Source organism: Pecten maximus, chromosome 2, assembly GCF_902652985.1.
Source record: "Pecten maximus chromosome 2, xPecMax1.1, whole genome shotgun sequence".
In the NCBI taxonomy this organism is placed as follows: Eukaryota; Metazoa; Mollusca; class Bivalvia; order Pectinida; family Pectinidae; genus Pecten; species Pecten maximus.
This window is the reverse complement of record NC_047016.1, coordinates 45,940,760-46,057,789: the sequence shown is the minus strand read 5'-3', so window position 1 is coordinate 46,057,789 and position 117,030 is coordinate 45,940,760. Positions and strand designations below refer to the sequence as shown.

Genomic DNA, 117,030 nt, shown 5'->3' with positions numbered 1-117,030 from the left:
AAATATATCATATTTTATATACATTGTATTATACATTATTATGCAATATATTGCTATAAATGACGAAAATTGGTATTTGCTATATGATATAGCCATTTCCCTGTACTTCCAATCTGTCTTTTCTTTCACTCCAGTTTCTAAATTAGTTTAATTGTATATAATATTCATATATGTCTATTGTTGCGGTTAAATTGTTGAATTAAATTGTACAGTAGAGGGCTTCTATATTTTGCTTGTTTTTAAGAAAAACTTAAACATGTTTAAACTAAACTAAACTATTTTATCATATGCACTATGTCTTGTCGATCCGAAGGTAAAGATTTGAATTTCCTGCCGTAGTTTTGTGTGTTAAATATGTGTACATGGTGATCCAGGTGTTCAGATCATTATGTGTCAGGATATTGAGCCGACCATCATTGCGCCATTGAAACGTTAAGAACGTTGATGTGGCGCAGTGGTATACGCTGCGTGCATTTCTGGCTAAACGATTGGGTGTTGAAGGTCGTTTATGGGCGTATATGTATGTGTGTACATGTATGTGTGTACATGTATGTGTGTACATGTATGTGTGTACATGTATATATGTACATGTATGTGTGTTATGTATGTGTGTACATGTATATATGTACAAGTATGTGTTATGTATGTGTGTAAATGTATATGTGTATATTTATTTGTGTACAGGTATGTATATGTATGTGTGAATATGTATGCGTGTACACTGTCTGTCTGTCTGTCTGTCTGTCTGTCTGTCTGTCTGTCTGTCTGTCTGTCTGTCTGTCTGTGTACAAGTATGAGTGTATATATATGTGTACATACGTATCTGTGTAAATGTATATATATGTGTGTATATGTGTATGTAAAAAACTTTATTTCTACACGGTGTTTGCCTGATAATTATCACTAAGAATTATTCTACAAGATGTATACGTTTTTCTTAAGTTACTAGATAATGTACGGAACACAATGGTATATTAGCCTATATTAAACTGTACTTAGGCCACTATCTACACTTAACGTTAGATATTGCGTTATTTGTTTGTCTGGGTGTGGTGCGAAACTAATCACTGATGTTGATGTGATGTAAATATCCACATGTCTACTGATGAGCCGCAAGGCTCAAAGTAATAAAGAGCCTGAACTTGTTTTACTGCTAACATTGGTTATCGTCAGCCAATACCTGTTTATCTAGACCATAACGTACACCATATGGTGATGGTGACAATAAGAGTCACACCTGTATGACGTAGACCTATCTCAGCCCTCGTGTAAAGCCTAATGCTAAACTTAAAAACCTCCCCATGAGATGGAATATATCTCTGTCTTCATCACACAAGAATGGGAGATAAATCTACACCCACCTCGTACAAACATAACGCACAGCCACTGAACCCATTCCGTATCAATCATTGTATTTAGATATAGACTGACAAATCAATATCATTTCCGCACTCTCATATATCATCAATGTGTTTTATATCTATAAATATGTTGTTTGTGTTATTTATCCATTCAAATTCCCTGAACACATTTGCTCTATTTTTTATTATTAATAATTTAGGATGATTTTTAATGTCGGATTCAAAGCCGACCGAGTATGAAGCCATGTGAATATGAACAGACTCGCTTACATAAAAACAAGACTAGTTAAAGCTGGATAGGATAGCGCAGAGTGTTACCCATATGCACGTGTAATTTTTATCTTGACAATTGCAAATAACGAGCTACCGCATTTTGAAATAATGCCAATGGATAGGAACTATTAAACTAAACTGGCGTTTATAATATGTAAGAGCGTATATATACAAGCTGAATCGCTCTCTAACACGTGTGAGAGCGCGGTACCTCAGCGCTGGCTAATCACGTTAGGTGTCACCAATTAGGTTACTTGTATTCTTCCGTCAACCGCCCTTTCTAATGATCTGAATACTAAAACAGGCCGATCGCAGTGTTACAGACGTTTATTTACCCCCCTGTAGCACTATACCTGGGTCATCATAGCAAATGTGGTTTAATTATATACTAAGTATTACACATGATTTATCACTTACACCCCCCATCGTGAACTGAAACTTCAGAGATATACAGATTTCCTGAAGCTGCGCCCTTATTGATACCTATAGCTGAAGGTATAACGTACCTTATAAATGCGAATGACGTGAAAAGGACCTATTAGCGGTGTGGCCGCTATACACAGGTTTATTTATTGATAAATTTACACGACACCGCATCAGCTGCCATGCCTCAGCAGTACGGGACGTTGAAATGCGCCTGTGCTGCATCCCTTTTTGCGAGCTGTGGCGCTGAAGTTCGGTCCATCACGCAATGCCTGCCCTCCATGTCACTACTTTTGCGGAAGTGAGTGGATATCCGCCGCGCTAATGCACGTGAGTGATATACAACGACCATGAGGACAAAGTATTTGATCTTCGGTGAAAACAAACGGTGGAGGTCTTTGGTTGTAATGGCCCGAAAGGTTTGCAAAGCGTTCGTATGTGATTTCACGGAGGATGGTAAAAGCAAAATGTCAAAAAGTATCTACTGACATGCGGGACTAATTGAAGAACGTTTTAACAAAGATGACCGTGTTTGTTCTGTCATGTTCTTTGGGATTGATATTGTTTGACAACACGACTTAGAGAAAAACAAACGCGCTAGTGTAATGCTTCCGAATCTAACTTCATTTCACACGATGTTCCATCGCTGATTGGAGGGTTTTCTTTTAGAGTGCATTTAAAATTCATAAGTCGCGTGGGAGCGTCTATAATCAATATATAGTTTATGTGTATATAATTAGCAGAGAAAAGCAATTAAAATCAGACAAAAGACCTAGGTTTCACTTAAGGAGGATCATTGGCAAAATCAATACTTTATTAAACATCATTGCTTGCAGGCCGTAAGATTTGTCAGATAGCTTCGGACTTCGGACGAGGTATCAAATTTAATTTGAAGGTTACTCAAGTCTCAAATTTCTGGACATCAAATATCCATGACATCTTGCCATTTTGGGCAATGACGTCATACACAACTGTACGGTTTGTGGTATTAACAGTTTTATCATTAATTACCAAAGTTCAGTTAGAAGTTAATGTTAGTTTGGTTCTTCTCGTGCCAGTCTCCGGCAGCAGGTCCTATGGAACCGAACTGTTCTCTGTCGCCGAAATGGCCGTTTCTGACATTAATGCTGACGGCAGTCTGACCGGGTTGAGAACCAACGATATCGTATTCGACCTAAGTATAGAAGATACATCTTGTGACACTGGCGTCGGACTGTTTGCTTTTGTCAACAATATTCTTGATTCTCGGAGTACCTTAGGAGCGTTTATTGGTAAGTAAAAATGGTATACTATATTGTAAATAATTGTCTTAATATATAAGATATATTTGTGTTTTTTCAGATACTCTCTAAAATATTTTCGAAAATTAAATGTTATTTATTGTTCAGTAAAGTATAAACGGAACGTGTCAGTAATATATTATATCTTAATGCTAAATTAGCACAAGCAACAATTAGACATTTTCCCTGTCTTACCGAAGTAGAGTAATTATGGAAAAACACTTCCATGGTCTTTTGTTTCCACAATACACGAGTACTTTGTGTTTGGCTTAACAGACCGATAGAAACCGTCCAATTGCGGCTGTCAATGATTTAAACTTTGGATTCACTCTAATGAAATGAGAATATACAGACACCGTTGTCTCGATAGTAAAGATGTGCTAATTGATTCTGCCGCCTACTTTCTAACCGCTCTGTCATGGTATTTGAATGTCACGCGACGCTTTTTCAGACACTTATATGTGCTATTACCAGCTTCATGGTATGCAATTTCATCATCGAACACATCAAATTGTACTGTTTACCACTGAGCATTGGTTAATTGCCACACTCGCTGTTAGAAGTTATGACCGATTGCCACGCGCATTACATGTATTTCTTTCCGAGTCGATCAATAAAAATCTCAGATTTATATCTGTGCTAAAAGCTTTCTTTTAATTAGTAAACCGATATGACATCTCGTACAGTAAGGTAAGTGACTAAACAAAATACAGTATACGCTAAAGTATTAGTTATTTCTAAATATTCCAGAGCTATGGAACGATCACTTTCCACACCGAAACAAACTTCATTCAGGGTTTCAGGTACGGGTTAATGTTTACAAACAAAATGACATCCCCCCCCCCCCCCCCCCCCCCCCCCCCCCCAAAAAAAGAAACATTTAATGTTAACTCTTCTAAACTGAGTAAGCTAGGAAAATTCCTTTATTTAGCGACAAAACAACGTAATGATTTACCAGATGTCAGTCTACTTATAACGTACATGAACTATTGTGTACTGTCATACCGATGTTCATTTTTATAATATATAGTAATACGAAAGTGTACGTATAAATATATGTGTATATCAAGCGTAATGGACATGTACATGTGTAATTGTGTCATACTATCGTATATTGTATTGTTTTGTAATGTCTCTCTGATGTTTTGAAAACAACAAAGAAATAAAGAATCTGAATCTTGGTAGTGTTTGGTGGGTTTATCGCCCCATGAACAGCTATGACCATTTGAGGCAGAGTCTCCTTGAACAACATACGGAAGGCCCGTCACATGCCATTCAAAGCAATTAGAGTAAAATTGTCTTGCCAAAGGACACAACCACCCCAGCACAGATCGGCCTGTTTCTCTGCTTTCCAAAACACACCAACCGATACGGGTCAGGAGCGTCGATGTCAAGTATGGGGACAAGATGTATCACCACAAATTGAAAAAAAAATCCATCTGCGTTTTCTCAAAGACTTACTTAATGTTAAGAAAACGGTAAATTCTGCTATGGTCTTCATCGAAACTGGTAGATATTCATTGATTTAAACGTATTTTATTTGTCAAAAGTAATGAAATACTGGCTGAAAATATTAAAAACTAATAATTGTGTTTTAAAATCATGTTATGATGTACTTGTCGAATAGCCCGAGTTTCCTCTGACCTACACCAGGCAGACATGGTGTCAGGGCCAGAGGAAACTCGGGCTACTTGTCGAATTGAATAACAAAAATTAAAAAAAAACCTAATTGTAAAAGTAATTGGGTTTATAATATTAGAAATGAGCTTTGTAGTTTGAGTTTTGGTTATATTTGGAACAGCCAATATTTTTCAACGAAAATCATTTTATGCAAGTATATGTCCAACGTGTTCATGATGTATTTATTCAAGAATTACGCAGTGCGTTTGATATATCTACGAAATGTTATTTATACAAACATATTGTGGATACCTTCAATACTCAATTTTATCTTATTAAGCCAATTAAAGAGGCTTGCCCGCAGAGAGATCAGAAAAATTGGCTAATAGAAAAAGATTTTTTACACATGACAGATTGTTGGAATTGTTGAGTTTTTCATTTTATTTTCCTTATAAAGCGCTGAAAAGTGATATTAAAACCTCATTTTTAAATATTATTTATTTAATCGCAACCCGCAATAAGTCTAATTTGATTGACACATCAAAGAAACAAGCACGTGCACAGTGCCGCACAGTGATAACTTCAAAGGCAGCGGCGATTTACAAAGAAGATTTGCCGTTATATTCCATACATTTCCCTCTCAGGTTGAGTTTTAAAACGTCTTTTAAATACATATTCTGTAATTGTTTTCAAGAAATAAAGTCGGAAAGCCTCTAATTTTGTCACATAGAAACGTGTACTGAAGTTTATTTAGTGATCGGAGATGTGCCGTTTACCGGTCCGTCTGCGGGTAAGCCTCTTTAAGTATGAATTTTAAAAAAGTTATTGAGTCAATTCCGTATGCAAGGACACAGTCTTAATATTGAATCTTGGCGCTACAATAAAATACCTAGAAGTCAAAGACTTTGTACAGTTTGTGACAAAAATGACATCGAGGACGAAGTACATTTTCTGCTTTTTTGTCCTGCATATTCTGAATTAAGGACGACATGCATCGAACAGTATCATTATTGTCGTCCAAGTGTACATAATTGATAGAATTGTTTTCCAGTAAAAGTGGTGAAACTTTGAATAATTGGGTAATCTTGTTACATGTCACTGCAGAAAGAAAAACTCTCCTCATAAGTAATTAAATTAAATATGTTTTGGAAATTAAGATCACAGTTTTCAAGTATAGTAGTATTCTTGTGTATATTTAGAAATTAGTTACTTAAATTATGACGTCATACTGTCGTGACGTCATAGACATGCATTACGTAAATGCTTAATTGTTATGCATCAGTTACATGTTTTCAAAATCAAAATGTAATTCATTTTTGATTTTGTGTCGTAATCATATTGCTTGTGTTGTGACCTCCGCCATCTTGTCGTTCAATTTACAATATGTATATGCATGTATATATATATGTTTCTCTCGGTACAACTACGACAGGAAATTCAAATCTATATCTTCGGATCACCAACACATAGTGTATATGATACATTGTGCTAATATATAGATACGTCATTTGTGTTTCTAAGCTATACATGTAGATGAATATTTTGCTATCCTATATGCTGTGTTGCATTTGGAAATAAATTGAACTGAATTGAATTGAACCTCGCACCTCGAATCTTCACTTGAAGTTCTTCCGACTGAGATATCGCGGCCCCTTTTGGTAAGGATTTATAATTTATTTTGTGATTCGTTCGTTACAGACGCGCTCTTATCATCGTTTGTTGTCTGGGAGAAATACTCGGAAGTACTCGGACATTTGCATCATATTAAAGATATTATATCCTTTATACATTTTTCATGATTTCCTTTTTGCTTTACATTGAAAATTCTCTAAACCTGATTAGTTGATCAAGTTCACCGTTGCCTAATGCTGAAAGAGCGTGCAGGATAATTATGTAGTATAGTTTAGATGAGAACTGACAAGTGAAACAGACACGTCCAATTAATGACCCCGCGTCATGTCTTTGACATTTCGTTCTATCGACATTAACAGTTATTTAGCTTTAACTGAAACAAGCACCATCTTCTTTTTACTTATTTACGTAATATTCCATAGAATATCAATCTAGGGCAACATTACTACGAAGCACACAGGTCGTGGTGACTCAAAGCCGAATACAACAGATGATGATTCTCGTTAAATTGACTTAAGCGACCTCACACGCCGATAATGGACACATTTCCTCTAAACCTGTTATGTATATTCTGGGAGCGTGTGATTCATAGAACATAAGGAATTACGTGCCGTATTTTTTCTTCACTCTGTCCGGTTGTAATTGTGTTTAATGGAACAGTCTACCGCGATAAATGGTACTAAGGTCGTAACTCGATAAAAACAAACGAAAAACTCTCAATCAAAAATTTAAACTTATTTTATGTTTCCGACGGAAAGAAAACTCAAAATTTCTGCGTTGTAGTTCCATTCCTATGAAGTTTAGAAGAATGAAAAACAACAAAAATGGCGTAAGGCACTAGAATAGACTAAATAGTAACAAAAATGGTTGACACTATTTCTAATTATAGAATTTTCTCAACGACTCCACAACATTTTTTAACAAACAAAACAAAAAAACAAAACAACAATAAAATAACGAGTCATATTATTTTTCGAGGAATTGCGACAGACTGCTTCCGGGCGTGAAAGTGCATGTGTAGATTTGTGTTGCAGGTGAACGCTGGTTTTTTTTCTGAGACACGTTCATACCATTCAAATCAAACTTGTTCTCCGAGTATGACCTTTGCTAATTTTTACAATGTTTATGTTCCTGATATTTCTATTACGAAATCAGTTATTAAACTTTTTGTATTGAGTTATTACATTTTTATTCATTTATGACTTCTTCGCTTTGAGCTTGTCTGATAAATTTTCCTATAATACATAGGAATCTTGATAAATCTGCACAAAAATAATAATTATGGACACGGACTTCCAAATCATAATTGTAACTGTTGTCTGTGGTATGGAAAGACATTTTTCCCAATCAGATACAGAAATGTCGATCGCGATGCTGATCTTCTAAAACACATTTTTCTATATGAAGTTTTCTAGAAGTAGGAGTAAACAAGATGTTGGTAGTTATAATGTAAAACTGCTGGTGAAATGAACTAACGAACTAAGCACGGATAACAAAAATATATCAGTTTGAATCATTTTTGGTGATAATAAGACTGCATTTGTATCAGGAATATAATTCTATTAATGTGTCATTTGAAAAAAAAAATACACCACTTATTCAGCTTGCATTCAATCTTAACTTTGTTTCGTTTTTAACTGCATATCTGCATTTTGCATTTACCGCTACATTGACCAATCACATACTTCATATTGACCAGTAACGCCACCTGTCGCGTCATATCCAGGGCCAAAAGAATATTATACGGCTATGCGAAAAAACGAAAGATCAGGGATATTTTGGCCATAAATATATTTCAAAATACCAGAAATTTACATATTTTTAAAGTACTTAAGACAATGCCATTGACTGGCTAGCACATATGTATTTATATATACTCGTTCCCTGTTGCTTATCGTATTCAAATATGGAAGAAGTGTTGCCTAAGAAATCCCATCTAGGTTAGGAAAAATGCAACATGGCCGCCATGTATCAAACGACTAATTTTAAATTTTCGCTGTCGAAAGATCCTGATAAAATGAACATTCACAATTTTATACAAAACGGGCAGCTTCGACTGTTGTTTGTTGGTGGCACATTCGACACAAATGGCCATCATTTGTGTGATTGGTAGTCTCGCTTGATTTAATCATATTTTATTGTCAAAAAATGACAAATAGATGAGAACTAAGTTCTTAACAACTAACGAGCCCTTCTCCATAAATGTAACATAATACCATTAAATTTACATCACGTGACATACAATATCTGTATACACAGCAGTAATTTTACTAAGTAAAACTATCAGATATGTTTTGTTTTAATCAATTTTGGAGCTGGTTTCAAGGAGAAAATAGATGAGAGATAGGAAGGGTAGTAGAGAGAGTAGAGATTTGATGTCGATTGTTAAGGGTTCTAGTTCGTGTCTCGGCTGTTGTAACCACTTACGCTGTACGTAATGCGTTGTTTCTCAAGGCTGACCGTGATAATGGAAGTAGAGTAAGTCGATTTTCATTGACGCGTGTATTTTTTATCGCGGATGAGTACACAAATCCGGTCATTATACATATTCTGTGATGTCACTGTTTAGTATGGTCTTCATCTAAAACCTGTCATGTACCTCGGCTAATTGCAGTTAGTTATTCCAGCTAATACCAGTCATTTATCTAGTAAGAAAATGGCCGCTAAATGGACATTGTTTTGATCGTTATTAGTGATTGGTAAAAGTTATCAGTACAGAGAATAGTCCTTAGTGATCATAAACCGGCATCACCTGAATGTTTGTAATGAACGAGACGACGACAAATCTATTAATTACATCGTCATCAGAGAAATCGATTTCCTCTTTACGCTTGTACAATGTTTATGCTTTCCTCAAATCACACCCGTATTGTTGATGTAGACAAAACGAATCTAATCCGAGATATGTTGAGTCTCATATTGAAGTATTTTGTCAGAAATATTGTATCATTTCTCAACATAATCCCCTTCAGTATGTATACACTTTTCCACTTTTAAAGAATTCCTTTTCTTGGCTGTTCAGAAAGTCATCCACTGCATGTATGGCGTCATCATTGGACTGGAAATGGGTGCCTGAAATAGCTGTTTTATGTTTTGAAAATAGATGAAAGTCTGACGAAGCGAGATCATGTGAAGAAGGCGGATGCTCAATCAATTTAAAGCCACAATCGTGAATGGCAGCCATGACAATGACAGACTTGTGAACAGGAGCATTGTCCTGATTGAAGAAACACACCTTTAGTGAGCTTTCCGCGGCGCTTAAGTTTAATATTTCCCCGTAACCGCCTCAGAAATGAAGCATAGAATGTGCCATTGATTGTTTGTCCCTTTTGGAGATAATCTATCTGCAGAATACTATCTGCATCCCAGAAAACCGAGGTCATAACCTTCCCAGCTGATGGAACAGTCTTTGCCTTCTTTGGCGGGGGAGAGCCAGGGTGCTTCAATTGTTTCGATTGTTGTTTGGCCTCTGGGGTAAAATGATGGACCCATGTTTGTGACAAATCTCTGAAGAAAGTTGGCAGGATCTTCCTCAAAAAAGTTAAGATTAGCACGCGATAACGTACGCCTGGTGTGCTTCTGATCAACTGTCAGAAGTCTTGAAATATTGGATCACTGCTCTTTCATCTATTTTGTCCATTTTGCAAAAGCCGCTTGTCTTGTGTAAACTAACCAAATGAGACCAGTCTTTGGGTACACGGCCCTATAATGTCAGAGAATATTAGGACTTAAAAAGAACATCCTCGAGTATCTCCTTCAATACGAGGCTCACAACATATCAATCAGCCCTCGTATTATACACATGTTCGTATCTAAATATTACTTACTAGCGTATGTAGGTTACAAGTAAGGAATTAATCTAGATATATATCTAGAATACTTTACACAAATTATGTAGATTATAGGCACGGAACATCACGTTATGAGAACGGAATTGATAAAGAGAAAAAATACTTTACACAAAGTATTTAGATTATCGGAACGGAACATCACGTTATGAGAACGGAATTAAACTTGACATAAATACCTTTACACAAATTATGTAGATGCTTTACTAAAATTATGTAAAACAATGCACTAATTCGTATACGTTTTGCGTATACTAAAGTATGCTTTTCACACTGTTATAGGTGTAAAATATTTCTTATTTTCATAGATGGTTTTCCGTGATTAATATGATATTGTACCTTTAACGACTGTTGTTTCCACGATATATTTAAATACATCACAACTATCACATTTCAAATACTTGTTTGCTTTCTGAGTCAACAGACTATCAAGTTATCTAGGTTTTTTCGCCGTAATTGTTTTTGGTTTTACCCGATTCCGAGGTCATGCCTCTAAAAGGACGAATTAATTGAGTCAATCGGCTCCGTTAAAGACCGGAAACAGTCTGTATAGTTGTCGCGGATTAGTTCCATTAATTTGTCAGAAGAAGTATATGTCATGAACTTTTATATGTCATAGAGGAAAAACAAGGTTTTACATTGTGGTAGTTGTAAGTGAAACACGCCGCAGATCGGTGATGGAATTATCGATAATGGTAACGCTCCCTCGTTTTTATAAGGTGAATCGTGAGGTCCTATCCATAAAACAGTTTACCGTAATCTGATTGGTGGCAGTTTAGACCAAGCTTTACTCCAACTAAAACGTTTATTGCGCATGATCGTAAATGAAAGAGGTCACTTTATCGCCCCTGTAGTCCTATATCAGGCTCAAGTTTCATCAATGTTCCACAACTTAAGGAGATCACATTTTTCCCCATAGGAAGGTATTATTGGATTTCAGGGAAAAATCATAGTTCAAGAACTTAACTTAGATTCTATATTGCCAAGGGGACATTTTAAGTTCGGGAATTTCCTTATGAATATTGATGAAACTGACCTCTGGTCATATGCGGTTCTAGTGTTCAATGATTGTAAAGAAGGCAAAACAGGGCAACAGTTGCCCGGATGTGGACGCGCTGAACACATATCTATCTTAAGAATTCTTAGGACAGCTACACGAGCTTCCACATACCTATCTATCTCAAACATTCTTTTAATTGTTTACTGATAAATATGGATGGTAGCCTTCTTAGCTTTTTGGAAATGTAATACTTGTGTGGCATTAGACGTGTGTTTTTGAGTGTAGCAACAACCCAAACTATTATAACCTATGTGTATGGCAAGCCAAGTTGTCATTTATTCGCGGAGCAAAATTGATCCTGTATTTTACCAAATTATATAAGATATCTTATATGTTTATGAGACATCTTATTTAAAGTTTATAAGATATCTTATTTAAAGTTTATAAGATATCTTATTTAAAGTTTATAAGATATCTTATATAATATATAGGATATCTCATAAAAGATATAAGATGTCTTATAAAGAAAATTAAATAAGATATCTTATATCTTTTATAAGATATCTTGTAAACTTTCCTTTATAAGATATCTTATATATATAAGATATCTTATATATTATATTAAATATTTTATTTATTATATAAGATATATTATATAATATATCTTATATCTTTTAAAAGATATCTTATAAACTTTTCTTTATGGCATACCTTATTAAGTATATAAGTTATAATATATCTTATAAAGAATGAGACTCTCGTGAGACCGGCAAAACCTAAAAGTTCGAGAATGACTGTTCCCTCTGTAAGGTAACTTCCGTTTTGTTGGAAGGCACGCGGAACATACACAATCAACCCTTTGTCGCGACCACGATCGGTAAGGCACGGAACAGATTATAAATCTGTTTTAAACCATTATATGTAGTTTCAGCTTCATCTCTGCTCCTTCATCGAGTGGAGGAGAGTTCATTATCTGAAATGCAAATCTCGTTCTTTATAAGATATCTTATAATCGAAGTATATAAGATATCTTATATAATTTCCTTTATAAGACATTTCATATAATATATAAGATATCTCATATCATATATAAGATATCTTATATAATTTCCTTTATAAGACATTTTATATAAATTTTTTATTATTAATATATAAGATATCTCCTATAATATATAAGATATCTTATTAAATTTTCTTTATAAGATATCTTATATCTTTTATGAGATATCTTATGTATTATATAAGATATCTTATAAAGAAGAGTATATAAGATATCTCATTTATTATATTTTATGATATATCTTTTTAAGTATATAAGATATCTTATAAAGTTTATAAGATATCTTATATACTTATTGCTCTGTGAATAAATGATAACTTGACTTGCCATATAAGTGAACTACCATTACACGTACAGTTGGCTACGTCACTATTACGTCACCGGAAGTGTTGTCATTATTGCTGTTGGTCTTCAAAATATTTTTGTTCCTGAAATGATACGAACTCGGTCACATTGTTGTGTCATGGACGGTCCGTTGATAAAACCCTGTTGTAGATTTCGCAAAGATTCCTGTGAGAATTAGAACCTGAACAGCTCATTAGAGACAGAGACCATTGTCGTGGATAAATTGGTGGTCAATGCAAGAGTTATTGACCTATTTGTTCACTGAACAATAAAGGCAATCACCCTGCAAATGAATGTTTGAAAGAAACTTCTAATGAGCAGATAATTGTAGATTGTTGACAATTTAGGGAAACAACACAGATGTGGACATTTGACCACTACCATGGTCGAAACGTCAAAGTTGTAATGAGCATGGGAATCTTCGACCTGGTCATTATGAATAAGATCATGGACGAATAGTCTTGTTATCCTAATTATTGACGTTACAGTGTTAGTATAGCAATCACATTGATTGCCAAACAAATCAAGCAAAATAAAGAAAATATAATGAAAAGGTAAACGTATGTTTAGCACGATTTTTACTGGAATACAAACCTGTGACTCAATGGGATAGTATTGGAGACATGTATGTTTACACGAGTTTTAATGGAGTACAAACCTGTGACTCTATGGGAAAGTATAGGAGACATGTATGTTACACGAGTTTTACTGGGGTACAAATCCGTGACTCTATGGGATAGTAATACTGGGATACAAACCTGTGACTCTATGGGATAGTATTGGAGACATGTATGTTTACACGAGTTTTACTGGAGTACAAATCTGTGACTCTATGGGATAGTATTGGAGACATGTATGTTAACACGAGTTTGAATTGTATAAAACAATTGTATAAAATTATTGAAGGATTCACGCAGGATTTCTGTAAATATTTATTGGAAATGATAAATGTATATATAGATGCGCGCAAAGAACAGAGACTTGAAGAAAAAAATCCCTTCGTTACAATAAAAGTACTAGATGACATTAATATAAAAAAGGTGCTTTTATCCTGTTCTATTCCTGGCAGAGTAGCTGAGGTCCGGAACTTTTAATCTAACAAATGTAATTGTGTGATCGGTATGTTAGTTATTTAGGAAGCTGATGTATATATAGTAATGTATATGGCTTTAAAGTATTGTTTAATCAAGAGACACCATTGGATTCAATGAGGACGATGTATTTCATGTTAGCGGCGTGTCAAGCATGACTTTCAATTTACGAATTGTGTACTCACCCTTTCTTCACAATAACGTACCTTCTACACCTATTCACGGAGTTTATCTGTCCCAGTTGAATCAATAGTCACGCGCTCCTATTACTCAAACAGATGCCGATTACGTAATTACAGGGATCTGGTCGCTAGCTTGATCTAACCAAGTGTGTACTTATGCTACAGGCTTATCGACTTCAGTTCCGTTAACACTCACCCGGTTCTTATTTTAATAACGCGAAATTAATGATTTGACATGGATTTACACAACCCGAGTATTTGGAGCAGTTGATACGGCGATTTACTGTCGAATTAGTGAGTGATATACATTGACGTGCTAAAAGTCTTTCACGTTTTTATTATTTTTCTATATATTTTTTGTATTTCCAACCTTTTTCAAAGAATTTTCACGACTTTGTTTATTGATAATTTTCAATGAAATTCTGTGTACTTTTAGAGAATTGTTTCCTGTTCCATCTCATAATATTTTTACCGTTTTCTGTTGTGCATGACTAGAGGAATCATAATTTATTTACAGCATCGAATTTTTGAGACGCCATTTTGCGTCATTTTGGTAGTGTTATGTAGAAAAATGACGTCGCACAGAAATTAGCAGTGTAGATAATTCTGTATAACTCCAGAAATGCACAACGGAAAATTAGATAAATATTATGAGAAGAAACCTTGAATGATTTTGTACCAAATAACCAAAAATTGCCAAAATCCATCTATCAACAAAGTCGTGAAAAATCTTTGAATAAAGTAGGAAATAAAGAGAATATATTTAAGCATTGAACTGCTTTCAGTTGGAAGTTATGGGCTGATGAATGCCAACTGGACAAAGGAAAATTTAATGAAGCGCGCTAGCGCTTCATGTTGAATTTGCCTTTGTCCAGTTGGCATTCATCAGCCCATAACTTCCAACTGAAAGCAGTTCAATGCTTATATTTACATTTGACAACGAATTTGAAAGACTATATCCAGGAATTTTACTCTGATAATGAATGAACAAATTATTATCGTCAAAGACGGAACAGCCTTTTCAACAGCCATCTTACGTTATTGCCGACGTGACAATTATGACGTCACTATAATAATGACGTCATAATAAAGATTTGGATGTTATGGACTCATAACTTCCAAGTGGGCTTGGTAAAGTTATATAGTGGGACTGCAGTGTAAATGTAAATATAGCAAAATGAAAAAAATGTGAACGATTTTTGGCACGTCACTGTATATACATATATATATATATGGTATGTTTTCAGATACCACCAATTACATTTATTAGACATTCTAATCTGGCTTCTTAAAATAAGGTTGGTATAAAGTACTGTTAAACGATGCATTTTCGCGGAGTTTTATGTTCGTTCATTAGGTGTGTTCTAATGAAAGAGAGCATAAGTCCACGAATTTTTAAATTGTTGGAATTTGACAATGAATTATAATCTTAGTGGGTTGGAAAAGTAAATTTGACAGTAAATTATAATCTTAGTGGGTTTGAAGGGTGAATTTGACAGTAAATTATAATCTTAGTGGGTTTGAAGGGTGAATTTGACAATAAATTATCATCTTAGCAGGTTTGAAGGGTGAATTTGACAACAAATTATAATCTTAGCAGGTTTGAAGGGTGAATTTGACAACAAATTATAATCTTAGTGGGTTTGAAGGGTGAATTTGACAATAAATTATAATCTTAGCAGGTTTGAAGGGTGAATTTGACAATAAATTATAATCTTAGTGGGTTTGAAGGGTGAATTTGACAGTAAATTATAATCTTAGTGGGTTTGAAGGGTGAATTTGACAACAAATTATAATCTTAGCAGGTTTGAAGGGTGAATTTGACAACAAATTGTAATCTTAGCAGGTTTGAAGGGTGAATTTGACAATAAATTATAATCTTAGTGGGTTTGAAGGGTGAATTTGACAGTAAATTATAATCTTAGTGGGTTTGAAGGGTGAATTTGACAACAAATTATAATCTTAGTGGGTTTGAAGGGTGAATTTGACAATAAATTATAATCTTAGCAGGTTTGAAAGGTGAATTTGACAGTAAATTATAATCTTAGTGGGTTTGAAGGGTGAATTTGACAGTAAATTATAATCTTAGCAGGTTTGAAGAGTGAATTTGACAATAAATTATAATCTTAGAGGGTTTGAAGGATGAATTTAACAATGAATTTTATTATTTTGGTTTGGAGGGTGAATTTGACAACAAATTATATTCTTAGTAGGTTTGAAGGGTATTTACATTAAAACACACGAAGTCAATTGCTCATGAAACATTTTCTTTGTTTTGAAATTACTTATAATTCTGTAAGAAATACACAGTGTGGGTTACAAATAACAAAACGTTGAGTTGATACTTCTTTATTGCAATCACCGACTTGATTTATATGACTAGAAATGTCTAGAATACATGGTTAAAGAAGGATTCGTTACGCGCACCATTGCATCTGCCGTTTAGCTATTTTATTGAGAATTCTTACAAAGCAGTCATTCGTTAAAACAATCACCGGGTGATGCGACTAAAAAAACAAACTTCTTAACACGCTCTGTTAGATGTATGTAAAATACATCCACAATTCGTAATTATATACCACCTGGTAATTTTATCATTCTTTTGGCATGGGGATCAGATTTTTGTTTTCATTATTCAGCCTTTCGAATTAACGCTAGCAATAATAAGATGATTGGCATTTGAGGACTATGCGTTATATGAATGGCTTGATTTTTACCTCTTACAGTACGGCCATTTTAAATATCTTATTTGAAGTCTGAAGGAGGTATTTGGGTTGGGCTCGATATAACAAACAGGTAACCATCCTCTCGGGGTATAAACCAAACTATCGAGATAGGCTGGCTTGTTTTCATCGTTAATTTTTCTAGAGAAAAAGTCGTGTCTAATAATTGCCCTAGAAAAGGAAACAATAATCAAGTTCACATTAAATTAATCTCAAGTTGATATTCGGTTTCTACCGTCATATTTTAAATATGGATTCCAAAATCTCCATTTTTTAATTTTGTCTAATCGGTGTTACGTTTATGCGATGACGTATTTACCTGAAAACATCAAAACGACTGTATACTATACACATACATGTATATCATTAAAACATATTCAAACATTTAATATTTGTTCATTAAAATCTAGCAACTGTTTGATATCATATGTCAAACAATAAGATGAAAAACTATTGTTCTTTGTAAAGAAATGCACATTAACGTATTGATAATTAACTACGCATTAAAGTTGAATTTGTAGCGTGTTGCTTGACAACCATTAAGGATAACAGAAAACAATCCAGCACTGAGCGGTAGATTAAAAAACATGTCCTCATAGACAAGATTCATGACTACGCTCATTCTAGTTGAATCCAACCTCCAGAATATGGTCCATCAATAATCAATTTAAACGCTGATCTGTAGGTTACATGTTGGCAAGTCTACTAAGTCTCTTCGAAACTTTCCTAAGGCGAGAGTTTATCCTCACATGACATTAAAATATTTAATATGTATGTTCCGTAGTCAGACCACGACATTAAACAAATATTACCAAACATCGTCTTATTCCATAATCGTCTATATGTTCATTGCCTTCAGCATCCACAGAAAAAAACCATTTCAAAATCATAATGTATCATACCTATTTCATCTACCGGTAACAAAATAAAACAATTATCATGAAGTGTTAGCATTAGAATAGTCAAGAAAAACTGTCTTTTCCCTTTCGGAAATACTTTCTCGAAATATAATACCGGCAAGGTCAAAGTGACGTCCTACTCATGAACCATCATTCTAAGGTTAAAAGTAAATTTTACTAGGAGATAAAATATCGTAATTTGTGACTTATTGCATGGTATTTTAGGTAGCAGTGTACAGTAAAAATGCCCAATTCTGAAAGATATGGCACATGTTTTAGATATGTAAACATTGCCAGTTAACCCTACATATTACCTCTAATAATGTATATATATTTGTAATCTATACAACGTTTGCAATTTAAATACAGCTCTGAAGGATAAGTAAACTTATGTTTTAAGTAAACTTAAATGTTTTTTCAGACCTGTGAATACCATGGTAACAATTTAAAAATAAATATTATGATATATGACCCAAAATGACACAATTCTCTACACATTTTTTTCTGAAACCTATTTGAAATTAAATATCTCTATCCCATAGACAGAATTAATCTTGTTTTGACATATGTTGTACATTAAGTTTTCCGCAATCTTACCTTGATTATGAGCAACCATTTTTCGTTGTAGGCAAAACTATATTTCATGTGTAAACATACTTTCGGAAAATCCGGAAATTTAAAATCCGGAACCAATCTATTTATATTAGTTTTAACAAATATGAAGCCATTATATACTACTTCATAATGAATATACCAATTATAGTGTACGTTTATTTTTTTCATTTTTTTATGCATATCATAATACAGGAGTTTTTTGCTTCACAAAAAAATCACCCAGTCTTTCTGTGGTGTGCTACCTTAAAACACAATGCACGTGATTCCGACACGTCATTTGAAAATAGGTCAAGTTGATGAAAGGAAACAATAGAAATAGTACTTTAACAAAATGTCTTATAATTGTAACCAAAACCATTTGCAAGAACTTCAAAGCAAGCAAAGGATCTGACAAAACATCTATACACGTTTTTCCGATAAAACACCTACAATCTGTAATAAGAATTCTGTACAGGAATCAATATTGTGATTTGGTGTGAAACATCACGAGCTGCTTATTGTTAAGCTATTCCTATTGGACACAGACCACCACGTGGCTCTTTGTAAACCTGTGACATTTAATTAAAGAATGGCATCAACATTTTCAGAAAGTAAAAAAAAATATGTAAAATACAATTCTAGAATTTAGGGTATGTATCGAACTGATAATAAGGCTAGCAATGCTACAGTCCAAATCTGACTTGTTCTACTCAGTCTGTGATGAATCCCAAACAAATTTCCTGCACTGTCTTTCTTCACATATATCGCTTGTGTCAGTGACGTTGAGGATTTTTGAGCTAAAATTACAATGATAGGTATGTGAATAAAGAAGCAAACATGATTTCAAGATACATGAATGTTGTGAATCGATTTATCAAGGTAGTAGCCATTATCGCCATTTAAAAATAAGAATTAAATATTTTTGAATAGCAAAATACGGTAACGTGTTTGAGCCGTTACCAGGTTTTCCTCTGGGTTGGGGAATTTGCGGTAGAAAATAGCCGCTGGTATACCTCGACCAATACATACAACTACCGCATTCACAAGATAGCGTATAATCCGTTATGTGATATCATTTACCTATATTTACATTTTCGATTCGCTCCGCCTCAACGAAACTAGTAGAACTCAGATTACTTCATTTACAATGCAGATTTCGGGTCGCGTGCTTGTATTCTGGAAGGCGAATCACTTTTTCTCGGCTTGTAAATTCATTTACTATTTTTACATTGGCGATCTAGTTTTGTACCGCCTCAGATTTGAATGCACTTTCCTTCTGTGAATTGAACACAAGTGAAAAAGCTGATTTATGAGCTAAAATAAATGCCAGTGTAATGAAGACAGTTTGGAAAACACATAATCTGACAGAACACTGACACTCCACATAGCACCGAGCTCGTGACCTGCTAGGTTTTGTTCATCTCTGACAAGGGAGGCCACTTGTTTCGGGCCGTTTAATACCGCCAATTTTCAAATCGATGTTTCTCTCATTACCTTTTTCAGAATCCTGTATTTCGAGAACATCACGTAAAACCTCCACTAATCTTCGACTAAAAACCACATTGTTGCATCTTTTCTAGTGAGAGTGAGCTCTGAACCTCACTGCTATCAGACTGCAGTGCGTATACTGTCAAAGGAGTTCGGTTTTAGATTTTGTGTTACATTTGCCATCTATGAATAGCCGCAAGACTAAAAATGCAACATTCACTGACATTTCAAAATCTGATAAAAATCGAGTTTTAAAAGGTTTTCGAGTGTTGTGGTATTTCACTGTTGTCGAATCGTAGCCCCTGTGTCTCGAGTGACCAAATCACACACATACTATACAGTAAATCATTCACACGGACCATTACATTCGTATTTATTGGGACATGGTTAAGTTTTTATTCTAAAATATCTAAATATTTCTTGTGAAGGAGTATTTTATCCTGAAAAACTCGTATACATGTACATGTATTTCAACATCGTAATAATCAAAATGTGTCTGGAACTATATTTTATGTTGCCTTGGGGACGAGAGTAGCTGACTGACAGCCCAATCACAAAGTGACGCAAATACAGTCATACCGTTGCGATCGAGTTTAGCAATCTGACGGCAGGGATTTTAATCTGGTTAACTTAAATATAAGAATTGATTGTCATTTTTGTTGCTTGCATGTACTTATGAAGGGAAGTGAACCTCGTGCAAATGGTACATGAACTGCTTCGCAGTTCACTTCATTTGCACCAGATTATCTTCCCTTCTTCAGTTCATGCAAGCAACAAAATTGATAATCAATCCTTAAATATTTCTGCTGTGAAAATAATGTCTTATGTGTACCCTTTTAATAACATCATCGGTAATTGAACAAGTAATTCACTACAGTGGAAATGTTTTAATTTGTAGGTATAATCTAAATATGTTAATATGTGTTTAATACTTACAAAATACCAGTTTATTAAACAAAAATTAGATTAAGTAACCATATTCTAGAGATAGAGACTGGTAGATATAAAAATATCCCTCGACAACTTCGATTATGTAAAAGTTGTAACGCAATTGAAGATGAGGTTCGCTTTATTTGCCACTGCATTTACAACCCTTCCCCTAGAAAACAGTTTTTTGAAGTTGTAGAATGAATACAAGTCTCCCTGATAAACAAACATATTGTTGTCATCTAACAAACCACAGCTTTTGCGTGGTATTAGCCTCTTCATTAAAAAGTCTTGTGAACTGAGGAAGGAAGGCTTACAATGTGCTTAAGTATATGTTCAATCTTTAAAATGTATTGCATTTTGTATATTCATTGATGTCTAATATACATATCTGATATTTTATTTGTTTGTTTGTTTATTTGGTTACGTTATTTGCAGTTCGATCCATGATTGTTCTATTTGGATGTAAAATGCAATAAAAATGAATTTAAACCAGATCACCTGTCCTTTACAGGTCCTGCATGTGACCAAGTCTGTACCTCGGCCGCTTTTTTCGCCGGAAGGTGGAATGTACCTCTTATAAGTTTCGCATGCGCATATGAAATATTGATGGACGTAAGTCTCTACCCGACGTTTGGACGAAGTACGGTCAGTTACCATAATATTATTTACTCGATCAAGGACATCCTGACGCATTATGGCTGGGATCGCGTGCTACTGGTGGAAGGGCACGAGGACATCTGGCGCGAGGTCGCCGAGTACTTTGTGGTAAGTCATTATCTCTTGTGGAATAAGTCTATAAAATCATTGAAGCTAATGGAGGATGATTTATTGCTTGTGTTTTTTTTATGCTACATGGGTTATTGCGAAACACAATGTATCCTGTGCATTACGCGTTGTTGATTCGAAGGTTAAAGATGTGAATTTGCTGTCGTAAGAGCACTGTATTTGCCGTAGGACATGGACGAAATCTTCTACCATAAATAAACCGTATATCAATGTTGATTAATTATCTCTTACAGATTTCTTTAGAAAACGACGACATCCTATCTCAGATATGGACACTGGAAAGCGACCAGCATCTTATTGAGGAGCACATGATCACTCAGATACCGTTGTTCCGAGGTATGGTAGATTGCCCCCCAAATCATCTATTTGCTGTTTTTGTCGAGATATACAGTATAATGATATGAACATGCATGTATTTGTGGCTCACATAACTTCCGGAACACGTTTTCCTCTTTTATAACTTGTTAACCGGGCTTATTTGGTATTTCAAAAATACCAGGTCAATATTTCGGAAATTGCATATTGTTATGATTGTGGTAGTGCTTCACTCTTTTCATTTTCTCTTTCCTGTTTTGACGTTTGGGATACGCAGGATAAAAGAAAAAAAGTCTTTCTCTTTTTCATCTCGTTATAAATGGCATGATTTGCTCCATTAAATGAACCAGTAAGAGATCAGAAACAGAATTTGATAAAAGCCATCACAGCTCTCGGCTATCACTCATGGTATACTACTTCCGCCATTTAGTCTATTTATAGACCAGGTGATTAAGTTATTGTTTATATTAGTTCGTCAGGTGGAATAATTGAATTAGTAAGTGAGTGCGAAAGGCACGAACAGGTCAGTAACTTAAACTATGAAGTAACAAATCGGTATTGCCGAATCTTAATTACATTCGCTAGAGATTCAACAGACAAAAATGTAAGGAAATCCAAAGCTTGAAAATACAGAACGTCAGAAACAAAAACATGAATGTAGAAGGAAACGTGTGTTAAGGCCATACCACGCCAGAACTATTGAAGACAATTGACACGCAAGTACAGTGACTATCACCATGCTAACAAGGATGTTTATTAACAATAGTAATTATGCAAATTCATGTTAACACAAAGTTGATCTCTGTTAATGTGTTGATAATGCTGCATGGTCGTGACCTGATTTGATATTGTTTTCTAATGAAACGAAAACGATTGGGCACAAGTTCTCACACCATGTTAAGTTGTATTCCACTCATTTATGTTTCATAAAAATAAATAAATAAATTGGATTTTATTTATCGAACATTTTTGCCCAAATAGAAATAAATTGATAAATTGGAGTTTATTTATCGAACATATTTGCCCAAATAAAAATAAATTAATCAATTGGAGTTTGTTTATCGAACATTTTTGCCCAAATAAATATAAATTGATAAATTGGAGTTTATTTATTGAACATTTTTGCCCAAATAAATATAAATTGATAAATTGGAGTTTGTTTATCGAACATTTTTGCCCAAATTTGCTCGTTTTGGTTTCAGTTTTCCTGTTTTTTATTTGTATTCAGTATTGGGATTTTGTAAACAGTAATGGGGGATGTTTTTTAACAGTGAGGAAGATTTTTGTTAACATTGATTGTGATATTTGTTGACAGTGATGGTGATATTTGTTAACAGTGATGGTGATATTTGTTAACAGTGATGGTGATATTGTTAACAGTGATGGTGATATTTGTTGACAGTGATGTGATATTTGTTGACAGTGATGGTGATATTTGTTAACAGTGATGGTGATATTTGTTAACAGTTATGGTGATATTTGTTAACAATGATGGTGATATTTGTTGACAGTGATGTGATATTTGTTAACAGTTATGGTGATATTTGTTAACAGTGATGGTGATATTTGTTGACAGTGATGGTGATATTTGTTAACAGTTATGGTGATATTTGTTAACAGTGATGGTGATATTTGTTAACAGTGATGGTGATATTGTTAACAGTGATGGTGATATTTGTTGACAGTGATGGTGATATTTGTTAACAGTGATGGTGATATTTGTTAACAGTGATGGTGATATTTGTTAACAGTGATGGTGATATTTGTTGACAGTGATGATGATATTTGTTAACAGTTATGGTGATATTTGTTGACAGTGATGGTGATATTTGTTGACAGTGATGGTGGTATTTGTTAACAATAATGATGATATTTGTTAACAGTGATGGTGATATTTGTTAACAGTGATGGTGATATTTGTTGACAGTGATGGTGATATTTGTTAACAGTGATGGTGATATTTGTTAACAGTGATGGTGATATTTGTTAACAGTGATGGTGATATTTGTTGACAGTGATGATGATATTTGTTAACAGTTATGGTGATATTTGTTAACAGTGATGGTGATATTTGTTGACAGTGATGGTGATATTTGTTGACAGTGATGGTGATATTTGTTAACATTTATGGTGATATTTGTTGACAGTGATGGTGATATTTGTTGACAGTGATGGTGATATTTGTTAACAGTGATGGTGATATTTGTTAACAATGATGGTGATATTTGTTAACAGTGATGGTGATATTTGTTGACAGTGATGGTGATATTTGTTGACAGTGATGGTGATATTTGTTGACAGTGATGTGATATTTGTTAACAGTTATGGTGATATTTGTTAACAGTGATGGTGATATTTGTTGACAATGATGGTGATATTTGTTAACAGTTATGGTGATATTTGTTAACAGTGATGGTGATATTTGTTGACAGTGATGGTGATATTTGTTGACAGTGATGGTGATATTTTTTAACAGTTATGGTGATATTTGTTGACAGTGATGGTGATATTTGTTGACAATGATGGTGATATTTGTTAACAATGATGGTGATCTGTATTAACAGTGATGGTGATATTTGTTGACAGTGATGGTGATATTTGTTGACAGTGATGTGATATTTGTTAACAATAATGATGATATTTGTTAACAATGATGGTGATATTTGTTGACAGTGATGGTGATATTTGTTAACAGTTATGGTGATATTTGTTAACAGTGAAGGTGATATTTGTTAACAGTGATGGTGATATTTGTTGACAGTGATGATGATATTTGTTAACAGTGATGGTGATATTTGTTAACAGTGATGGTGATATTGTTAACAGTGATGGTGATATTTGTTAACAGTGATGGTGATATTTGTTAACAGTGATGGTGATATTGTTAACAGTGATGGTGATATTGTTAACAGTGATGGTGATATTTGTTAACAGTGATGGTGATATTTGTTAACAGTGATGGTGATATTTGTTGACAGTGATGGTGATATTTGTTGACAGTGATGGTGATATTTGTTGACAGTGATGATGATATTTGTTAACAGTGATGGTGATATTTGTTGACAGTGATGGTGATATTTGTTAACAGTTATGGTGAGATTTGTTGACAGTGATGTGATATTTGTTAAGTTATGGTGATATTTGTTAACAGTGATGGTGGTATTTGTTAACAATGATTGTGATATTTGTTGACAGTGATGGTGATATTTGTTAACAGTGATGGTGATATTTGTTAACAGTTATGGTGATATTTGTTAACAGTGATGTGATATTTGTTGCCAGTGATGGTGATCTGTATTAACAGTGATGTGATATTTGTTAACAGTGATGGTGATATTTGTTAACAGTGATGGTGATATTTGTTAACAGTTATGGTGATATTTGTTGACAGTGATGTGATATTTGTTAACAGTTATGGTGATATTTGTTAACAGTGATGGTGATATTTGTTAACAATGATGGTGATATTTGTTGACAGTGATGGTGATATTCGTTGACAGTGATGGTGATATTTGTTAACAATGATGATGATATTTGTTAACAGTTATGGTGATATTTGTTGACAGTGATGGTGGTATTTGTTAACACTGATGGTGATATTTGTTGACAGTGATGTTAACATTTGTTAACAGTGATGGTGATATTTGTTGACAGTGATGGTGATCTGTGCCTATGGTGTTGACATTATCCATCTGTTGTGTGCCGCTGACGCAGTCGGAGCTCTCACGGGCGAATACGTCTTCATCACAATTGACTACTCACGTGCGGTAATACTGGATTTTGCTGGCTGTGACGTCGGCAGGGTTCACGAAGGTAAGTTGAAAACGACCATTCGTCGATGACATCACCTATATTTTGTTTAACCCACGTGGGCTATACAGGTTGTTGCAAGTTGAACTCCTTACCTGTCATGCTTGTCCCTTTGTTTATATTTTTTCCTTTTTGTGGTCTCAAATCTGACGTGTATAAACGTCCAAGTTCATGTGAAGACTGCTACCCAGCGCATTTGCCCAGGCATTCAAAATATGATTAGCTTAATCGCTTGATTAGTGAAAATCTCATTTATCCTTTATTTCAAAACATGAGTATATGTATTTTTGTAAAGGCATGTAGGGAGAGACCGACTTTAGTTTCATAACAATTTTGCCAAGTCGTTTTAACCGGAAATGATTTGATCATGAATTTAAAATGATTGTTAAATTTTGATCAGCCTTATCACCAATTGAACGACTGGATCATGTTTTCAACAGGTAAAAAACGATATATCTTATAAGAAAAAAGTACGGAATAAGAATACCCATTTTTCAATAAATATCATATTAGTCGCCCCGTATATGTTATTCTGGAGTATAACTTTATCCCGAATCCGCCATTTCGTATGATGTGGGCACTACTACCGTACTGACTGACTGATTTGCACTGATGAAATACCCCCACTGGCAGAGGGAAATCTTTACCGTGTTCTGAGACGATCTGGTCAACCACTGATTAACCAAACGCTAGCCTTAATATCGAACATAGCAAATGTGATGATGTTTTTTATGGCAGATCTCATTCAGTGTACCGATATAAATGATTATGAACCTAGCAAGAGACAGAAAACAAGTAATTATATTCACTCAAATTACTGGCTATTTATCAATTAATGACAACGCAGTTTTTTGTATCATCAATAAAACGACAATGTTTACATCTCATTAAAACTATATCTAGAGTAGGTGCATTCAAAACAACGAGTTCACATATTGAAGGGGTTGTCGTATTGGAACATGTACATACCTTTGTGTCCGTATTTAAGATAAAGATTCCATATATAGAAAGAGTGGTCTGGTGTCACAGTTGTAGCACACTTGCCTTTCACATAGCCTACCGCGGTTCGATTCCCCGATCGGACGTGAAAAGGTATGGGGCCACCTGCCCGACCACGTGGGTTCCCCCTCGCGCGCTTCCATCCGGGCCAACAATGCATTAATGAGGTTCTCTCAAATCTATGTTCTATATTTACAGGTATTCTCGATATCACACCAAACGTGTTTCCAACAAAAGATGATGCGTTTCTCGATAGGCTGGACGAATTAAATGTCACAGTAAGCATACCCTTGATTGATTTGTCTTGATACTGTAAAGTTGTTAAATTTCTGGGATTGAGCTTCTTTTGCGGGTATACATCTCACGCAACTCCGTCTCTTTAAGACTCTGCAACGACCAGGTCAGCACGTCTAGACATTTTGTTTAAATATTCACGGTTCAAATATTGTTCAGGTATTTATTTTCTCGTTATTTTCAGTGGCCGTGAATAAAATGAAATTAAATTCCCGCGAAAATCACAAACTTTACAGTAAATCAATACGAGTTATATTAAATAACCTAAAGATTGCCATTCTTCATAAGCTAAATAATTAAATATCCCATTTAAGACTATTGCTTGCTGATTACATGTCTTAATTCGTCTAAAAAACATGCTGACGAAGCCTACAAAGTTTATACAGTATTTTCACATGTTTGTAGGCATGTAAATGTTACTCAAAAGAAACAATATAGAAACATATTTATTAGAAAAGTTGTATATTAATGTAAATAAGATACCGGAAACTATTTTTGTCCTGCTAAAGACTAAAAACAATGTCATCCTATAAAATCTGCATCCAGTACACTAACTGGAATTCCTCGAGCTCTGTTTTTCTAAAATTGTAGAATATAAAAAAAAAAAAAAAATCTTTGCACCAGCATCATACCGGTATTCGATTCTACTCTTGAAATGACACGTAAAAAAATATTAATATTTATCTATTTATTGATCTATTTATCTTATTTATCTATTTATTTATTTCATTTATTGTCGAGTCCAGACAACTATCCATGCTGGGTTGTTGTATGATGCGTTTCGTCTGTACGCAGAAGCTCTCAACCTAGCCTACTTGTCTGGTATGGATTTTACCTCAGTCGGTAACATTTCGCAGAACATGCACAACCTGACCTTTCAAGGTAGGCATTTCATTCTTCTTGGTAATTTACTCCGCATAAATATTCGTTAAATAACTTCGTACCTAGGTCCTAACTAAACACGTATTTTTGTAGGGGGTAGACACTGATAGTGGATTTTTTAAAAGTTTTTATCGTAACCTGCTTGACAAGTTTTAATTCATCTGAATGGTGACACGGTTTAGAAACGCGTATCTAACGTTCTTTTAAATCCAATATTAAATATATACGACAATCGAGAATTCAGATTTAATATAAAATATTTGAATTATGAAAGTAATTGAACTATAGGTTTTTTTGCACATCCCAAATCAAGTTTAAGTATTTCTTTTGGCCTGTTTCGTATTTTAAAATTCATTATGGCCCTCTGCTATATCTAACTCTCAGTTAAGTTTGAAAGGTGCGGACATCTTGTTTGTCCTTTTACAATCCTTTTAATACGTATTTGTGTGTCTGTTTCCTCTCTATTCAATTGCACCTCTTTCTCTATAGAAAAATGCAAACGCCTTCCCAAAACACGACGTTTTGTGTTCAAATGTGTATTTTTGCTACAAGAATGTGTTTATTAATGCAAGATATGATAACATCAGTATGAATTTAAATTTGATACTGTTGTGTCATCCAGGTGCTGGTGGCCAGGTCTATATTACGGAAAACGGTACCCGGGACTCTGGCTTTGTCATCAACAACATCCAACATGGTACCTACGTACCCATCGCCATCAGCTCAGGCACGTAAGTCCAATACTCACTCGCTTATAGCATAAACTGCACGAATTCCCTCATTAGGATTCATTTACGATGACAGAAAGGGGTTTTCTTTCGATAAGTTAATATAACATTTAATCATATTGATATAAACTGTTTACTAGAACCACTTCCTTCAAACCTTATCATCGACCCCGTTTGTAAGTTATTTCAGCGGACTACCAGGGTAATACACTTATTTGATCATGTCGGTATTCTTTGTTGCTTTTCTTTATTTCTTAAAAATGCATCTTTGTGACAGCGGTGTGGCAGTGTATATGCTGTCGGCGCTGTGGCATCTTTGTGACAACGGTGTGGCAGTGTATATGCTGTCAGCGCTGTGGCATCTTTGTGACAGCGGTGTGGCAGTGTATATGCTGTCGGCGCTGTAGCATCTTTTTTACAGAACAGTCACACAAGTCACAACACTATTGCAGTCTATGGCAAATGTGGCAAAACGAACTTTACTGTTATAAATTTCATACTCTGCAGCAATAAAAAAAACTCCTGAGTGGACTTGGGGTATAAATGACCAGAGTTCTTTCAAATGTGCATAATTTCTTACCTTTTCTCTCAGAAATCATACTGACGAAATGTATCTTCCAGAGACAGGAATCCTAAGACGTGTTTTGAATATGTAATAATCGAGGTACTTTAAAACATTTAATGATAATTAGCAAAACATTATTTTCGATGTCACTGACTGACTATCGCACTTTATTTGCAGCAAGATGTCTGGTACAACAACATTTTTCAACACAGCTGTCATCTGGTCCAACGGGGTAACAGATATTCCTACAGGAAAGCCGAGGTGTGGGTGGAACGGGGAGCTCTGCCCACCTGCTGAAGACAAGCAAGGTCTTTATGTTTGTTTGTTTGTTATTTTTTTTTCAAAAAAAAAGAATGGTATATTTTCTGGTATTATCTTGACAAAATACTCCACAAATTCCCATAACTGTTACACGTTGATATTATGTAAGCAGTATGAAGCGACGTTGATTGACGAAACAAATTAAAGATTCAATAAGACGAAATTAGATTAATGTGAAAACGTTGGTAGAATTTTCAACGGAGGCTGCGTAAGTTCGATGCTCTGCCAACTTAGCTGTCGTGGCCCCTGTATATACATTTTATTGTATTTTGACATTGTTATATGTCTCGTTCCCAGACTTTCGACATTGTTGTATTTCTCATTCCCAGACTATTGACATTGTTGTATTCCTCGTTCATAGACTTTTGACATTGTTGTATTTCTCGTTCCCAGACTTTCGACATTGTTGTATTTCTCGTTCATAGACTTTTGACATTGTTGTTTTTCTCGTTCCTAGACTTTCGACATTGTTGTTTTTCTCGTTCCTAGACTTTCGACATTGTAATATTTCTCGTTCCCAGACTTTCGACATTGTAATATTTCTCGTTCCCAGACTTTCGACATTGTTGTATTTCTCGTTCCCAGACTTTCGACATTGTTGTATTTCTCGTTCATAGACTTTTGACATTGTTGTTTTTCTCGTTCCTAGACTTTGGACATTGTTGTTTTTCTCGTTCCTAGACTTTGGACATTGTTGTATTTCTCGTTCCTAGACTTTGGACATTGTTGTATTTCTCGTTCCCAGACTTTGGGCATTGTTGTATTTTTCGTTCCCAGACTTTCGACATATTTAAATGTCTAGTCCTAGTGCGTCTAATGTTTAGATTGTCGTCTGTTGTCTTTCAGTTCAGACCGCCATTACCGCTACCGCAGTCGTCGTCTTCTGTCTGATCGTCGGCGTTATCATCCTCTTGATGTACTATAGAAGGTACAGTACCTGAAGGAGTGTACATCTAAAATCAACACATTTACTTTTGAATAAAATGTAAATCTCAAACGGTCATATCACTGCCTTAATAACAGTTGATAAGTGCATGTTCGCTTTCTGCACCCCTGAAATATGTCATGGTAAAAATTAGAAGGCTTAGTCACCACCGTCTTGCATGTTAATTTTTTTTTGTTTTCCAAAACTAGTTTGGTCCTTACATCAAACAAATCTCAAGATTTAATTGGTTAGATTTGAGTTTTAATTTCGCTCCTCTGTAAATATTCAAAAGAAATCCATCAGCTTATCGATTGGTCAGGGTTATAGTCCAGACACCAATGATATAGTTTGTTGTATGCCTTCGATTTTGCGGTGACGTATTGCATGGATGCTGAGAGCGAAAAGGAACATAACCACCCAGTATTGAGGACGTTTCCAGGGGTACAGAGAGTGAAGTTGGGCGTAACCCATGGAGTATCGAGGATGACGTTCACATCAAACAGCTTATTCGTTGTTTCCCTTTGATGTTAATTTTCCTCTCGGACATTCTCGGTATAGCCATTCCATCTCAGATGTCAGATTATGACTTCTAAATAAGCTACTGATATATGTACCTAGCGTTTGGTAGTAAAACCAAGCTGTTAATAGTTTGGAAAAAGTCATTCGTTCTATGCTTAGATTCATATTTACACTATAATGACTGCATATTAAATTCCTTGTAATACATTTATTTATAATGCTGTTATATCTACAACTATATCATGCTCATAGATTTGAGTTAACAATTATGTTGTCCAATTTTCCTCTCGTTTTATCGAACGTGAGAAAAATTACGTTTGTATGTCTATATGTTTCTTTGTTTACGTACTAACTGACTATCATTATCAAAATATTGCTGTGACAAAGTTCTATGTTACGTACCTTCTGAGAGATTTTTTTTCTCAAAGGAAAATGAAGCTGCAGTCTCAACTACACAGTATGTCCTGGAAAATAGCCTCAGCAGATCTCCGATTCACACAACATCGCAGTAAACTCGGCAGCCGAATGACAGCAAAGGTACAGCCTAATTTACTTATTCTTTTTGTTTTGGTTATTTACACCGTTAGTCGCGTCTTACGATATATATTTAGATACAACAGGTATAGTCTGTCCCCATCCTTGCGTGGGCGTCATACTGTAAGGATGAGTTTAAAAAAAAAGATTTGTCACATATTTCTTGATTATGAAAGATGTTATGATGCAGAGATGTTATGCTGTATAAACTTTCTTTCGAGTTCCAAAATGAAATATGTGCAACAAATGGCTTTATCATTTTTTTCTTCAAACGACTTGTTTCGGACTTTGACTACATTTTGCGTTTAGCTACTTTTCTTTCAAAGAGGGAATAGGCGGAGTTTGTGTTTCAAAAGTATTCTCTATTTCTGTAATAATTTCTCAATGAAAAACACATTTCATACATCTTATCGAACGGTTTTAAACGTTATCTCCACCAAATCATTTTAAGACATCATCTTTTCTCACCTGAATCTTCAGTCCTTTATGGATTCATCACGCCGAAGTAGCGGCGCGTCACTGATGTCCGGTACACAACAGCAACAGATATTTGTGACGGTAGCAAATCACCATGGCATCACGGTCGCCATCAAATACATCAACAAATCCTACATCACCGTCACCGACAATATCATGAAGGAAATAAACCAGGTAGGTCACGTGAAACTCGAGATATGTCGTCACGAGTTTAAACTAAAAATACTCGTATGTGATTACATGTGAAACATTTTATTAAATTTTGAAATAATGGATGTTGCATCAATTAGAAACATAATTTTGTCCACACTGTTTCATATCAAGAGTAATATAATAATTATGTAAAAGTGCTAGAATATCATATCAATTATTGACCAATCATATCTGTAAAAGTGTTAAAATATCACATCAATTATTGACCAATCATATCTTTAACAGTGTTGAAATATCATATAAATTATTGACCAATCATATCTTTAACAGTGTTAAAATATCATATAAATTATTGACCAATCATATCTTTAACAGTGTTAAAATATCATATCACTTATTGACCAATCATATCTTTAACAGTGTTAAAATATTACATCAGTTATTGACTAATTAAAAAGATCTTGATGTTGTCTGTTCAGTGGGATAATAACGCCAATGTACAGTGCATCTCAACTTCCAATAGTTTTTACATACCTAAACAATTAATAAAATGCTTATAAGAATATGATACCACCGCCCGCACAATAATTGTAAATGATAGATTTGCGCTAGGCAATCTATTCAAAACGACACGGAGCCTCATTGGCATAAGTGAAGCTATTAGAAAAAGATCAGGCAATCGATTTCCTGTGTTAATGTAAAAATAGATTGGTACATGTATTTGTTGATGGTTAAAATATAATTCATTCAAGTGGAAATCATTAAATAAGCCCATGTATTCATGAAATAAAGTTGGTGATTTAAAAAAAAAATTACAATTATTATATATAGTATACACACTTCAGTAGTAATTTTTAAAATATCTTGTATTCTCCATTTATACTTCTTACGTAGATGCGCAGTCTAAAGAACGCTAACGTAAATCCTCTGATCGGCGTGAGTGTGGAGCCGGAGAAGATATTCTTGGTGACGGAATACTGTAGCAAAGGCAGTCTTCAGGACGTCCTACAAAACGATAACATCAACCTGGACCGCATTTTTAAAATATCATTTGCTTCTGACATCGCTAAGGTAAGTCGAAATGACCCACCACATAACGTGTATCACTGGGCTAATATTGTCGGGTATACTACGGACAGTAACCTTTGTATCACTGGGTTATTATTTTCTGGTATATTATGGACAGTAACCTTTGTATCATTGGAGGAGCCGTGGTGGCCGAGTGGTTAAGGTGTCCCGACACTTTATCACTAGCCCTCCACCACTGGGTTGCGAGTTCGAAACCTACGTGGGGCAGTTGCCAGGTACTGACCGTAGGCTGGTGGATTTTCTCCGGGTACTCCGACTTTCCTCCACCTCCAAAACCAGGCGCGTCCTTAAATGACCCTAGCTGTTAATAGGACGTTAAACAAACACAAACCAAATTGTATCATTGGATTATTATTGTCTGGTATATCATGGACAGTAACTTTTGGATGCTTTGTAGTTTTCTGTAGACACATATACTTAGACATGGTTGTTTGTGTTGCCTAGGGAATGATATACATACACCACTCGGCAATCCAGTGCCATGGCCGTCTCAAGTCCACCAATATCTTAGTTGACAGCCATTGGGTATGTAAACTGAGCGATATGGCTATGCCGGCCTTTAGGGAGGGCGAGCGCGAAGATGACCTAGGAAAGCACGCTCATTACAGAAGTAAGTGCAAATCTTCATTATATATGAACACCTGATTGGTTTTGATACGAATAAGAGTTGGTTTCTTATTGTAAACATTTACATTTATGTGCGGTTTTTTTTTTTTATTAGAAATGCTTTGGACAGCACCAGAGATATTACGCAGTCCGGGTGAGTTCCCAAGAGGTTCCCAGAAAGGAGACGTGTATTCATATGGGATAATTCTACAGGAAATCCTTACTAAATCTGAACCATACAGCTGTTCTCTGGAAGAACCAAACCGTGAGTATCACATGTAGAGAAAATAATGTAAGGGGAGATAATTGGCAATATATACAATGCAGTGTACTTATTACGCTTTGCCTCGGAAGCATTTAACACTGGCATTGCATTATCCGACTAAGGCGGACGAAAGGTATGTGCGGATGAGCACGTTTGTTCGATGGAGAATATGTACGCTAGTTATTCTTTGCATACCCAATACAATGTTTAATTATTAATGGTGTAGTGAATTAATTTTATGTGAAAACTAATCTCTGTTGTACATTATTTGTTCTCGATTTTTCTTTCTTCACCTCTATAAAATCTAAGTTGCGATTATCAAGGAACATGCTATAGTACACAAAGAAAATACACATTGTACGCAAGACTGGTCATAGGTTAAACTCACGATAAAAGAAAATGGATTTCTTACTTTGTTGGAACAAATAGACATGTGTTATAAAAGAATGGCTATCACTTAAGCGGTTTCTTGAAATCTGGCAATGTAGTGATTGAACTTGATATAAATTGAACTTGATGTACATTATAAATTATAGAAATAATAACGAGGGTAAAGGAGGTGGAACATCCTCCTTACCGACCCAAGGTTTCCCAGGACAGTGCCGATGAGTCTATACTGGACCTGATGAGAATCTGTTGGGAAGAAATTCCAGCATTCCGACCAAGCTTTGTCACCATTGCATCTACGCTCAAGAAGTCTAACAAAGGATTGTATGTATATACTTACATACTTATCTGGAAACCCAAAACATTCCACATCTCCAAAGGCTAGCTTTGTTACCTTATATATACCTCAGAAGGAAGTTTCTAATGCAATCTGCTCTCCGTAATCACACACCCGCCCTCCTTCCAAAGAGATAACACTGTCACTGGTTTACTTTCAGGAATCACTCGCGTTAAGCACCAACCTGATTTGATTTTCTGGAGCAATTTTTGATCACATAGTTACTTTAGAGATTATCTAGGCTATCCATATGTGGATGATTCATATACTCTCAGTAAAACAGAACCCTTAGGGGTTCTACCCTTCGTCACACATGATATGATTTTGTTGTCGTCACTTCCAAATTGCTTAAATCGTCATAAAATCATGGGCGTATATTCATTAAGTGAGACTTTCGAGGAATTCCGCTGGTTCATCTCGAGTCAAGTCTGTATATCATGTTTGCTTTCTCCGATTATTCACACTTAAAAACTGTATCAAATGATTGATCTACAGGAATACAAACCTGGTTGACCAGATGGTTCACATGATGGAGAAGTACGCTGACCATTTGGAGGAAGTCGTGGAGGAACGCACGCTTCAGTTGGAGGAAGAACAAAGAAAGACGGAGGAACTCCTCTGTCGGATGTTACCCAGGTATAAACACATCGGGAACCTAAAGTAGATAGTTTCGGGTGGCATGTGTTCACATTGTAATATATCAGCCGAATTCTCAGACTGCTTACACAGACCACCCAACTCAATGACTGCTCACGTTCTGCTTTTATTCGGAACACTCGTATAACAATATACACAAGTTAGATAAAAGAAAAGGTGTTCCGGGAGGTACTAAAAACATTATAGGTGCTGACCTCACTATATGTAGCTAGACTGAATTCACTACACACATAGTTTATAATGCCGCCATTTGCAAAAATACCGGGTAATTTACTTGACTGTCATGTTAACTGCTCATGGAGCATAGGGCCGCAGGCACATTCTCCATCGGATTTGGTTCTGGGCACCTTTCCTTCCCTTGGGCCCAAGTCATTCCATATCTCAAAGTTCCTTCTCTAATGATCTTCTCGTCATTTTTTCTTTCCTCTTGGCTGTAAAAAGCACTTTTAGAAATGAAAGTTCCATGTTTAACGCATGAACTTATAGTATGCTTTGTTTGCCAAAATCGCACATGATGCTGCTTTTCATATTTATCGTAACTGTACATGGGTAAATTCGTACGAGTTTTTCGTCGGTATAAAGGACAGACAACGAAAAATGCGCATTGCAGTGGTAAATATGCTTGTGTTTCCTAAATATAAATGAAATGATAAGTGAGTCCCCCAAACATGACAAACATTTTTTCTGTTGTAGGTCAATATCAAACGATTTAAAGATTGGCAAGATGGTGGAGCCGGAGACATACGAAGAAGTAACGGTGTTCTTTAGCGATATCGTCGGTTTTACAGCCCTCTCCTCAGACAGCACTCCAATTGAGGTGAGACGAAATACAAATGAAAGATGAAAATGTACAAACGTAATGCAAATTGAAAGATGAAAATGTACAAATGTAATGTAAAAATAATGTTCATATTGAATAAACCTAATGCGTACACTATATCTGTGCAAATACTGTAAACATATTATCTTAGCATTTATTGCGCAAAAATATTCTGTATCCGCTAAATTATGATTCCGCTCATTGGAGGATCGTGATGGGCCAATTCACCATTTCGTTAACCTGTTTCATTTCCTGCTTTCGTCAAAATAAACATGCATTATTTCATCTCACAAATGAACTGAAATCACTGCAACAAATAAAAATGAAAAATAACCAAAAGTTGTTTCTTTTCAGGTTGTTAATTTCCTGAACGATCTGTATATATGCTTTGATAAAATCATCGAACATTATGACGTCTATAAGGTAGGGCTGATGAAGAATATGGGTGCCTACATATAAAGTAATTCTAACATAATGGCAGACAAGCGTTGTAGAAAGATGAAAATTACTGGAAGTGTTTCAAAAGTACATAAGCATCGCCTGCTTCATCGTATCGAAAAAAAAACTACAATTTTTTTATAATGAAAACCTGTTTCAAACTATGAATTCTGGTTTCATCAGTCATCCGGCTGAAGGTATTGATAAGAGTAAGATTGCTAAAATGGTTCAACTTTACTTGTTGACCATCGGAAGTTTTTAGAATTAATAATTTCTTTTTTTTTTTAAGAACAAATACAATTATAAATGTATAGGTTTTATTTTCATTTCCTATTGGTCACATACAGTTAAAAAAAATTTTGTGAAAGGGCAACGAAATAAGAACTCGTATGCCGATAGTTTATTCTTTAGTAACAATATCTCGTGAACGCTCAAAATGGGCCACAAAATCTTCCTCTGGTAATATATATGGGTCAACGTCTGATATTGTAGAGGAATATCTGGCTATAATAATAGTTGATTCATTCCCAGTCATTCATGATGTCATTTCCTCAGTTTCATTCACTTGACCGTCCTTTACAGGTGGAAACCATAGGCGATGCGTATATGGTCGTCTCCGGCCTACCAAGACGAAACGGTGACCAACATGCTGGAGAGATCGCCAGTTTGGCGCTGGAACTACTCAACGCTGTCACCACCTTCACGATACGTCACCGTCCAGATAAACAATTACAACTCCGCATAGGGATACACTCAGGTAAACTGCTGGCCACATTTCACGATCTTATTCTTCATTGATAAAGTTTTTACTCCATATTCTGGTGGTCAGTCTGCAAGCCAGAAGGCGGTGGATTACTGGTGAACTATCAGTCCCTTTATCGTGTGTATCTTTTGAACAAACCCACGAGATTGCAGATGAAAGACATTGTTGGTGGACTTAAGTTTCCGAGGTTTACCATCCCTGCATAACTTTAGATGTAATTGACGTTCTTTTGCAGTCCTATATTGGAAGTTATTTCATTCATTTCACCTCCCCAGTCAGATTTGAACATATTTAATTACTGCCGTCGTTCATTATCACTATCAGTTCAAAATACAATAAAATTTTAGCGGGTTTGCGATTATCTCATGAAGACAGCCGTGGAATTGTAGTTGCTTTACTATCGGTCCACAAAGGTAGCCGTAGCATTGCTTTTGGACTACCAGTTCACAAACAATTACAATACATGTATTTGATTTCCGTTTTTTCATTGTAGGTCCTGTAGCGGCGGGAGTAGTAGGATTAAAAATGCCAAGGTACTGTCTGTTTGGTGACACGGTCAACTACGCCTCAAGGATGGAATCAACGGGAATTGGTGAGTCGAAGGCCAGTCACTTATCGGATTACGGTTATATAAGGTTATATACGGTTGTGTAGAAAAAACGAAAAACCTTGAGCTCATGATCCACAAACAACACTTCATCAGTGTTTTGCAATTCCTGTTTTTAAAACATAGGCCATTGGGTATGTATGATTTAACTAATAAGATCTAACCAGTGTAAATTCAGGACAAAGAGGTCAACTCAGATCAGCAAAATTATGGACAAATCAATAGACAAGCAATAAGGAAGAAATCGATAATGGTCCTTCATAAAAAGAATTAAATATAAGAACATTTTAAATGGAATTTTTCTGGACATATTATGTAACATGGTGACGTAATAAGTGTTAATATTTCAGCGTTGAAGATACATGTGAGCCCAGAAACGAGCACACTACTACGGTACCTTGGGGGATTCCATCTAAAGCTGCGGGGTCCCGTTCCAATGAAGGTAATTATCTCTCCAGTAAACTCCTTTTTGGAATGCACTATCTAAAACTGAGTAGCTACATTCTAATGAGGGTAATCATTTTCCTTGAGTGACTTCTATTAAGGTTTTGTGCTATGGCCTAACGAAGGCAGTTATTTGTCTTGTAGGCTATGTTAGGAAGATTTCATTAAATCTAGGAAAAGGTGTCCGTTTTAGTGAATGCTTCTTAGGGATCTTTCCATTAAAACCAGATGGTTTAATGAATATAAGAATTCCTATTAACTCCTATTCAATGTCGAGAGGGCCGCAAAGAAAGGAAAAGTTTCTGTCCTGTTAAATACAAGTAGCGTAGATAGAATATTCTATGTGCATTTGATATATTTCATACGTCCGTCAAATTTGTTATTCACATATTATCCATGGCATGTTCTGGCGTCTCTCTGATAGCCATTAGGCTCCGTCAATTTCTCCTGGAGTTATGGTATTTGATGCCAAAAAGTGACACATATCTTGTCTTGACTATTCCAAAATGAATTTACCAATTTCAATAAAAAAAACCTACAGAAGTGTTAGGGAATATGTGAAGATGTTCACGCAGATTTTGTTTCCAGGTTTTGTTCAATGGTCAATAGATAATCAGTCCTTAGGTACTTTTAAATTCAGTGTGATCAAAGTGGTATAACTTATAAATACACAATATTTAAGGTGTTTCCAGAACTATTACCATGAATATAATGTATAATGTACAGTGGAGGCGTCTGATGGGTCAATATTGAGATAATGCAGATGTGTTCCCTTGGGAGGAATTTTCATTCGATTATTTTTGCAAAAGATATTGCCCTTTGCTCATTTCGGTATTAAATTTTTTGTTCGGAGATATACATTTTAACCGATTTCTTTGAAACTTTAAGGCTTCTTTGAGGCTTTATAATTATGATATATATTTGTATTTCCCTGAGAGGCATTTAATTAGTTAATCTACTTTGTTTATTTCAGCGTTTAATTTATCTTGTGTCCCTGCATTTAAAAAAAAAGACTTCTCTGAAATACGGCAGGCGTTATGATCATGATATCAAGTTGTGTTTAACTAGTAGGAGACTGATTCAGTAACTCATCATTACTTGTTTTCCTCCAACTGTTTGAAAAATAAACGTTAACGTTGTAGTGAAAATAAAAGTGAGGGTTAAATCATGCCACTTATAACCATAACTATAAGGTGATGCAAATCTTACTTCATTCCAAGATAGTATATAGCAAGCACTATTTGGCGTCCGACAGGTGCATATTCTTCCGCCCTAAGGTACTCTTGTTTAGTGAAGAGTGATCTAAGCCACGTGGAAAACTTATTTGTTTAGAATTACAAAACCACAAACTACTTTTCTTCACATTACGATAATGATTTTCTTTTATACAAGTGGATGTCTAATTTCAGGGCAAGGGAATCGTGGAAACATTCTTCTTGGAAGGAAAGGACGGATTCAACAAACCGCTCCCGGAAGTTGAAATGCCAGAACCAACAGAGAACTTACCGCCAAAACCTTCCGCAAATTCTGAAAATGTGATTCCTGAGAATTCTGAAAATGTGATTTCTGAGAATTCTGAAAATGTGATTATTGAGAATTCTGAAAATGTTATTCCTGTGAATTCTGAAAATGTGATTCCTGTGGTGTAGGTGCAGACATGCTCTCTGAACAATGAAAATGGCGATGGGCGTCAATCGGAACTCCGCGAATGTGACACGCGCCACATTACACAACCGAGGAGTTCCGATTACGCTGACTGGCATGTTGTTGATATTAGCGGATGTGACGCAGACTGTTGAAATGCTACTAGACATGCAGACAAAATGTGGAAAGGGGTAGAATTCTCGAAATTTAATTCTGACCCATAAGAGGACATTATATAAATGTTAAAAATATTCAGAATGTTACAAAAATAGTTGCCTTATTTACCAAATTGTTGACAATATGTTTAGATATTAAAACATATCAAAATATTTCATGTTCATCCTAAATAGAAATTTTTCACCGATCTATGCTTATTTATACGATAGATACAAACATGAATGTCTATGAGTTTACATTATCTGTTTTATTTGACCACCACACAAATACTCGTTAGTAGCCTTAGTTTTCCTATGCAATTCAGTTTACAAAACTAATGATTAAACATCTAATCTAATTTAAAACGAAATTGTTTCCTCCATCCGGGGCTTTATATTCAGACTTTGGAACTGTGACAAGTCATTGTCGAGAAATACGATTTTGACATGAGAAAATGTGAGCAATTATTATGCAACTGTCAAACCACTTTCTTAATGTTATTTTTATTTGAATGGACATTTACTGGTATCAAAATGTGATTTAAGACACGATGACCCTTCTGGTTTCAATATTAATTGACACTGTCTATTTCTCACCTCATATTCACATATTTTAGATGGTTGAAGTAGCACATTTTTAATCGTTATGACAATATAATCAAAAATGTTTCTACATGAAAATAAAAGAGATTTGTGTTTAGCTTCACAGGTTAAATAGGCACACATGTAGTGCTCGGGTTATTCCGTCAAAGTTCAGTGTTCGGGTTATTCCGTCAAAGTACAGTGTTCGGGTTATTCCGTCAAAGTTCAATGTTCGGGTTATTCCGTCAAAGTTCAGGGACAATCATTGTCAGAAACCGTGCAATATGTAGTGGGTTACGGGTTATTGATATGAGGAAGACACTTTGTAGTAATGTAACAATCAACTGGGGGTCGATATTACAGAGACCCACACATTAGGTGTCACTGTTTTAGTTTCTATTTATATTTTATAAAACCGGAACGAAAGTATTTATTTTCGTTATTCCTCATTCACTGACTGTTTATAATAAACATTTTATTATATGTTAAACATTTTCGTTTTTGTTGTTGTCTGTTTGTCTTAAGGTTTCCTTCTTCATTTTCTCATATACAGCATTATTTGCTTTGCCTCTCCTGGTGTGTCCGGCACATGTTGTCCGACGTCCGTCCGTCAACAATTGACTTCTCCTTAACCGCTGATAAGAATTTAACTAAATTTGGTAAGAAGCATCCCTATGTGGCTGGGATTCACAACTGAAAGGGTTGACCTCCAGGGTCTGAAGGGCAGGGTTAAAAGGGGGTCCATTTGGCAATATTGACATTTACGACTTCTTCCCTGGAATTTGGCAATGTATGACATTTATATTTCGGTGGCAGCATCCCTAGGTGGCTTGGATTCAAATTTATACAAATGATGGGGCTGATCCCCAGGGGTATGAGAGGTGGTGCCAAAAGAGGTCCATTTGGTAGTATTGATATTATCGACTATTCTCTGGAACTAAGCGATGGATATCGCTCATATTTGACTGGTAGCATCCCTTGGCGGTGGTGATTAACGACCGTACATATCGTGACCCCATTAACCATATATAGTATTTCTTGGCATCAAAAGATAAACACGAGTCTTTCCCCATCCCTAGGGACTTAATTTCTTGGTTACATCTTTGAAACCGTTGAGATCACGGCCACATATCATTATATAGCATTGCTGGGCATCAAAACATAAACACAATCACGTGTAAAAACAATTCCTGGGGTATTTTCACACCCCTATGGAATCGTTTCTTGGTTATATCTTTGAAGCAGTTAAGATTTCCACCCGCTAACCATGTATAGCATTGTTTGACGTCAACGAATAACGAATTGAAGATAATTATTATTTTTACGTTTGGTCAAATCTAACCAGGTTACATCGGATACACATTTCCTATGTACAATGTAATGAATCGAGCAATTTATTAACAAAAACTATATTTACTTTAACTGACGGCTCTTTTTGAATAATTGCAAAATCCAGACAATACAAATGGGAAAAAAAGCCGTAATGCAAAATGAAATATTTAAGGATCATATATGAACAAGGGTAATATTACTACTGAGACTCTTGAGGCAGTATATGTACAATGATGGTAGAACCAGTAGTTCCGTCTTCTGAGTCAGGCAATCGTCATGTGCAATGTGTCAAATCAAAATAATGTCACGTTCTAGAAAATGAGAACCGGGGTAGCGGTTATAACGAAATAAGCAGGTATGTTCATACCAAAAAGTAAATAGAACAGGAACACTTCCCAGTGGTATAACACGATGACAACCATTAAATTAGATATTCAAAAAGTAAAGAAAAACATTAATATAATGTTATTGCGAAACTCAAATATCATTATCGATAAATAATTGGGTGTCTGTGCTACTTATGCTACGGTGGTGTATTAGGGCCACTGCCAAAAATATCTGTCTTGTACGTATAACTTGGTATCTGTGTACGTACAACTTGGTATCTTTGTACATACAACTTACCATAATGTATAAGATGAATCAATATTTGTAGTGGCCTAAAACATCGCCGTACTTATGGAGGCGCCAAATGGACAAGTTTGTGTTCTGAAATGTTAATAGCTAATCACTACATTACATCAAATTTGGTTTTTGAAATAAAATGTAACAGCAAAGTGGATCTTTTGATTTTCGTTTTAATCTATTTTTTCAGATGGAAAATAAAAACAATTTTTTTGCTAGTTTTTATGAAAAAGTTACTAAAACCACAACAACTAATAATAGACATCTTGCTCTATACATCATTGTATACAATTACAATTATTACGTGGACTACATCGTCAGACAAGACAATACGGTCCGTCTATGTTCAGTCTCTTCCATAACCACCGCTAACAAAGCGATCAAGTGCAGGTATTGCGTGGCCATCTGTATTGATACAAGTTTGAAAGCCTGTCTCTGAAAGAACAATACCCTTTTCAAAGCACGATTGAGCAGTTTAGCTAATCAGATAGAATATCGATTATTCTCGTCAAACAAATTGAGTGTTCCATTTTATGTTCGGTGCATAGTTACCTAGTCCTATAATATAAGTATTGGAGGTTCGACAAATTACAAAAATGTAAATGTAAAAAATCACGATATGAACCTTCGAACCTTATGATAGGACTAATAATTACCCAGAGGTCCCCTAGTATGCAACAGCAGGCTTCAAGCATCCAGTCTGTTCAAGATGATATAGAATTATTCAAAACTATAATTTGTGCAGATTATCTCTATAATGGGTTTGAAGGGAGCTTCCTGCTGTTTAGTTGGATGATAGTGGACTTAGTAGACACCCCTGCTGTACGCGCATTGAGTGGGAAATATAGCACGTCTCTTTATGTTAATACAGTTCAGTCATTTTTTAGATTCCCGAAGGTTGTTATTATTTATAAATCATCCATATAATCCATAATTCAAGTGAGTAGTTTTTTTTATATTCTATCAGGATACATTCGTTGATAGAAGATGGCCGGAAGGTCAATAGTTGATGACACATATATACGTGTACAATGAAGTTGTATATCAAATCTCCTACTTTGGCGGGAACAACCGTAACTATTTAAGTTTATGCATATAAGCAAATCTCTGTCTGGTGGTTACATATTGTGGACACGGTATGGCCATTTCCTGACAGCGACAATGCTGCCAACATCACAAATGCTATCGTCGATATTCTGATCTACAAGCTAATCTTAATCGATATATTACAAAGACGAGATAAGTAATAAATTCTTACCGCGGGAAACTTAAACAATGGGTCTATTTTCATAACACATCTCGTCTCTGACTCCTCCATTGATAGCATTGTCACAGCTTCTCTCAACGGTACCAGAGGACTCATCAATGTTAGAACACTAGAACACAGATATGAGTCAGTCGGCCCATATCAGAATTTTAAAATGTCGACAAAACATCAGAAACCTTGGGATTAATTAATCTCATATTTGGATTATTTATTACTAGCAGGGCCCGTCCTACTGGACCGAGAGCCATTGGGATGTGTGCTTATATAGCTAATATCGTATACCAGTTAGAATACCGCATACACTTAGACCCCCCCCCCCCCCCCCCCATGCAAGAGGGTTCAGAAGGGGTGGGGTAGGGTGTTATTTGATATCTGCGGGTTATCATTGTGTCACTTCGGCCATGCTGCTTAAAATAGCAAAGACATGATAAAGAAACCATAGACCAGGGGAGTCCTTAAAAGATAACAAGACCAGGTGTTCAGGAAGAGTAAGCGTACCAACGACACCCGCCATACAAATCTAGGTCAAATCAAGGATAAGCCACAATCACAAAAGAGAGTTAGGGTGGTGACAACAGAACCGCTAGGCATATCAACAAACATCAAACATGTCGGGTTCATATGGCATAAGGAAAATTAGTATTTCCAAATGAGACCATGATATTGGCAATAAAGCTTTTCTGTGGTTTTCATCAACCTGCATAACCCGAGTTTCCTCTGGCCCTGGTACCATGTCTGGTGAAGAGGCCCTAAACTAGACTTGGTGTCAGGGCCAGAGGAAACTCGGTCTACAACCTGCACCTCTCGAAACCTTGCGTTCTTAATTTCTCCTCAGTATTCGACATCTCTTACGGAAACTGTGGTAACGGGAACAAACCTTTGACTATCCAATCAACTTGGACATGTAAACGTCGTAGGTGGGGAATGCAGGTATGTTGCTATCTATAAATGTAAAATTAAGAAATGGGAAAATGAATTCATCACGCTTATCTACAGCTTAGTTGTAGGCGAGTATCGAGGTCAGCGACAGATTTTGATGAGTCTATAATGTCATTGATTTCAGTTTTTACAAAGTATATCCAATCGATATTGTCAAGTTTTGTTATTTAAAGAAAAAACACTATCAAAATATCTATAGATGAAATTTAAGAATTTTCCAAGGTCTTTGTTACCTGTTCTGAAAAGCTCTTCAATAAAAGTCAGTCAACAGAGGGGCGCGTGGATATGTCAATAATCTGTTGAAGATCTGGTCACCAAACTCAACAAAGATGCTATCGATCAAAAATTAAATCATTCTTACGATTTCATCTGCTATGTATTTTCTACGACACATAGCCGTATATTTTACCGTTCGGTTCACAACTGGCAGTTGCCAGGCACTGACCGTAGGCCGGTGGTTTTTCTCCGGGTACTCCGGCTTTCCTTCACCTCCAAAACCTGGCACGTCCTTAAATGACCCTGGCTGTTAATAGGACGTTAAACAAAAACAAACCAAACAACTAGGTACTTATATGGCCGTTCGTCTTATTGGAAGAGAATGTTCTCATTACAAGCTAGAGAAAGAACGCGTTTTCTTAAGTTGGAGTGGGGAATATTAGGGTAAGGAGAAGAAAAATCAAACCGTTCGTGAGGAGCGGATGTTCAAGAATAATCAAAAGATCTTCGGTGTTTTGTTTTTTCTCAAACTCCACATCCCAATAATGCCACTTCTGGTGTAACCGGTATCACCATAGGACTGCAGATCCGTCTGAATTGCACTAAGAATGGTAGTGAGAATCTTAGATAAAGGTTTAGCTGAACAGCTACTCGAGCCAGCAATAAAACATTGTTTAAAAGATTTTTGCGAAAGTCTAGGAGTCTAATATAAACGAGGTAGATCCACATCCTTCTCACTATCAAGGAGTATTGACGGGACAGTGTTTGGTCTTTAGACAAACAGGACAATGTGTAGGTGGGGTTACCCTGGATGTCAAGTAAGACTAGTTCTTTTCGTTTTAGCAGGAAATGTAATAATACTGTTTACAGAGGAGAATCAAATCACTAGATACCCTACATGTAAATCTGTAAGTGTGGTTAGGCGTCGGGATGAAGAAATGCTGACAAGTTTGTGTTTTGTTTCATTTTGGATTTTACGTATGGACCTAATGGGTTTTTGTTCTCTCCGACAGCGAGTCGAATGCAGCATGTTCTCGTTTTCCGCATTCTCTGAGTTTAAATTATACCATCAAATATGTATCATATACACGTACTGAATAATAACGAGCTTGTTGATTTAGCTATCCCCCCCCCCCCTCCCCCCACCTTATTTTTTGAGTAATGTGGAAAATCAGTTTTGTATCATCCTTACCATTCTGGAAAAGTACGTCATATTCTCCGATAGATTTAATTTTCTTTTGGTAGTGGATTGTACACTACACAGAAATATCAAGGTATGAAAGAAGAGCAGTAACCCCAGAGTCCAGGTTTGAAAATGATCCTGACGACATGAAGACGAACCTTTCCCCAAACTACACTGAATGGACGTTGGTTCTTTGGGGATTTCCCCACTTTAATTTATACTACACAGAAATGATTTTGGTGGATTTTTCAGTTAGACTGCCATGGGAATATATATACACATTTATGTACGTTTTAGCTTTCAGAACATTTTTCACACTAGGTGGAAAGTGCGAGTTTTGATCCAAATATCATATTTTTTCATTACATTTTTACCAGTGAAATATCGAAAATTATTATATAAAAGTGACATTTTTCACTTCAATCCATTATCTATCTACTCCAACAATTTTAGAGGATTACCGGTACACGTACGGCGAGAAACGTATGACAGGCGCCTTCAAAACCATTATTCATCTACACCAACAATGTTAGAGGATTTCGCGGCAAGAAACTGATAGCAGGCGCCTTCAAAACCATTATATATCTACTCCAACAATTTTAGAGGCTTACACGGCGAGAAACTTATGTCAGAAGCCTTAAAAACCAACCGGGAGACTGATAAAGACGATCTAAGGATGTGCCCGCTCACTTCACGGGACCTTAAACACCATCAGATGCAAGGATATCTAATAGGAGTGATATTTGCTTCTCAATTAAAAAAAAAATAAAATATGAAAAATAATAATAATCATAATAATTAATTTCGAAAATTGATACAGATTCGGTAAGTGCCTCCTGACATCTCGTTGGTTCATCTCTCTCGTTGTCATAGTTACGTAACCGGGCGAGTGTTGTAGTCTAGTTTACGGCGTCATGAGATGTTTTCAAGTGTCCCATAAAGTGGCTTACATATAGCTATTTTTGCAGAAGGAACTTCATTATCAAGCATTAAACACAAAACACCGACTAAATAAGCATTTATGGGTTATAAGGCGGCACATGAAATGTGTTTGTGGTGATGTGAGGACAAAATATCAATAGTGCGTCCACTCAAAGATCCTTTGTGAGAACCACATTCATAAAACATTTTTATATTCAAGAATGAACTTTTTGCTCAAACTATCTTTTATGAAAACAACACTCTTTTACCAACATGGTTTCATAAATACAGAAAAAGAACAAAACGAAACCACTTTCTTTTGTTTTATATTTTGATTTCAACAGGTGAATACTGTTTGCATTACAAATCTTAACCAAAACTGCAATCAGTGCAAGGTATATTTATATAACATTTTTATACCATTGATGCAGTCAGAATTAATATCTGGACCGCCAAAACATTTGTGAGACTTCAAAGAAATGATATATATGTAATGTAAAAGAAAAAAAATATATATATATACACAATTTGCTACATATACATCATTGTTTTGTTTTTAAAATTGTATTAAATTTTGTAATTACATTAATTTTTAATCTCTACATGATGAAACCATTTTAATAACTTTAATCTTATCTAGAATTGGCTGCGAAAAACAACATTCCACATGCATCAATCCAAATCTTTTTATCTGAAATGATTTATACAATAAAGAGATGTGGTTTCATTGAATTCACGAATCATAGTTTCTACTAAAAATAATGTTTTCTTTATTGCAATTCATCCTTAGTATTGCATCTGAATGAATTATGCTATCATAGTGTAGGATTGGGTTTAAATTCATCACAAAATCACAAGAAATCTACGACAAAGATATTTGTGTAAAAGTAAACATAAAGCGTTCTCTAGTGTAGAAATATAATTAAAATAATTTTCTGGTATATCTATATAAATGTATAATATAATTCTCTTTGTATATGAAAAATGAAAAGATCATGCAATGATATGAGATGAAGTGACTTCCAAAATTGAAAATGAAAATTGTTCTTCTAAATCAGAACTCGATATAGCATGATATTCAAGAAGTATAGAATATTTAAAATAAAACAATCTACTTTTGAGCAAAAACAAAACAAAAAAATAAAGACTAGCCAACTGTTAGTTTAGCTTTACCTATGTACGTAATAATATGTATATATATATTGATATATCCTGAAAAAAGTCAATACTGAATCTATTCAACTTTTTTGTTGTTGTTTTATTTAAACAACATACTAAAGTGTAATAAGTTTCTGCTGTGCCAGTACAGCTAAAACCACAATATTAAAAATTTTCCTCTACTAATGATTAAAAAATAAATAAAGATTTTTTTTAAAATTGTGTTAGTAATACATAGCCACAAGTTGACCCCTTTCCAAGTACAAAGTCACCATAAAAACTAACCATTGAAATTTTACTTATATATATATATATATACTGAAATGGACATTATTAAGTCTATAACAAGTTAATAAAAAGCCTGTATATGATATATAGGAAAACAAAAACCTAATTTTATAGGTTATAAAGCATTTGAAATCAAATTAGTGATAAAATATTTTTTCTCTGCTACAACAAAGATTTATAACTATATATTTCCTTTACATTAATATTTATAAACATGATTCCACTTTTAAGTCATAGTTGAAAATAATCTGTAACTTTTCATAAACAGATTATATTTTTTTCATAGACAAACAGTGCAACTGGATGTTTTCTATCTCAACAAGTTAGGCTTGGGGAGCATTTTTCTCCAGAATCTTAATATCACAGAATTCAGAAAAACATGATTAAAAGTAGAATGTAACAAACTTCAAGAAAATTGTTCTGTTCTCAGATTTAATGTTTATCTGTGTAGAGGAAATTAATACTTTAATATTTTTCATAGCTTTTACTTCTATCACCCATACACACTTTACGTAACATCAATATTCCTAGACTTTCACTCTCACTCCGTAACACAAATGGTGAATACTGTAATGGTCCCTGGATTTAAATGTTAGGCTTTCACTGGGTTCCAGGACAAATCAGGAGGGAGTGGGTAATTCTTTTAGAACAGTGTGAATTCTCGGTTGGTAAGGCTCATCTCGTTTACAAATCTGCAATAGAAACATATTTATATTACAGAGGATTCCCTGGAGGAAGTATGACAAGGAAATGGCAAAATGGAGTATCTCTGTGATAATTATTGGTAGAGGGTAGATATTGAGAAAGCAGGAATTTCAGAAAGAATTACAGGAAAGGAAGAATGATATTGAGGACAGCAAGAATGACAGATAGTGAAACAGAGGAGGAATCATGACACTGATGACAGTAGGAATGACGGACAGTGAAACAGAAGAGGAAGCATGACACTGGTGACAGCAGGATTGACCGACAGTGAAACAGATGAGAAAGTATGACACTGGTGACAGTAGGAATGACAGACAGTGAAACAGGAGGAATCATGACACTGGTGACAGTAGGATTGACAGACAGTGAAACAGAGGAGGAATCATGACACGGGTGACAGTAGGAATGACAGACAGTGAAACAGAGGAGGAATCATGACACTGGTGACAGTAGGAGTGACAGACAGTGAAACAGATGAGGAATAATGACACTGGTGACAGTAGGATTGACAGACAGTGAAACAGATGAGGAATTATGACACTGGTGACAGTAGGATTGACAGACAGTGAAACAGATGAGGAATAATGACACTGATGACAGTAGGAATGACAGACAGTGAAACAGATGAGGAATCATGACACGGGTGACAGCAAGAATGACAGACAGTGAAACAGATGAGGAATCATGACACTGATGACAGTAGGAATGACAGACAGTGAAACAGATGAGGAATCATGACACTGGTGACAGTAGGATTGACAGACAGTGAAACAGATGAGGAATCATGACACTGATGACAGCAGGAATGACAGACAGTGAAACAGAGGAGGAATCATGACACTGGTGACAGCAGGAATGACAGACAGTGAAACAGATGAGGAATCATGACACTGATGACAGCAGGAATGACAGACAGTGAAACAGATGAGGAATTATGACACTGGTGACAGTAGGAATGACAATGACACATCCAATGCCCTAACATCTACATGAAGCTGTTTAATACATATACATTTGTATATTTGAATTGGAACTAAGATTAACCTACTTAACAAATTAGTCCCTTCACAATATATCTACATTGTATATCATCATAGAGACTATCTCCTAGCAGATAATATAAATGAGTTTTTGGTTTATACATTGATAGTTACCCAATGACATTAACTGAGAAAACTGTTTTTAAGGGATCCAATAATGAGTGATTTGTATGAGAAAATTTATGCTTAGAAGAATTTCAATAGTTGGGATCAAATGAAGATTTTCATAGAAAATTTGCTCAGGTCTATCTAGAACGATTCAGCAATCTTTTTTTTATAAATACATTATATATTAGATCAACTCTAAAAGAATTGCTTGAATATTTCATTCATGAAAACAGAGTTTAAGCACATGGAAAAAGATAACCAGTTTTCATCAATGCATGTGTAGCATATGAGCACACATTTTTTGTGTATAAAACATGCCCTGCTCATAACCCATCCACAAAATCTGGTCCTTGTGTTGCAGATTTAACACAAAGGATGTACCACATGTATGCATGTGCAGTGACGAGAACTGGTCCCTAACTAGCAAATGGATATTCTTTAGCTTACTGCTACTCTTGGTGTTGCAAAACTACAGTAAATGCTACAGACCTTGTCATCTCACTGTTAACCGAGACATTCCTCTTGACATATGTCCATGGCTGACGTTCTTTGAGGGGCTCATCTGTTCGCCACCAGCCTAGCTGTGAGGAGGTAGTCAGTGGGATACGGTACAACTCAATAGGCTCTACAACATCAAATACACACTAGGTTAAATCTCAACAAGACAGTTTTATTTACATATATGACATGTAGTACAGATTCTTGAGCAGTGTTTCATATTCAGATAATTGGGGTTAACATTATTGTAAATTAATTAACATCAAAGCATATGCACGATATGCTGCATATCGTGCACGATATGCTGCATATCGTGCATAGAGTATGCTTTGATGTTAATGAATAACATAATGCCCAGTGTATTCATGGTACGTAGAGTCTCAACCACTACACAGTAGACAGGGTAATGTACTGTAGCCAATTCAATATATGTGCAGCCCATCTCATATATTAAAGTATTTGCTACTCCAACAATATATAAGAGGATTTTATTACACGGCGATAAACTAACCAGAGACATTTACCTGTGCCTGTGGCTAGCTGAAGTATAGCCCGAGTTTCCTCTGGCCTACTCCAATAATATTAGAGGTTTACACGACAGGAAACTTTTGACAGGCTGTCATGTAACAATATCCACCAATGTAATCAGGTGGAATAAGACCTCATATACGTATAGGAGTACCTCTGGCCCTGACACCATGTCTGGTCCTACACCAGGCATGGTGTCAGGGCCAGAGGAAACTCGGGCTAGCTGAAGTACAGCAGTACCTGCGCCATACGAGTATATATTCTGGTTTCAAATCAAAATAAATCATCACATTTTCCCATGTTTACCTCTTGGGTTCCTGATGTGTTTCGTTCTCATTCTTGTGTGTTCAACGTACGATCCTACGGGTCCCGGACCGTATCCAGATACCTGGTTTATTGGAACAATTGATCGTCGCGGTGGATTCTTGTCTTGTAATGGAGGTAGCGCCACGAAGCCAAGTTGAGTTTTAGCCCTTTGTGGATCGGCCTTTGCTCGTGCGGACCCCTCCCTTATGGTATTTTGATACCCCAGCTGACTGAGCCCGAAGAATGCCATTATCTTTGTTCCACTTTTATGGTAAATAAGTGAAACAAAATTATAATCTCATCGGAACACTCACGCTGTCTGCTAAGCTTGAGTTGCTAGGTCGCTTTTGTTTACATCCTGTTTGGATTAACATATTTTAAGAAATATTCATTAGAATAATAACGGAACGCATGAGAATTATTATCAATTTATTTACACTTATCGAATACAGTCAAGTGTATGTAATATATCTTTCAGACAATGAGTAAATGAATTCATAATTTTATTAATAAGCGTACTAATGAATAAACTTGTATTTATTATCTATTGAATAAGCAATTTCATCATTTAGCTATTCCTTATTTTGTATAATTTCCGAAAACGAAAATCGGTTAATGAAATCTCGCATCTTCTCATAAGAAACGAGAATTCAGACGACATATTTATTTCCCCATTCCCTGAAGGTAGCCGGGTTGCGTTGAAAATCTACTGTAATCGGCGTTATTTCGGGATAGATATCCCTCAAAATACAACAACGGAATGGCCGGATCCTTAGCGTTCGACGAGTATGGCAGGCCATTTATTATTATCCGCGATCAAGAAAGAAAATCGAGATTAACGGGCATTGAAGCCCACAAGGTAAACAGAGAAGCATGACAGTCACGTTTTCTGTGAAGTTAGTATCGCTAGAATTATGCTCATGTTTTTCCTACGCCTGTATTTGTTAATTTATTGCACTTATCCATTGTAATGTGGAGGTGGTGAAATAGTGCAAAATTACGTTGATTTGCAGCATAACATTCATTATTATTTCCAGTATGTTTTCGTAGATGGTTCTGGAATCTACCGTTATTCAGCGACTTGTTAGCTAGTTCCAGAACATTCTAAATTAATGGAATGGTCTTCCATAATGTAGATGTATAGGTTTACCGTGGACTATGTAAAGGTTATTTGTGTATTTTTGTCAAGTCTTCATAAATTTGTGAAAGTTTCAAGGCAAATGAAAAGGGATTCATGATCAATTGTTCATGTTTTGACAAGTCCAGTAGACAATTCTGTATGACAATAAACAAACGAGGTTGAACATGCTCGTACCGAAACACCAAATTCAGATTAGAAAGATGAAATAAAACGTGGAAATTTTGAGCAGATTTAAATTAGTATCGTCCAATTCAGGTTGGGGAAAACGTCAACTTTTATTATATTTATATTATTTAGGGCAGAGCTTTGTTGTTAAAAGTAGCCAAAATAAATTTCAACTTGAAAATTAAAAGAAGAAATTGTCAAAGCCGCATTTATTTAGTCAGGAAACGTCATTAAAATGCAAAAATAAAAGATATTTGCATATATGGACATTTCCGTTGTGTGTTTATTTATCCTTACTAATGAAAAAACATTGTTTACAAGTGTACAAACATGAAATTTGACAAGAATTCATTGTTGGTGTGTTCATAGGCAATAAGTGTGAATGCACAATGACTATTTTCATTTTCGTTTTGACTATTTTCCCAATAAAATAGCATGGAACATATAGAATCATTGACCTATCTCGATCTATTGAAAAAAGATGATATAGCTATACAGCAATTTATAGCTTGGTCTTCAAACTGTAGTTGACCTGTAATGAAAATTAATACTTTTTTCAAAAATCATGCATTTTTGGGTTACTTTTTCCACCCAATTTCTTGAAAGTTGGTTTTCCCCTTAAAGAGCCAGAAAAGAATACTAATTTTTGGGCAAACTTGATTTTTTCAAAGTAACTGGAAAGTACTGATGTCCGACTCGAATACTCAACAACCCTAGGCCTGTATCTTTAGCAAACATCCTTGACAACATTCTGATTGTGAAATCTAATATAAAAATGTAGACTGATCTATAAATGTATCGCAATCAAGCAAATTGAAACTTTGTATTTGAATTTTTTCCTTTCAGTCTCATATTCTTGCTGCGAAGACTGTTGCTGGTGTGCTGAAATCTTCCCTCGGGCCAAAGGGACTAGATAAAATGATGGTTGGCCCTGATGGGGATGTAACTATTACAAATGATGGGGCCACAATCTTAAAACAAATGGATGTGGACCACCAGATAGCCAAGCTCATGGTTCAGCTGTCACAGTCTCAGGATGATGAGATTGGAGATGGTACCACAGGAGTTGTAGGTAGGTCTCTAGTGGTTCTATGTTTTAAATTTAAACAAGAAATATCTTTAAAAAAGATAAACGGCATAGTTTTAATGCTTGTAGTTATAATGTAAAACTGCTGGTGAAATAAATCAACGAAGTCATGCGTTTCAGCACGGATAACAAAATTATATCAGTTAGAATCATTTTTGGTGATAATAAGACTGCATTTGAATCAGGAATATAATTTTATCCATGTGTCATTTGAAAAAATACATCCACTTATTCAGTTTGCATTCAATCTTAACTTTGTTTCGTTTTTAACTACATATCTGCATTTTGCATTTACCGCTACATTGACCAATCACATAGTTCATCTTGACCAGTAACGCCACCTGTCGCGTCATATCCGGGGCCAAAATAATATACGGCTATGCCAAAAAATAGTGTGTTGGTTTACAATGTTATCTTACAAATTTTGTGTTCTTATATAAATGTAAAAAAATATGTTGTTTGGGTCCTTTCAGTGCTTGCGGGAGCATTACTAGAACACGCTGAAAAACTGCTAGACAGAGGTATTCACCCCATCCGGATTGCAGATGGTTATGAAATGGCTGCCAAAGTTGCCTTCGAGCATCTTAGCACTATCAGTGAAACATTCAAGACAGACCCTAAAAATAAAGAGCCACTTATTCAATTGGCAATGACAACTCTGGGGTCAAAAATGTAAGTTTATATCAGATGATTCAGAAGTTCATAATTTAATTAAAAGTTAACCGTTTGTTTGATAAATTATTTTGCTGTAAGGGCATATTTCAAAGTTTTAAAACTTCTAAAATTTTCTCTGTTTGGAAATATGCCTCACCCCTAGATGTCTTTTTGTATGTTGATCAGCAGCCGTTTCCTTAAGGAAATATTAACATTTTTGTGCATAACAGAATTTTTTTTTCATATTATTCAGAGTCAACAGATGTCACAGACAGATGGCAGAGATTGCTGTGGATGCAATCTTGGCTGTGGCTGACTTTGATAAGAAGGATGTCAACTTTGAGCTAATCAAGGTAGAAGGGAAAGTAGGTGGCAAGATGGAGGACACCATGTTAGTGAAGGGCGTCATCGTGGACAAAGACTTCAGCCATCCACAAATGCCCAAGGTATTATTTAAACCATTTGGCTTGTGTTTATAAGGGGAATTCTGCAGCTTTTGCAAATTGGTTGGAAATTGCCTTTCTGAACTTGAGCAGTACTTTGGATGTGAGGAAATTGAAGGAAAGTTATATGAAAACATTGTGTAATGAATCTGCAGAAATAACCTTGAAAAAGTCCATTGCAGGTAGATATTATAATCAGTCTTTGTTCTGAGTCTAAGAAGTAGATATTATGATCAGTCTCTGATCTGAGTCTAGCTGGAGTCTTGAAAGTAAAGAAAAAGGACAGAAAATGATCAGCACAGCGAATTTCTGTATGAGTTTCCATCTCCTACACAGATCAGACACCGTGCTAGATAAACAGGCCACCCTGAACCATGGTCACTCAGTGTATGTCTGTGTGTCTCTTTGATATGGGTGGTACATATTTTGTATGCATGAAATAAATCTTGTTTTTTCATCAACTCTGTACCATTAATTACTAGAATTTTTAAAACTCTTGTTCTTCAGGAAGTAAAAGATGCCAAAATAGCAATTCTCACCTGTCCGTTTGAGCCTCCAAAGCCAAAGACAAAGCATGGTTTGGAAATAAAGTCTGTTGAGGACTACCACAAACTCCGGGAGTATGAAGTCAAGAAGTTTGACACCATGGTTCAACAGGTCGGTATCAAAATTATTTTCAATTTTACAATTATGTCTTCATTTTTACTGAATTTATCCACAATATTAAAGCACCAGTATCCAATTTCTTAAAATTACAATCATGAAGGTTGTCAAATATTTATGACAATGCATTTAGAATTTATTAATGAATTAGTAAGTTGTGCAACTGATGTTGATTGATCTTTTGATGCAACTATTGTTGACCTAATTAATGTTTAATAGGTAAAGGATGCAGGTGCTAACCTTGTAATCTGCCAGTGGGGATTTGATGACGAAGCCAACCACCTTCTGCTACAGAGAAAACTTCCAGCTGTGCGCTGGGTTGGAGGTCCAGAAATTGAGGTAGAAATACTTCAGATAAAGATTTTTTATAAAAATAATGCTTCGTACAATTTCTCCATTCAAAAACAGTTTTAATGGCTTCATCAGAAAAGAAGTTAGGCTTACTATCTGTTTAAAAAGGGTTTAACATCAGGTTAATACCCATTCAGTTCAATCTGGAAACTTGGTTGAGGGTTTATGTATAACATAAATTCCCTTGTGATTATGCTCAACGTTGTCAACGTTTCTGGAATTTTTGTCCAAAACATTTATAGATATATGTATTGTATAAATGGATTTGTTTCACAGCTGATTGCCATAGCAACAGGTGGCAGAATAGTGCCAAGGTTTGAGGAACTGACAAAAGAAAAGCTTGGCAAGGCTGGAATCGTACGCGAGTTGGACTTTGGTACAACCAAGGACAAGATGTTGGTCATAGAAAAATGTGCTAACTCCAAAGCCGTCACAATCTTCATCCGAGGCGGTAACAAAATGGTAAGCTATTTGAACTGGATAGCCTTCTCCTTCAATAACTTGTCATCGTTTGATAAAATGTTGAAACTCAGAATGTATGCCTTTCTGTAATCAAGCATGAAATACTTTTATTCAAAGAAATGCTGTGTAAAAATTGTTTTAAAACTGTTAAAATTGTTACGCTGAAAAATGTCTTTGATATTCATTGGATTATCTGATTCTGATCCACAGATTATCGAGGAGGGAAAGCGGAGTATCCATGATGCCCTGTGTGTCATCCGTAACCTGGTCAGTGATGACAGAATCGTGTACGGGGGAGGAGCACCGGAAATCTCGTGTTCACTCGCAGTGGCGGAAGCTGCCAACAAGGTTTGTTGTCATTTCTATCTTAAAAGTAAAACGAAATAACTTAATATTCTTCTCTAACTTCAGCACAGCGAATTTCTGTAGGAGTTTCCATCTCCTACACAGATCAGACACTGTGCTAGATAAACAGGCCACCCTGAACCATGGTCACACAGTGTATGTCTGTGTGTCTCTTTGATATGGGTGGTACAAAAGCATGCTACCATTGTTAGTTAGCATTGTGGTGTTGGGAAAGATATTGTTAGCATCAATGGTGGGAATCTGTTGAGATTTCAACATTGATGATTGGATGATGGCAACATCAACGGCAAAATTGTCCCGTATTCCCCAAGCCAAAGAAGATCAAACGTTCTCAGACGAAACGGCTGGGGGAGTTTGATTGGCTTTGGACCGGCGAGCTCGAGATTACTGAGGATGACGGCGACAACAAAAACATTTCATACATGTATTGCAATGTTTGTAAAAGACATAGGCCTAATCATGACTCAAAATCTCCCCTTTATAAATGGAATGTCAAACTTTCCAAGATCAGCACTATTACGGCAACAAGACACACAAGAACACGTGATTGTTAAACAAAATGCAAAACAAATCAATTACATGACCGCTGCTAAAATAAATGTCCAGGAAAAAAAGCCCGTATTATTTAATGTTTTTCCAATAAACATGTAATATATAATCCAGGTTCATTTATGGTTAATGTGAGTGTTGTTGAAAAGAATGAGATGCAATCTGTCTTAGTTTTCCTTAAATCAATAAGTATTAATTATATAATCCAGAATGCATTAAATTTGGTAGAGGATGAAAGAGACCAAAACTTTTAAGTTCTTGTGAAACTGATAATGAAACATGTTTGAATTTGAGATTCATTGATGAAAGCAAAACAAACTTCAGCACAGCGAATTTCTGTATGAGTTTCTATCTCCTACACAGATCAGACACCGTGCTAGATAAACAGGCCACCCTGAACCATGGTCACACAGTGTATGTCTGTGTGTCTCTTTGATATGGGTGGTACAAAAGCATGCTACCATTGTTAGTTAGCATTGTGGTGTTGGGAAAGATATCATTGTTAGCATCAGTGATGTGAATCTGTTGAGATTTTAACATTGATGATTAGATATATCAGTAAGTGTCCACGGATCAATTTTTCATTATTAATTGGTTTGCCTAACTTTACATAATCATTAAAGAAATATTACTTTTTCTTCACTCTGGGATTGAGTAGGCCCTTTATTGATAAATTTTTCATAATTTTTTTTTATATATTAATCTAACTAGTTTTAGCATTCTTGTGGGGCTGTAAACATGTACTCTCTGTATAGGGCCATTCATAGAGTGAAATGTTTAGAGTGATTAATAGTTGTGCAGGTTAATGGCAGTCGAGAAACATCAAGTTTCCAAAGTCAGATTCAATTTCTTATTGGCTGGTGTATGAAGGCATTGTCTGGTTAGCAAATATTCTCTAATGTCGTAGATTTGACATGTTGCATTGGATGGAGTCTTCTGATTATTTGCTGAAGAACCTCTGTTTTTCTGTGAAAATTTTCAATTAAGACTTCAGAACAGAAAACCAATCTTCAAGCCAATGATGAAAAACCTTTGTCGACATCATAATCATGAAACTCAGTGATTCTAAATGATAGGACTGAGGCTTGTTCCTGGTAATTGACTGACTTTTCATCCGACAGCAAATTGAAAATAAAAAAAACTTTGTACAGAGGGCTGTTTCCTCATTTAAGTGATTCATTATCAGGGCTTTTCCAGTAAAATATCTACCCACTTGTATATAGTCTGTGTAATCATGAATGTCTCGCTTACAGATTTGGTAGAGGATGAAAGAGACCAAAACTTTTAAGTTCTTGTGAAACTGATAATGAAACATGTTTGAATTTGAGATTCATTGATGAAAGCAAAACAAACTTCAGCACAGCGAATTTCTGTATGAGTTTCTATCTCCTACACAGATCAGACACCGTGCTAGATAAACAGGCCACCCTGAACCATGGTCACACAGTGTATGTCTGTGTGTCTCTTTGATATGGGTGGTACAAAGCATGCTACCATTGTTAGTTAGCATTGTGGTGTTGGGAAAGATATCATTGTTAGCATCAGTGATGTGAATCTGTTGAGATTTTAACATTGATGATTAGATATATCGGTAAGTGTGCACCGATCAATTTTCTATTATTAATCGGTTTGCCTAACTTTACATAATCATTAAAGAAATATTACTTTTTCTTCACTCTGGGATTGAGTAGGCCCTTTAAATCTAACTAGTTTTAGCATTCTGTGGGGCTGTAGACATGTGCTCTCTGTATAGGGCCATTCATAGAGTTCAATGTTCAGAGTGATTAATAGTTCTGCAGGTTAATGACCGTAGTGTAACATCAAGTTTCCAAAGTCAGATTCAATTTCTTATTGGCTGGTGTATGAAGGCATTGTCTGGTTAGCAAAGCTTCTTTAATGTCGTAGATTTGACATGTTGCATTGGATGGAGTCTTCTGATTATTTGCTGAAGAACCTCTGTTTTTCTGTGAAAATTTTCAATTAAGACTTCAGAACAGAAAACCAATCTTCAAGCCAATGATGAAAAACCTTTGTCGACATCATAATCATGAAACTCAGTGATTCTAAATGATAGGACTGAGGCTTGTTCCTGGTAATTGACTGACTTTTCATCCGACAGCAAATTGAAAATAAAAAAAAACTTGGTACAGAGGGCTGTTTCCTCATTTAAGTGATTCATTATCGGGGCTTTTCCAGTAAAATATCTACCCACTTGTATATAGTCTGTGTAATCATGAATGTCTCGCTTACAGATTTGGTAGAGGATGAAAGAGACCAAAACTTTTAAGTTCTGAACTTGTTGTGAAACTCAGGGCATCCATTAACCCGAGACCTCGGGTCAATGACGCAGCAAAATTTAATTTGACGCACGACTTTTGCATGCCGTGCGTCAATCTGACGCTTCTTATTTTGACCACCACTGTAATTAGTCTATGTGTTGTCCAATACTCAGGCTCAACAAAGGGTATATTTGCTCTGGCCAGTGACTCTAATTAGTAGAATACCTCTAGGAGTCAATTAAAAGAGCCACTCAACTGTGACTAACCAAACTGTCGCTGCCGATTGCCAAATTGGGGCACAGGTGAAGTATCCACTGTAATTACCTGTAGTGGCCAATCTGCACTTTGTTCTAAGCAATCACATTTTAATAATTGAAATGAGTAAGCTATAGTAGATTGCCATCCCAACAAATAAATGTAACATATGTTTGTGATAACTTTCAATCATGTACATAACAAGAATGAGATCGTAAGCAGGCCTAGTTTGCGGCAGCCATTTTGTTGTTAACCTGAATAACCTTACATGTACATAACCTCGGCAGTGCATTTGATAGGGTGGGAAGCGTAAATCATTCATGTTACATTTTGGCGGTAAATATGAAAACAGGATTAGCATAAAAAAATAATCTCTAGAGGCTGAGCAGATTAAAAAAAAAAAAAAAAATGGTTTTACAAATTATGCTTAACCAATGTAACACATTTATACATAATTCCAGCAAGAAAACAGTGATACAAGTTTTTTTGTTAAATGGTTTACAAGAAATTTATTTCAGTTACCAGGTATTTAAATTAAATACAAAAATTAATTATGTTTTAATTGTACTTTATTCAAACAAAAACTATATAATTAAAAGAAAAGTTTAAATTTTTAAAATACTTTTATTTATTTAATAAAAACAAATAATGGATTATAAATTAAGATGAACTAAATTCTTTTGAATATTATTCAATTAATTATAATTTAAAAAAAAGACACTTTTATCAGTTTGAATTACATTTGGTAACGATTAACCGTGAAGTTTGAGAATTTCATATTTTGACTCTCAGGATTTTGATTTGACTCTCAGGATTTCAGGGCTGAGGGTCACTGACTCTGGAGATTTTAATCCTACTGGATGCCCTGAAACTGATAATGAAACATGTTTGAATTTGAGATTCATTGATGAAAGCAAAAAAAATTTCAGCACAGCGAATTTCTGTATGAGTTTCCATCTCCTACACAGATCAGACACCGTGCTAGATAAACAGGCCACCCTGAACCATGGTCACTCAGTGTATGTCTGTGTGTCTCTTTGATATGGGTGGTACAAAAGCATGCTACCATTGTTAGTTCAGAATTGTGGTGTTGGGAAAGATATTGTTAGCATCAATGGTGGAAATCTGTTGAGATTTCAACATTGATGATTGGATAAATCGGTAAGTGTCCACCGATCAATTTTTCATTATTAATCGGTTTGCCTAACTTTACATAATCATTAAAGAAATATTACTTTTTCTTCACTCTGGGATTGAGTAGGCCCTTTAAATCTAACTAGTTTTAGCATTCTGTGGGGCTGTAGACATGTGCTCTCTGTATAGGGCCATTCATAGAGTTCAATGTTCAGAGTGATTAATAGTTCTGCAGGTTAATGACAGTAGTGTAACATCAAGTTTCCAAAGTCAGATTCAATTTCTTATTGGCTGGTGTATGAAGGCATTGTCTGGTTAGCAAAGCTTCTTTAATGTCGTAGATTTGACATGTTGCATTGGATGGAGTCTTCTGATTATTTGCTGAAGAACCTCTGTTTTTCTGTGAAAATTTTCAATTAAGACTTCAGAACAGAAAACAAATCTTCAAGCCAATGATGAAAAACCTTTGTCGACATCATAATCATGAAACTCAGTGATTCTAAATGATAGGACTGAGGCTTGTTCCTGGTAATTGACTGACTTTTCATCCAACAGCAAATTGAAAATAAAAAAAACTTTGTACAGAGGGCTGTTTCCTCATTTAAGTGATTCATTATCAGGGCTTTTCCAGTAAAATATCTACCCACTTGTATATAGTCTGTGTAATCATGAATGTCTCGCTTACAGATTTGGTAGAGGATGAAAGAGACTAAAACTTTTAAGTTCTTATGAAACTGATAATGAAACTGTTTGAATTTGAGATTCATTGATGAAAGCAAAAAAAACTTCAGCACAGCGAATTTCTGTATGAGTTTCCATCTCCTACACAGATCAGACACCGTGCTAGATAAACAGGCCACCCTGAACCATGGTCACTCAGTGTATGTCTGTGTGTCTCTTTGATATGGGTGGTACAAAAGCATGCTACCATTGTTAGTTCAGAATTGTGGTGTTGGGAAAGATATCATTGTTAGCATCAATGGTGGGAATCTGTTGAGATTTTAACATTGATGATTGGATATATCGGTAAGTGTGCACCGATCAATTTTCTATTATTTATCGGTTTGCCTAACGTTTCATAATCATTAAAGAAATAATACTTTTCCTTTACTCTGGGATTGAATAGGGACTTTTTTTCTGAAGCAGATTTTGCGGCCAATTTGAATTTTTACTAGCTTTACTCTGGAGTAGTTTCGTATCTTCATTTTCTATCCTAACATTTCAACATTATAATCTTTATTGATAAAGTTTTTATAAAAAAAATTTTTTTTGATATTAATCTAACTAGTTTTAGCATTCTGTGGGGCTGTAGACATTGCACTCTTTGAATAGGGCCATTCATAGAGTTCAATGTTCAGAGTGATTAATAGTTCTGCAGGTTAATGACAGTAGTGTAACATCAAGTTTCCAAAGTCAGATTCAATTTCTTATTGGCTGGTGTATGAAGGCATTGTCTGGTTAGCAAAGCTTCTTTAATGTCGTAGATTTGACATGTTGCATTGGATGGAGTCTTCTGATTATTTGCTGAAGAACCTCTGTTTTTCTGTGAAAATTTTCAATTAAGACTTCAGAACAGAAAACAAATCTTCAAGCCAATGATGAAAAACCTTTGTCGACATCATAATCATGAAACTCAGTGATTCTAAATGATAGGACTGAGGCTTGTTCCTGGTAATTGACTGACTTTTCATCCAACAGCAAATTGAAAATAAAAAAAAACTTGGTACAGAGGGCTGTTTCCTCATTTAAGTGATTCATTATCAGGGCTTTTCCAGTAAAATATCTACCCACTTGTATATAGTCTGTGTAATCATGAATGTCTCGCTTACAGATTTGGTAGAGGATGAAAGAGACCAAAACTTTTAAGTTCTTGTGAAACTGATAATGAAACATGTTTGAATTTGAGATTCATTGATGAAAGCAAAAAAAACTTCAGCACAGCGAATTTCTGTATGAGTTTCAATCTCCTACACAGATCAGACACCGTGCTAGATAAACAGGCCACCCTGAACCATGGTCACTCAGTGTATGTCTGTGTGTCTCTTTGATATGGGTGGTACAAAAGCATGCTACCATTGTTAGTTAGCATTGTGGTGGTGGGAAAGATATATATTACTCCTAGTAGTTTCGGAGCTTCATTTTCTATCATACATTATGATCTTTATTGATAAAGTTTTCATATTTTTTTTTGGTTCAATATTATTCTAACTAGTTATAGCATTCTTGTGGGGCTGTAGACATGTGCTCTCTGGATAGGGCCATTGATAGAGTGAAATGTTCAGAGTGATTAATAGTCGTACAGGTTAATGGCGGTAGGGTAACATCAAGTTTCCAAAGTTAAGATTCAATTTTTTTTACGGCTTGTGTATGAAGGCATTGTCTAGTTAGCAAATATTCTCTAATGTCGTAGATTTGACATGTTGCATTGGATGGGGTCTTCTGATGGATTGGTTTGATTACTTGTGAAATACAGTGGAACTTCGTTAACTCGAAGTCGACGGGACCACGAAAAAACTTCGAGTTATCCGAGTGTTCGAATTAAGCGAGTTATCGTTTTTGGTGAAAAGTTTGGTCAATATTTGTCAACATTATATAATCATTATAACTTCGCTCTGTCGCTCATCAGTTTAGTGTGAAGACTGGTCAATACATGTAAATATATATGTAATGTTTCGTTATGTCACTTGTAATTTGGTGTAGTTTTGCCGATATACAGTCACGATAAAGTTTCTTTCACTTAGTCACTTCAATAACGATCTGATGTGCAAGTCATGTTTGCAAAAGGTAAACGATAAAACGGAATTCGACAAAATAACAAGTTATTAATGTCAAAACAAATAACCGTTTAAGTTTAACACAGATTGCATACAAAACGTAACAGAACCATTACCTTTTATTGGACATATATAAAATACTGTTTGATAGGCCTACTTACTTTTTATTGATAACCACGCCATTTCCATGTGTATTAGCACCGGAAGTTGGGCTGCGCATGTGCGTATAAAATGTTACTGTAACTGAGTTGGCGTTTTATCCGATTTCATAGAAAGCACTGACCGTTACAGTTGTACTCTGAACACCTCGGCAGTAATTACGCTATTGTTTCAGCAGTTTAAATATTTAATAGGCGCCGGTGACTGTGTCATTTCTACACCTGTAAAAACATCAGCCGGGTAGATCTACCGGTGTGTCAGAGATTAGTTCCGCTTGAGCGAACGGGTAGATGAGTTGTTGACTATCGTGTGTACTGATATCGGCGACCGCCTTGGGAAATTACCTGATGTAAGTAAAGCAGTACTTTTTATCACCAAGACTTGTTGTTATAAGATTCAACCGACAATTTCTTTTATGAATTTATGAAACACTTATAATAGCATGTAGGTTAGTAGTGCCGATATGTTCAGTATTACAAACGGAATTTAGCTCTTAAAAAATGTCGGCGTTTGCCACCGATCGACGAAAATTATACTTCGAGTTATTCGAACATTTCAAGTAGGATTTTTATTGTTGGGACCAAATTTTTACCTCGTATTATCCGAGTTTTTCGAGTTATCCGAATTCGAATTTTCCGAGTTTTTTTACTAAGATAAAGAGAGAATTCGGCCGGGACCGGCGAGGTACTTCGAGTTAAGCGGGGTATTCGAGTTATCCGAGTTCGAGTTAACGAAGTTCCACTGTATTTGCTGAAGTCCTGTTTTTCTGTGAAAATTTTCTATTACAACTTCTGGACAAAAAACAGGAATCCTCAAGCCAATGATGAAAAACCTTTGTCGACATCATAATCATGAAACTCAGTGATTCTAAATGATAGGACTGCGGCTTGTTCCTGATAGTTAACCTACTTTTCATCTGACAGCAAATTAAAAAAATTGGTACAGAGGGCTAAGTTTTCCCATGTAAGGGATTTATTATCGGGGTTATTCCTGTGAAATATCTACTCACATACATGTACATCTCGTCATAGATTTGGTAGAGGATGAAAGAGACCAAAACTTTGAAGTTCTTATGAAACTGATAATGAAACGTTTGAATTTGAGATTCATTGATGAAAGCAAAAAAACTTCAGCACAGCGAATTTCTGTATGAGTTTCTATCTCCTACACAGATCAGACACCGTGCTAGATAAACAGGCCACCCTGAACCATGGTCACTCAGTGTATGTCTGTGTGTCTCTTTGATATGGGTGGTACAAAATAAATTCTAGATATTTTTAGCTGTTTTGGGGCAAGAAGAGCTGTACAATACAACTCTGTGACTCCTTCAGATATGTACTCTGGATAGGGCCATTTGTAAGGTGGAATACTCTGTTATACAGATTATCAGTTTTATCTCAGAAATGATGAAGTTCAGGAATGATGAAGTCAATGATGAAAAACCTATGTCGACATCATAATCATGACACTCAGTGATTCTAAATGATAGGACTGAGCCTTGTTCCTGATAAAGTCCTTGTCAAGGTGTTAAAATTGTAATAAAATACAAGTAACTTTACTTCTATTGGTCACTATTAAATCTTATCATGAATCTAGGTTACAAATTGAAAATTGGGAAAGTCGTACATCTAATTATAAATTGTTACCAGGTGGAAGGGAATACTCTAAGCACGTAGTATTACACCATATTGAAGGTTAATTTGCCAGTCTCTATGTACAGCTTCATGTTTGATAGATATGGTACATGAAAGACTCCAGTTTGGTACTAACTATATAGTAGCTGTGTGAGGAATGAGCTTATGTGTTACAAATGTCTGTAATGCTTTCATTTTCTGTGTTGCAGGTATCTACTCTTGAACAGTATGCCATGAGGTCATTTGCAGAGGCATTAGAAAGTATCCCATTAGCGCTAGCCGAAAACAGTGGTTCATCACCGATCCACACATTAGCAGACATCAAATCTCGTCAGCTCAAAGAGAAAAATCCACGACTAGGAATTGATTGTTTATTCAAAGACACAAATGGTAATTGGTTTTAGTGCATATTTGGTGCTATTAGTTTTGTCGCATTTTAATGACACTCTTTTATTGAAGAACTCTTCCTCCAAATAGATATAAATATACCTTCATGACCATGGAACTGTCTGTACTCTTGATAGTTTTAGTATTGAAGTTTATACATCAGAAATATAATAATTTTGCTTAATGTAGCTGAGATAAATTTGTATAGTTTCAGATTACTTTAGTAAAATTGAAGTTAATTAACCAATCTTCATTATGCAATCAGAGTTTTTACTGCTAAATATAAAACTGGATAAATTTGAGAAAGCTCCAAAGAAGCTTTAAGTGAGTTACATAGTACCGATCCATTGGAAATGCAAGCTAATGATGAAAAAACTTTGTCGACATCATAATCATGAACTATATGATTATCAATGATAGGACTGAGGCTTGTTCTTCTCAAGTCTTCTGTTTTGGCTCTGAACTGTGTCCATCGTGTTAACCTTTGTTTTTGGTTTACAGATATGAAAGATCAGCATGTCATAGAAACTTTATCATCCAAGAGGGCCCAAATTATGTTGGCCGTACAACTAACAAAAATGATCTTGAAGATTGATGATGTACGCGGAGGAGAAAGGATGCAAGGCTACCCTGGCATGGTAAGTTTGTTAGCAATGGTCTACATGTCATAATGACGGCTCATAGTCTTCCATACAATATGGCAACCTAACGTGCAATGGTCAGTATACACATACTTATGGTACTTGGATTGCAGAGGTCCCTCATCCGAGTAAAGCACAGCGAATTTCTGTACGAGTTTCCATCTCCTTCACAGATCAGACACCGTGCTAGATAAACAGGCCACCCTGAACCATGGTCACACAGTGTATGTCTGTGTGTCTCTTTGATATGGGTGGTACAAATTATCATATTGACTTGTATATGTTTTAGGTAGTACAAATTATCATAATGACTTGTATATGTTTTAGGTAGTACAAGTTCTCATGATGGCTTGAATTTGTTTCAGTGTAAAAGTTCGCACTGGTTAATGAAAAACACCACCCATTCTGTGTTTTTGTCTCAATTATAAGAGTAACCATTTATGAACTTAAATTTCTCACATAACTATTTTAACCATTTGTGGTATTGATAAATTGATCACTATTCAGGGTTGGTGACATTGCCCTTTAAACATTTAGATGCCAAGGTCTCATTTGATGTGTATATCGGAGTAACAGGGATTTAACCTTCATTTTGTTACTATTTATAAAAATCTTAACTTTGTTGGACTATCTAACTCAATAAGCCTGTGATGAAAAACTCTTGTCGACATCATAATCATGAATTACAATGATTATCAATGATAGGACTGAGGCTTATAGAAAATTTTCTTTAATGCAGAGAAATAGCACATTCCCATTAGATCCTGCATCAGTTCGTACCTTTACTAAGTAAGAAATATTTGTTTAATCATTTTTCTTATGTTGTATTTTTCAGATGTGAGGATATTGAATTTAGGAAAATATTTATGAAGAATTTCCCGGAGTGAAAGAGGAGGCGCAAAGGTGGCAACTGTCTCTTAGGTAGACTCGTATGGAGAATGAAAGGATACCATTTCTCACCCCATGATCTGTGATGGCTGTTGCAGGACAAGCACTGCAATATTGTGTCCTGTTCATCGTCATTTAGAGAAAAAATTTCAGGATACATTAATGTCTTAGAATTAAAAAAAAAAAACAAGCTGGCAAGTTCTTTAATTTCCGTTCTGGGTCAGTGACAATGTTTTTGAACAAATTTTACATGTTAAATGTTGTTGTCAATCTGAGAAATCCTCCAAAGAGACTTGGAATTTGGCAGTTACAATAGACACCGAGCTAAATACAAGACAAAGTGCTGTGTTAATGTCATAAAAGATGGCTTTTCTGTTTATGTACCTTTTATATATATTTAATGTTTGAATGTGTTCTGTATCAGCGAGAAAGAGAGATTATGTTTTGAGTGATTTATAAAGAAATCAAATATCAAAAATTCTTTTGCTTTTTGTCTTTTCAACAAAATATGATTTCATTTCTAGCTCCCCATTTTACAAAACATCCAAGGGCTGTTCCAAAATTATTCATGTGGGAGGAATTCTTTGTGACCCTACCACCCACCTTTAATAAAGTGCCTCCCATCCCTCTCACAGATAATTCTGGAGTAGCCCTAAGCTGATCTAGTGTGGCACCCTTAGTCTGCCATCTGATGTTCAATTTGGGCTGGCATCGTCCATTTATCAGTTAAACTTTTTGAATCTTTCTCAAATTTCATAATTAGCTTCTGGTATTAATTGGCATGTATATTTTCGGTATACAAGTGAGAAAACTAATTTTAGTATTAATGAGGGCTGTAGTGATGATTCATGAAACGAGAATTTGCCTTGCATAAATGTTTTGGTTTACGGGAGCCTATTCAGACAGAATCTATGAAGAAAAGAAAAAAATCTCATTGTTTTGATTCTTTATTGCATACATGTTTGATGTATCAATCTCTTACCGATTATTTCTACAACAAAAAATATAAACTACAACCCCAGCGACTTACCAGCTTGGCCCTAGGCTTGTTAATCATGCAGTACTTGTCATTCACAAACCAAGTATGGAAGTTATTGGAGCTAATGAGAAACCAATACAATACAGTATTCTCCATTGTGTGCAAATCGCACGACAAAGCCAAGGTCAAAATCAGCAAATATTGTCTCCTTGCAAAACAATGTGCCAAGGTAACAATAACATTGTATACGAGTTTACCTGTGTATGATTATTGCCATTGCAAAAATATGATTTAAGTATAAAAACATGTTGAATAAGGAATACAAGAAGAGAGAGTACAGAAGGATTGTGTGTAGACTGTTGGTAGTAAATTTAAGCTGTGCTTACCCTGGTACCAAAGAACCAACAGAGAATACCGAAATGGTATACCACAACAGAGAATACCGAAATGGTATACCACAACAGAGAATACCGAAATGGTATATACAGCTATAATCTTAGTTGACTAGTTTTGGACAAGATATGTGCAAAATCGGAAGCAAAACAACTAAGTTTATACACGAGGGGTACATAATGTCTGTATACATGCAATTTTAAATTCAGTCAACAGTGGTAGTGCAAGCAATCTTAAATACGTTACTTTATCTTTATCTTCCCACTCAATTTTTGTGCATTATCACAAATTAACAAAAGGTCTGGCACATAATTTCAGTTAGAAACCCCCAAATTGGTTGGGTAGAGTTGCACATGTTGAATCGTCATAAACTTGTACGTATGTTTCTGTAAGCCACCCTCGCCTTCCAAGGATTTACGAAGTATAGTGTAGTTGATACTCAAACAAGGCAAACTGATGTATGGTTAACAAAGGGATATCCTGGGATTTAATTTCAACAGGGTTGCCATATAAACCAGATGTTTTGGTTTATTTTGTTTAACGTCCTATTTAAGGATGTGCCAGGTTTTGAGGTGGAGGAAAGCTGGAGTACCAGGAGAAAAACCACTAGCCTACGGTCACTACCTGGCAACAGCCCCACGTAGGTTTTGAACTCGCAACCCAGAGGTGGAGGGCTAGTGTTAAAGTGTCGGGACACCTTAACCACTTGGCCACCGCAGCCCCATATAAACTAGATAACCGATGTACATAATTATAAGGAGTACTAGACCCAATCTTAGTATTCAATACTTCATCCCTACTTGTGCGTTTGATTTTACAATTGTAAATTTACATATTACGTAGATAACAGTGTCGGAGATATAAAGGTGTACAGACAAATGGACCAATCATATTATTCCTCCAGAACTATAAATTGTTCTCCATGAAATAAAACAAAGCAAAAAATCCTTGTAATATAGAATAATTAAGTGGTAGGTTTATATTTCCTGGTGGGATTCTTTAGTGCATTTCATCCTTAAAAATATTTCAATTGCTTCTGTCAACCAAACTTTCTATTTTAATCCCGTCAGAAATGCCCCCACTCGAATATAGTATAATACATAACAGTGATCTAAAGTTTGGTTTCTTATATTCAATTTCAAAGATAAATCAAAAGCTGTAAGGATATGATGTTGTATGGATATGAAAATGAATCTGAGTGAAGAGGATGAAATTGTAGGCTCGTTTCCCTCTCCATTAAAATGGCACAAACATGAAAAGTTCAAATGTATGTGTTCATGAAATGTTAACTAAAATACTGAAGGGTTTTGGTTACCGACATGCAAGGAGATTAAAAATGATGTGTTTAAAAAAATGAAATACTGATCAGATCGATTAACTACTTCAAAGATCTGACATGCTGGTTAACCAAAAATACCAGTATTATGCACAAGTACTTTTACATGATAAAGCATCTCTGTCATACAGATACAAGATTAACAAACCTGTTAAACAAATCGCATAATTAAAACTTCGGATAAAAAATCATGATCTGCCAACCATTTCATGCCTAACTTGCTAAGCATGGCAACAAACACAAATATCAAGTGAGTTTAAGACATTATTTCATTAATAATTAAGGTTATAAATACAATGCACTGTTCAATGTCAAAAAATAGATGAAAATCCACCCCACCAGAATTCCACATCAGCCCTGTCAATTCTTGGTCAATGATGCACATTAAAAAGCCTCGCCTCACTTTTAGAAATTTCTTGTAATACATTTAGGTAACAACAATGGAATACCTATCTGAAAAAGGTTCTGGCCACAACATATATACTAAATTTCATCTCTGCTAACACATATCTGAATCCCCTTTTCCCGGTTTATTCCTGCTGAACCTGCCAGCATTGTTCTACATTTACATAAAAAGTTATTCCTACTGGAAGCTCGCCCATTCAAGTTTAGTATTCCTTTTCACTTTAGTAGATTTCTACGACATTCTTTTCATTTCTGTTAAAGCCGATATCAAAATATCAATATATAAACAAACAAAAATCATGTCTACATTATAAAACAATTCTCACCGGACAGAAAAATCCTGCTTTATATTACAAATCATCATAAATAGAATCTATTGAGGATGTCCTTTCTAAGGTTTTTAACTATAGGTTTTATTTGCCTTTATAGACATTGAAATGTCTTGTCCGAATGCATCACACTGTTAAGAATCGGTTGATCACTCTAAAATGTGTCTTTTTCACTTTTCCTCGAAGCCAGCGGGTCCATCAACATATATTTCATAATCCCACTTTTTACTTTTTCTGTGACATTGACTTAATGAACTCGGCAATGTTGATGTCACTGATGTCACTGATGTCATCAGGATTATAATCTGTCACTGTTGATAACAAAAGATCCATATCCTCCTCGATTGGCTGCAAATGATTCTGGTTCATGGCAACACTGGAAGTACAATGAGTATACAAGATTTGTTTAAGTTAGAGGTACTTCAAACGTTAAACTGATACATGATTTACAGTAAGGCCCAGGTGGTTCATGAAAAGATTATATTATCCGCAATATTTGTTGATAAATACAGTCAAAATTATCTTGCACACTGTCAATTCAAAGAAACTTGCAATAAAAAATATTTATCTTGCATACTGTCAATGCAAAGAAACTTTAACTAAACATTTTTTATCATGCATACTGTCAACTCAAAGAAACTTGAAGAAAAAATTCTTTATCTCGAAAATGTCACATCAAAGAAACTTGAAGTAAAAATTTTGTATTTCGCATACTGTCAACTCAAAGAAACTTGAAGTAAACATTCTTTATCACGCATACTGTCAACTCAAAGAAACTTGGAAGTAAAAATTCTTTTTCTCGAAAATGTCACATCAAAGAAACTTGAAGTAAAAATTTTGTATCTCGCATACTGTCAACTCAAAGAAACTTGAAGTAAACATTCTATCTATGATAGACTTGGCTTATCTTTGCATATGTATGGCAAGCCGTTTGGGTTTTTACCTATTAAATACATATCTGTATTCAAAATAAAGATATCATTATTAATATAAAAATTAAAGATATCTTTAATTCAAATAGAGATATCTTTAATTTAAATAGAGATATCTTTAATTGAATTAGAGATATCTGTATTTCAATTAGAGATATCTCTATTTAAAATAGATATCTCTAATTAAACACGAAATAGAGATATCTCTAATTCAAATACAGATATCTCTAATTCAATTAAAGATATCTTTATTTTAATTAGAGATACCGTTAAAGATATCTTTAATTCAAATACAGATATCTCTAATTCAAATACAGATATCTCTAATTCAATTAAAGATATCTCTATTTCAAATACAGATATCTCTAATTGTTGTAGAAATACAGATATCTTTAATTCAAATACAGATATCTCTAATTCAAATACAGATATCTCTAATTGTTGTAGAAATACAGATATCTTTATTTTAAATACAGATATCTCTATTTGAATTAAAGATATCTTTATTTGACATGAAATAGAGATATCTGTATTTAACCATCAAATAGGAAAAACGACTGCTCCCTTGATTCTCCCCTTTTGCGCATGACGGAAGTAAAGCACTAGTGACGCAAAATGGCGGGAAATGCAGACCGTGTGCTGCTTTCAATGGTACTGCGTATAGCCGCAACAGTTCGCACTATTTCCCGTAGAACAGTTGCCATGTTCTGTTCTTTAGAAATCCCCTCCAAGTAGCAAGTTTATCGGTTTAGACCTACATCTCTGATGCATGCATATGGGATCCGGATAGTCCAATTTAATTACAAGCGTTTCGTTAACACTGATCAGGATTAGGGAGTAATCATTATTTTCTTTGTGTTTCAATATTAATCTTCGCACTGAGCAAACACGTGTAAATACATATATCTTTAATTCAAATAGAGATATCTGTATTTGAAATAGAGATATCTGTATTGCAAAGTAATTGCAGATATCTCTAATTCAAGTAAAGATATCTCTATTTAAAATAGATATCTTTAATTGAATTAGAGATATCTGTATTTGAATTAGAGATATCTGTATTTAAAATGAAGACATCTCTTTTTAAACAAAATTAAAGATATCTCTATTTAAAATAGGGATATCTTTAATTCAAATAGAGATATCTCTATTTTAAATAAAGATATCTTTAATTGTTGTAGAAATACAGATATCTCTATTTGAATTAAAGATATCTGTAATTCAAATAGAGATATATGAATTTGAAATAGAGATATCTGTAATTTAAAAGAAGATATCTCTATTTTCAGTAGAAATAGAGATATCTGTATTTAAATTAGACATATCTTTATTTAAATAGAGATATCTTTATTTAAATTACAGATATCTCTAATTAAATAGAGATATCTTCATTTTAAATAGAGATATCTCTAATTAAATAGAGATATCTTCATTTCAATAGGTAAACACCCAAACGGCTTGCCATACATATGTACCTTGTTTTTTCATGACATCAAATGAAAGAGTTTACAGTAACAAATAAGCAGTTGAATTGTATTGTGCTGTACGACACAGCAATCACTTTTCAGAAAATACAGAGTTTGAATGGTATTCTATTTGTGGATTTTGAGAGAGATCCATGCACAACATTCTATGAAATAACAATCACAAACTCATCTGTCGAAATTCAAGACAATGACCATTTTCTTTTTCTGATCAGCCTCTAAATTGGACAACAAAGGACCAAGGAGAAAGCTACATATGAAATTTTTGGGAAGAAATAGTGGTAAGAATTGCTACAGACAGAAAGACAGACCAGACCCCAGCTTGATTTGCACTCTTCTCTGAAGAAAAGCTTTCTCAGAAGATCGCATTCCGTTATATGTAAATCGAGTAAACCGGAAGAACATAACCCAAAACAAACAAGTTTTCTCAAACACTATGGCACAAACAATGTGCATGTATGTGTCATAAATCCTTCTCTAGTGAAACTCATCACTCTCACACTTAAAACATGGTAGCCGCCATCTTGGAAGATAAATCTTCCAGCTTCGAGACAGAAGAGGTAGAAGATCTTCCAGAAGCAGAAGAGCTACAAATCCAGTGACCGGAAGATATATTCTAGAAGGAGAAGAGTGCAAATCGAGTAGGCTTCAGAGATGGGCAATTTAAATAGACCACATTATGATAATCGTGGGTAATAAAATTATAACTTTTACACAAAATACCGCAATCTAAAGGTGCCTTACTTGTTTGACTCGTAGGTGGGAGAGTCGGGGCTGAGATGTGAGCTTTGTGGAGTCTGGGGATTATTGAAGTCCATCGGCGCTGCACTTGCCCTTTAAAGTATACATTTGAATTCTAAATCGACAAAGCAGACATAAACTTTGCCAATTGCTTCCCTAGTCTAGAAGTTTTACTAAAAGTGTTTTATTTTGTACCCAAAAATGAATAATCTGTATTGTATCAAATTCATCACACCCAAATTTGAAACATCACAAACTACAACACATTTTTCACAGTATGAGGTGGCCAATTGGACCTCTTTTATACCTGTTTCTTCACTTTGAAGGTCATTTTAAAAGATTTGAATGTCGATGACCAAGTTTACAATTAAGAATGACAATTTCCAAGAACAAGCTATTAAGACTGTCCAATTGATAGATATCTGATCTTGGAAAATGTATGTCATACATACAATAGATTAATGTTGTTGTCATCAGATTCATTATTAAAATGTCTCAGACAGTTGTAGGTATACATTAGATTAAATGTTTTTATCACACCCTTTCTTTATACTATAATGTACAACCTGCGTGACATATTGTATATCATCAAAAGTTTAGAAAGTGTTGGTTTTTTCAAAAACCAATATAATCAATTTCAGCTGGCTAATCAGGAAAATATTCACTATCTTACGAAAAATACTCACAGACTGTCAGGTAATTTGGCTACCAGTGTGCAGGGTACATATCCATCTTTCACAGCATGATGTTTTTCTGGAGAAGTCAAAACAAAATGTCAGGTGCTATCATAATTGGGTTAATGATTTCATTACAAAAGTCTATCACTAGAAAATCAGGTTCAGTCAGTTCAGACATACTGTTTTTAATTAATTTGACAGAGTATTATGGTATGGAGTCATCTTACGATGTAAATTTTTGTTTGCCTGGCAATCTCCTACATTTTTCAATTGATTTTGAAACTTTGTATACATTATAAATTATAATCACGATATGAGGCTGTGTTTCCCCTATTAAAAGATTTTTCATTCATCTATTTTTGCAAAAGTTACTGCCTTTCATTCATTTCAGTATTTGATTTTGTTTGGATGTCTCCTACATTTTTTGACTGATTTCTCTGAAACTTGGAATGCATTATACATGTAGTCATAATATAAAGATGTTTCCCTGTACAAAAAATTTGATAAGACTATTTTTGCAGCAGTTATTTCCCTTTGTTTATTTCTAGTACATCAATTCAAGAGATCTCCTTCTACAGTTTTCTATCAAATTCTTTTAAACTTGGTAGGCTTCAAAATCATGACATTCAATGGGCGTATATTGTTCTGCCCTTCTGGTACCCTTATTTGATCAAATATAAGGTCTATTCCAAAATTATCTGAGTGGGAAGGAAGGGAGCAATCATATTAAAATTTGGTGGGTGGTTTGAGCAAAGCCCCATTTTGCTATTATTCTTTAGTTATAGTAAAATAAGTTTTATTATTACATTTTTACCAATAGTGAAAAATATAACTTTTTCTGATATTTTTCTTCTGATTTGACCAATCAAAACACTGCTTACAAAAGACAATGGGGAAAATTAAAATTTGACCCACTATATTTTGCTATAAAAATGTAATAATAAGCATATCTAATATCATATCTTGTGCATCTAATATTTTAATATGTTTCACGTGTGCTGTGCACTCGTGAAATATATCAAAACATTAGCCCCACTTGTAAAATATATTTGGTATTAATGAAGACACTATTAGATATCCTCTATATATCTCATGGGTGGTAAAGCCCAACCCATTTTGATTGCGGCTTTCCTATTTGTCTCACACACATACCTGACACAGCTGTGTAATACTTTCCAAAGGCCTGTGATTTAGGCATATTTGGATACAGGGTTACAAGGGCATCTAAGTCCTTGATGCGGTCAGATAAACTGCGGATCATGAAGTCTTTGCGGCCGTACGGAGCCAAGTTCCACACTGCTCTCTCTCCTGGAGTGAACAAGATCAGTGCTCATGACTTATTACATTTTAACCAGTGAAATATCGAAAATTATACATTCTATTACAGTGTTATTTTGCATTAGTGTGATATTGGCCACACTCGTGAAATATAATTGGTATTACCGAAGACGCTGTTAGATATCCACTATATATTCTCATTATTTCAGTCAAAATAACTTTTAAGCAAATTTATGTTCTAAACATTATTCTAGATTCTAAATAAATATCTACCTGGTTTTGAAGGATCATCGGCTACCCACGCTATTGTGATCCCTCCCGTCTCCGAGTCGCTGAACCGTAACAGGAAAGTTCCATTTGGTTTGGTCATCAACCATTCCTGTGCAGAGTTCTTGCTGACAAACCCTATCACGGACCTGTTTCAAACAATCAACAAATGTATCTCCTTTTTTTCCTGGATTAAATTATACCCATGTCCATGTTTAGTTATGCTAAGTGTGACCTTGGACCCTAATAAAACCTATCAATCTGGTGTACAATATGATGTTACAATGTTTAAAATGGTATTCATGTACAAAAAAACATAATTATACAAAAACTGTATATAAAAATATGTTTGTTGAGGGTTCATGAAATATTTTGTACACAGTACACATGTTGCACTCATCAGCTAAAGAAGGTTTATGCATCAGTAAATGGCCTTAATGGTCACCTGAGTCCTGAAAAAATTCAGCTAATTTGATCCTTTTTGGCCCAGCCCATCAGCCCCTGGAGGTCAGTCAGTACCAACATGTACATACCATCAAACTATCATCCCATGCTGATAATGTTAACCAAGTTGAAATGAATTCCAATAGAAATCACACAATTGATGCGATTTCCCTATATAAACTATAGTAAAGTTTACCCTCTCCCCAGGGGCAAACTTAGGACTCTAGGGTTGATAAATTCACAATTTTGGTAAAGCATCTTAAGACCCTTCCATCTATGAAGAGTATTTGATTATACCTTATTTGGTCTTGACAAGAAGGTTTTTGAAATTTCAGTCAATTTGACCCCTGTGGCCCCATCCCTCAGTCCCTTGGGGGACGGGGACCATATATTTCACAATTTTGGTTGAACTCTGGCCATGGAATGTTTCTGCACAATTTAGATGAAACTGGTTCAGGGGGTTCTGAGAAGAAGCTGAACATGTAAATTGTTTACGGATGGACGATGCACATGGCACGAAGGACGACAAGACAAAAGGCGATTAGAATAGGTCACTTGAGACTTTGTCTCATCAGGTGACCTAAAAACTTACCCATCCATCCAAGGTTGTTTGAGGTGTTCCTCTGTAAGCTTCATGACATTATAGAACCACTCCCAGAATGTGAAGTTCCGAGCGGACAAAGCATCCTACAAATATGTAAGGCTACATGTATATTTGTTCAGAACCGGATTATAGTCAGCAATTCAGTATTAATGTTAAATCTAAGAGAAATCTCAGAATCATCTCCATTACGTCGCCTGTTAAAGTGGGCCATACCCTCCATTCTCACAACAATGATGATTTTTAAACAAGTTGCACCACAGCACCAGTCCTATGTACCAGATGAGCTATATATAGAACCCAACAAGATGTCCTACATGCAGTGTGGTAATATAGAAAAGTGCATGATACACCTTCTTACAAATCCTGATATTCTCTTTTCTCTTTTTTTGGATCTTGTTTTCATTGTATTTATCAATATTTCCCTGTCAAGTACGTTGATACTTACTTTGTTGAACATGGACCATGTTATTGAACGCTGTGAGAAGTCTTCACCTGGTTTGATCTGACCTGTAAGTATAAACAATGCCTACATTAATCCAACCTTCAAAGAAGCAGTTTTCCATACACTGTATCACAGAAGTTCTTTTTTCCCCAGTGACCTAATTTACCCTTATATGGTAACACATCTAATCTTATCCCAAATCTAATCTTACCCTTATATGGTAACTAATTTTATCCTTATATGGTAACATATCTAATCTTACCCTTATATGGTAACACAAATCTAATCTTACCCTTATATGGTAACACATATCTAATTTTATCCTTATATGGTAACATATCTAATCTTACCCTTATATGGTAACACATATCTAATTTTATCCTTATATGGTAACATATCTAATCTTACCCTTATATGGTAACACATATCTAATCTTATCCTTATATGGTAACATATCTAATCTTACCCTTATATGGTAACACATCTAATCTTACCCTTATATGGTAACACATATCTAATCTTATACTTATATGGTAACACATATCTAATCTTATCCTTATATGGTAACACAAATCTAATCTTACCCTTATATGGTAACACAAATCTAATCTTACCCTTATATGGTAACACATCTAATCTTACTCTTATATGGTAACACATATCTAATCTTATCCTTATATGGTAACACATCTAATCTTACCCTTATATGGTAACACATATCTAATCTTATCCTTATATGGTAACACATATCTAATCTTATCCTTATATGGTAACACAAATCTAATCTTACCCTTATATGGTAACACAAATCTAATCTTACCCTTATATGGTAACACAAATCTAATCGTATCCTTATATGGTAACACATAACTAATCTTACCCTATTACTAGTATAGGACACTATCATTTGTGATATAACAATGCCTGGTAAGTCATATTATGAAAGGTGAAAAGATTTGACATACAAGGATTCCAGTTGTACACAAGTCCTTTAATATATCAATAAACAGTCCATATCAAAAGCCAAAGTCATTAATAAAATTCAAGCTGCTCATATTACAACACATATTGTACATGTATCGGGGTTTACCTGACACAGGTTTCCTGCATCTTTGACTCTAGTATTTTATTGTGTTTGTATTTTATTACTTAAGGTAACACCTGATGAAAAACTTGAATGCTGGAACTGCCTTAAATTACCATGATTTTGTCTATTTTAAAATGCCATAGGACTCTAGGATTTCAAAACGGGACTCTAGATTTTCACATCTGAGAGTCCCTGGGACCCTGCATAACAAAATTACAGGAAAAACCCTGTGAATCTCCAGAAAAAAATGTCAGCATGTTATTAAGGATTAATTGACAAACCAACATGAACATACCAAACGCTTTGTTAGCCAGGTAGGAAAGATTCTCTGCAGTCAGCCCGCGACCAGTAGCAGCCTGGAATTTACCATTGAGGAGTTCAGCCATCTGACACCACGGGACAGTATCAGGTACTGTAAATGGGGTCCGGCCCTGAAAAGGGAACCAATTACATATTTAAACTCTACCTTTATGAGACATCGTTTCAGATTTAAACACATCATTTTTTGTTTGCCAATCTGCATGTGACAAATGAATTTTGAAAAAAATAGGCTGTTCCATTTGTTGAACCCCATTAACGAAGTCGCTGAATATTGGCATTTTTTATGCTAACTCCATGCTAGCGCACAATATGACGTTTGTTTGCAAAGCTCTGGCATCTATATCGACCATAGACACCAAATAAAGACAGTTTAATCCTTAATTAATCACACCAAACTAGCCATAGTCTATCTTTACAGGACTTCCATTCAAAATAAACTTTATTTATTTTACAACAATTGCAAAACAAGTTATAACAAGCGCGCGAGGGGTCTTACTGTGGGAGGAAACCAGAGTAACCAGGGAAAACCCACGTGGTCGGGCAGGTGACCCTGTACCTTTTCATATCCGATCAGGGAATCGAAACCCTGGCCGGTTTGAAAGGCGATCTTTAAAATCGCCTGCTGTTACGATCTGTAGGATTGTTATGTATATAAAGAGTATTTGTGACATCATCCCATCCGCCATTCCCTTGTGAGCTTAAGGAAGGAAAAATAAGTCGCAGCAAAAACAAATGTGTGGAAAAGAAAATCCCCTTAAATGAGATAGTGTGTACTTTATCTCCCTGAATTGTTGACTATTTTACTAATTCTCTGGCCAGTAAACATCAACATTGACAGAGAGTTTAAATAATGGCACTGTACTTACTGGCTCAGCAAACTGGTTGTCCCACAGAGCTGTTGCCATGGCGTTACATTCCTGGTTACCATGGACAGTTACGACAACCGGTAAGGATAATGTCTGGAATAAATGATAATATGACGTCATCGTAAGTACGTAGATTTCCAAGCTGTAAGTCTTACTTCTCAATGAGGTAAACCAAATGTGGTGATATATATTCAATCATTAACAACTAGTCCATCATGGCGTAGTTTACAGATGAATAAAGATGAAGACCAAAGAAATGTGGAAGGCTTTAAATAATTAGCTGAAGGTTCATAATTCTAAGTTGGTCAATGTCATTGGTTTGAAAGAAATATGAATTCATACCACATTATTGGGTATATTCCTGGTAATATTCCAAAGTTTTTTCCAAATGGGGTTAACCCTGATATAGATTTAGTGGATTACACGAGAGATGAAGATATAGTAAAATAAAACGATGATAATATATTCCTATTTCTAATTCTGACATTGGCTACAAAAACTTCCGTCTCTGACAATTTCATTAGCTTAACCACAAGCATTTCTGACACTATGTACTTTGTCAATAAGTAGATTCGTCTGTGTACTGTACATACCCAAACCTGAAACATGAGCTCTCCACTGCCAATCTGGAAGTCTGACTGGAACAACACACAGAACTTCTCCTCTGTCACTGCCTGTGGAGGTCAGAGATCACAGGTCAACAGACATTGGTGAAAAGGGGTCATTATATGTCAAGAAAGGTCTGTAGGTCAAAAGAGGCTTATAGGTTAACAAGGATTCATAGGTCAACTAAGTTCATAGGTCAAGAGATTCATAGGTCAAGAGATTCATAGGTCAACTAGGTTCATAGGTCAAGAGGTTCATGAATCAGCAGAGGTTCAAAGGTCAACAGAGGTTTAAGGTTAAGAGTTTAATTGATAGAAATCTTCATAAAACTGTTTTAACTTTAAATAAATATCACTTAAATGTCATTTGTTTTTAATGTGTTTATGGTCCTTTTAATTGATCTATTACAGCTAAACCTACTATTACAAGTCAAAATCAATAACTTAGATTGAAATATTGAAATAAAAACAAGAATATTGGTAAAGAGTAAGATGATGAGATATAGGTATGATAACAACTTAACAAACTACATACCTCTGAGCCTTTCTTGTCTGCTCGTTTAATCTTCTTCAGCGACTACAAATACACAACAAATGTTTAAAAGTTTTTGTACATGTAATACAATGTACTGTTTAATTTGAGTACAAACTGACACTTTTTTGATAAATCTAACATGAGGAAGGATAATGAGGGAGGTTTAGTAAAATTAGTAGCATTGTCCTAGGAAATACGATATTAAAACTTGGTGCTTTAGATTTGGTTTGGTTTGGTTTATTTTGTTTAACGTCCTATTAACAGCCAGGGTCATTTAAGGATGTGCCAGGTTTAAAGGTGGAGGAAAGCCGGAGTACCCGGAGAAAAACCACCGGCCTATGGTCAGTACCTGGCAACTGCCCCACGTAACCCAGAGGTGGAGGGCTAGTGATAAAGTGTCGGGAAACCTTAACCACTCGGCCACCGTGGCCCCAGATGTATAAGGTCTTTATCAAGATATTAGTTACATCATGATAAGTCTCAATATCAGAAATATACCGAAGATGTCTTGTAACTCGAAAAGTAACGTAAGTAGTTATAAAGGACGAAGTGTTTTAGAATTAACTGACCATGTTACGGAAGGTGATGCTGAGCTCCCCCTTGGCTTGGTGGTACTCCATCGTCCCGTTGTTGTTCAGTATCTCACCACTCGTGTCATTCTTAGCATGGGAGTCATTTTTGAGCAATGCTTTCGCTTGATGTTCACTGGAGCAAAAAATAAACAACAATACCTGACAACAATCCTCTGTGGAACCATTCTCTCTGTAAATGTGTAATCATGTCAATTAGCTTATATTCTTAAAAAAATCAACTTTGATCTCATAATCAATACTCGAAAATATTAATGAAGATAATTCTCTTATCTTATATAGGGTTGTTGAATTCATCTCAGTTTATAAGGCCAAATAAAATTAATTTCTTGTTTCTCAGGCCCGCCCGCATCCAATATGAACCCCCCGCACCACTCACTTTTTATTGAAATCAAAAAAATAAAAACGTCCGCGCCGAAAAATAAATTCCGGAAAAAATTCCGACGTTGGTTCCCGCATTATCCGGAACTTGCCCGATCCGTGTTTTAGAATCTCCCAAATCAGATCATTGAAACGTTTGTTTATCTTTTAGAAGCTTGATTTTTCGATTGCACATGGTAGCAATGATTTCCATTCAAATATCTTTTTCTGGGAGTGTTATTTTACCCTGGACAATCATATCGAATTATAGCGACACTTGTTCGTTTGGCGAACTTTACAAGGGTCTGTGCGATGGATCGCTTGGTCCCGACGACTGGTCGTTTCCGCCAAAATTCACGGATCATGATGTGTCGGCCGTGATCGGCAAACGGAAAGCTGATGTTTTTGATAAAGTAATGATGTCTTCGAAGGTAAACGAAGCCAAATCTTAAAACATAGGGAGTTCCTGATCACTTGTGTACATCTGGTGAACATTGAACATAAAATTGTATTTCAATTGTTTTTCAATTTAAATTGGAAGTTCAATACCAGAAAATAAAGACAATAGTTTAAAATTAAAATTTCTTTATTCATTTTATGCATTTAACAATTGACACAATTTCAAATCACATGATTCATGTATATGTATCATTATGTGACTGAGAGAAAAAAATAAAAAAGTCCCTCCCTCATCACATTTTTAGGTAGTAAAAAAAAAAAAAAAAAGCCTCCCTCCCTCATCCTTTTTTGGAAAAATGTGCCTGAGAAACAAGACATTAATTTTGTTTGGCCTAACAGAGGTTGATGAAGAAGATGTTGAGGGTATTTCCCCTGTACTAATCTGATGACATGTGGCTGTTGAGTTTACCTCCCCTGTACTAACCCGATTTTAAATGTTTTAAAAGTGGGTGGCGATATATATATGTGGATGTTGAGTTTACCTCCCTGTACTAACCCGATTATAGACGCATTCACAGTTGGTGGCGACATGTGGACATTGCGTTTACCTCCCCTTTACTAATCTGATTACAGATGCTTTCACAGTGGGTTGTGACGTGGACATTGAGTTAACCTCCCCTGTACTAACCTGATTATAAATGCTTTATTAGTGGGTGGGGACATGTGGATGTTGAGTTTACCTCCCCTGTACTAATCTGATTACAGATGCTTTCACAGTGGGTAGTGACGTGGCCATTGAGTTTACCTCCCATGTACTTACCTGATTATAGATGCTTTCAGTGGGTGGTGACATGGATATTGAGTTCACCTCCCTTGTACTTACCTGATTATAGATGCTTTCACAGTGGGTGGTGACATGGACATTGAGTTTACCTCCCTTGCACTTACCTGATTATAGATGCTTTCACAGTGGGTGGCGACATGTGGATGTTGAGTTTACCTCCCACCAGTAAGCGGACAGTGGCTGTGAACCGTGACTCTTTCTTTAAGACCTGAGGTGGCTGACATTCCACAATGAATGTGCTACAACAGAAATCAGTTGATACATGTAAGTTAATGACCTTGATCAGGAAATCAATATGTTATCAAAGTTGTCACTAACATAGCGACTAGTATATACACCCTACTTGTCCACCCAATGACTCTGGGTGGATCCAGGACTTTGCAGAGGAAGGATTCATTTTCTGATGCAGGATTTGTCAAGAATGGTTTCAAAGTTTAACTTTTTAAAAATCTGTGAAATGAATTTATGCATATACGTTTTAAAGGAGTGGAGTGGAGGGTTCAACCAAATCCAGCCTTCTGGATCCGCCACTGTCACAATAGGTGTAATTAATGAATACCTCATTATTGTTTTTTGACTATAAATGACATTCTGTACCATACCACTGGGTAGGAAAGGAATACGTAACACATACTTTACCTTGTGACTAGAGAGGAGAGGAGACCAGTACGTAACACATACTTTACCTTGTGACTAGAGAGGAGAGGAGACCTGTGATTTTCTGGTTGAGTTCAGGGACCAGGTCGGGGGTTCCGTTAGGGATGTCTATAGGAAGCTTTTGACGGAGTATCTCCACTCCGAGGATCTGTTGTCGGTTCTTCCAGATCATTTCGGCCAGGGCCTCACACCTTAAGAAATCATAAAAGTTAAAATCCCTGCATCATTGTCATTTCATACGGGAAATTGTACAATGGAACTACACCATCAGGCAGTATATTTAAAATGGTATTTAGTCACACTGAGTAACTAAAATTTCTTATCAACACATGAATTTCTTTCTTCACTCTGTGATCCATTTGTTGCTAGGAAAAGATAACTCTGTTATTATTCATTGTTAGGATGAATTTTGGATTTAGGATCAACGTTATACTACTGACCACTGTTGAAGGACATCCAACAGCTGGGTGTCAAATCGAACCCCATTGCCCGACAACTGCTGTTTACGTTTCCATGCGATAAGTTCTTTATCAACCACCATCTTCTGAAGTTCTTCCAGGCCATCAAAGGTGTCGCGATGTTTGTCAGCAAGTATCTGTATTTAATAAGAATGATATATACAATAAAGAACAATGGCAGCAATGTATGTACAACACAGGAACCGGATGGTTACCATAGAAACACAACAATAACAGCGACCGATACACATATCCCCCTAACAAACCTTGCAGTTGTAAATAAGGTAGTTTATATAACAACCAGGGATTATTTTGGGTTACCAAATGGATGGATCATTTACAAGGAAAAGAACTATTTGTAATATAATTTATTGGCTATTTATAGAAATTTAAAGGATTTTTTTTAATCATGTGGGTCATTAAGGAAAATTGTGGGCCAATGGCCCCCTCTAAAACGATCTGTCAACAGCGGTTTTAGTGTCAAACTACACCTATATACCAAATTTCATAAAAATCAGACAATATCTAAATTTTGACTGGTCAGAGGCCTCGGTCCACCTGACTGGTCAGATGACCATTCGAAAACATGCATAGCCGTCATTCACAAACACTCAATAATACCCACAATCTAGTTCTGACGAGGACAATCACAAAATATCAGCCCTATGAAATAAATCTAATAAACAGTACCGTAAATATTCGCGTATAGTGCGCACTTTTTTTCAAAAATTGACAAGTGAAAAAGACCACTGCGCACTATACGCAAGTACAAGCCTTTGCCCGTCAGAATGAATGTGATTTGAGATTGTTTCCTTCCACAGCAGGATTATGATTTAATACTTATATATATATATATATAACATATCAAGCATTAAGAAAGTAATAGTTAACAAATAATCAAGGAAATGAATAATTATTTTGATGTTTAATTCCTTGAAATTGTGTATTTATCAGCAATTACGTGGATTTATCTAAGTCGATCGTGAGCCACACGTTCTGTACACATACGATCTCACTTGAGCATGTGCCGGTATTCAGGTCCAAAACGATGTATAATATCTCAATTAACATTAAACAGAACTTGAAATGATATAGCAGTACTTAGTTATTTCATACTTCTAAGTTAATCACCTTATAAATCCAGAGTGTTGCTAGAAATTGATAACGTTCAACTTGTTTATTTACGGAAGCTGTAACAGCACGAGCGCAATTAGGCAAGGGTAACACTAATGCCTTTATCTCGTGCGGCAGTAAAATACGATCGGACTGTGAAAACTACCGGGGTACTCTTATTTATCGTATGCACTGTAGATTTATCCATTACACATGTTTATTTCATTGATATAAAAGTTGTGACCAGCACGACGACAGCAGACTTGTTTCCGTACTGTAAACAAAATGGCGGCCTGTGTTACATTACGCAGCTTACTAGTCAATCTTGTTATAATTGAGCTTAATTAGCTTTGTATATATCATGGACAAATACCACAAAAGATCATACTTGCGTGAAAATCATAAGGTAATTGAGGGTAGGATTAATTATTTTGTTTGTACAACATCGTAGATGGGACCGCTCCAATTTGCAAGCTGACTAGGCCTGTCGCGGTATAATGTAAACACCCTGTCAATCCAATGTGTCAAATCTGACCAGTAATTCCAACTAAATGGGGTAAATAAGCTTTCATAAGTTACAAATTCCTATCATCTTATGCTTTAGAATTCATCTACCGCTCAGTTGAATATTGAAAAAAAAAAAAGTTCATTTAATTTTTTTATTTTTTTGAAAATGAACCTCAAAAACGTACCTGCGCACTATACGCGAGTGCGCACTATACCCGATTATTTACGGTAATACCCGTTCATTTTGAATGTACATTGTCCTTTGGAATATTTCTACTCTATGTTCAAACAATTTTGAAATAAACACCACACAAAAACCTTAAAATTACCAGCAATGGCCGTTGTGTTCAATACACGATTACTGAGTTACTTAAAAGATATAAGGGCTATGTGAGAAACATACCAGACGACACTGAAGCAGTTCTTCTGCCTTGCAGAGCAAGTCCCGTTCTAAGTCTTCCTTCTGTTTGCGTAGTTTCTTCTCCACCTGTACATTGTTCTGTACGACCTGTTGGTACTGCTGGGGCGTCATGCTTTCTGCGATATCATTTCCGTCCAATCCTGGCGCAAGTAGGCCCAGCTCCTTATTCTGTTTCTCAACCTGTTGAATCTGGGCTGTAACAGAAATATGGCCATAATGCATTATCAATGAGTCATACAACTTTCAATTCCATTAACAAATCCACATTAATGACAAAATGTCTGGTATCTACAGCAATGGTAAACTTACTGTTAACCTTGACCTAGTTCTGGTAATGAAAAGTCTACCATTAACCTAAATTGACCTAGTTCTGGTACTGAATAGTCTACCATTAACCTTGACCTAGTTCTGGTACTGAAAAGTCAACCATTAACCTTGAACTGGTTCTGGTACTGAAACGTCTTAATATTAACCTTGACCTAGTTCTGGTACAAAAAATTCTTAACATTAACTTTGACCTGGTTCTGGTACTGAAAAGTCTTACCGTTAACCTTGACCTGGTTTTGGTACTGAAAAGTCTTACCGTTAACCTTGACCTGGTTTTGGTACTGAATCACAAACGACTCTTGAAGATTCTGCAACTGTTTCAGGTAAGTCTCTGTTTGCTGTAGGAGAAAAATCAGACTTTCAGGGTATTGTAAGATAAAAGTTTAAGTTTCATTACGTCTCAGGTTGATGTATGAGAAATCACTGCACCTAAAGTACTCTAAATGAACATTGTTTTTGAACATCTAATAACTCAGCTAACAGGAAAACAAATACCTTTCTTCTCAATGCAATTCTCAATCATTTCTTACCTGTGTTTTCTCTCAACAACTCTCAATCATTTCTTAACTGTGTTTTCTCTCAACAACTCTCAATCATTTTTCAACTGTTTTCTCTCGACAACTCTCAATCATTTCAAAACTGTGTTTTCTCTCGACAACTCTCAATCATTTCTTAACTGTGTGTCTCAACAACTCTCAATAATTTTTTACCTGTATTTATTCTCGACAAATCTTGATAATTTCTTACCTGTGTTTTCTCTCGACAACTCTCGATCATTTCTACAATCTTCTTGTGGATCTCTGTTGTTTGAAGCTGATCATTCATTGTGTCCTGATTCTGTACCGGCTGGAAGTAACAAAATAACATTTAACCATAATTTCTTACAAGTTCTCTAATCAGATCCAGCTAGTCATAGATTAGGCCATCTAGACCAAGCAGTCATAGATTAGGCCATCTATAGATCCAGTTAGTCACAGATTGGGCCATCTAGATCCAGTTAGTCATAGATTAGGCCATCTAGATCCAGTTAGTCACAGATTAGGCCATCTAGATCCAGTTAGTCACAGATTAGGCCATCTAGATCCAGTTAGTCACAGATTAGGCCATCTATAGATCCAGTTAGTCACAGATTAGGCCATCTAGATCCAGTTAGTCACAGATTAGGCCATCTAGATCCAGTTAGTCACAGATTAGGCCATCTAGATCCAGTTAGTCACAGATTAGGCCATCTATAGATCCAGTTAGTCACAGATTAGGCCATCTATAGATCCAGTTAGTCACAGATTAGGCCATTTAGACCCAGCTAGTCATAGATTGGGCCATCTAGACCAAGCTAGTCATAGATTGGGCCATCTAGACCAAGCTAGTCATAGATTGGGCCATCTAGATCCAGTTAGTCACAGATTAGGCCATCTAGATCCAGTTAGTCAAAGATTAGGCTATCAAGACCCAGCTAGTCATAGATTAGGCCATTTAGACCCAGCTAGTCATAGATTAGGCCATTTAGACCCAGCTAGTCATAGATTAGGCCATTTAGACCCAGCAAGTCATAGATTGGGCCATCTAGACCCAGCTAGTCATAGATTAGGCCATCTAGACCCAGCTAGTCACAGATTAGGCCATTTAGACCCAGCAAGTCAAAGATTGGGCCATCTAGACCCAGCTAGTCATAGATTAGGCCAATCTAGACCCAGCTAGTCAAAGATTAGGCCATATCTATGCTAAGAGTCAATGTTGACAGAAACGAAAACATATCTAATGACTTAACAGAAATTGCCAATTTTTACTCACATTTTCTGCCTGGTGTACAAATCTTTCCTCTTGAGCCAAACAGCTTTTGATCTCCTTGACCAGTAGCAATGGTGAAGTGCTGTACAGGGCCTACAGGATTAATGGACAAGATAAATCGTAAATAAATGTTTTAAGGATTTAAATATGCGAGGAAGTGAAACTCCCAAACAAACCATATCATACTTAAAATCAATAAACATCGAAACATATCCTTAGACATACAACATTATACTGGTACTCTGAAAGGGCATACATAATGATAGCGACTTTACCTGGAGTTTGTGGATATGACCTATTTATTAGCGACTTTACCTGGAGTTTGTGGATATAACCTGTTTATTAGCGACTTTACCTGGAGTTTGTGGATATGACCTGTTTATTAGCGACTTTACCTGGAGTTTGTGGATATAACCTGTTTATTAGCGACTTTACCTGGAGTTTAGTGGCTGCCTCCTGAAGGACCATCTTCTGTAAGAAGCTTTCACTGCTGTTAGGAAACTCATTTATCTGTATGTGGATGGCCTTGATCAGGTGTGATAATACCTGATGAGCGTAAACTTCGTGGGCAGGATTGTCTTCCTCGATCTGAGACCTGAGGCACAATGAAGGGAACAAAGCAAATTTAATTTGGTAAATTAATAAGAATGTTACAGGGCCTCTCCGAACATGATCTATTCAGACCTCTATATAAGACCTCTCTCTGTATCATCTATTCAGGTTACAGGGCCTCTCTCAATATGATCTATTCAGGTTACAGGGCCTCTCTCAATATGATCTATTCAGTTGACAGGGCCTCCCTCAGAATCATCTATTCAGGTTACAGGGCCTCTCTCAATATGATCTATTCAGTTGACAGGGCCTCCCTCAGAATCATCTATTCAGTTGACAGGGCCTCTCTCTGTATCATCTATTCAGGTTACAGGGCCTCTCTCTGTATCATCTATTCAGGTTACAGGGCCTCTCTCAGTATCATCTATTCAGGTTACAGGGCCTCTCTCAGTATGATCTACAGTAAAACCTGTATTAAGCGGCCACCCAAGGGACCGACAGATATTGGCTGCTGAAGACAGGTGGCTGCTTAAACCAGGTTGACCAAAAACGATACGATCTATTCAATTTATTCTAGATGTATTATGATATCAGTAACAAGAGGCCCAGAGGGCCTGTATCGCTCACCTGGGTCAGCTCCATCATTTGTACAATTTTTAATCCCCACCCCATAGTGATGCTACCAGGCAAATATGAGCGATATTCATCGCTTGGTTTCAGAGAAGAAGTCATTTATATTAAGAGAGCCAAATTGACCCCTTTTGGCCCCGCCCCTCAGACCCCTTGGGGGTCAGCCCCACCATTTGTACAGTTTCGAATCCCCACTCCATAGGGATGCTACCAGGTAAATATGAGTGATATCCATTGCTTAGTTTCAGAGCAGAAGTCGTTTATATCAATTCTGTAAAACTGACCCCTTTTGGCCCCGCCCCTCAGACCCCAGGGGGTCAGCCCCGTCATTTGTACAATTTCAAATTCCTACCCCAAGGTGATGCTACCAGTAAAATATGAGAGATATCCATTGTTTGGTTCCAGAGAAAAAGTCAATTATATGAATATAGCCCGATAGACCACATTTGGCCCCGCCCCTCAGGCCCTTGGGGGGTCAGTCCCATCATTTGTACAATTTTAAATCCCAACCCCATAGTGATGCTACCAGGCAAATATGAGTGACAGGCATTGCTCGGTTTCAGAGAAGAAGTCGTTTATATCAATATAGCCAAATTGACCACATTCGGCCCCACCCCTCAGGCCCCTGGGGGGTCAGCCCCATCATTTGTACAATTTTGAATCCCCACCCCATAATGATGCTACCAGGCAAATATGAGCGATAGCCATTGCTTGGTTTCAGAGAAGAAGTCGTTTATATCAATATAGCCAGATTGACCACATTTGGCCCCGCCCCTCAGGCCCTTGGGGGGTCAGTCCCATCATTTGTACAATTTTAAATCCCAACCCCATAGTGATGCTACCAGGCAAATATGAGTGACAGGCATTGCTCGGTTTCAGAGAAGAAGTCGTTTATATCAATATAGCCAAATTGACCACATTCGGCCCCACCCCTCAGGCCCTTGGGGGGTCAGCCCCATCATTTGTACAATTTTGAATCCCCACCCCATAATGATGCTACCAGGCAAATATGAGCGATAGCCATTGCTTGGTTTCAGAGAAGAAGTCGTTTATATCAATATAGCCAGATTGACCACATTTGGCCCCGCCCCTCAGGCCCCTGGGGGGTCAGCCCCATCATTTGTACAATTTTGAATCCCCACCCCATAGCGATGCTACCAGGCAAATATGAGTGATAGCCATTGCTTGGTTTCAGAGAAGAAGTCGTTTATATCAATATAGCCAGATTGACCACATTTGGCCCCGCCCCTCAGGCCCCTGGGGGGTCAGCCCCATCATTTGTACAATTTTGAATCCCCACCCCATAGTGATGCTACCAGGCAAATATGAGTGATAGCCATTGCTTGGTTTCAGAGAAGAAGTCGTTTATATCAATAGCGCAAAAATGACCCCTTTTGGCCCCGCCCCAGAGGCCCCCAGGGGGTCAGCCCCATCATTTGTACAATTTTGAATCCCCACCCCATAATGATGCTACCAGGCAAATATGAGCGATAGCCATTGCTTGGTTTCAGAGAAGAAGTCGTTTATATCAATATAGCCAGATTGACCACATTTGGCCCCGCCCCTCAGGCCCTTGGGGGGTCAGTCCCATCATTTGTACAATTTTAAATCCCAACCCCATAGTGATGCTACCAGGCAAATATGAGTGACAGGCATTGCTCGGTTTCAGAGAAGAAGTCGTTTATATCAATATAGCCAAATTGACCACATTCGGCCCCACCCCTCAGGCCCCTGGGGGGTCAGCCCCATCATTTGTACAATTTTGAATCCCCACCCCATAATGATGCTACCAGGCAAATATGAGCGATAGCCATTGCTTGGTTTCAGAGAAGAAGTCGTTTATATCAATATAGCCAGATTGACCACATTTGGCCCCGCCCCTCAGGCCCCTGGGGGGTCAGCCCCATCATTTGTACAATTTTGAATCCCCACCCCATAGCGATGCTACCAGGCAAATATGAGTGATAGCCATTGCTTGGTTTCAGAGAAGAAGTCGTTTATATCAATATAGCCAGATTGACCACATTTGGCCCCGCCCCTCAGGCCCCTGGGGGGTCAGCCCCATCATTTGTACAATTTTGAATCCCCACCCCATAGTGATGCTACCAGGCAAATATGAGTGATAGCCATTGCTTGGTTTCAGAGAAGAAGTCGTTTATATCAATAGCGCAAAAATGACCCCTTTTGGCCCCGCCCCAGAGGCCCCCAGGGGGTCAGCCCCATCATTTGTACAATTCTGAGTCCCCTACCCATAGGGATGCTTCTGACCAAATTTGGTCAAATTCTGATGTGTGGTTATGAAGAAGAAGTCAATTGTTGACGGACGGACGGACGACGGACGCAACGGTATGGCATAAGCTCACCTTGGTCCTTCGGACCAGGTGAGCTAATAACAAGGATATAGCATAATTCGTGAATCATTTGATCCCCCTTTCCCCTCCACATGCCTCAGTAGGCTTAAAATTGTATAAACTTGTAAAACAAGGGTCAATAAGTCCTTAAATAACGATAAAGGTGAACATATTCTTCACTGCCACCTGTTTACTTCTTATATACATTACCATGGTTGTTCCTCCAACCACTGAGCACAGTAGTGGCGCACTTCGATCGGGAAGTGCTGTCCATACTGTGACTGAATCCGTTTTATGATATCATCTTCGAGACGCTGTACACGGGCCCACAGGGACATTGCTGGGTCCCAGCTCCCAGCTGGCTGTAAAATGAAAATAGTTCTGATAACAATTTTGATATTGTAATAAAAGAATAATCTAGTGAAGTTTTTACTATTAAAGCATGGTAAAATATTGAAAGCAATTCAACGACCATGTCTATTATGTTTCACACCAGTCAATGTTTGATGTTTAATATTAATGATGACCATAACTGTAGTCGTGTCATTATTTGTCAATACTTTTAATATGTATTTGGCATTTTACCTTTACACGTTTGTGTGTACCGGAAGTCAGCCTTCCGTGGAATGCTATACATATGCAATGTGCCAAACATTTAGCGTTCATGTGCGAATATAGCGAAATAGAGTGAGCCACTGGGCAGATGTGACGTAATGTTATCTTAACCTGTCTAGTATATATTTTGTCCATATATGGTATTGTCTATACATTGAGTAAATGTCAGGTATTTTACTTGGACACTGGTCACTTTAAGCAGAGAGGTTAAAGCGACAACACCTGTACATGTGTTTACGATAGTCAGTATATAGTTTTTAAAGTATGTAGCGGACGCTAGGTTTTCAATTAATGTAAGGCACCTGGGTAATTCATATCATCGTAATTCAATATAGTATTTAATATTCAATAATACATTTAATTAGCGTAACAATTCAATTAGACTTCAACATTTGGAAGTTTGTTAATTTAAATATCGGGCGTGGTTGATTTAGAAGACAATTGATTTCGAAGTATAATCATTTTAACGTGCGTGTTGTTTTATCTAAGCACCCTGCTTACATATTTCCTGGAAAGCCCTCTTCACACTGAAGAGGTGGGTATTTTAAATATCTAATTGTGTTGTTTATGTAAACCGATAGAAGCTGTATTTTTATATAATGTATGGATTGAATAAAAAGCTGTAATGTATAAATGTATGTACAACAATTGTAACTAAATACGGTCGGTAAGCTGCTTCATCTTACTGTCTAATTGTATGAATGTATTGTATTGTATGCTTAGAAATATGACGTATTTCATCTTACAGGGTTTTTCGTATTGTAATAAAAGAATGAGATAAGGGTCCTGGAGTTTGTGTTATAGAGGAAACATGGCTATTACAAACTCTGCTTGAAGTGAGGTCTCTCTCATACTCAATGTTGGTATTGGACATTCTGACACGTCAAAGGTACCACATCTATATATTAAATATATCTTTATTTTGCAATAGGCATTGTTGCCTTTGTGCACATAATCAACATACATATGCACATATTTCTTCACAGTATTTCTCACAGGCCATTAAAACATAAAAAAATACTATTACCATATAGTAAGTGAAGGATACTATACATGTAATTTCACGTGTCTCTTAGTTAATATAATTTTGTAGTTGTAGGTGAAAATACATTGATATGACATCAAACATCAAACAACATTTAGAGACAGATAAATTGTTGTTTGAATATAATACCTAAATAAATGTTTTTATTACATAATGTGTTTGATTTTCCTTAACTATATGCATAAGGTATATTATGAACTATTGCACGGCTAAAATGACTATTGAACACCTGTGACGTTGCCGAATTTAGTTCTACCCTTTCAAGTGTCTAAGTCACTCAGATGTCAACACTGCCAGACGACTCTATAGGCCTACATGAAAGTTGAGATTTTAGTGATTCTAAGTGTGTTTTAGTGATTATGTAATAAAACAAGTATATCATGGCTATCTGTACAATAGTCCAGTATATTTGACCCTCTGTACTGGTAAACGATCGCTGTTCTATTGCACAGACACCATAGGTGTCAACCATCCCGGATTACGCGGGAAGTGCCCGGAAAATCATTAAAATTTCCCCTACATCCCGATTTGGTACACTTCCCGAATCGGGGTTAAATTTCTCCCGGATTTGAGCAGTCTTCCCTCATAAAACCCCGGAAATCTCAGACACTTCGACCCTAAACTGATTATGTAAACAAAACACCCCCACCACCTGTGTAGCCTGCCCTGGCCTGGGGCTTGGTGAGAGAGGGGAGTCGGTCACCGGTCACCATGCATGCGTGCCTGCCGACTGGTGTATACATTATAACCCATGTGGCTTCATTTGACATGGTCAGTTAATTTTGTGATTACAACTAGGATACATCACTTCAAGAACAAACACTGATACTATCTGTCAACAAGATTTACTCACATGAAAGCCAATAATGCCTTTCTTAATCGTAGCTGTCAGTACCAGCATTTGTACTGCCGCCATCTTTAATTGGTTAATACTAATATAAAGTCGTAAACTGCCACAAAAATCCGGATTTCAATTTGGGTCAGAAAAAAATAAAAACACTTTTTAAGAAGTTTGTTTTTATTGTCATAATAGAACTACTAGTAAAACAAAAATTAATAAATTACTGTGTAATTATTATTTGAGAAAGGAAGGGAGATAATTTGTGAATACATTTAGAAATATTTCAGAACAAAATAATAAAAAAAAAATTCAGGAGATAAGTAGTTGCTTTGTATACTGGGTGACTACATCATTAATAATATAATTCACTAAATACAGTTTTTAAATGAATTAATCATTTTTTTTTCTCTATTTTTTTTTTTTAATTAATATTATTCTTTAAAATTAACCATTGTTGTCAAATTTAAATATCAAAATGTATAGCCCATGGTAATTTACACCTGCGCAAGCCCATGAGGAACATCACCTAAAGTAACAAAAATGTCGCGATTTTTTTCACGCACTTTCTCCCTCATTTTGGATGTGGAATGAGGGAGATCTCCCTCATTGGAGGTTTCAGAGGTTGACATGTATGAGACACCCACGATATATTTGTATAATAGGCCTACAATAATCCTAATTTTTATGTTAATGGCCATAGCGACAAAACAACAACTGATCTGTATATATGTTGACAAAATTAGATGATCTGACCACATGTGGACATTGTACAAGGCTTTCCAGTCGCCATGTTTGTTTACAGCACCAGAATTAGATCAAATGTGTGTTTGAAAGAGCCAATACTGCAAAGCTTCTAAACGATCATGCCCAAATCATACACCCTAAGGAAGATGAAGTTGATAAATTCAATTTCAATTGTTGGCTCCTTTTTCTTTTTTGCACCATCTTATTTAATTCATAAAAAGTTGAATGATTTTTTTCCTTCAGACAGCGTTTTTTAAAAGTAAAAACACTATTTTTGGGAAAATAAAATTGTATTTCTGAGATTATGTTAAAATGTCACCGTAAACATGTAAGAAAATATTGTTGATTATTTATTATGTTGTTAATTGTGATATGTTTTAATCATCTATAAATAATGAATATCTAGATTTTATGGCACAGAATACTGCAACACTCTTCTTTGAAGAAACAAGATAATAATTATCAATCTTAAATCCAGATACATTAAAAAGCTTCAAAAATTAATTGTTAGGGAAGGAAGCTTGAACCAACTAAGGCTAGCCTATACCGTATGTTGATATGCTCCGACTAATGGTGACAGCTAGTTGTCGATAGATTTTGTTACATTTAAGCAGTGTGATTATATGCCGGTGTAAATGTTAAAAGGAAGTGAGTGGTTGATTAATCAGCTACATGGAACTAGAGTTTTATCATACATTATGTATGGAGTAACCCCTAATCTGTTTAGTATTAGTAATCAGTGTCGCATCAGGGCTTTTCTCACTGGTTTGGGAAAGGGCCTTTTTGTCTCATTTTGGGAAGAAAATTGGTGAATTGGGAAAGATTTTTTTCAGGAGTAAACTGCAAATTTCAGGAATTTGGCTTACCTGGTAAATATGAAACAATTTCAATTGGGAATTGGGCCCATTAACGGCTCCAAAAAGCCCCCAAAAATGCCCTGCGCATGTTGCTCAAGAAAAATATTAGAACCCATGGCCAGTTCTAGCTACATGTACATGTATACCTAACAAAAGAGTATTTTCTAATCTTAAATCAACAGGGGGCAAAGACAGTCAACAGGACCGGTATATCAATTACTTACTGCCTGTTAGCCTGTCATAATAACAACAATAATAGCCTTTATTTATCCATACATATATGGGCCATCGTCAAATATATACACAAGCATGACACAATTTAAGGTAACAGTTTAACAATGTAGTAAATATAGTCACAGTCAATGTAACTTTAAGTTAAAAATCCTAAATATGAAATTAAACAGGGTTTTTGCCAGGCATATTTTGGGTCCGGTACACGGACCCATTCCCAATTGAAAATTGGCACGTATTTTCCCAATTTCGGTCTATATTTTCCCATTTCCGGTCTGTATTTTCCCAATCGCTGTTAATATAAGACAACCTAAAAATTTGGATTTATACCAGCTTCCAGTCATTATTTTGTCAACGTTAGAATGTTACCGTGAGTCATCGTGTTGTTGTTGGTTTTGCGATGCGCGCATGCGCTTGGATAGTCTTATTGAAGTCATATCATATCTGCGTTTGAATTGCCCGTTTAAAGGGGAGTTTAATGCAAAGCGTTTACGTACGTTGACTCGTTCTATTTACCGAGGTCAAATCAAGTACTGGACTCGGGACGATGTCACACAATTCCAAATATTACTGGGGGTCTTCGGGAGTATGCTTCAGTGAGGTACAATGTAGCACTATAAATCGGCAAAAGTTCCGGCCTATCACAAGGAGACTTAACACGAACATACCGCAGCCTCCCAAAACACACACGCACTCGCCATACGCATGCATATCGCATGCACGGGAGGGCGTCCTTAAATGACCTTAGCTGTTAATAGGACATTTAACAAAATAAACCAAACCAAACCAAACCAAATATTATGCAAAGAAGATTTTGCTCAAAGATTCGAAAGATTTAATGAAAGTTACGAGCTTTTTCAAACGAAATACTGGTAATTCCCGATCTGAAAGTCAGGCAGCTATTTCAAACGATCTCCAACCTGAAACGAAAGTTAATTCAAGTAATTTTATAATATATTCCCAAATTTGATGAAACACCAATGATATTTTCCCAATTTTTGTTCAGGGACCCTTTCCCAAAATAGCTGGCAAAAACCCTGTTAAATAGTGAACACTTTTATATTACACAATTGTTATTAAATGACATGGTTAAAGCACTACTATAGTCGAACAAACCTACAATGTTAATTTAGCACAGGGTAAAAATTGACAGGATATATATATACACTACTATAGTGTGTATTAAAATGAGACAATGAAGTCGGTGGTGTTAAAGTAATTTAGAAAAGAAAATTGTCAACGACATTTCCCTTTAATTAGATGTAGGAAACTATACTCCTATATGAAAATATACACCCTATCGACACATTAAAATCATTCCGGGATAAAAGCTACTGACAAGGCTGTGACAGGCTTATTATCATTTGATATAACTGGAAAACCATCAGCAATTTAGAAAAATTCAAACTATTTAAAGAATTTTATTCAACATCAATTTTACCAGACTGAATAATAAACACTACAAGGAAATAATAAGATTTTTTAAAAATGACAGTTATATTCTCCTTCATTTCAATTGGTTTATTTTATTTAATGTCCTTTTAACAGCCAGGGTCATTTAAGGACGTGCCTGGATTTGGATGTAGAGGAAAGCCGGAGTATCGGGAGATATGAAATAATGTCCATATATAAAATAATTTCCAAATATAAAATAATGTCCAAAAATAAAAACAATGTCCAAATATAAAATAATGTCCAAAAATAAAAATAATGTCCAAAAATGAAATTATGTCTACATATAATAATAAATTTCAAATGAGAACAATCACATAATTGGGATGATAGCTTGCTGCTCACTTGAAATGTTAATCAATATAAATGTTATGTCATTGAGTAACGAACTCAAAGAACTTTACACATGCTCACTTTAATGACCCTGGTTGTTAATAGGACGCTTAACAATATAAACCACACTAAATATGGTCCAACATCCATCCTGATGCCCATGTCACAGTCATATACAGTCAAACCTTGTTAACTCGAAGTAGTCAGGATCGTGAAAAAAAGTTATCCGAGTCTTCGAGTTAACCAAGTTTCACCAACAGTTAGACATGTTGGTATATAAATATATCTTTTTAAAAAATCCCTTAAAACAAACATGCTTACTTGATTTCAAATAATAATCATAACAAAATCTTACTTATTAATATCATTTATACTAAAAACGATACTTTTAATAAATACATTATATTTCATGCAATAGGAAGTTTTACTGTACATGCATACCAACAGGTACAACCAAATTAAAATATAAAAACAGTAAGCGTTTCCAAGATGTATCTTTTAAATTCAACAGATATTCTATAAAGCCTATCTTTTTGTGATATATGTTAAACCATTTTAAATTCCAGTTAGTCTCTTATCTTGCATTCCAAATTTAATGTTCTAAGGAAGCTCGGACATTTCATATCAAAGTACATGTATATACCTGTGCTGGCCACTGTGAGAAATGTACGCCCCCGTTCTGTTGGTATGTAAATGTTGTATTCCCTGAAGAAAAGCCTGCCGAGTATTGGTTGTACCCTGATGCCATATTAAACATTCCATTGTGTGTCTGCACAGAATTATGATTTTGTGAGTAAACACCTTGTTGACTATGTATGTCTGCCTCACATTTTGTTTGCATGTGACAACTTTCATCTGTAACATCATTTCTTGACAAACCTCCCTGTGTAGGTTTATGCAACATTTGAAGTTGATCAGTTTTACAATCGTTGTCCTCCATTTTTCCGTTATATTTTCAAGACAACTTTTCAAAATGTCAAGAGACAATGGCAGGATGAAACCACCATTATTTGCTAAATCTTGAAGAGTTTGTTAATATACACAAACAGGAAAACAACACTATTCTCTTGATTCAATAAAAAGACAATCCAACATCCATAAAATGCATACGGTCAGACAGTTATCCCTGCCAAGGTCAGCTGTTTAAATAAGCTGAAAACTTTACTTCCTGTTTTCTGTGTAGATCTAACGATTGACTAATTTTAGGACAGTGGCGTCGACTTCATAAGCAGTAGTATGGTAACTCTATTACAATCACAACTATAACCACTACTAATATTGTCCCAGATTTCACTCCCAATAGGTACCGTATACATGTAGCATGTTTGTTGTTTTATCTTTCAACATATTATGAACCCTCTTAACAATGATAACATATCAAAACATATAAATAGGTCAAGTTACCTTTTCCGTGTTTTCAATCTTCATTTTCCAAATATGGACCAATCGCCCACTAGCTAATTTGTCATTGTCCAAGAGAGCCCTTATTGTACACTATTCATGTAAATTGTCCTTTACGTGAGCAGTTTTCCAGGTATTCAGGATATTGGGGATTTCCTACACTGGCACAGCCTAACTTTATTGCCTATCTTATGTATTTGTCAGCTTGTGAGTTTATTGTCACTTTGTTTATTGCGTGCAAACATATTTTGACAAAGCGAAAGTGAAAAAGTCGTTCATTTGATCATCAACTGTCAACGGTATACTACGGTCCAGTGTTATTGTCATTCGTTAGGTTGACTTTAAATCGGTATTTGCGGCCATGTTTATAAATGATTGCATATTCTACACAATGACTTACCGCTTTTCAAACAGCAAAACGAGCAGAGTGGAAAAAACCCCGTGGGTGGGAATTCCCGGAAGATAGGCAAACCCCTTTCTTGGAACTCTTTCACGTTTTGTTACATTCTATCTAATTGGATAAAAGTTTTCCTTACAGCCAATGAAAATCGTGTTTGTAAATAGTCATATTTGCATGACTCTAGACTTGCCTAAGCCCCACTGCGGAAAAAATAAAATCAAACATATGGGTTCGACGCTCGACAGGGACTGTTTTTTTTCTATCAAATGTTGTTTCCGTTCCAAAATATAAACCGAAAAATAATGAACTCCTGCCACAATTTTTTGTTCTCTCTAGCAGTCATTTTTTTAATTATTATCCCTTATCCCATCATGATTTTATTTCATGGTATCTATATATAATAGGTTTGGGCACAAGCTATCAAACTTATATTCATAATAATAGATCATCATTTGAAGTAACCATCCAATAAACTATTCCGATATCGATAACAGAGGTTTCGGGTTTGCACTATTCATTTTACATAGCACTCTGCTTATTAATGTTCGTCACATGTACCATGGTTTGCTTTCTCCTGTCGCTTCACTGCCTTCTGAAATAACAGTTTCACTTTCGCCATCGGTATCGGAAAAAAAGAAGATAAATGCACATTAATTTACATACGAATATATATTATTCTACAGCACACTGATAAAGATGAGAGAAAGATAATTAAAATATATGTATAATAATAATGTATATCCCATATCATATCAGAGACGTATACTCTACAATACGTCACTTATATATATTATACGTCTCTGATCATGTACAATATATTTGTTCAATGAGAACAGCGACGATGACGTAGAATATAAATATCAAAATTATTTATCACTCTAAAAAATGCAACAGATGCTCTTTAATTGTCCTCAGTATAACATGTGTGTGGTAAATCACGGGTTGTCAAAATATAGCACTGGACGGCAACATTTTGTGTTTGTCTCGCCTCTAAAATCTGGGTTCTGTACTTGGGCCCTGTTGTTTCCTTTATATGTAAATGACATTTGTAAGACTTATTGCGGACAATTTACCCTTCAGAAACCTTCCGCAGATCTTGATGAAATTGTACAGTGAGCGACTCATTATTCAAAATGACTTCTGAACTGGTCTCACAATTTGTTTATGCAAGTCAATCACCAGCTTATCTGTAACTGGATTGCATCTAATAATCCTTCTTATTAATCAAAAAGTTACCAGATTAAATAAAAATCAGATTTTGATCTATCGGAGTTGCTTCGTTTCACTCTAAGCTTGACCACAGGCGACTACATCTGGTATTAATTGAGAAAAAAAAATATTAAAAAAATAGTCCCTACTCCTACTGTCAACTTGGAGTAGAATAGGGGCTAATATTTTTTTTTTCAATAAAGATCTTTTCTAGAATATTCGTCGACTTGCCTTAGGAGCCTGGCTGCTCGGAACTGTTGTCAGATTCCCTAGAAAATGTAAATTTAGAAGCAGTTATCCCCGGATGGAAACGACTTGAGAAGAGAAGGGAGAAGCGGACATACGTTAGTATGCCCCCGTTTACCCAGAACACTTATCCCCTCCACGCAGACGCAATTTAAGCAAGGAGTTGAGAAAACCGGAAACAACTATCAAGTACCATTTTGTCGACCAAACGTCATGAATTAGATAAAAATATATACAATTGGAAATTTCTATAAAGACTTGTCGCCTCCGGTCAACTAAGTCCTCATTTTTAACGCCCCGACATTTTTTTATTGTCGAAGGTATGCATACATTCCGTCATAATTTCGTTTCCGTTCAGGGCTGAACTATAATATACAGGCCAAGATTTTCGTGGCCTCTATGCCAGCCTTTGTTTACCAGTTTATTTATTCTTTTATTACATTAATAAAGAATCAGCATTATAAAATATAACAATGGCGTTCACAGTTGATGATGTAGATACATTGATAAACATATTATGGAGGACTTTATAAATCGGATAAATGCGCAATTGCATGTTTTAGCAAGTCAGCATCATTAGTATTCATTAAGGATTGGAGTTTAATTACATTTATTCTCGAGAACAGAAATAATCTCCTGAACAAAACTTTTTTGTCACTTTTGAATGTACTGGCCGTTTACAACCTGTTTAACTGTTAACTGTAACTATTCTGTATCTAAATGTATAAGACCTTGAACTTCCCATGTATAACTGAAACCACATACTATAATATATGTGAGCCATGAACTTTTAAAACCATGTTTAATGTGTCTACTATATTGAAATTCAAAAATTCAAAATTAAGTAAATTACAAAAAAAAAATAAACAAATGAATAAACAAGCAAACAAAAAACCCCCCAAATTTTTTTTAACCTTAAATTTTACGCACTAAACAAATCGTATGCCATCTCCGCAAAATTAGCCAATAATTATCATTTCAACAAGTTATTTACGCAAATCAGGATATATTATTTATGGCAAAACATGAATCACCAGGCCCGGTGAAGATATAAATATTGACTTACCAGGCTAGTGCAGACGACCGACACACAGACCTGTCTGAGGATTGATATACTAGTATAAAAGTCGGAATGTTCCGGAATTACAAGATAAAGTTTTTATCGTTGCCTTCAAGAAAACATTATCGGTTCGAAAATATACAGATATTTATCGAAATGAATATATAAATTCGTGTTTTTCCCCTTTTTTAGATTTTGGATGTCAAAAAGTGGGGGGGCAAAAAGATATGTTTGCCCCCACACTGAAAAAAGTGGGGGGCAATTGCCCCCCCCTGCCCCCCCGCTTCCTACGCCACTGGTAGTGATTCAGATATATGCATATTGTTATTCTTAGCATATACAAAAGAGCTTGTACGTGAAAAGACAGTGCCTAATCGGAGAAGGGAATTGTATTGTCCGTATAGAGCAAAACAAATTTTCATATATACATCTGGATGTTTCTGAATTTCTCTATTCCTACATGCCTTTAGTTCACTAGTTTTGACTGATAAAATGCAAGTTAATTAAATCTTTACTTATCAATTAAGAGTAGCCAGGGATATATCACCTTCTCGTCTTCAAGATGTGTCACAGGACATGAAAGTCAAAGAGAGGTAACGCTGACAAAAGACATCTTTTACGGCTAGTGAATTTGTGTCGATATCTTACATATATGGTAAGACTGATACCGATTACCAAGAGTTATATTGTAATCAGAAATAAATTTCCATTTGATAATCATTTTTTTAAAGTGTTAAAGATATCTGTAAGATGCTACAGCGCCGACAGCCTATACACTGCCGGCCGGTCACAAAACTGGAAAAAGCTGCACACAAAAAAACAAAAAACAAAAAACAAAACAAGAAATATCTTTAAAAAAGATAAACGGCATAGTTTTAATGCTGGTGGTTATAATGTAAAATTAATGAACTACATTTTAATTAATAAATACGCAGTTTCAGCACGGATAACAAAATTATATCAGTTTGAATCATTTTTGGTGATAATAGGACTGCAAATGTGTCATTTGAATAGATGCATCCACTTATTCAGCTTGCATTCAATTTAAAAGGGACATCACGATAAACGTTGCAATTTTCACTGAATGTACGCGTTTTGTTCCTTTCCAGTTATGTTTCTGTGCTGTCCCAATGTTCACAGTCAATCCCTATGTCCAGCTTGACCACTCGATTTAGTTGGGAATCCCCCTCTTAATTTAGCGCGGAAATTATTTTTAAATTATTACGCGACTGTTTTGAAATCGTGGCAACACAAACAGACGATAGTTTACAAGGCGATATCTATATTCCGTCTGGGTTAGTTGGATAACGATATTATACAGCGGTTTAAATGTTAAATAACACGTTCTGTATATATTACGGCACACATATTTATGTGTAAATAAGTGTAAACACTGGTCATATAGTATAGTGACAGTAGCAATGTACTGGTACAGACTGTGTAAATATTACCGAGCTTGTGGAACTATTACAGAGTTTGTGTTAATATTACAGAGTTTGTGTAAATACTAGCCTACCGAGATTGTCATGACCTACTATCAAACAATCAAGCAGAATACGAGCGGCGTCCGTATTACTGCTGTTTTCATGTTTGAACTGTTACAATCTATTGTACTGCTTCCCAAGTTTAATTCTAGGATTGTGTTTGACCCATTTCCCTATTATTCTCTTCATTGCGGAAGCTGTTATCGTTTCCAACCGCAGTCGATTTACAATGGAAGCCATTTTTGTTTCCATGTGTTTTAGTTTGTCGTGCGCATGCGTTATCGTATATGTCACAAAATTTGCATATTCAGAGTGATAACCTTTTAATAATTGATAATTGATGTTTTATGTACATACATCATCAAATTCGAATGGTTATTGTTCAGAAGGTTATTTTTTTAAAAGATATACCCAATAATATGATAGAAAATACAAAATAAATATTGGTTTACCGTGAGGTCCCTTTAACTTTGTTTCGTTTTAAACTGTATATCTGCATTTTGCATTGACCGCTACATTGACCAATCACGTACTTCATCTTGACAGAAACGCCACCTGTCGCGTCATATCCGGGGCCAAAACAAAATTAGACGGCTATGCCGAAAAAAACTGCTAGTATTTTCCTAATAACGATCGTTTCTAGCCCCACCGGAGTGACCACAGGGGCTTGGCACGATTTTCCACTATATACATATATATATAGACTATCATTTGGAAAATCGTGCCAAGCCCCTGTGGGAGTGACCTGATGTGTTGACCTTTGTTTGACAAACGAATCGATATACATGGAGAGGAAATTGTTATATTACATATGTGTACATGCAACAGTTTAAAACGACGCCCAAACTTGTCCATAGACGAATTGGTCGTGAGGGCTGAGTGGTTACGTCGGTGAGTACGGAGTTCGAATCCCGAAGAGGCTTGTTTTTTTTCTTTATAATAAAACTTGTTGACGAGTTGTTTATTATGTTTGTTTGTTTTGTTTATGGGTATTTGTTGTACATGTATCTGATGTTTTTCTTCCTCTTTAATATATATTAATTAATGTATATATTATCTCTCTCTCCTTTCTCTAATTTTACATACCGTTATTGCCGTCACCCTTGCTGCCAAATTGAATTACTTGAGCATTGACACAGACAACATTAACTCCGACGTATGGTGGCTCGTCAGGTGCGGATCCAGGATTTTCGAAAGGGGGGGGTCCGTAATTTAGTGATAATGCGAGCGCCGTAGGCATGAGCCGATTTTTTTTTGGCGAGGGTTCTGGGGGTCGCCCTTGGCGGGTCCAGGGCAGGGGGGTTCCAGGTGGGCGAAGCCCCCGGCGGAAAATAAATATAGCAAAGTTTCAATCATTCGGGATCGTTTTTTAGAGAGTAAGTTGCACAAATTCATCGATGCATTTAAAGTTATATCTGACGTGACTTTCATGTGCGAGAATAATATCGAAAGTTTGTAACTTGCTCGTGTAGAGAAAGTTATTGACTTTTCGTTAATACACCATATCTATAAAGTCAACATGGACTAAAACTAAAATAAAAGACTTTTAAAACATTTTTTTTTCGCTAACGGATCAGAAATCGGAGATCGTAGTGTGTTACGCGTGCGTGACCGTTTATATATATATATTAAGCTTCAACTTTTGGCAATATTATTTTTCTATTTGATTAAAACATGTTTTATTTGCATCAATATATACAAAAGGATTGGGCAAAGGCTTTCAAACTTATATGAAGCAGTTTCCCAATTATATATATGTTTTTAGATCTACCCACAAATGACAATCACAACATGGGATCATGGCGAGCATACATTAGAGAAAATTGATTTCTATGGAATTAAGATATAAACAGCATCCATTTTCAATTTGTTTTCTTGTTTAGGCAGACGTAGAGATATCCTCAAGAAATATGACTAAACCATCTTTCCCATGCGCGGATCCAGGATTTTCGAAAGGGTGGGGGGTCAGGGGGCCGCCAAGGCATTTTTAAGACTATAAAAAACCCCAATCTAATTAAAATCAAGATGGTCATTCTCACTACGTTACATGAACATCTAACAACATCCCATAAGGGGTCACGTCGGGGTGACCTTTTGGATTAGCCAATCAAATGACTACTTCCAGAATCTTGGAAGTGGATTTTATATGTCCAAATTAGCATGACTGGAGTGCATAGCTTGTATAATTTGTCAATTTGTTTCAAGTGATTTCGTCCCATAAAGCATATAGCTATATACTGTGCCGAAATGGTTTGCTTCACAGATGCATGCTGTGACGAAATGTTTTGCTTCGATGACATCGACAAAATGCCAATTCGCCCTGAAAGTGAAATACACACATCTCAGAGGTCATCAGAACGTGACCCCTTATGGGACGTTGTTAGGTGTTCATGTAACGTAATGGAATGATCATCTAGATTTTAATTAGATTGTTAAAAAAAAAATCCCTCCTCCGAAAAAAAAGGGGGGAGGGGCTGACCCCCAGGTGCATTATACTATTATACAGGTAACGCACGGGTAACACACGTACAGGTAAGGTGTAGGTAAGATATATACACACAATAGCGTGAGTAGTAGTAGTCACTGGTCAGTCCATTGTATTCCCGATGGTCAGCAAAATCAACATTTCAACTAAAGTTTCATAAAAAAGGTTTTTAGAACTTGATTTACCAAACTATCAGCATATGGCGTGCCAAATATAAGCATCCCATCTTCCAGTAAAGATAGATACATTTGGCAAAATATACGGAGCAAAATACACTCAACTATCCTGGTCCGGTACTGACCTTGACCTCAAGATTGAAATATTTAAGAACATTACATATTTCAAAAGTATATAGCCCATAGTAAAGGTGAAGATTGAAAACGTGAGAATGCGAAATTTGATATTTGGCCCTAACGAGCCTACTTACTTTGTAGGGGAGACTTTTGCGTTTCTTTTTGTCGAGTAAAAAAAATTCTGCTGGTGAGAGTTTATCTCGGTACATAGATAAATCAACACATATCAACAATGCATTCATATTTATTTTGAATTAAGCGAACGTTTTTAAAAATAGATATATATATTGTGGCACAGGTGTATCTTTTCCTTGGTAGGTTAAGAACTACACTTAAGATACTCTGATATATTTTTACACAAACGTTTCAATATTCTATTTAATAAAGATACACTCGGGTTGGTTATGTCAGTATACAGTGATTATATAGATGACTTCAGCTATTAGCATTTCCATCGATGAACTTGTCACTTAATTCACCAACATTATTTATCCTCGGTCCTTTCTTTAATGTATGTTCTTTTTTGTCAAAAAAAAAAAACATTTAAAAAAACACACCTTTGTGTAAGTAGTTTAGCCCCAAAATTCTAAGTATAAATTAAGTTTTTTGTTGAAATTTATCACAGCTACATTTTAAATCGGCTATCCACGGCTGATGTAGTTACGGGAAAGCCGAGCTATGGTGTTACCCGTTAAAAATGACAACAGTTATAAACACTTACAATGAACTACATTGTACACTCCCTATAACTATACACATCATTGTCCGAAGTTAAAATATTTTCTCCGTCCAAGTCATTCTACAGAAATGGTTGTGAGTATTGGAGTATATTGTGGTGTGAAATCTACTTAGCTGTCAATCAAGTTTTATTTCAGTTTTGTACGAAATTTCTTTTAAATAACAAATAACAAAAAAGTCTTCATCCTGGTCCTGAGTGAGATGTTATACAAAACAAATAACATAAAAGTCTTAATCCTGGTCCTGAGTGAGATGTTAAAAAGTCTTAATCCTGGTCCTGAGTGAGATGTTAAAAAGTCTGAATCCTGGTCCTGAGTGAGATGTTAAAAAGTCTTAATCCTGGTCCTGAGTGAGATGTTAAAAAGTCTTAATTCTGAGTCCTGAGTGAGATGTTAAAAAGTCTTAATCCTTGTCCTGAGTGAGATGTTAAAAAGTCTTAATTCTGGTCCTGAGTGAGATGTTAAAAAGTCTTAATCCTGGTCCTGAGTGAGATGTTAAAAAGTCTTAATCCTGGTCCTGAGTGGGATGTTATACATATATCTATACAAAGTCTCAGGTCCTGATGACGCCACACCTGGGGCACTGAAGAGCTTGCAACAGAAATGGCCTCGATCCTAACTCTAATATTAAAACAGGCCTTGGGAACAGACGTCGTCCCTTTGGATTAAAAGTCTGTCAATGTTATACTAGTGTGTGAAAAGTGTCTCAAGCATCATAACATATCTTCAGTATTGTTTTCGCCGTCCCATTGACGATATCGCCAGGAAACAAGACTGACCCCAAACAGGCATCCTCAGAACAGTAAATTAAAACAATATATACATTTCTGTACAAGAAAAATTGCCATCAACTGGATTAAATTTTTTCTGTTAAATCAATCATCAGTTAAAGAAGGAGAAAAGTGTGACCGTGTGTAAATGTCCGTTCTGGCGTACGCCAGGGATCAGTACTTAGACCCAGTTTATTTTTCTTCACATCAATGACACCCCTGTCGGCATCGATGCTTCAACTGGTTTATATACAAATGACACGATTGTTTACCTGGTTGCCAAGCCAACAGCGATGACGTATCACTGCAGAAAGAGGCAAACCAGTGCCTTGGCTAAAAGCATGGAAATTTGTCTTCTACACGAGCAAGTGCAATGTATTTATAACTAAAAGTAAGGGCCACATAGTGCATAACTATATTCCAGAGCGTGAAGAACAGGATAAGTATTTGGGTGTTATGACCTAATAAAATGTGTTCTAGTGTAAATAACATCTGTCCCAAAACCATTAATCCTACTCTAGGCGTAAGGAAGTAGAACCATGAAAATGGTTCAACATCAGCCAATTTGCAGACCTACAAACCCCTTGTACGACCATCACTGAGGTATGCCTGAACAGAATGGGACCTCACACCCATTGATAGCAATGAAATGGTACAGTGCATGACTGCACCATTTATGCTCAATAAGATTTAAAGCTATATCTATAAATGCATCAGAAATGCTTGAAACAACACTCACTTGTAGAAAAACGGGATATTTCACGATTGACCATGTCTTACAACTTTCATAGCAAAAAACATCGCATGATCAAACCGACTTATACCACAAATTAGATATTCCATGCAAAATCACTTAGATCCACTTCAGCTTCAGATTTTACATTCTAACAGTCAGGTCAAATGAGCTCTTACCATATCCGAGTCGAAAACAAGCTTCCCCAAGTCTTTACTTCACCTTACCATCAAAATTGAATTCTGTCTGATTTTGATAAACAAAACATATTTTCTATTCCTTCCAACGACTTCCGTTCGTATATTTGAGTTGGCAATGACGTCATATTTTGTATCGCGTTTATGCGTCACCTTTCAATACAAATGTACCGTTTAAACACATACATACACATTTATAATTCAATATTTAAATATCGTTTCTAAATTTCTGCAACCACGCTTTCACTTCGCTTGGTTTGTAATTGTATGGCCCCCAGCTTCCGGCGTACACAATAGTTGAATTGTAAATGATGTACAACCTCTCTGGTACCGCGGCGTATAGCTGACTGTTCCGGTCATCCATAGGATCTACTAAAACTGGACACAGGACATCCGGTGTCCGGAGTCGATCAGCCGCCTTCACACGGTCAGCTAACGTTCTGTGCTTTCGGGTGTCCGAAAATGTTTCAATATTCCAGCCATCTGAAGCGTGTGCCTCAGAGATATAAATGGTTATGAAGTCAGCTATGTCGGCAAAGTCGCTGGTTATCTTTTGGATTTCCGCAAACGTTGCCATAAACGAGGGTCAGGTACAGCTTCCAAAGTTCAACACTAGAGGTCGTCCCCGACGTTTGAAAGCTCAGCAGCTTGACGACAGACTTGGTCGTAGGGTCGTACAAATCGGTGTCTGGGACCTTTGCTCCAAGGTGGATCTTGCGTGACCATGTATCATATACAATTGGCCAGAAACGTTCGCGGAACATGGCGTAACATGGCCGTACGTCTAAGTTTTCTAATCCAGGGTAGCTGGATAACTTCATCAGTTTTAGCAAAATTTTGTCAAGAAATGGAATACTGAACAGTGCTATAGAAAAAGCCATCACGCCAAGCATACTGAAGAGTCGAATTAAATGGCAACATTTAATCACCCATCTCAAAGGAGGGGTATCCCACCACGTCATGTCCGACGCTGATGACATATCTGTGAAAAGAAAGAGAGTTATAAGGAAAACTTTGTACTCCCTGAAATACCGAAAATATGCAAATCGATCTGCTATATTTGCTTTAGCCATAAAAAAAAAACAATTTACAAAATGTAGCAAGCGGTTTAGTGTGACTGATACGTGACGCCGACGACCCGTGACGACGGATCTTTAATTAGTATAGATGTGTTCGCAAGGGGCTTTTTTCCAATCTTACCTTACCCACTGACCGCACACTTACGTGTATATATGTGTAGTGTGTATACATACAGAATTAATAGACCGTGCATTGAGAATTTGACTCTGCTACAATATATATATATATATATATGGGTCAAAGAAGTAATATAAACAGTATAATCCAGATAACACTGGATCCTCACATAAATGTATGGAGGATACGAATTACTTGTATTTCCAGTACTTCTTATATATATTATGTGATTGTATTTGTATTTTTTGTTTTGATAAAGGGGCGGTTGCCTCGAAAATTTAACAAGCCTCATTGTCCACACTGTTTGAATTACTTCTTTGCCCCATATATATATATATATTGGTTTCCTTGCGTAAGGGCTTGACATGCATGTTGGATATGGTGTTAAAACATTGTAAAACAACTTATATATACTCTAATTTGCAAAACCTTAGTTTCCAATAACAAGTAACATATACATTTTCATTCGATCGATATCTGAATCCGAGATACAAATGTTTGCTATATATATCCGGCATGTCTGACCGAATAAGCATTGACATACATGTTTATATAACAGGTATACCCGGCGATCTAGGGCAACAGGTTTCTGATCCAGATTTCTTTATAGCGATTACTATTTCCTGCAGATACAAATACAAAACACTTACCTACAAATCAGCTGGGACGTAGATCGAGTTTGTATGCCGACATTTGTGGCGATAGTATGTTGCAAAATTAGTACATGCGCACTTAAAAAGGAACGTGTATGCCCTCGTTACAGGACAGCTGTACTAACTAACGAAAGAGTCTGGAAATCCTGGTATAGTCGGGGACAGCCTGGGTACGGGCTCGGGGTATAATAATATGCAGCGAAGAAAAAAAACGTCGATGAATTATTGACCTTTGGCAGTTTCTTTGTTATTGATTGTAATTTGTCATCGCACGCATACTGATACAGCGCTTACATGCCAAGATTTTATAATGAAAACATTACATCCGAACACAAGCTAACAAGGTTGACTGGAGACACACACATGTACACTCTACCTGTAGAACTGTACCAATCCGGTGTAGTGTGAAAAAAAATACCAGATAGAAAAGTACCCGGGTCATTTTTGTACGCAAAGAAACTATCCCTGGTAACTGTTGTTAAAATATATCAAGTCTGATACAAATTATGATGTTGGCCGCACAGGGGCTGGGAACACGAACGGATTCTCTTTTACAAAATATACTTATATACATGTTTGAAAGAATCGGTGTTTCAGTTTCACCCTTTCGCCGCGACATAAAATCAGACTTCAATAAACAAGAACATGTATATATAATGAGGAAGATGGTCGATGTATGTGTCAAGCCCCTGTGCCACCGACGTCATATTATGTATCAGACTTCATTATATATACATATGTATATGGAGAGGTTATATGCCTGTATTTAGCTCTTGTGCCGGCAACATTAATGTATTTGTGAGAAGGGGTCGATACATGTGTCCAGCCCCTGAGCCACCGGCATTATAGTTTGTACCAAACTTCATAAACAATTATATGTAAGTATGGGAGAGGATCGATGCGTGTGTCAAGTCCCTGTGCCGTCGACATTATCATTTGTTTAAGCATTAACTGCGTTCTGTTTTGATTATTATAGGCATATGAACGCACACTGCATTACAGGAAAACAGCATTAACCTGTGCTAGCAAACTTCGCAAAACATGTATACGATGCTTTTGTCGAGCCCCTGTGTCGATGACATTAATATTTGTATCAGGCTCCATTGAACAAGCATAAATATGTGAGAAGGGATCGATGCATATGTCCAGCCCCGTGCCACCGACAATATAATGTGTCGGACTTCATAAAATAAGTATATATATATTACAGTTGTATCAAACGTAACCTCTCATAAACATCTTGGTGTATATCTTTCTGCTGATTTTAGCTGGACTGAGCACATTAATTATATTCTAGGTAAAACCTCCAAGCGTCTAGGAATACTCAGGAAATTAAAATTCTCTCTCGACAGACACTCTTTACAAACTCTATATACATCTTTTATACGACCAATCTTAGAATATGCGGATGTCGTCTGGGATTCTTTACCACTATATTTAATTGAGAGACTAGAACATGTTCAAATAGAGGCCGGTAGAATAGTAACGGGGGCCACTAAACTTGTAAATATACAATTATTATACAACGATCTATGCTGGGAAAAGTTATCAGATAGAAGGAAAAAACACAAAATAACACCAGAATATCTCTGCTCACTTGTTCCTTCTCAACATTCAGATTTGCATGATTGCAGAACCAGACAAGGCAATCAATTTATTATAAAATATCCTTTTTACCTTCAACAATCGAACTTTGGAATTCTATACCGGCAGACATTAGAAACAACCCCTCTCTGATTATCCTAAAAAAATACCTAAATAAAGACATTAAAACCCCACCATGTTATAGAAATTTTGGCACACGTAACTTACAAATACTACATACTAGACTTCGTCTAAATTGCAGTAACTTGAAAGAACATTTATTTAACAGAAATCTAACGGATAGCCCTTTCTGTTCATGTGGATATATTGAAGATAATTTTCACTTTTTATTCATGTGCGAAAAATTTATTAATCAACGTAATCAGTTTATATTCAGTTTAAATTTTGATCTGAATACTGATATTCTATTATCAGGAAACCCAGACTTGTCAAATGAAGAAAATGAAATAATAATTGAAGCTGTACAGAATTTTATATTACATTCCAAAAGGTTCGACTAAATATTTATGAACTACTCAGCTTCATCGTAATTTATCCACTCCCCATCGACATCATTAATCAACATAAATAATTTACATAATTATATATCCAAGTATTTTATTCTCCAATTAGATTGCTATAACATAGATTTATTTGTATTCCACCACTGTTCATCACTTTTCACCATAATTTACCTTTTTGTCAAAATAATTATTTTCTGTTTATTATTATGAAACAGTATTTGTATCTCGACCACCATACTAATCACCAATATGCCGAACCTTAGAGGGAAATGGATTAATATAAGCTTTAAGCTTGTTTCTAGATCCCTCACCAATGTAAAATTTGCAATGTATATGTACACTTGTATTGAAGAAGTCGTTTCCTAAAATTGCTAAAATGCAAAACAAGATGTGTATATAGGTATTTATTAATTTTGGGGGATATATACTGACAGGAGGGCAGTCTTAAAAGATTCAGCTGTTGGAATGAGAGTATGGTGGGATCTTTTTCCACACAGATATTGTACTGGAAAAATGATTGTTTATGACTATGGTTTTGCAGTATTATTATTTTTTTTATATTTTTTTTTTATTTTTGAAGGCATTTAATATACATTTATACATAAAAGACACTTTCATTCCAACTGACTCATCTCATTCATATTCGGTGACAGTATTATCCTCATCATTCTCCTCAGCTTCATATACATGTATCATCATCAGTCACCTCACATTCATATATCATCTATTCTAGCATAAATATAATCATATCATCAAAATAAATCATCATCCTCATATATATGTCATCATCATTGTTTTACAACATTCTATTGCACATCCACACACCCTTTCACATACATACATACGTACGTACGTACATACATACATACATACATACATATATCTGTATAATATGGACAAGCAGACACAAAAAGACACAAATATCCCCACCCCACACACACAAACACCCTCACACACACACACACACACACACCCACTCACACGCACACACACACACACACACACACACACAGAGAGAGAGAGAGAGAGAGAGAGAGAGAGAGAGAGAGAGAGAGAGAGAGAGAGAGAGAGTATGTTGTAATAACTACATCAAAAATTGTTTAAATTAAATTATAACCAAGATTGGTAAAGAGTATGAAAGGAATGCAGAGAAGGAAGAAAAGAATAGGATGGATACAGGTACTTTAAGTTATTTTATTTGAAAAATTGACAAAAATTAAACATGACGACCTTGTCAGGGACTGGTGATCTGAAAATTATAATGTCAGTGATAAACAAGAACAATCTTATTATTATACAATCTTATTTTTACCAAGGGCATATAAATAATGGATGATCCATTATCTCTGATTTTACATACAATATATCATTCTAAAATTTGCATTAATTTTTCCCACTTCTTCCACTCATTTGCAAACATGTCTCTTGCCCTCTCCCCTTTACTACAAGAAATATATTTCTGAACTTTGTAATGATCAAATAAAGAGTAAATCAGAGCATTGATAGTCAGAGTCTTGTGAAGGCATCTCATTCTGAAGATATATTGTTTAATTAGCAAAATTATTTGATTGTCAGCTTTGTATAGTACAGAATTGTTATCACTGAACTTACCAAAAAGCAATGTCTGTTTATTTAATGTAAAAGGTATGAATAGGGCTTCCAACAATAGATCAAGACTCTGAATAAGATTTTGGACTTGATCACATTCCCAAAATAGATGTTCAATGGTTTCCCTCTCAGAGTTGCACAAATTACAGAGAGGACTATCTACTAGCTTGGCTTTAAAAAGAAATGAGTTTGTGGTTAAGAAATGATGTGAGATTCTAAATTGAAGCCATTGTAGTTTCGAATTTTTAGTACTTTGAAAAGGCTGTACATATATATTTAGCCAATCTTTATCATTGAAATTAAAAACTTCACCCCACTTTTCCTTGCCCTTGGCTGTTAAAGTTTTTTTACTGTTTAACAATTCATAGAATAATTTAGAACCTTTGGTCTTTTTTAAGAAGATAGCAATGTTGACAGGTAAAACTGGGCGGGCCATGTTGTACTCTTCATTTTGATAGTCTTGTAAACATCTCCTAATTGCTGTAACTAATCCATTATATTTTAAGAAATCAGTATTAATATTATATTTGTTTATAATTTCATCATACAAAAATAATGTTTTTGTACTATAATCTTTGAAAAAGTCTCCTATTAAATAAACACCTTTTGCATACCACTGTCGATAGAATACAGATTTACCACCGATAGTTATACTACTGTTGTACCATACAGGTGTTTGCAAGAGTGACTTCCCTTTAATTACTTTCATATTATTGGAGCTATCTAATCTATACCAAGCCCTAAGAACATCTCTCCAGAAGATATTATTACAGTTTTCTTCACATAATTTAATATAATTACCACCAATATTTAGCAGTCTATCCAAGTTAACTAATTTCACCAAAAAGACTTTCCAACAGCTTGGAGACTGATACAATCTCTTAATCCAACTTACTTTTAGAGCATCAACAAAATTATTAATATTGATCATTTTTAAACCACCATGAGCATAATCTTGTACAATAACATCTCTTTTAACTTTATCAACCTTACTGTGCCATAAAAATTCATATAAAATAGAGTTTATTACCTTGAGTGTTTTTTCATCTAGATTTGGAAGGGAAATAAATAAGTGATTAAACTGTGAAATCATTAATGATTTAATCAAATGAACTTTCCCAATTGGAGTTAGATTTCTCCTACTCCACGTTTTAATCAGACTTTTTAATTTTACTATTTTCTTGTCAAAATTCATCTTAATCATTTCATGTAAATTGACACTAAAATCAATTCCTAATAAACAAAATTTGTCTTTCCCCCATTTTAGATTAAGCTCCGGTAAAAATGTGTCTTGACTATGCTTTTTACTCCCAATCCAAACAACTTCTGTTTTATCAATATTGATCTTTAGACCAGAAATATTTGCAAATGTGTGTAGTTCATTTATCGACACTCGCAAGGATTGTTCAGTGCCATCTAGTGTCAGGTAAGTATCATCTGCATACTGAGATAAAAGAACATGTATGTTATCTACTTCAATACCCTTTATTTTTGTGTTATTTCTAAATCGAATAGCAAGAGTTTCTGCACATAAAATAAAAATGTATGGCGCTATTGGGTCACCTTGTCTACATCCCCTTTTTATATAAAAAAAATGAAGAAAGATTCCCCCC

The 117,030-nt window shown here is 35.7% G+C and overlaps 4 protein-coding genes across 7 annotated transcripts; 2 read left to right on the top strand and 2 right to left on the bottom strand.

Annotated features, from left to right (window-relative positions):
* The first annotated feature begins 2,776 nt into the window (after positions 1–2,776).
* Positions 2,777–41,342, top strand: LOC117322266 (atrial natriuretic peptide receptor 1-like). The gene is made up of 22 exons (XM_033877073.1): positions 2,777–3,328; positions 21,261–21,514; positions 21,769–21,871; positions 25,505–25,663; positions 26,858–26,937; positions 27,700–27,835; positions 28,458–28,566; positions 29,306–29,436; positions 30,296–30,377; positions 31,322–31,430; positions 31,908–32,078; positions 32,952–33,128; positions 33,591–33,756; positions 33,868–34,017; positions 34,554–34,728; positions 35,237–35,377; positions 36,092–36,215; positions 36,573–36,641; positions 37,239–37,413; positions 37,913–38,011; positions 38,377–38,468; positions 39,880–41,342. Exons 1-22 carry the CDS (start codon positions 3,013–3,015, stop codon positions 40,117–40,119), a joined length of 3,258 nt encoding a protein of 1,085 aa, XP_033732964.1. The 5' UTR covers positions 2,777–3,012; the 3' UTR covers positions 40,120–41,342.
* Positions 41,343–47,641: 6,299 nt separating this feature from the next.
* On the bottom strand, positions 47,642–52,347 carry LOC117322265 (testis-expressed protein 49-like). The gene is made up of 3 exons (XM_033877072.1): positions 51,965–52,347; positions 51,122–51,257; positions 47,642–49,471 (listed from the first exon to the last, which is right to left on the bottom strand). Exons 1-3 carry the CDS (start codon positions 52,212–52,214, stop codon positions 49,423–49,425), a joined length of 435 nt encoding a protein of 144 aa, XP_033732963.1. The 5' UTR covers positions 52,215–52,347; the 3' UTR covers positions 47,642–49,422.
* Positions 52,348–52,613: 266 nt separating this feature from the next.
* LOC117322264 (T-complex protein 1 subunit epsilon-like) lies at positions 52,614–68,474 on the top strand. The gene is made up of 11 exons (XM_033877071.1): positions 52,614–52,823; positions 54,117–54,342; positions 54,831–55,029; positions 55,265–55,457; positions 55,962–56,111; positions 56,337–56,456; positions 56,745–56,930; positions 57,141–57,278; positions 66,290–66,470; positions 66,969–67,105; positions 67,944–68,474. The coding sequence occupies exons 1-11, from the start codon at positions 52,725–52,727 to the stop codon at positions 67,947–67,949; spliced, it is 1,635 nt and encodes a 544-aa protein (XP_033732962.1). The 5' UTR covers positions 52,614–52,724; the 3' UTR covers positions 67,950–68,474.
* A 453-nt stretch (positions 68,475–68,927) lies between these two features.
* Positions 68,928–100,725, bottom strand: LOC117322263 (signal transducer and activator of transcription 5B-like). 4 transcript variants are annotated; one of them, XM_033877066.1, is made up of 23 exons: positions 99,480–99,878; positions 92,929–93,080; positions 89,621–89,780; positions 89,189–89,278; positions 88,164–88,243; positions 88,037–88,055; positions 87,654–87,735; positions 87,053–87,264; positions 85,012–85,166; positions 84,601–84,762; positions 84,019–84,153; positions 82,291–82,426; positions 81,722–81,763; positions 81,175–81,255; positions 80,582–80,674; positions 79,690–79,825; positions 78,311–78,372; positions 77,854–77,948; positions 76,824–76,966; positions 76,425–76,580; positions 75,282–75,348; positions 74,599–74,688; positions 68,928–71,814 (listed from the first exon to the last, which is right to left on the bottom strand). In XM_033877066.1, the coding sequence occupies exons 1-23, from the start codon at positions 99,774–99,776 to the stop codon at positions 71,664–71,666; spliced, it is 2,796 nt and encodes a 931-aa protein (XP_033732957.1). In that variant the 5' UTR covers positions 99,777–99,878; the 3' UTR covers positions 68,928–71,663. The 4 variants fall into 4 exon arrangements, with proteins under 4 accessions (XP_033732957.1, XP_033732959.1, XP_033732958.1 ...); XM_033877068.1 differs by lacking the exons at positions 88,037–88,055; positions 99,480–99,878 and adding an exon at positions 100,638–100,725 and having other exon boundaries at positions 88,145–88,243; XM_033877067.1 differs by lacking the exons at positions 88,037–88,055; positions 99,480–99,878 and adding an exon at positions 100,241–100,364 and having other exon boundaries at positions 88,145–88,243.
* Between the last annotated feature and the right edge of the window lie 16,305 nt (positions 100,726–117,030).

What these genes read in the sequence shown, in the direction of transcription:
- LOC117322264 (XM_033877071.1), top strand. Translation starts at nt 52,725, where the DNA reads ATGGCCGGATCCTTAGCGTTCGACGAGTATGGCAGGCCATTTATTATT. An exon ending in GCCATCCACAAATGCCCAAG is followed by an intron (nt 55,458 to 55,961) that starts GTATTATTTAAA and finishes CTTGTTCTTCAG; the next exon opens with GAAGTAAAAGATGCCAAAAT. An exon ending in TTTATTCAAAGACACAAATG is followed by an intron (nt 66,471 to 66,968) that starts GTAATTGGTTTT and finishes TTTGGTTTACAG; the next exon opens with ATATGAAAGATCAGCATGTC.
- LOC117322265 (XM_033877072.1), bottom strand. Translation starts at nt 52,214, where the DNA reads ATGGCATTCTTCGGGCTCAGTCAGCTGGGGTATCAAAATACCATAAGG. An exon ending in ACACATCAGGAACCCAAGAG is followed by an intron (nt 51,258 to 51,964) that starts GTAAACATGGGA and finishes TTGATGTTGTAG; the next exon opens with AGCCTATTGAGTTGTACCGT. An exon ending in GTTAACAGTGAGATGACAAG is followed by an intron (nt 49,472 to 51,121) that starts GTCTGTAGCATT and finishes TTTCTATTGCAG; the next exon opens with ATTTGTAAACGAGATGAGCC.
- LOC117322266 (XM_033877073.1), top strand. Translation starts at nt 3,013, where the DNA reads ATGACGTCATACACAACTGTACGGTTTGTGGTATTAACAGTTTTATCA. An exon ending in TGGACGAATTAAATGTCACA is followed by an intron (nt 26,938 to 27,699) that starts GTAAGCATACCC and finishes TGTCGAGTCCAG; the next exon opens with ACAACTATCCATGCTGGGTT. An exon ending in AACATTATGACGTCTATAAG is followed by an intron (nt 36,642 to 37,238) that starts GTAGGGCTGATG and finishes CGTCCTTTACAG; the next exon opens with GTGGAAACCATAGGCGATGC.
- LOC117322263 (XM_033877066.1), bottom strand. Translation starts at nt 99,776, where the DNA reads ATGGAGGACAACGATTGTAAAACTGATCAACTTCAAATGTTGCATAAA. An exon ending in CAGACAAGAAAGGCTCAGAG is followed by an intron (nt 81,256 to 81,721) that starts GTATGTAGTTTG and finishes TGACCTCCACAG; the next exon opens with GCAGTGACAGAGGAGAAGTT. An exon ending in GTATTACACAGCTGTGTCAG is followed by an intron (nt 75,349 to 76,424) that starts GTATGTGTGTGA and finishes TGACTTCTCCAG; the next exon opens with AAAAACATCATGCTGTGAAA.